Source organism: Desmodus rotundus, chromosome 3 (genome assembly GCF_022682495.2).
Source record: "Desmodus rotundus isolate HL8 chromosome 3, HLdesRot8A.1, whole genome shotgun sequence".
Classification (NCBI taxonomy): domain Eukaryota; kingdom Metazoa; phylum Chordata; class Mammalia; order Chiroptera; family Phyllostomidae; genus Desmodus; species Desmodus rotundus.
Window position 1 is genome coordinate 165,370,007 of NC_071389.1, and position 144,179 is coordinate 165,514,185.

General features: G+C 39.6%; 1 long non-coding RNA gene, 2 other non-coding genes and 1 pseudogene across 3 annotated transcripts; 1 reads left to right on the forward strand and 3 right to left on the reverse strand.

Moving 5' to 3' along the window:
• Positions 1-10,749: 10,749 nt before the first annotated feature.
• Positions 10,750-71,185, reverse strand: LOC128780574 (uncharacterized). Its single transcript, XR_008426488.1, has 3 exons — positions 71,051-71,185; positions 54,283-54,394; positions 10,750-10,822 (listed from the first exon to the last, which is right to left on the reverse strand). It is a non-coding gene; the product is annotated as an uncharacterized lncRNA (long non-coding RNA).
• LOC112318711 (U6 spliceosomal RNA) lies at positions 67,888-67,999 on the reverse strand. The gene has a single exon (XR_002976239.2). It is a non-coding gene; the product is annotated as a U6 spliceosomal RNA (small nuclear RNA).
• Positions 71,186-79,747: 8,562 nt separating the features above from the next.
• Positions 79,748-79,854, forward strand: LOC112318700 (U6 spliceosomal RNA). Its single transcript, XR_002976228.2, has one exon. It is a non-coding gene; the product is annotated as a U6 spliceosomal RNA (small nuclear RNA).
• A 17,056-nt stretch (positions 79,855-96,910) lies between these two features.
• LOC112318562 (hsc70-interacting protein-like) lies at positions 96,911-97,951 on the reverse strand (annotated as a pseudogene).
• Between the last annotated feature and the right edge of the window lie 46,228 nt (positions 97,952-144,179).

Here is a 144,179-nt window from a genome sequence, read left to right on the forward strand (position 1 = left end):
CAGGACAATTTTTAGAAGGTCCCAGCACTGAGTTACAATTCAAAGATGTGATACAACGTGTTGTTTTGTTTCTACCCCCAGGTTTGCAACACGACCACGGACAGGAAACACGCAGACACCTTCCTGGAGGAGTGTGTTACCGAGTCCATAATGAACATAGTGAGCGGCTTCTTTAACTCCCCGTTTTCAGACAACAGCACCAGCCTCCAGGTAACCTCGACAAACACGTGCCAGGGCATTCCTTCACACAGAATTGATTTGCCTCATCCGAGTGGGGAAAACCTCTAGTCTGGTCCCGAAGTCATTTCCTACACTTCGGAAGGTCACTGTTCTGTCAGATTAATTTGCTATTATCCTGTCTGGGTTTACCAGGTTTCGTTTCAGATAAAGAAGCCCCATCCTCAAGTTAATTTATTCTTGCTCTCTCTCTACACATAATGGGAATTTTCATATTGTTTATGGACTGTTTGCCAAGTGGTGAAAGAAATGACACAATTCTTTAAATAGATAAACCTTTCTTCTCAATAATTCCACTTTAGTAATTTATCCTGAAATAATTGGCAAGGATTTATATGCTATGATTTTTAAAAAGCATTTTTTTAAAGAAAAATTAACATTTAAGTCAGTGAATTTTGAATAAAGCAGCTTTTCCTTTCTAATGGGGGTTGACTTCTCCCATCAGTTAAAGGTCTGAAAAGAACCAAAGATTCACCGCCCCTGAGCAAGAGGGAATTCTGCCAGCAGGTGGCCTTCAGCCTTCAGTCTGGGACAGGAACCACCCACTGACTTTTCCTGAGTCTCCAGCCTGATGGTCTCTACCCTGCAGATTCTGGACCTGCCAGCCTCCATAATCCCATGAGACAATGTCTTAAACCAAATCTCTCTCTTTGTGGATAAACATCCTCTTGGTTCTGCTTCTTTGGAGAACTCTGGTTGATATACCAGGGTATGAAATTACATAAGGGTCTGGGAGAAAGCACCAGCCAATGATAGGAGGTGTGCCCCTTTCTGGAGGGTCTTCTATGTACACATGCTTCAGGGATGTAGCTGGGGTGCTGGAGACCATGGGATATAGATGATCAAGAATTCAGAATCTGCTCTGGCTGGTGTAGCTCAGTGGATTGAGCATGGGCCTGCAAACCAAAGGGTTGCCAGTTCGATTCCCAGTGAGGGCACATGTCTGCGTTGCAGGCCAGGTCCCCAGTAGGGGATGCGTGAGAGACAACCACACATTGATGCTTCTCTCCCTTTCCTTCTGCCTCCCTTCCCTTCTCTCTAAAAATAAATAAATAAAATCTTAAAAAGAAAATAAAATCCTTTAAAAAAAAGAATTCAGAATCCCAGCTCTGAATATCTCTCTTCACAGCCGTCTTTACTAACCACTGCATGTGCTTGTAGCGACCTTTGAGAAATAATACACTTAAAAATAATGATATCTCTGGCTTAAATGACATAGTCTCAACCTCCTAGTCTAAAAATGTGCTCCCCGAGGATTTTAATTAGTAGATTGTTTTCTTCCTCAATCAATAATAATAGCCAAGGGAATAATTTATGTAAACTGTAGTTACCTGGAATGAATGTGGAACCACCAAAAGCGAAAAAAACAGCAACTGTCCTCTGTAATGTGTTGTGCTGTTTTGAGATGGTTTTGCAGAGATCTGTATGAGGAAAACTATAAAATTCTGATGAAATATATAAAAGAAAAACTAAATAAATAGAGAGACATTACATGTTCAGGATTAGGATGACAATATTGTCAATATGTCTGTTCTTTCCAATTTGATATGTATATACAATACAATAACAGTCAGAATTCCAGCAAGGCATTTTGTGGATATCAACAAAGTGATTCAAAAAATTATGTGGAGAGACAAAAAACTTGCTAAGTCCACAATGGGGAAGAACAGAGTCGGAAGACTCCCCAACTTTAAGACTTACTGGGAAGCTACAGTAATCGAGACGGTGTGGTGTTGGTAAAAAATAGACAAATACATCAATAAAAGAGAATAGAGAGGCTAAAAGTAGAACCACATACATACAGCCAACAGGTCCTTGACAAAGGAGCAAAGGCAATACAGTGGAGCAAAGATAGTCTTTTTTACACAAAAGGTGCTGGAACACCTGGACACTAACATGTCCAGTTGTTATGTGCTGTAGTTATATAGTTATATAGTTATAAGGTGCTATTTTTATGTGAAGAATATAGAAGTTTTTTGAAGAGGAATTCTGTGTCTCTGATTTTGAATTTGATGGATGTTTTATAGGTTTAAAATATCGTACTGATGATGATAAGGAAGAAATGAAGCTCGCAGTATTTGGTGGGGTACTGCATAGAGCTATGCAGAAGCAAATGACACCGTGCCATTCCTCAGTCTTCTGAAAACATTGCTTCAAATTTATTAGAAGAAAGATTTCTTTCACCAGCGTTATTTTCATAGTTTTTCTCCTTCCAGAAAGTGAAAATAAATAAAACGCGTTTCCTTGAGGGAACTTCTGTATGAGCAGGCCCAGAACACACATGCATTGTAATAGTTCTGAGAAGAGGTCGTTTGAGCAAGTTCCTCTGACAGATACATGAGCATCGGTTCTTATCAACGTCAGAGAACAGCCCTCCCAGAATGCCTGCGGGATATGCCCACTGTGTGGGATATTCGCAGCTACTGCGTAGACTTGATGTCACCCATTCCTCCCAACACACATATGTGGTAGGTGCTTGGATCTCTATTTGGCGTTTAAGTAATTGGGGCTCAGAAAAATTAGGTCAATTACCAAAGATCAAATAGCTAGTGAGAGTCTAGTGCTAAGACCAAGCATTTTCCTTCTTACACAACCTCCTCCCTTCCTGGCCTGAAGTGTCCGTGTGTGCGAGTCTGGAAGATATAAACATGCTGAAACTAACTAGGCATTGCCCTTTAAATTTTGAGTGAGTGTTCCCTTTATAGAGGTCCTTCATTGTATGATTTATGCAAGTCCTCAGATCTAGGAATAATACTAACAATGACAACCATCCTCCCAAAAATGATTTCTTATATTCTTGGGTTAGTTTAGAAGGCAAAGCTTCTAAATCCTTGTCTTGCAAGTAGAAGTCCCTATCCAAATAACTATACAATGAGCTAAATTAATTTCCTAGTTATTATACTAAGACCAGATTATTCAGTTGTTATTCACTTATAAAACTGTTAATTATCACTAGTATTGATTATTTTGTTTATGAAATGAAATAAGTGCACTAATGCCTGGAAACAGAAGTGTTGACTGGGTAATCTCTGGAAATTATTTTAAGACTTCAGTTAAGGATAATGTTTTTCTCTTTATTAAAGAAATAAAACAAAGAGGCTGGTTACTTCAGAGGGAATGTATGGAGTTTAATTTGATTTCAGCAAGGAGGAAGAAAACAAACAAGACAAAACTAGGTCTTCAAAAAATTGTTTTACATCAAGTGTATTTGCTATTTTAAAAATATAACTCAAATTTGGCATATATAAATTAGAAGACCGTGGCTCCCAAGAGATTTTGACTCTCATGTGAAAAGTAATTGCATGAGGAACAGTATAGAGACTTTCAGCTTGTAACAGAGTTGCCAAATCAAATAGAAAATAATAAATAGCAGTTTCCTTGACTGTTCCGCAGAAGCCCAGTGTAAGACGACATACTCTTAGATGATCGCTCACATAGTAATTAGCGGTGCCCGCTCTCCAAGCCTGCCTTTCCTCCACACCAATGCTTGTGACATTTCCCCCACCAGACTGCCTTTCTTATTACTAGCTTCATAGACAACTCGTTATCAACATCTTCCCTGACGCCTTCCATAAACCCCTCATTTAGAAGACGTTCTCTCTCTAGACCCTGAACTTGCAGAGAATAGCTGATCTTTTAAAATCACATGATCCGTATTAAGCACTGATTGCATATTTTGTTAGTTATGTACATATCTTAACTTCTCTATTTGTAAACTCTTAGAGGGCAGGAAATCTCACTTATATTTCATCTTATTTCTGATAATAACATACAATTTTCAAAAAGGAGGTGTTAATACCTACCTTAGTTATAAGGTGCTATTTTATAAGGTACCTTATGAATAAGGTACCTTATTTCATAAGGTACCTTATGAATAAATGACTATGTATTGAATACTATTTGCTACCAATATTTTTCCAACTTGTCACTGACACATGAAATGTAATTATTAGTGATACATTTCACTGACTTAAGCACCGTAGACTTTTCCATAAAGGCAAATAGTCCAACATTAGACAGTTATCACTTATTACTTATGTGAATATATATGGTCTGGGACAGTATGTGTGTATGTATATATAAACATTGTCGGGAACATCATGTGGAAGTGAGATTTTGGGAAAGTAGGAAGAGAAAGGTTGCTCAGAGGGGAGATGGGATAGAAAAAAGGAGGCAGAGCCTTCTAGAAGAGGCAGGGGCAGGTCTGTAGCTCTGCTTTCTCTAAGCCCTGCCAGGTATGGGTGTCCTCACTAAAGAAGTCCTCTAAGAAAACATTTTAGTAGTTTTTTGTTCTGAAACCTAATTCCAACATGAATTGTTCCAATCTAAGGCCTTCCTGGAACTTGGTGAGTATTGGCAAGTTTGATTGCTTCAAACCTGGTCAATCGTTCATTCGGAAGCAACTAGACCTAGGATTTGTCTCCACCACATTAAAACATGTGTCATCCTTCCATAAATCTGTGGCAGGACACAGTTGTTATGGCTGCCTTGCCAATTAAGCCCATTTAGGGCATTCTAATTGAAGTTCCAAATAGTGGCATCTGGTCTTAATCATCTTAATCTCTGGTCATTTTCCTGAAAGGCCAAAGGTGGCCAATTCATCCTCAGACTGGAAATCAATATGCCTCTAACCTCATGTGGCCCAGATTTTATGAATAACATCCGTGGTTTAATTCAGTAATATTCCACCTTGCTTTGATTCTTGGATAAATAGAGATCATTCTACACGCTGCTTCCCAGATGGTTCTGTTTTTAGCTGGCGTTCAGCAGTGAGCCAGTAGCCAGTGCATTAGAATAGACCTGGAGAAATGCTCTCATTAGCACACTGTCAGGGATCATATCTTTGTCATCAGATGCCGCTTCAAATGACTCTGCGCAAGGGGAGGTTCTGCCAGGTGAGCAATGACAGGCACCTTCTTCTTGGGTTGCATAGCCTGAAAGATTTTCCACTGAACAGAAGTTTCAGTAATAAGTTAATAGAATCTTTCTGATGCTGGTTTATATTCAGGTTAGACACACGGGATGCTGCTGCTCACCTCTTAGATTCTACAGTCAGCATCATATAATCCTTACTGCACGTTCTTCCCTTTATTCCTTCTATTCTTCATCCATCAATTCCTCTGAATTCTTGATGCATTTCAAAGCACATAACAAATATAAGTATACTCCTTCCTAAATGCTTCAGCATGCTTTTCTTTAACTAAATTTCAAACTTTGTTTACAGTATTTTTAATGACATAATTGATAAACAACAAAACTTGCAAGTTTTAAGTAAATATTTGTTAAGTTTGGACATATGAATATATATCCATGTAACCCAAAACATCTATCAAGATATAGAACATTACCCTCACCCCAGAATCTTCTCTCATGTCACACTGTTACCGTTATGTGTAATGTTAGCTAATGTGTAATGTTGTACAGTTGTTGTAGTTGCCATTCATTAAGTTGAGTTTCATTTTATTACTTCTTTGTTGGGACTTTTTTTTTACTATGAATAGTTGCTGAGGTCATTAAATAGTTTTTCTTCAACAACTGAAATGATACTATGTTTTTTACCCGTTTATTTTATTAAGGTTGATCCCACTGATTGAATTTTAGAGTCCACTTCCTGATGTTAAACTATACTACAAAGCTATAGAAATCTAAACAGTATGTTACTGGAACAAAAACACACTGCCAATGAAACAGAATCGAGAGGCCAGAAATAAAACTGCATGTGTACAACTATTTATCACAAAGGAGCCAAGAATATACAATGGAGAAGAGAGAATGTCTTCAGTAAATGATGTTAGGAAAACTACACAGCCACATGCAAACTAATAAAACTAGATCACTCTCTTATACCATACAATAATATTAAATCAAAATGGATTAAAAACTTGATTTCAAGACCTGAAACCACAAAACACCAAAAGAAAACAGGTGGCAAGTTCCTTGAATTATGTCTTAGTAATGTTCTTGTGGACCTGACTCCAAAGACAGGGAAAACAAAAGCAAAAACAACCACGTGAGGCTATATCACACTAAAAGCTTCTGCACAGCAAAAGAATCCTTCATCAAAATGATGAATGGGAGAAGATATTTGCAAATCACACATCTCTTAAGGGATTGATAACAAAAAATATAAATAACTCATACAACTCACCACCAACAAAAACAAAAAACCCAATTAAAAGAGGAATTAAATAAACATTTTTCCAAAGAGGACATAGAGATGGCCAACAGGCACATGAAAAGATGTTCAACGTCATTAATCATTAGGAAAATGCAAATCAATACCACAATGAGATATCACCTCATATCTGTAAGAACATCTATTATCAAAAATACAAGAATACGTGTTGGAGAGGGTGTGGAGAAAAGGGAACACTTACACACCACTGGTGGGGTTGTAAATTGGTGCAGCCACTATAGAAAACAGCATGGAGATTCCTCAAATAATTAAGAATAGAACTACCATATAACCCAGCTGTTCCATTTCTTGGTATTTATCTCAATGCTATGAAAACACTAATTAAAAAGATAAATGAACTCATGTTTATTGCAGCATTATTTATGATAGCCACGATAGAGGAAAAAAACTTTAGTGTCCATCAATGGAGGAATGAATTAAAAAATTTGTGAATGTATACACAATGGTATACTACTTGGCCATAAAAAAGGATGAAATCTTGCCATTTACAACCATATGGATGGATTTTGAGAGTGTGATGCTAAGAAATACAGGCAGAGAAAGACAAGTATGTATGATTTCACTCATGTGTGGAATCTAATGATAATTTAAAAAATATATAAAACAAAGCAAAAAACCAAACTTATAGATGCAGAGAACAGATGGGTGGTGACCAGATGGGAAGGGGGTTGAGGGGTTGGCAAAATAGGGAAAGAGGGTCAATTGCGTGGTGATGGGTAGTAACTAGACTTTTGGGTTTGATCTCTTTATAGTATATACAGATGTCAAATTAGTATTATACACCTAAAAACATATATAATAAAAAAGAAAATGAAAGTAAACCCAAAGTGAGTAAAAGGGAAAGAAGTAAATGTACAATGTACTGTAGTGACAGAAAGCAAATCAATAGTTGCTTGGACTCAGAGTTGAGGAATATCGATCATGAAGGGACAGCAGAGAAGATTTTAGGGTTTGAGAATTTTCCTCTATTTTTAGTGTAGTGGTGAGTATATGAATATATATTTATCAAAACTCATTGAATTTTACACTTGAAATGAGTGTGTTTTACTGTACATAATTCTGACCCATTAAATTTGATTTAAATTTAAAAAAATCAAACTTTTGGAGAATATTAAGGAATATATATAAAATTAATAGCAAAATAGCTGTACCTAGGCGGTCTTCAATAATTTTGCTCTGTGAATGATGCTCATACATGTGCTTCATTGTGAGTGGATATTTCTGAGCTAGTTGGACAATTCAGAATGTGAAGCTTTCTTTGATTACTAAATATTTTTTGGTAAAAATTGAGAGGCTCCTCTCTTCATCCAAAATTAATCCAGAAATAGGGAGAGAAGGTAAGGGAGGGCGCTACCGCGACTAGAATCATGTCTTCATGACTTTGGGTAATGTGCCTCACTTCTACGCCCTTCTGATCCCAACCCTGAGACAAATACATTACTTAGAGAAAAATTCTCAGTCAATTCTGATGTTGGCCTTTCATTGTTAGGAGTGCTTTCATGGCAAGTAACAGAAAATTCACCCAACAACTGGATTATGAAAAAAGAGTTTATTTTCCCCCTCAACAAGAAAATGTAGCAGCTGGTGATGGTTTAGCAGCCCAAAGATATCATGCCTGGCATTTCTGAAGTTCTCTTGACCTTATCTTCATTTGCACACTGCTACTGCTACTGCTTTGGACATCAGGTTCATGTTCAAGTCATGATGTGGCATCGCCAACTATCACTGCCCCCTGTTCTTCAGATGACCCCAGCAGACTTCTGCTTTAGTCTCTGGCCAAGGATGTGATGTGACCATCTCTAGCTGGAAGAGCGGCTGGATAAATCAGCTTCTATGGAAAGGAGAAAGTTAGTTCATAACGGGTGTCGGCTAACCACCCAGACTCCCTCACTAGGTGCTTGAGAACTTCTTCCTTAATGGGTTTTTTCTTCTTCTGCACAGTTAGACCTTTATTCCCAGGAGGACTTACACAGCTGTGGGAAAAAGAGATATTCTACCTGAAAAGAAAAAAAAAAGATCCCAGGTAATAGTGAGAGCAAATCTTAACTCTACATGTAGTAACTTATTTTAGGAATCTGGGAGGGCTAATTAATTTCCTCCCTAATTCTTCATCCACTGTTTATGCCTGAATTTCTTGTTTTGTCCTTAATAATTCATTTATTCTAATTAACACACAGAGAATATCTCTGGTGTGACAGTAGAAGATGTCAAACAAAAGCTTTCAATTACCTGTGAAGTGAGGAGCTGCAAGTAGATTTTAAAGAGGATTAAGGGAAGCATTAAGGTACTGAGGTGTGCACTGTGGGAACCAAAGGCAGGTTTCATTCCCTTGACAATTTTGTTCCAAACGAGTCCTTGCACGTCTGTAATCCATCATAATGGTTTATACATTATCCATCCCTCTCGTAGCCAGGAGTTGAATTGGATTCTTTGCTTTCTTTTTCAAGAGAGCAGACATCAACCAGTACATGCCCCTAGCTTATTGCCTGTTATGCTCCCAAAGAAACCACAGTGCTTTTCCTTGCTAGTCTCAAAATATGCTGTGCACTTTCCTGCTTATGTATCATTGCTCAAGCAGTCTCACCCAAAGTGCCCTCTTTCTGTTGTTTTTCCACTGAAATCTTGCTCATTAGTCATTGCTATTTTCATATACTCCTTTCTTTGTTCATCCCTGTTACAGTTTATCAGTTGGAGTTTCTTTGGGGGGCACTAACCACATGCTACCTGGCATGACAGAGGCTGTGTTACAGACCTACTAAACCTTAAGGTCCTTCATCTCAGAGAGTGACAATTAGCCATCTCTATACTACCTTCCATGACACCCTTCATATTACAAGCACTTCATTTTTAATCTATTTGTTTAACTTCCATTCTATTGTAGCCTAATTGTAGAATTACTCTGTAGAATAAATGAAATAATACTGTGCCTTGAAAAATCGTTGGCCTGAACAAATTGAAAACCTTCTAAATCCCCTCCAGCATCATCATCAAATGGAACGTGTACATTTTTAAAGGAGCAGCTCACTTTGACACCTGTGTTTGAGTTGTTGCTGTTGTTATATTTTAGATATATCATTAAAATCATCAATAAAGGTCAGTATTCTCTAGAATAGACAGAAAGAAAGAATTCTGAATATTTAACACTAAAATATATAATGGGCAGTAATTTATTTAGATAACTTTCTCAAAGAGCTAAATTATTAATCTTGGTTACTTCCTGTGACTGGTGTTTGTGATGTTATTGTAGCAATTCCTCCACTTGGTGATAGCCAGTAGCTGAACTGGATTCTTCTTTCTTTGCCAAGGGAGTAGATGACTAAATAAGACTGTGGTGTTTCTATATAATAGTAATAACATGTAATTTTTTTTGGTAGGTCATTTGCTCCAGGAAAGAAGTTTCAAAGTTTAGGTCACCTGTTTTTCCCTGAGAATTAACTCAAAACAGATCCACGCTAAATGGAAGAGCCATTCTGTCAAGAGTTCTCTGACCAATGGCCAAAGAACTATTGGCGGGTCACGGGTTCCGAGGGTCACACCAAGACTCATCACCCCCAAGCCCTGCTGATGTCTAAAGGTGTTGCCAATACACCAAATGGAGACCAGCCTGATCAAATCCTTATGAACGGAACATCACTGGGAGAATGTTACATATGTAGAGAATTTAATGCAAATAAATGGTAATTTCCACTTTTTTTTCAGTTAGCATGTCTATCCCGAAACAAACAATTTCAAGGGACACAGGCTTTGTAAATCGATTCCTTTCTTTTTCGTTCCTGATGCAGGGATTTGTCACCCACACAATTCAGGAATTCTGTAATTTTCAGGACCTGAATTCGTCTTAGGCTAGATCTAAAAAGTGGCTAATGATTTTAACAAAGTCTAAAATTATTCTTGAATCAAAAGGATACTAAACCGAACTAAAGGATAAATTTCACCCAAGATTTCAGAGGTGTAGGGGTGCTAGCTCACTCCTCTGTCACTGTCCTGAGACAGAGTGTGAGTCCGCAAGGAGACCCTAGAAGATGTCAAATGAAGGGAGCAGACGTCTTAGGTCACTCCGAGAATTCAAAATGAAACTGAATGCTGCTCACCTCCACCCAGAAATAAGGATCTTCCAATTACAACATTTCCATCTAATCTTATTTTCAAAATCCTAGCCTACAAATACTGCCTTCCCTTTTCTTCTCTTCGTTCAGGGTTGGCTTCCCCTCAGATCTGTCATGCTGTCTCATTTCAAGAAATCAGGACTCCTTACCTTCTGAAGACTGATTTACTATTTGAGAATGGTCTTTCTTTTGCCAGGGTGTCAACAGATTGTCCAAGACTGTGTTTCTGAAATAGCTGAAGTCATTTTCAGGCCAAACTCCATAAACATTACTTTTTATTATCCTAGAAAGAACCACAAGACATTAGTCACTGCTAGTTGCATTCCTACACTATGAAAGACTTTTATTATTTCTGTTTCTATATTTCCGAGTGTGCCCCAGTTTTCTCAACATTATTTAGAACAACTAGTTGTGATGTTCCTAGGCTGTCATCCATTCTGTACCACAAAACTTCTGATAAGCTCAGTGGACACTTTGGAAGTGCCTGGTTCGGAGTCAGCTGGAGCTTTGTGCATTCTTTACCTCTGGTCTGTGGTCCGTGGAAGGGACCACAGACAAAATGTTTCAGTTCTTCAGTCGCCAAGGCACGTAAGTCTGGGAATCCACCAACGAGGACCCTTGGCTCCACCTTCTACAAGTGGCCATTCTTGTGAGCAATCTCCTTGCACTTCATTGTGGTGTCCTTGGAAGGCCCTCAGTAAGGCCAACCCCGTAGTGACAAGAAAATGTATCACCTTAGTCATCTAAAATACCCAGTAGTCATATAGGACATGTTATATTCTGCCTTTTCACACTTGCATTTATATTGTGATTATTTTTAATGTTCTTAGATATTTTTAAAATGTGAGATGATAGTAAATAATATTTTAAAATATAACTATATAATTTATGCATCAATTTTTTAAAATTTTCATCTTTAGATTTGTTGTTAGAGCTTTGCTCTGTTTATTATTTTTTACTCTCACCTGAGGACATGCTTATTGATTTTTAGAGAGGGAAGGGGGAGAGCGAGAAGGAGAAAAACATCATGTGAGAGGGAAACATTGATCGGTTGCCTCTCACACACACCCAGACGGGGGACTGAATCCACAACGCAGGTGTGTGCCCTGACAGGGAATCAAATCAGCGACCCTTCCCTTTGCAGGATGATACTCTACCAAGTGAGCCACAGTGGCTGGGGCTTTTCTTTTTTTTTCTGTTTTAAACATAGCATTACATTAAGCATCTTATTCTCAATGTGTTTTTTTGGTTTATTTTTGGCCTTACTTTGGGTTTGAATATCAAAGTACTAACAGAGGTTTGTTAACTTTACCTCCTCTCATCATTTTCCTGAGGCTCTTTGGAGTAGAATTGAAAACAAAATAGAGGCAAGGAGTTCCTGGCTTTGTAAGCAGCTGTCTATTGGTTCTGCTGAGCAAAACTCGAGAAAGGCTGCTGGGTGCTGACTTCCAGACCTGGCTCATCTGGCACTGGCAAAGGAGAGGGTCCCTCTGCACAGCAGGACAGGCCTGAGTGTCTACGGCTTTGTGGAGGCAGTGGAGTGAGCAGTCAGCGCTCCTCATTTTGAACTCAGAAGTGGAAACTTCCTGGGATCTACTTTGTCTTAAAGGGGCTTAACACCCTGGATCGTAAACTGGATGCCGTTTGACATAAGAGTGAAAGCAGTTTAGACAATTGGTCTTAAGGCTGGTCCCCCTGCTTTTCCACCCTACTGGTCTGTGAGGCCATCTCACACTTCCTCCTGGTACTTATATTCATTTAGATGGTTATTACTGAGTGCTACGAATCCATGTTCCTCTCTATGTCATCTCACCTTTTAACGATACCTCTGACACCAGCTCACTTCCCTGGACTACCACTGATTTCAGCCATACTTGTGATGTGAATTCAACACGACCTTGGAGTTGCTTTGCTCGCACACATCCCACTCCCACAGTGCATCAGGTGTCTTTCCTCCTTCTGCTTCATGTCTTTTTCCACCTCTGCAGGAGCCCAGAAGACGTTGGTTGGCCCAAGCATGAGCTCAGTCCAGAAATTTAAGGTAGTTCACTTTTGTCAACAAGTATGGAATGAGAGCTTGTGGTTAAGGATCACAGTCTCCTATTCTTTGTCCCATGAAGTGACAATTCTAGGACATGTTTTGCCTGCTTCTCTCGGTCTGTTCATTACCCACAGTAGAGACTTCCCTCAACGTTTCCTCAAAAGTTCTCCTCTTCCTTCCTTGTCTGACTCTGCACATTATTTCACCCCTGTACCCTGGAATCATACCCCAAATGTAAAATCCAGGTTCTTGTCCGAGCCTCTGCTTTCGGGGAACCTTAATCAATTCAGTTGGTAGAGAAATGGTCCTTAAGAGATGGTTCTGAGAACTGGACCATGGGACTGGGTCACTCAGCCTTTGGGAGCAGTCAGATGGCATTAATGGTGATAAGTGGAGATGGCTGTAACTCCTGGCAAGCTGCAGCATCACAGTTACCAAAATGTCCACCTGTGTTTGATTCAGAAGAGCTACAGGTATATGAAGTGATGGTGTATAGCCGGGGCCAGCTCGTTGTGAAGCTGTTGGCTAAGTCTGATCCATTGCCTAAATAGGTACATTAAGTTTTTTTTGAAACAGAGCCACGCACTTTAATGTATGTGTGGTCCGTGGCTGCTTTTATCTTAGGACAGCAAAGTTGAGTAGTTGCATCAGAGACCATATTGTTAGCACAGCCTAAAATATTTGCTATGTGGCCCCTTAGGGAAAAAGTTTGCCAACCTCTAGTGTAAAGCATGGGTGCATCTCAGCAGGACTGGATGTCATACTTATTGGTTACCTGTTTATCTAGGGTTGCCTGAGTCATGGTACTGATCCCTGAGCAAAGCTACAGCATGAACTAACTGAGATAAATCATATCCTGCAGCCATGAGTCTCTGAGATGTTTGGGGACAGCTGGAAGGGCTGAATAGAAAGTATGTTTGGGTTAATACAAGAACTACTATTAGAAGCCATTTAGATAGAGATAAAAACCTCACAGGAGGAATAAACTTGGCCACTTTGTGGCAAATGACTTCCTTACGGTGAATGAAAGAGTCCCACGTCTTTTCCTTTCGAATCCCTTCCTGTGTAAATAAGGATGGGTAAGGGAGGAGTCTTTATCAAGACTACTCTCCGTCCCAGCAGTGTGGCTCAGCTAGTGTACTTATGTGGAGGCGGAGACACTTGATTTAAAATGTGTGGCAATTAGCAAGTACTACAATATCCACGGCGGATTAAAATGTGGGGTCTCTGGAAAGGTCTGGTAAGAGACTCACAGCTTATACCTGTAGGGATCTGAAAGAAGGCTATGCATTTCTGGCAGAGAATTCTGCACCACATGAGAAGCTGGTCCTGGTGTCACACCTAACCCTGGAAAAGACTAAGGGTCAGGTCTTACATCAAGCAAGTTACTATAAACCCAAGCTGCCCCAGCATGAGCTAGATAGCACCAGGCCCATGCAGCAGCAGGAGTGGATGGGCACAGAAGCAATGCACTGTGCATACCTTACGTTGCTTCTGGCAAGTCCAGAAAGCACGAGTAAATTCTTTCAATTGGTATCCCAGGCTCCTATGACACCTACATTTCTTTAAAAAATGCTTCTTCCTCAACTCCCAGCATGCTTCATGGACGATTTCCTAAGGCCATTGGAAGGAAGAGGAAGAAACTTGCGACTAATTCACAGATAAGTTTATGAAAATGTTCTAGTTGTAAAATAAGTGCTATAGAACTATGGCCCCCCTGAGGAATGTCCTGAAAGACAGTGGTGGGGCAACCCCCCAAGTTAGAAAATCTTTTAAGTGGTACACTTGGCAGCCCTTTTGTGGTTAGAGAAATAGCTCATGGTAAGAATACACAGAATTCTAGCCAGTGGCGAGAGGCTAGGAAGGAGCAAGATCCAGGAAAAGGAGATCTGGGTAAGTGGTATGAAAATAGAATTTTTGGGGGGAATGGACACAAAATATGAGGACTTTGTATTAACATTAAGCTCACATAGAGTATCCACTACAGAGAAGTCAATCAATAGGCAGACTAATACAGTAGATGTTAGTCAGTCTCTACCTTTAGGCACATCACTGTTTGGACAGAAGACCCATGAAGGAAAGTGTGGTGGCAGCGATGGAAGTTCTGCACGGGTCTAAAGCACAGGAGCCCTCTAATCAAGACTGATTTAGCTACTGCCATGCCTGGGTATCCAATCTGTAGGCAAAGAGGCCAACACTGGGCTCCTATTATGGTACAACCAACTTTCTATTTGAAAGCAAGTTAATTGCATTGGATCCTTTCTATCCTAAAAAGGGCAGTGATGTATCCTTAACAAAATTATCTGTGCTAGATTTGAGCTTGCTTTCTCTATATATAGTGTCTTGGCCAGCAACACCATTTGAGAGCTTGTAGAATAAGTCATCTATCAGCAATATACACCAACTATGTTGTTTCAGACCAAGTCACCTGTTTTATGATAAACAAGGTACAACACTGTGCATGGCAGTGGACTTTCCTTGTCTTACCACATATCTCACCATCCTGAAGCAAGTGACGCATTAGAATCATGGAGTGTTAGTGCAAAGCTCCACTAAGGCAGTAGCTAGAGGCTAACACTGGCCAAGTTTCTCGGTGTTAGTTTGGGGTGCTGTCCTCCAGCATACAGTATGTGTATTCAATCAACAGTAAGTATATGAGGCTATCTCAAGGTAGACTCGGGGGGTCAGACAAGCTAGGGACGGGAGTAGGATTGTCCTCCTTCACCATCACTTTTGGATACCACTTCTGGAATTTGTGCTACCTCCACAACCTGAACTTCTACTTTATCAGAGGCTCTAGTTCCCTAGGGAGAAAGACTTTTGCCAGAGGACAGAGTAAGAATTCTATTGGTTCCAAATACCATCAGACCAGCAAGCAAAGAATGAAGTGACTGAAAAGATGAGAGCTATTTGCCTGCTTTGCATAGACAGCTAGGGTTATTTCTATACAACACAGGTAGAGAGGAAGAAGTCTGGAACTCAGGGAACCCACCAGCTGCATCTTTTGCTGTTCCCATGCCCCATATTAATAAGGAATGGGCAATCAACAGCATTCACTTCCTGACAAGAGAAAGACAAGAAAGGGCTTTGGTGTCTCAGGGATGGTACTCTACATCACTTCTCCAGGAGATCTAGATAAATTGGCGTGTGACAACAAGTGGAGAGTGGAGGAGAGAGATAACTTGGGACAAGTTGTGACAACAAGGACATTAGTTTTTTCACCTAATCCCCCAGTATTAAGTCTTTGCAGATAATGTAGCTAGCCACCCCGTTGAAGCAGGCCCTGTGACATATCAGATTTAATGGAGAGCTTGATCAGATGGACGGGATGCAGGACTGTATCAGATAACTCTTGTGCATCATATTCTAAGCCTCACATTTTATACTAACTATTGTAGTGGTAACCAAATCTGCTTCAATTTTGACAAGCTTCATGTGGGCTTCATATGTACTTCTTGATTTCTGCTCCCTGGTTTCTCTGAAGCCAGAATATGAGATTTCTGTGGATATTAATTTGACACTCACAGTATGCAATTAGAAAGTGCAGGAGAGTTAAGGTTTTTGGGGACACAATTGATCAATGAAATATAGGAGCTCAAGGATGAATGCATCCCTCCTTTTCCTCCTGGGCACATAGCTCTGAAACGTATTTCCCAACATTTCTTGGACAGTCCCATAAAATCAAGCAACAGTTACCCGAAGCAGTGAACAACTTTATGAGTCATGTTTTAATTGTTTTTTCTTCCCTTTTTCATTCCTCCCGTTCCTCACACCTGCTTCTTAGTTCATGTTCTCAAATAAACCACCTACATGCAAGGCTTTATCTCAAAATCGGCTTTAAGAGGGGAAATATATGTTAGAATTATTTATTGATATGCTTTTATCCCTATCGTACTATAAATTTCTTGAGGGCAGAGACCACGGTGCTTAATGAGTGTTTATTGAATGAATTTAAATAAGAAAAATTCAATACACATAAATATTTTCCAAGTATAGTATTGGCATAATCTATTCTCATAGATTTTTCATTGAATTTTTCATATTCTCATATGAGTGATCTATTAATACTGCACAAGGGCTCAAGTTCACATTTAAAAAGCTGCATCACTTTTAAATCTCTGACCTAAGATTCTTGACTCCATATCAACCAAAACAAAAATTTCATATAAATTAAAAGGTAACAAGCGTGAACCTAGGTACACTACACAGAGAAGCCCCAGTGGATGCATTATTTTTATTATGACACTTGTTATTAAATGTGCAAGTAAGTAATACACAAAAAGGTGTGTATCTAGAGCTGTCTGAGTCCCGAGCTTGTGCTTCTGTGGACTCTGCCACGTGAGTATAATTTAATAGGAAAGAGACAATCTGCAGACTCAGAGAGCTGGCTTTTAATGTCGGGATAGCCATCAATACTTTAAACAAATTATTTTGTCTTCTGTGTTTTCATTTTCTTCAGTTGTCTCATGGTTACCTGCTCTCCACCTAACCACAGGTTTCTTACAAGGTTAAAAAGATTGTGGTTTGAGAAAGCTGAAAGACCTATTTAAGTGTTTAGCACTATTACTTATTACTTTCCATCATTCAGTTTATTGATATTAGGCATCTGCTATATAACCCTCATATTGTTCATTGTATAAGATCATCTTTTTGATAAGGAAAATAGTCCTCAAGCCAAAAAACGTTATTACGATTTGGGGTTAATGCCAATATTTTCAGAGATGAAACAGTGAAAAAGCTTAAACTTCTGAGAATGCATAAATGTTTTCTTTTCCTCTCTTTTAACATTAAAGAAGCCACTGAGCATTCTGGACTAATGCTCCTTTGGGCGAGGTTCATTGCCTCACAGGTTCAGTTTCTCTTCTCTTGGAAACTTTGTGATGGTTTGTGTAACCAGAACCCTTAGAACACTTGTTCATGATGTAGGAACAACGAACGTCAAGTGTAGCTGTTGGTGAAGTTCCTATTTGTCTTCCAACCCAATTCAGCTGCCACGAGAGTGGTTAGACTCCTCTCAAACCGAGACAGGGGCACTTTCCATACAGATGCTGCAGAAGGGTACTCTGTGTGCCCTAGCCCTGGGAGGAGCGAGGAGCGGGGAAAGCATCCAGTCACATCGGCAGGGAGGGAAACAGAAGGATGTAGAAAATCAAATTGGAGCTAAAACATAAGAGGACTGAACTCTAAAGGGCAGGGGCTGAATCTTCATTCCTCAACTACCAGGACCTAAAAAAGCATTTTGTAAACATTTTAGTAAATGACTTTTAAAGAAAGAATAAACAGACATTTAGTTAAAAGAAACCCATTCCATTCAGACAATGAAGGAATGGTTGTGAGGTCGAAGTTAGAAAATCAGGATACAAGTCTGGTTTCTTCTTATGGTCAGGGTATTTATTGAACTTCTAAATGCTTGAAACTTCTCATGTGAAATGGAGATGGAACTAACCTCCATGTGACTGACAGAGAAATCTGTATAAAATGCAAATTTTCTCTTGCGTTAAAACCTTGTAGTCTCCAGGATCAGGTCTGGGCTCCCCAGTGAATATCTCACCCCCCTCCCCCACTGCTACACACACACTCACCTTCCCTAGTGTGACCTTTGGCTTTCTTGGACTAAAAAACTTCTTAAAGCTGCACAGTAAAAGAATTGGAGGATTTATAAGACATAAGATCTAGCTGAAAGAACAGTCATGAGTATGTAAGGCAGAATAGTTCTTAACACTATCAGGTCAGCAGTGGAGCTCCAGACGGCAGGAATTCATCCACTGCAAATAGTAGAACACCCTACTACAGTGACTGAAATAGATTGGAAGGAATAGCAAGTGCAGAAGCCCGGAGGAGGGAAGCAGGTCAGTGTGTTCCAGCAAGAAAAGGAACCAGTGAGAGTTACAAAACCATACTGGAGAAGAAGACAAGGGTCTGATCAAATCATGCACACCTCTGAATGATGCTCATAACAATCAGTTTGAATTTTACACTACATGCTATGGGATAAGACTGAAAGGATTTCAAGCAGGTCAGAATAAATATGAGGTGAGAGACAGGAAGGAATCAAGGGTTTGGCTTCACAACCAATGGGATGGTGGGGGCATTTACCCATGGGGAAGGTAGAGAGAAGTGGACTTGTTGATTGTGGAGGCAAAGGCAAGGAAATCAAGAGTTTTATTTCGATATGTTAGAGACGCCTACTAGACATTGCTGGAGAGAGGTTTAGCGTGGATTTCAGGAGTGAGATGTAGGCTCGAGATAGCCCTCCTTTGCCTACAGAGTTGTGGGCTTCTTTCCAGCGTCCACCATGGAGGGTTTTAAACTCTTCTTCCGCAGTCGTAGCTCCCCGGGAAATACCGTGGGGGCAACTCAACAAAGTGAGAGACAGCTCAAGGGGATGGAGCTCCTTTAGTGAAGCCGCTTTGCTTATTTTCTGGTTCTTTAAATTTGTTTTCTACATATGGATTCCACATAAGATGTCATTTCAACAAATATTTCATTTTGACAAATTTTAAGTTTCATTTTAACATATGTTAACATGTTGCATTTTAACAAATGTTTGAAAGTTACATCATAATAATAGCCAGCATATATGTAGTGCTTCCTATATGCCAGACTCTGTATAAATGTATATACCACACATATATATGAAGTATGTATATGAGATACATATACTAATTTAAATATTACAACAACAACATGATAATGCAGATACTATTATTGACTTTATCTCATGATGGGGAAAACCGAGGCAGAGAGCTTAAGCCACTTACCTGGTCTCAAAGCTAGGAAGAGGTGGAGTTGAAGTTTGGCTGGACTCCTCACTGCTACATGCTACCATAGAATAATATTGAAATTTTCTAACAAGGTGCTTAAAACTTTACCCTACTTTGCTCAAAAAGTTTCAGAAGCCAGGGAGACCAAGGCTTATTAGAGGAGCTCCAGTGTGATTAGATGCGAGGCAGCAGAAGGGGACAGGCTCAGAGCAGGAGCAGGCTCAGGCCATTTTAGTTAGTTTGGACTTGATTCTGAGAGCAATGGTTAGTTATTGAAGGTCTTAATTAGAAGAGTAACTTGATCAGAATTGTTAACAATATCATTCTAGCTTCAGTGTATAAAATAAATTAGACAAGGGCAAGACTGAGTGAAAGGAGACCAATTTGGAGCCTTTTATAGAAGTCTAGAGGATGAAGAGAGATTGGACTAAGTGAGTGGAAGCGAGAATGAAGAAACAGGGACTAAAGCTAAATCATCAAGGCCGGTGATAGATTGGAAGTGAGCGCTGTTGAGAAGTCTAGTAGACAAGTCTAGTGTGATATTTTACTTTCTGCGAGACAGGTGATAGTAGTAGTACCCAGTATGAAGAAACACACAGGAGGCTGGAATTGATGTGAGTATGATGAGTTCAGGCTTGGTTATAGTTTGAGTTGCTTATGACATTCAAAAACAAAAAAGGAGCTAGCCAAATTAACACAGGAAATGATCAAATCAAAAAGCAGTAAGATGACTAAGGGTACTGTAAGGATTTAGACAGGATGTCTTATGAAATCTACAACAACTAGATTGAGATGAAAGAGTAAAGAGAAAGTCTGGATAAATATGGATAAAGTGGCTGAGCGAAAAACACACAGGTACTGTCAGAGTGCAGGCACAGCGATGGTAAGTAGGAAGAATAGAAGAAAAGACATTGTGGTCTAAATTATTGGAGTCGATAATGTCAGGGCCCCTGCAGGTTGATGACAAGGACAAAATTTTAGTCGTGAGAATGGGAAACAGAAGTGGAGTAGAGGTGAAAGTCCACAAGAATAAGAAAATCAAGAAACCAAGGGGTCAGGGAGTTGGATGTGTGATACAAGAGCATTTCACATCATTCAGGACGGCAGAGAACTTGGGATGGAGAGGACGATGTTAAAATGGGAACAGAGTCTTTGGTCAATGTGATAGAGCCAATGGGATGTTAGTGGATGACACCAGAGAGGTGCTACTGAAAGCAGGAATATAGACAGCTGTCTGGGCTTCAGACTTCAGAGAGTCTCTGGGGGACCCTAGATACACTCTAAATTTAAAATAATGTTTTAGAAAAAATATGAGCAGGGCAGATAACGAGGCTGCACAATTCAACTCACCAGTGGGTTATATTGCCAGAAACTGAGCAAAAGCAGATTTTTCATTATCAGTGCCAGCATGGTGGGTTCACCTGGGAGACCCAAACATCGCATGCAGCTCATTTCTTCCCTGGCTTTGAAAAATTGGCACCTAAGTTAGAAAACAGTGAATGAACGAAAACAGGAAACTCCTAATAAGAATTTATTCTTTCTGAAAGGCTATTTTTAAGAGTAGGATTTTTTATTTTTTAAGAAAAAAAAAATGGTTCAGAGATTCCCGCCACCCCTTCAGAATCTAGGTGGAAGGAAATGCAAAAACAAATCAGTAAAAAGAACTGGAGATTCTCCACTCCCTTGATGTGTTCCAGAACAAACACCCCAGGAGATGTGGAAAACTCCACCAGGCAAGGTTTCCTAGGACCCTAGAATGTTTGAGCTGGAAGGAGCCTGGGTTGAATGGACCAGGGCTTCGTTTTCAGTGAGGATGTCCTGGAGAGGCCAACAGGACGGAAGGCCGGCCGTCGGGCTGGAACGCCGCTGATCAGAAAAGTCATCGCCTGCTTCTCACAAAATTACCTTTTCCAATTTCATGGGAAACCGTCCCCCTCAATAATTCCAATGGTTTTTAAAATAAAGAATCTCAGATAAGGTTTGTTATGGAAATGTACTTTCATTAGAATTTTAACAAAAATTATACTGCTCATGAGACCTTGTTCATACAAATCTTTTGTATTCTTGACTCTGAAACTGTGAAATAGCCCTGTAACTCTGGGTGACAGATGCCCTGGAATGCACAGCCATTTCCCTGGCAGTGTAACTAGCAAACCAGAACTGGTGCTAATTGGGAAGTTCAAAATGATTTATTCCATTAATGTTATAACTTACTAACTCATAGCAATTGCACAATATTCTGTTTTGTCTCTGTCTTTCCCTTGAACACTTTATTTACATATATGTGAAGTGTATCTAATACAACAAATTAGACAAAAGAAGTGACACTTATTTGTCACTGACATAGGAAGTCAGGCAAATCTAAATCTCTTTTCTTCACCATCTGATAATATGGCATAATTTGCTTAATTATATTTCCAAGCATATTTCATTTTGGCTTTGTTCTGGAATTCTAAGACACTTTCGTTTTTCTTAGTAGCAGAACTCTTTATTCAAATAAAATCATGCCAACTATGTAAAATACTTAAAGGCCACATTTCCAATCGAAATAATAATGACACATGGCCCATATCTCAGCACATCTCTGCTGCCTACATCTCCCTCAATCTAAAGCAGGGTGTCCAACCTTCTGGCAACCCTGGGCCACACTGGAAGAAGAAGAGTGGTCTTGGCCACACATTAAATACACAAACACTAAAAAAAATAATGAACAAAAAAAAAGGTCCATGTATAATTTTCGTGATTCCCACCATCACAGATAAGCAAAAAAGTTCCTCACATGATAACTCTAATTATGCTGTGGCCCTTTCGACAATCTTTTAAAATCGTTGAGCAGGTCCCAAGTCTGTGACCACTAATACAGAAAATGTGCATATCTAAGTAATAAAACTAAGTGATGTTTTAAGTAAATTTATGAATTTGTGTTGGGCTGCATTTGTAGCCATTCTGGGCCACTGCGGGTTGGGTATCCTGATACAAAGGGTTTTGCGGAGCTGAGGTTGGAAACCAGCACCACAAGGGCATGTATAAAAAGCATAGGTAAATATTCTTACACTAGTTTATTTACACATACACACTTCACATGTATTCACACACAGATATGTCCAGAAAAAATCCAGCCATTGTTAATATAATGAGAATGGTTTACGTGACATCGATGTAACCTGGCAGCCAAGGAGAGTGAACTAGAATGTGCATGTGTGAACAATGACCTTAAAATCACCTTTAAAGGGAAGACTTCACTGTACTAGTCAGTGGAGGCCATAGACGCTGTTGAGTGAGCATGTGTACTGTGTGCCATCACATTCAAAATGAGCAAGTAGAGTCACGAATCTGCATCAAATTTTGTGTTAAGCTTGAACATTCCTCTGCAGAAACCATTCAGATGACTCAGAAGGATTTCAGGGATGATGCAATGAGTGCAGCACAAGAAAAAGTGTGGCACAAACGTTTCAAAGGTGGTCGAGATTCTGTTGAAAGTGATCGATGTTCTGGAAGGTCTGCAACAAGCAGAAGCCTGAAAATGTTGAGTGTGTATGGGCCACAATCAACAAAGATCAGTGACTGACAGTCCAAGAACTCGAAGCTGATCTGGGGATTCCAAAAACTACTGTGTCTGAGATTTTGACACAGGATTTTGTCATGAAACATGTGGCAAAATTCATTCTGTGGCTTCTGCTCCAGAGCAGAAGGAACATTGTGCTGCAGTTGCTAATGACTTGACTCAAACCACTACCAATGAACCAGATTTCCTCAAGAAGGTCATAACCAGAGATGAATGGTGGGTCTACGGCTGTGATCCAGAAAGGAAGGCCCAGTCGTCCCAATGGAAGTCTCCTGCTTCTCCACACCGGAAGAAGATGCAGCAAAGTTGCTGCAAGATCAAGACCATATTAACAGTGTTTTTTTGATTGGGAAGGTATTGTCCATCATGAGTATGCCCCTCCAGGCCAAACAATTAATAAGGAGCCCTACCTCAATGTTCTTTATTGGTTGAGAGATGCAACACGATGAAAACAGCCATAGCTATGGGCAGCTGGTGATTGGCAGCTTCATCACGACGACATGACTGCTCATGCATCATGTCTCATGCGGAGTTTTCTGGTGAGGCATCAAATCACTCAAGTGACTCAGCTCCTCTTCTGCCCAGATTTGGCACCCTGTGACTATTCTGGCTTTTTCCAAATCTAAAATCACCTTTAAAGGGAAATTTCAGACTGTTGATGAGATTCAGGAAAATACGACGGGGCAGCTGATAGCGATTCCAACAAAGGGTTTTGCAGAATGTTTTGAACAGTGAAAGACACTAAGAGAACTTTGTGAGGTCTCAAGGTGCTTACTTCAGAGACTGAGGCATCGTTGTCCTATGTACAATGTTTCTTTTATCATGTATCTTTTTCAATAAATGTCTCTGTTTTTCATACTGCATTGCTGGGTACTTTCTGGACAGGAGGTATGTATAAAAAGTACACATAAAGTGAGACCTGGCTATGTATTAAGAAAAAAGCACCATAGAAGCCAAATAAAAATATTATTCTGATGTATTTGGAAATGTTAATGGGGAATGGATTTCAATAGTTTACAAGGGTTTATGGTACAATGCATGGTCTGGTTTATACCAATTGACACTGGCTTCTACTGTCCAAGAGCTGGGCTTTATTTATATTCTGGTTGGAACCTTTGACTCATATGATCAGACACCCACACAGGCCACTTAGTTAAAAAAAACAACAACCCAGAGTGAAGAAGGTAGAGTGTTGCAGTCTTCTCTGTGGATTGTGGTTAGTGTAACAGGATCATGAACAAAAGGGTCACGAAACCACATGGTTTGGATGGGGAACACTTCAAAGCAGCAGCTGCCGTCAAACCGAAAGGGTTTATAAAGGCAAATTGAGCATATGGTTACTTAGTGTCCTAAGATGACTTGGGGACCTATGAGAAAGGTAAAGGGCATAAAAGAAAGATATCTTTGGCTGAACACCTACTGTGTGTCAGAGGCTTTCTCTGTATAGTCCCCTTTATCCATAGTATGAAGTAGGCTATCTCTTGTTTATAAAAGAGGACACTACAGTTAGGAGAGGTTGATTCATTGGCCAAGGTTATTCCGCCTGTGTTTGTTTTATCATATCACACTGTCTCCTTGTTCTTCCACAAACCAACTAAGCCTGTTTCTATCTCAAGTCCTTTGCTATTTGCTGTTCTTTCTGCCTACCATTCCCTTCCAACAGAGATTCTGATGTCTCACTTTCTTGTTGTAAATAGGTCTCTGCTGAACTGTACCTTCTTAGTGAGGCCTTCACTGACCACCATTCGTAAGATATCGCTCCTTATCATCATCTACTTACTCTGACTATTTTTTCATAGTACTTACTGCTACTTGACATTGCATTATACAAGCTCTTACTCATTGGGTTATCATTTGTCTTTCACCCTAGAATATAAACTCCATTAGGATAGGGACCTTTCTTGTACAGTTTATGGCCCTAGCCTCGAAACCTGGTGTGACACGTGTCTAGCACACAGTAGATCGGGTGTCAAACTCATTTTCACTGGGGGCCACATCAGCCTCGCGGTTGCCTTCAAAGGGCCGAATGTAACTTTAGGACTGTATTAATGTAACTACTCCTTAACAGTTAAGCGAGAGCTCGGTGCTGCCGCTGCGTAGAAACAAGGTCCTGGGCCGGATAAAACAAGGCGGAGGGCCAGATTAGGCCCACGGGCCTTGTGTTTGCCACCTGTACAGTAGATGGTGAATAACTATATGCTGGTGGATGAATAATTAATGAATGTATACCAAGAAATTAAATAATAATTAATTTAAATAATAATTAGATAGTTGGAAGAAAATTTGGAGATTCTGTTCCAATTTTAGCCCTTTTACTATGTTAATTTTTATTTAATTATTTTTTAGAGAGGGGGGAAGGGAGGGAGACAGAGAAGGAGAGACACACTGATGTGAGAGAGAAACATTCATTGGTTGCCTCTCACGTGCACTGCAACCAGGGACTAGGCCACCACTGAGGCGTGTGTCCTGATGGGGCATTGAATCTGTGACCTTTCGTTCTGCAGGATGCTGCCCAGCTGGGCCACACCAGTCAGGGCAATGTGTCGTTACTGCCCTGTGTGAGGCCCTTGGTCTTCTTAGTCTAAAATCGCCATTTGTAAGATCCTGTCTTACAGATTGGGTGGTATAGTGGACAGCTTTTGGAGATATTTGTGAAAATACCTCTATTTTCACAGTAACGGCACCAGATATTCTCTGGGGTCCCTGCCTCTTTCACATATTTACCAAACTGATTTGAGTAGCTTCTTTCTACCCTCAGCAATGTGGGTGGGTCTTGCTTGGCTTAAGTCAGTGAGTGAAAACCATGGTTCTGGCCAATGTAGTTGCCTCAGAGGCCACACAGGCCAGTGAACTCAAAGAGACCCTTTTTTGGTGACTTCTTGGAAAAAAAGCAACCTTATACTCCTGAAAGTATTATTAACAGGGATGATATTTTCTTTTGTGACATGAACAAATTATTGGGAAGGGGCTCAGCAGAAAAAGCCGGAGCTGTGGCTAAGGTTTATTCACCCAGCACGGCCTCTAGTAAGCGTCATACACCGGTTTAGACACTGAGCATATAGTGGTGAATAACAGAGAGAAGGTCCTTGCTTCTTGGAGGCTGAACTTTTGTGGAAGAGACAAAGTAAGTAATCAAATAAACTGTTAATCTCAGGTTATGGTACATGGTATGAGGAAAACTAAACTGTATTATATAATGAAGAACAAAATTAAACTGTGTTATATAATTAAGAACAAACAAATCTTCAGGTAAAAGCCCTCTCTGAAAAGGTTTTCGGGGTTTCCATATAAAAGCTTCTTTGGTCCAAAGTAAATAAACATTACATTTTTGTAATGAATCAATTGTATTAGTTTGAGTGATTTCTGGGCATAATCAACAACATTTAATGTAAAACTGTAAAATGAAAATTGCCATATGTATTGTGGTCAATAGCATTACAATACTACCAACCCATATCTTTTAAAATTTAACTTTTATCGAGTATTTCAGAAAATGTCCTCTCCCATCTCATTGACATCTACTGAGCGGATGTGACCATTTCTAAGCCTATCACCCTGTCCAGGGTTATGAGCAAAGTCACTGGTTGGCTTAAGTCCACCCACAGACTTGAGGGTAGGCTCAGTCCTACCGAGCTGTCAACCTAATTATGATCAGGGATGTGGTTAAATGGAGTTATAGAGGAATTATCATGAGAATAGCCAGAAAAACAGGGAATTGGAATAAAATAGACCATGAAATCCACAACCTCTCCTCATCCTATGTTACCAACACATTGAACATGTGGTTAAGCCTAACTCTAAGAAAAAATGAGATATCCTCAGGTGTCAGAACTCGGAGGAGACTCAAGACACAGACAGAATGGGGAGCTCATAACACAGCAGTATAGATGAGCACAAGTCCCTGGCATGAAATGAGGGACAAGACATGGACTTGAATCTGTGCAAGGAGGAATGCTGAGACGAAGGTCCTACATAAAGCTGCAAACCTTTAAGTCCCACCTATGGAAAGAAGGACTGGAACAACTCCACCTACAGATCTAGAAACAGGAAACGACAACAAAATACTCGTCATCCACCTGGAAATGTGTATAGAAAAAAGTCACCTCTCGTTATCAACAATACAAACTAGAAAATTGGTCAGAAGAAGTTAAAACCTTGGGGGTCTTTTGAAGCATAACATTCAAAATCCTTCTGAAGGGAGCACTTTCACACCCTCAGTACATAGGACCTTCCCAGGAGGAGAAAAAACGGAAGACGAGTTAACAATCTAAGTTTAAACAATACACAAGGAAATATACCACTGCGAGGGAATATCACCCAAGTCAGCAATCACTTAAAAATGACAGTAGTAAAAACAAGCCTGGATTTTCTAGGGTACAGAGCCCAGATATTTATGGCCAGAACTGAAGTGGGGAATACTTGGAAGCCAAACCAGGGTTGAACGAGTGCGAGTTTCTAAGCCAGACTGGCAGAGGCTCTGTCTGGGCCAGCAGGCAGTGAGAATTTCCCTCAACCCAGCCAGGTTCTTATAGCATCGCAGTTGAGGGGATATCGATTTCATAAAAACAAAGAGGGGGGAAGCTGCGTCTGAGACACCTGCGCTGAGCCAAAATAATTGAGGAATCTGAGATTGTCCCTGTATAGGGAGATCAATCATATGGCTGAGAGCAATTTGAAGAGTTGCTCAGAACTCTCTCAGAATACCACTCTCAAAGGTAAAAATAAGCATGATTTCAGAAACAAGATTGCTGAAAAATGAGAGACAAGCAATCATAGTAAATGATTGTTAACAGAAACAGTATGCAAAATACAGAACTTCTGAAAGACTGACAGTATTGGAAAGGGCAGATACAGGAAGCAGAAAATCTCTGTATGAAAATATTTCACATATTACAATGAAGTATGCAATTACAGTGATGAGTGTAACGTCAGAAACTGACAGACAGGTGTTTCAGAGACAAACAGGAGTTCTCGGAATAAAAACTACTGTGTATATGTTTTAAGTGACAATATGAAAAGTAGAAAAAAGTGACAGAATACATTCTGTGGTTAAACCCATTGGAGAAGCGTGCTGCTCTTAAGAGAGGAGAAGGCGGCGGGCGAGGCAGCTTGGGGAATACCTGGGGTTCTTCGGGGCTCTGTCTCCAGCAAATCACTTCAGGAAACAGTGGAAGCACACTTTTCTTTTTCTGGTACTTTTACTGTTCTCCAAACCAATTTTACCTTAATCTGACCCATATTTCTTTTTTAGATTTATTTTTATTGCTTTGATATGTTTTGAATTTATTTTCTAATGTTTTGTTTAAAAATTATAACCTACACGGAAATAAAGAACAAACTGACAGTAACCAGAAGGGAGAGGGGAGAAGGATAGTGGAGGAAAAAAGGGGAAGGGTCATCAAGGAACATGTAAAAAGGACCCATGGACAAAGACAAAGCGGGGAAAGATGGCAGGTGGGAGGTGGGGGTGGGTGGGGTGAGGGAAAGTGGTGGTGGGAGAATGGAGACAACTGTATTTGAACAACAATAAAAATAAAATAAAAAAAAATTATAACCTGTACAAATGTGTAAGAATAAGGCAATGAAAACACATATACTTTTATCTAGATTCAGCAATTGTTAAAATTTTTTCACATATACTTTATCTCTATAAAAGTATGTGCATATTAATACAATTATTACTGCTCAGAACCATTTGAGAGTAAGCTGATGATACCATAAACCATAACTTCTAAATACTTCAGTATATACATGTTAAGAAAAAAGACATTCTCCTATGTATATGTATCTAAGAAGAAAGATATCAAATTCAAGACAGTTCATATTCAAATTTTCCCAATTGCTCCAGGAATGTTCTTTATAACAATTGTTATTCCTGATCCATGTTTCAATCCAGGATTCACACTGCATTTGTGTCTTTAATCTCCTTTAACCCGGAAGAACTACTCAGCCTTTCTCGGCCTTCGTGATACTGACATCACTGAAGAATACAATTTCTTTTTTTTCATGGATATCCTCTTCACATAGGGTATCTGCTTGTCTTCTCGGGACTGGATTTAGGTTTTGTATCTTTGTCAAAAATACAATATAAGTGATCAGTTTTTCTCAGTTTATTGCATCAGGAGGCCCGTGATGTTAGTGTGTCTCAGTCAAGATGACCTTAACTTTGATCACTTGGTTAGTGTCATTTCACCACCATAAAGGAACCACTCTCCCCTCTGTAATTAAAATGTAGTCTGTATTTAAATAGTTTGTTTCTGTTGACCAACAAAGGGTGACTCATTGGTGGTAGGTTCCACTGCTGATTCTTGACTTAACCAATCATTGCTATGTAGGCGGCCAAAGGTTTTGTGTCTTTTATTTTAACTGGATCAGAATCTGGAAGGACAAGGAATCTGATGCATGGCACATTAGCCTGGAAACCTCCAGAAATCAACATAAAAGTTAGAACAGTGAGAAAGCGTGTCTTGGAGTGGCTTGGGTAGTAACCTTAAACACAGGCCTTTCTGGTCTTTGAATCTGTGGACTGCAGCAGTTTATATTGTGGCTGGTGTTTGCAGGCATGTGATCGGTTAGAAAAAGCACTGCCAAGTTTGGAGGGTTCGCCCAATTTTTGTCCGGTGTCTTTGAGCATGGAACCCTATCTGGGCTTAGCAAATAAAGGGATTCAGTTTAGGAATTAAGGTAATTGGAGTATTCAGTTGAGTGAGTAATTTCTGGACTCAGGAAGAAAGGGTGATTTCTTCCCAGTAGTCAGAAAAGACTGTCTTGACTCTGGAGAACAGGCTTATCTCTGGAGGATTTCAAACTCGCTCAGGAGTGGGGGGACACCGCACGGAGCTAGAACTGGCTCGCCGCTAAGAGGCAATGCTTCCTTTCCAGCATCCCTGGCGGGCCTGAGCACACAGAGCTCTACAGTGGGCACACCGATCTCTCCCGTTCCTTACCTTTGGAACGCTGAGCACAAGGACACGAGAATGCATTTGATTCTTCCTTTTAATCCCCCCTCCCTATGTACCTTGTCTCTCAACTTGTGCTGGGAGACAGGCCTTTATAGAAGTTCTGGTTCTGCTGCTAAAGGTACTAGGCGGTGAAAGGGAGTTTCAGACTGCCACGGGGAGGTAATGTTTGTTCGGTGTTTTAGGATTAACAATTGAAAAAGCAGAGTTTGGGGAAACATCCATGGCCTGGGTCTCTGCTCTGTGTTGGCACTCTTAGGGACACTCCAGAAGCAGAAATGGGGGCGTGAACATCAACTCTATAAACTGACTGGCAAGGCTGAAAACAGAACAAGTTATCTTTACTATTATATTGTTTGTCTTCCTTCTCCAATGGGTGATACAGTTATGAATTACTTATTATAATCTTTTTCTGCTCTCCCAGAGTTACTGAGGGTAGATATCACAGTGAAAATAGTCCAAAGATGAATTCTAGAAAAATCATCACAGGAAGCCCTACTCCGTCTAGTCTGCATGCACACAGCAAAGAAGCTGGGGACAGTGAAAATGATATCACCTTCTTAAGGAGAGAGGGTGTCAGGAAGTAGTAACTGTTCTTTGGGGTAGCGTGCCACCTTGCTCCTGAGGTTTGCAGATGTCTGTAGAAAACAAGGACTGGCATCATGTTTCCTAGAAGGACGACTGCTGAGCACAAGGACATGGCGACCTGTGCAAGGGCCACAGCAAAGGGGAAGGCCCTTAAGGCAGGAGAATGGAGTGCCCGTCCCATCCTAGGTCTCTGCAGGACAATGGCTCCAGCCTCTGTCCACAGGTCCCCGTTTAGGCATACAGAGGACAGGTGAAATTCCCACTCTGCAAGTGTGCCAGAAGTTTTCAGAGCATGAGGGAAAAGGCCTATGGAACAGGCAAATATTTACATGATGCCTTCATCTGGGGACCTCTACCTGCATCTTTCAAGAAGATCAATCACTTGTGACAAGAAACCTTTGAGGGACTGGATCCCTCAGCCACCTGTACACATAGAATCCACACTGAGCTCAATGAGCAGGCCTTCATTCAGTCAACAAAATATGTACTGAGTACCCACTACTTGTCAAGAACTGTTATGGGCAAAAGGACAGCACAGTAAGCCAGACAAATACAGGGTCTCCTGTCCATTCACTGAGAGAGATAATAGACAAATGTACAAATAATACATAAAATAAAACAAAAATATAAAAATGATTAATTAAAAAAAAGAAAACAGAGGACAGTAAATTTACTCGATAGGCAATTATATAAAACACTGGCCACTCCTACAGGGCACATGCCTCACAAGGGGCAGGAGAAAGGCAAAGAGGATGAGAAAGTGATACTCCAAAACAAAAGTTCCGTGATTCCATATGGCCTGGAATGAAGGGGGACAGACTGGCGTATAGGTATGGGATAGAAGGGGGCAGGTGTTGAACAAAAATAAGACCAAGATATTTATAACAAGATTTTTAGAAAAATCATTGGATTACAATTTTATTTCTTAATTATATTTCAGTAAAGCTGGGGGAAGAGTCATTGGATTGAACTGATCTGAAACAAAAGAAACAATTGTGAAGTTTAGGCAGCCTCGTTACCGTTTAGGGTAAGATCTCAGCAATGCAAAGATGGTAGTGATTATGGAACATGCACAGAACCATTTTATGTTTGTAGACTGATGAGCTGAGCCTGCTCGATCAGACCTGTATCCTCAAGGGCCCATCAAGTGTCTGCTGCAGCGTTTGAAGCATCCCTGATGTGGTCAAACGTTATGCTAGGTGTGGTTCGGGAAATCTTGTTCTACTATAATAAGTATTTATTATGTTTTTTAGATTTTCTTGGTATAGGGCTGGTGCTTTGATAATTTCATATCTCTAATTAACTTGCTAGACTTATTTAAGAGTTGAGAATTTGATTAATTCAACTCTAGAGGTGCCGAACAAATGACCTGTTTCGGTGAAATACTCTAGGCTGTAGCTATGTAAAGAACCCCAGTTCTACCCAAATATTTAAAATGAATTCAGGCTGGCTGAGACTGAGCAGAATAAGAAATGGGGAAATAAAGAGAAAACATTATTGTTTTTTTTAAGGTTTTTGCATTTTACACATAGAACAAGGAAGGATATTTAATTTTTGGCTTTTTTTTGAGGAATTTGTTACTAGAAGGGTGCTCATATTCAAATTTGAGAGCATTTTCGTATTGCTGGCACTACACTATTAGGAGTTATTTATGTAGTTATTTGGGCTCATTACATAACTTCTAGCAAGCTGTAATGAAGAATGTGGCTGGACATCAGTTGTTACAAGAGAGAGATCAAGGATTTCGGGCCTCCTAGTACAGAGTGGCTTTGTGGATACTTTAATGTATGCCCCGGTTTGTCTGATTCATTTCAGAGACAAATTAATACTGTATCTTTTGGGTCTTAGGATGGTCAGTAGAGGAGCAGCCTTTGGAATTGGAAGAAGGGCCACAGGGGAAGAAAGAAAGCAGTACTGCCCGACAACTGTGGGAGGTGGACAACAACCTCTTGCCTAGGGGTCCGGCCATAAAGAGTGGGTGGGAATGCTTAAGCGTATCAGATTACAAAACAAACATTATTTGAGTTCTTTGTATATTATAGATATTAACCCTTTATCTAATAATTGCTTTGCAAATATTTTCTCCCATTGCATAGGTTACCTTTTTTTTTTTTTTGGATGGCTTGTTTTACTGTGCAAAGTTTTTTGTTTTGATGTAGATGCACTTGTTGATTTTTGCTTTTGTTCTTTTTGCTTTGGGCATCATATTTAAAAAATCATTGCCAAGACCAATGTCAAGGAAATTCTTTGTTTATGTTTTTCTTTTAAGAATTTTATGGTGTAATGTCTTGTGTTCAGGTCTTTTTTTGTTTAAATATTTTATTTATTTATTTTTAGACAGAGGGGAAAGGAGGGAGAAAGAGAGGAAGAGAAACATCATTGTGTGGTTGCCTCTCACACGCCTCCTACTGGGGACCTGGCCTGCTATCCAGGCACATGCCCTGACTGGGAATTGAACTGGCGACCCTTTGGTTTGCAGGCCGGCACTCAATCCACTGAGCCACACCAGCCAGGGCTTGTGTTCAAGTCTTTAAACCATTTGAGTTAATTTTTGTAAAAGTGTATAAAATAGGACCCGATTTTATTTTTCTGCATGTGACTATCCAGTTTTCCCAGCACCATTTGTTGAAGACACTATCATTTTCCCATTGAGTGTTCTTGGTTCCCTTGTTAAATATTAGTTGACCATAAGTGTGGGGGGTTATTTCTGGGCTCTCTATTCTGTTCCATTGGTCTATGTGCTTATTTTTTGTTTAATACCATACTGTTTTAATTACTATAGCTTTGCAGTATAGTTTGAGAGCAGGAAGTATGATGCCTCCGACTTTGTTCTTTTCTGTCATGATTGTTTTGCCTATTGTGGGTCTTTTGTGGTGTTATACATATTTTATGATTTTTTTGTATTTCTGTGAAAAATACCATTAGAGTTTTGATAGGGATTGAACTGAATTCATAAATGGCTTTGGTAGTATGGACATTTTGACACTATTAATTATTCCAACTTGTAAGTATAGGATATCTTTCCATTTATTTGTGACTTCAATTTCTTCCACCTAGTTTTTAGTGTAACGATCTTTTACTTGCTTGGTTAAATATATTCCAAGGTACTTTATTGTTTTTGATGCTATTGTGAATGTGATAGTTTTCTTTATTTCTTTCTCAGATATTTTGTTGTTAGTATATAGAAATCAACTGATTTCTGTATGTTGAATTTTTATTCTGCAAGTCTTTTAAATTGATTTATTATTTTCAACAGTTTCCCCCCCCCCCCCCCAAATTCCTGTCTCTTAGCTCACTTATTCTGCTTTCCATTCTCTCCACTTGGCTGCAGATGCTCTTTACTGAACATTTTATTTCACTCAATGAGTTCTCCAGCTCCAGAATTTCTGTTTGGTTCCTTTCTTATGCTTTCTATCTCTTTGGAAAATGTCTCATTTTGACAGTGTATTTTTTTTATGATTTTGTTGAATTGTCTTTCTGAGTTTTCTCTCAGCTTACTGAGTTTCATCACACAGAAGATAACTTAAACATTAACTGCTTATATTAGAAAAGAGAAAAAACCTTAACTCAATAATTTTACCTCTGCCTTAGAAATCTTGGGAATGCTGGATGGTATTCAGCTGAGGAAATGAGGTGGAGCCTTTGCTGATTTCTGAAGCTTCCTCCTATTCAGCCTCCCCCTTTCTGGCACCCTGACCTGCAAACTCTAGCCCTTTTGGCTTTCCAAACTTTCATATCTATCTGTTCTACTCAAGGAGACCACTAAGCTCTACCTGCATTATCCCTTTCTTGTACGCTGGCGTGGAAGCTCTTGCTGGGGCAATTGTGGGGATCATCTTGTTCGTTTCCCCTCTCACTCTGCTAATATCCCATATATACTTTGTATTATATTTTACCTGTTTTTTAAAAGGAGTTCTATGTTGGAGGGTAAATATGGTCCTGGTCTCTCCATCTTTGCAAAGATGAAAATCTCATTAATTTTTTAGTAAAGAAAAGATTTTTCAAATTTGATAAGTTAAGAATTATTTTAAAATTCTGATTCCTATAGAAATCTATTTAATATGACTGTACAGAAAAGTTTTGGTATTTGCATTTTTACGCACTTTCCTGAATATTCTGCTGTAGGTTGTCAAAGGATTAAAATTTAAAAACCACCTGGGTAAGGAATTTGAAAAGAAGTTGGACAGAAATGTCATAATCCTCTTGTGGAAACTTTTATATAAATAATGAGGAGCCATTTTAGACTTTCATAGTATCCCAGAGAAATTTTATAAAGCTATTCTGTCAGCTTTCCAAATTAAGGCCAATATGTACCCAAATGTATAACACCCTTAACTATGGATGGCAAGAAACTCATAAAGAAATGAAAGTGCAGGTGACAATAGTCATTTAAATGAAGAACTTTGTTGATGACTTTTTTTTTTGTTACATGTGTTACCCAGTTCAGATAGGATGCCATTTTTGTGGGGTTTCATTTTTTAAAAAAAATGCCAGGACAATACAGGTGACTGTAATTAAACTCGTCTTTTGATGGACTTTTAAGTATTCAATTGTATTCATCTATTACCAGTGCTTATAAGAAGGAAAAAAATTAAAACTTTCTTTCTGATGAAGACATCAAAGACAATATATTTTTAGTGTTAATTAATAACCAATTATAAGAATTATTAACATAAACCAAACAGTGATAAAGTAATTAAAGTACACAGATCACACCTTGCTTCCACTGAATGGGAGATTCACTCCAAGCAAACGCGCTGCAACAAAGGGACCGGAAGAAGCGCGCACGGAGGCCCCGCTACGATCAAACGAAACATCTCCATCTCCGGATGGCTTAGCATTTTCCTTTTCTCCGATGATGTATTTGTTTCACAGTAACTCTTAAGAGAGTGGGAGGATTCTGACAAAACTTGAAACATTTCAAAGTGTACCCATATTCTTAAGTTTGCTTTCTGGCTCATTCTGTCACCTCGAAACAGAAATGTTTTCTCATTTATTTAGTTTTTCAAATGGAGATGGCCATCACCATTTCATAAGAGATTTCAATATAGTTCTGTAGTTATGTAGCAGTCAGAGAGACACAGCTGCTGTGCAATGTCAGGTCTATAGTTTGTGGCATCGGGAGTCTGTCAAATAGCGCTGCAATTTGTCCTCTGCCGAAAGAGGACACATGGCCTCTCATCCTGCTCATCAACTTTTATCTACTACTAATCAGTTTGTCAGTCCCTGGACAACTTTAAACGTCCCAGAGGTATCCAGTTTTATGAGCGAATCTATGACTCATTCTGTTTTCTTGATTTAAAATTGCAAATAATATAATTTGCCAAATGCTGTCATTTATAGTTTTGAAGGGACAGGAAGAAGCGCGCACGGAGGCCCCGCTACGATCAAACGAAACATCTCCGGATGGCTTAGCATTTTCCTTTTCTCCGACGATGTATTTGTTTCACAGTAACTTTTAACTATGAATTTTTATTAAATTTCATGTATTGAAATACATGAATATAGAGTGACTAGATTATAAAACAGGATATCATAAAAAAATAAACTCATTCCACAAATCTTATCTATTTGCCATAGGTAAATATCATTAGTAATGAACATTGGAAAACAATTTATTGTTTCTCAGAAGACTTCTGTGATCAGATTAACCTTGACATCATAGAAGTGCAGAATTCAAAAGAACCTCCAAGAAGTTACTGTGAAATCACACATCTGATCTTTGGATTCCTTGCACTACATCCCTGACAAACCCAACGTGGATTTGAAGTCTTTCTGTGGCTTTTAAGTCCCTGCTTTTGAAGCTGTCTATTCTATCTTTAGGTAGTTTTGAACTAACATTGGTTCCAAATCAATTTCTCTGTAGCTTTTGTACATTGATTTCACTTCTCCACTGGGATCACGAAGAACGAGGCTCATGTCTTCTCCACATGAAAGTCCTCCTCGTATTTTTAGAAAGTAGTAGTTCCCCCAAGAATTATCCTTGCAAGAGAAAACATTTCCAGTCCTTTCAACTGTTCCCACTTAGCATGGTTTTTCCATCCTGGCTGCCCTCTTTAGAAGGAGCTGAAATCTTTTGAAAAGAGAAACTTTTATTACATAAGCTCACAGATAATGGTCAAACATCTGTTGAGTGAGAAATGAATAAATGAAACCTGTTGCCACAGAAAGCCGACATATAAAATAAGACAAATAACTTGGTCTCTATATTGAATCTTACTGCTAATTTTAGAAAAAGCAATAACTGCCTTTCAATTTTTTTTACTTGATGTCTGGGCAGATTTGGGGAAGTTATGGGCAAATAGTCATTTTACTTAACATATATGTCATAATGTTATAATTTCTAAATGCCCTCCAAATTCAAAACTGGCTTTTTTGACTTAACACCTATTTGGATATTCACAAGCCAAAAACTGATGGATACTTTCAAAATGAATAAAAGTTTATAGCCACATTTGAAACTTAATCCCTCTTCCAAAGTTAAGTATACAAATAAGGCCTTTTACTATGGCATTAATGTGTTCCTCCAACAAACAAATAGTGCTTTGTAATTCAAGAGTTATTAGATACTTTCCATTTCAAATTACTTCCACACTACTGTCCGAATACCAAGGAAGGGAAACAGCTACTTCCTCAGAGCAGAGCTGTTCAATATAACGTTTTGTGATGACAGAAATGTTTGATACCTGCCCAATCTGACGTGGTAGCCACATGCCGCATGCGGCTATTCAGCACTTGAAGTGTAGTTATTGCAACAGAGCAATGGATTTGTTTATTTTATTTAACTTTAATTAATTTAAGTTTAGAGAGCCATATGTGGTTAGTGTCTACCAAATTACCTAGAGCACTTCTCATCGATGATTCCTCAGATAGCTTTGCCTTTTAGGTACTGTTTCCACACTTATCAACTGTGCTGGGATTTTTCTCTCCCCAGTTAATGCATTTTCCCCCCAAGCTGTTGTCATTGTGTAAACGAATATTTTTGTTGCCACATAGGTATTACAAGCCATGGTACCTAAATAAATTTTTTAAACTAATGGTTTTTGCTTATTTCCCTTGCATTTAATTTCTCTATTGTGTTTTGTAATGTTTCTTTCAAGACTTATTCAGTGTCTGAGGGCCTGGATATGACTGTACATTTGTAAGTAGTAAAGTGGGTATTTTTAAGGGGTGGAGGATTAGAAAAGGAAGAGAAGGAATTACTTATTTTTCAAAGTTAAAAGGTCACATAAGTAATAAAGACTGTCTTGAATTTTAAAACCACTGTCTTAACAACAACCAATTGGGGGAGCTCAGATATCAAGTCCTGGGATAAAAGCAATATTTGCCATTGATTAAAGGTCAAATTATACTGCTTTATAAATAAACAGTTAGCATGTAAAACGCTGAACAGAAAAGAGGAATGGGAATTTGTTAGCTGTTTTTTGAGTGTCCCAGACAACTCCAAAGACTTCCTCAGAGAGTTTACATTACAATTATTTTTAAAACCCCGGGAAACTCAGCCGTGGAGACGTTGCCAGGAGTGTGTCCACTGGCAGTTCTGGGCATTTTCAAAGGCTCGTTGCTCTTCCTGGTGAAATTGTTCAGTTGGTTTCTTGATGGGCAGCTTAACTTGAGAGAGCAGTATGCAATGATCAGAGACAGAGACAGAGAGGTAAGGCCGAGAGCTAATGTTCAGTGGCTTAAAGACTTCACTGTCTCAAAACCACTTCCCACTCCTAGCTCTTCATTTTTGTTTACTATGATTTTCATCTTATTGTTCAAAGTCAACTTCAAATGTTACCAACTATATCAAGTCTTCTCTAATCGAGAGAATTAAAGCCAGCTATTTCTTGTCATCTCTATAGTACTTTAGCTATGCTACTCATGACCCTCCCCACCAACAGTCTTTACCCACCAGGCATCTTCTCTAGTAGTCTGGTAGGCTATTAAGGCAGGGCTCACGTTAGCACTTGTTAATGATGTGACACCCCCCTCATGTTTGAAATAAGCCTGATAAACTACCAACGACACATACTGTTGTGAATACTGTTGCTGCATACCAGATCACCCCAAAACTCAGCAGTTTAAAACAATCACTTTGTTGTGCTTGGGATTTGTGGGTTAAGAATTCAAACAGGGCTTATATGTGTAGCTCTCACTTATGGTCCCTGTTGCAGATACAAGCAGATGTTGGTTGGAGCTCCTATCGTTTGACAGCTCAGCTGGGTCTGATGTCTAGGTTGGCTCAGGACACCAACATGTAGCCTCTCCAGTGTGGCAGTCAATGTAAGAGTCATCGGTTTTCTATGTGAAAGCTTAGGGCTCCAAGTGCAAGGTTCAAGCGAAGTGGAAGCTGCATTGCCTGGTACGACTTGGTCCTAAAAGTTCACTGTGTCACTTCTGATATACTCTATTCCTGACAGTGATCAGAAGCCCACCCAGAGGTATGAATTAGAAGCCCACTCAAAGAGGTATGAATTAGACTTTACCTTTTAGGAAAATACAACCTGCCACATATTAAAAAAAAAACAAAACCCATGTTAAGATACCCTTTGAACCTCAAAGAATTATGGTCACATTTAGTCATATTATTGTACAGCCTTCTGTACTTGACCTATTCATTTCTATGTCAGGCTTTATACTTATCCATTGAGTTATGCTCAGAGTCTGTACCTTCAAATGCTAATATGGAAGGATTCGGCAATAACCCTAGGAATTTCTTTAAGTTTGTCTGTTTTACTACTCCACTCTTCTTTCTTTCCTCGGATCTTTTCAGTACTCTTGCCTGTATTGTTAGCCTTTTTTCAGGATGGCTCCATGTGCTTGCTGTCTGTTTCCTCTTTGGTGCTCTCAGAGTGCCCTTATCTCCTCCTCTCACCACCCCTGGCAGAAAAGACTTTGCAACCTGCAATATGTAAAGGAGAATTTTGGGTTTCAGAAACTCCTGACAGTTACTCATAATCTCTAGGAATAACGAAGCAAGGGATTTTGATGGCCAGAAGCATTTTAGCCTCTATCATAGAAGGTTAATTTTAACCCTTCTATGTCCATACTCTGGTCCTTATTAAAGGTATGGAATCATTATCTTAGCTTAAACCTCCCTATGTCAGATTTTGCTTTTGTGTTTAATTAAATGAAGGAGTGAGTGAGAGAGCAAGAAGGTGCCTCTTTTTACGGGGATGGAAGTGAATCCCAGGCAAGGTAACCCAGGAGAGTGCCCGGTACAGTAGACTCTGAGAAATGTTTATTATATAAACAGTTAAATACAAGCACCACTGCCCTGGTGCTGGCTGTGTACCCGATAGACACTTGGCGGTGGCTGCAAAGGAGCCTGAAGACCCAGTCATCGGGTTGGGAAGACAACACTCAGTCACGGAAGTGGACACAAACCAAACAATTCTGTTTGGGTTTTTTTTGTTTGTTTGTTTTTTGTACAGTCCAAAGTTAGGGGTACCACCATAGATTATGGTCTTGGGAAAAGCAGGCAGAACTATCATTCTTAGGACACCTTTTGTGTGCTAGTGGATCACTCCCCTCTGCTACTGAATCCTCATAACAGCGCTGCAGTGAAGAAACAGACGGAGGAGCTGAGGGAGCAGAGAGTGGCGTGAAGCCCCTGACGTCAGGCACTTTGCAAAGGGAACCAGAACAGACTCAGGTGGCCAACATCAGTGTCAGCTTTCTTTCCCTGGCTGTGACCTCTGTCCTCTGGGAGAGCAAGATTCCTTTACCTCTAATTGGCTGTCCTTTCCACATTACTCGTAGATGTTATAACATGACTGAAGGTAATTAATGTGTGATTCTGTGGTGTCGATTGTGCCATTTCTAAGAGAGGTAACAATCTGAGCAGGGTTCAATTTTTCCAGCAGCCACTGGAGGGCTCCCCACCGTCAGCTTTATAGACAGTCATCAGGTATTACTTCTTTTTGGTTCTCTCTTAAATTTGGTTAATTCCAGGACTTTGGGAATTGGTGAGTGACTATGTCACCCTTAAAAATGAGGGATGAATAATATTTGGCCTGAACCAGATTGAGTCAACTTTGGGCAGAGGTCAGACAAGGACCTTGCCACACAGCTCTTCATGTACCCTGAGGCCAGGCTGCCCACACTTTGCTCCTCAAGGTCCCAGCCCACACATAATTCAATCACTACCCCTACACGTCTGGCCTACAGCACTGGGCCTACAGGATGCCTCCTTCACTGACCGCCAGCCTCTCACTGTGCTCTACTTTGGACTCTGCCCTCAGGGCTGAGGCCTCAGCCAGGGCAAGGAGCTAATTTGTTCACTGCCAGGGCCTTGGAATATTTTTCAAAGTGGCCCTTCAGACTCTGCCCTTGTGCTGCCTTACAGCAAGAGAAGGCCCCTAGGAGGGTACAAGGAGTTTCCAGTTTGCTCTCAGTCCAAATACACTCTACTCTCTACAACTTTTCCCTGCTGATCAATGTTACCCAGACTGGTGCATTTACAATTTAAGATACAGAGAGCAAAGGAAATGTTGAACACGGTGCAGTATATTGTGATGGCAGAATCTATATTGAAGCAAATGAGATTTTGGGGCAAAGACGCAGAGCTGGCCAAAGTGTGCCAAAAACAATAGCCAACTGTGGTGTTCAGCTGCTCAAGGACAGTTGAACATTTCAAAATGATTTCAGAAGATTCATCTTGCTAGAAAGTTGTTTGGAAACTAAAGAGGAACTTTAAATAGGGTCTTCTCAATGAAAGACTCTGCCAAAGTGTAAACAAGAATTATTTCATGGGAAAGTAAATTACTCCACCTCTGGAATGATTTTCAACAGGGTGCTTTCCCCCATCCGAAGACATCAGGGGAGGGTCATGTCCTTCGTGACAAAGTCAGGTAGGCACAAGAACTAGTTATGTGCTTCCCTATTGGGTCAAGTCATCAACAGCAGACAAAACTTGAGAACAATGGAATGCTGAATATCAGGTTCATTACTGAGTTTTCCAAACCGGAGCTCCAGGGCAAAGCATATCTCCAAGGTGACCAACCAAATGCAAACGGTCTATTCATTTAGAAGTAATTGTTCTACTTTACCATTTGCTACCTTTATGAATTGAAATAATTGTTTTCATTTTGGAGATGGAATGACAGAGGCAGAGGTCAGGCAAGCAATCGACTCAGGTCTGCCAGGTTGTGGGATGTGGTGATGAAAGTGGCTTAATTCCTGATTTTTGCTCAGGTGTACTTAATGTGAAGTAACGCGGTCCCAGCGCTACTGTACTTTTTATCTTTGCCCCCTCCAGCCACGGCTTGAGGCCGTTTGGCGAGAGTCCTATACAAGCACAATCACACAGACCTTTCACAGAGCCCCTCCCCCACGTGGTTTAATGTTCTAAATCACAGAGGTCAGAAACAAGACCACGAATCAAAACCTGAGAGTAGGGCAGACACTTTTACTGGCTCAGGTTTGACTCGTCCCGTCAGAAGTCAGGTAAATACTCACCGACCTGTCTGTCTAACAGCAATTTTCCACCCCAGTGGGAGGGAAGTCAGCAGCAGTGTCTGTCTGTGGGGTTTCGTTCTAATGATGTCAAATTGCCAGCACCAATCTCTGCAGCTTTTATCTCAGAAAATTCCACCCTCAGAAGTCCCTGGTCTGTGTGTAGTTCCACCCATGGCCTGGATTCTGGGCTGCTGCTTGGGTGGTATGCAGAGTAAGTCCTCCCCTGGCTAGATCCCATCTGCTGCCCGGGCCATCGTCATGGCTCAGTCCTGTAGGTGGAAAGGCCTTGGAGACGGGGACTGCTAAGTCCTGAGGCAACCGCCTCCGCACCCTCAGCATTAATTATTTAATTGACTAACAGAGGAAATAGATACGTAATACCCAAAGAGCTTTAGCATTATCCTAGGTTCAATTTAAGCTAATCATCAGCCTTTCTGGAAAATGCTTACGTGGGTTTTTCTCAAAAAGGGCAGCCAGCAAGTCTGAACCAAACCTTCCTCTGCTGTCTGACACAACTATGGTTGGACTCACACCCGGCAATACTGCGTGACCAGGAGGGCTCTGGTGGCGCTCTGGGCTCAATGGCAGACGCATGCCTTTATGAAAGAAAATTGAAGTTTCTTGGATGGAAATGAATGTGAGGGGATTTGGTACTCCATCTTGAACTTGAAAGAAATTGAGCACAGAAAACTTATGCTTCTTAACCCACAGGGGCACAGAGTAGGGGAAACATTTTTAAACAGAAATGTAAGGGAAAGTAATAAGAGGAACTATCGCTATACGGAACCTAGACACATTTAGATAAGTCAGAGAACAATCTTTATTGGTTCTCGGCAATGCTGTATCACAGCGCGAATGGACCGTTTGCTGCTTACAGAGGCTGGAGTGACGTAGAAGGCTGGAGTAACCCCAAAGAGCCTCTCGGAACACAGTGTACAAGGGGCTTAGTTGTAGAGGCCACGATCGTTTGAAGCAGTCATTCTTTTGGAATCATATGCAAGATAAATGTTACATATGAGCCCGAGATCTCAAATGTAGGGCAGTTCCAGTGCCGGTTAGATTAAAATAAAGAACCAGGTAGGATAAGTAAGTTTGTGAATTACATGGTGTCCTTTGCGTTTCCATTAGAGGGCATTCTTGCTTCATGGATTCGTGAGTTTTCTTGTCATCAGAGAGCCTTTTCTTCCAAGGGAAGTCTGCATGATAGGTGGTCCAAACTGGCAAATGGTATGCCAAGCAAGGTAAGAGAAGTTGAGAGGAAACAATATGGCATTTCTTTTTTCCTGCTTTCAAATCAGCAGTGCATACCCAAGGTTAACAGAAAAGAGGCTTGGGCCAAAACTGTTTTCCTGGGAATTTTTTCATTTCACAGACCTTGTACACAGTACATCCATGGACTGCCAGAGCCTTTCCTGGGGGAGGCTGAAAGGGGAGACAGTTGATTTTTCAGAGAGATTGTGCAAATGCAGCCAAGCAAACAGGAAGGTGCCGTGAGTCCTAGACGGGGGCCTTTCCTCTCCATGTGCAGTCGCTGGGGCCCTGTGTGCGGGGAATGAGGCCAAGCCTGAGCAAACTGAGCACCTCCCTTAGCATCCGCATCACCCGTGCTGCCGCCTGGGCCAGCTGCTTCCCGCGTCCTCAACTGGTCACGGCATGTGCGCCGTTTGCGTGCAAGTATGCGTGGCGGGTGTGTGTGTGTGATACATGCACACATCCCTGAATGAGTTCTCAGAGCATGCACGTGGTGGGACCGGAGTAGTTCTGCGAGTGGTCGAGTTTTGGAGTAGGAGACACGGGGAACGCCGCTGACAAAGAGGTTGATACTTGCTTGCTCCGACCGTGCTCTGAATGGGGGAGCCATTCGGGAAGTTGTGGCGTCTGGATGACAAAGCACCCTGTGAACATGTGTTCCTGAGTGCGCATATGGGGTGGGGATGAGACAAAACAAAGATGTTGCTCCCTGTCCTACGAGAGACCGGCAGGTCTTTATCCTAAAGCTAACTGGCTGGTCCCTGCCTGGGGAATACCCGCCTCAAAAGTTGTGTGTTATTTAGATCAGGCTGCTGTAGCAAAGTCCTGGGTGGCTTCTGAACAGCAGAGATTTCTTTCTTACAGTTCTGACGCCTCGAAGTACAAGATCAGAGTGCCAGCGCTGTCAGGGGTGAGTATGAGCCTTCTTCCTGGGGGCAGGAGGCTGACTCTTCCGTGTCCTCCCAGGGCGGGAAGAGAGTGAGGGAGCTCGCTGCAGTCCCTTTTATAAGGGCACTAATTCCGTTCCTGGAGGCTGCACCTTCATAACCTGATTATCTCTTAAAGGCTCCACCTCCTCTTACCACATTGGGATCAGGGTTTCTACATTTGGATTTTAGGGGGACACACTCGTTCTGTTCTTTGCATGGTGGGAGTGCTCAGTGGTGTGAATGCATGAACTCTGGAGCTCTCCCTGGCCCGCGCCCAGGGGCTCCCCTAAGGTCTCTGTGCCTGCACTTCCCACGGTTCAGCACACATAGCAGGGCGAAGCTGGTCAGCAGCGTGCGGCAGGGGGTTGGGAAGCCAGTCTGTGAGAAGAGGGATGCCAGCTTGAGCTGGAGCCTCTTCCCTCACTTTGGGCCTAAGAGGACAGTAGCTTAGGATCACCCCAGACTTGAACGGGAAAACACAGTTGCATTTTACCATGAAGAAAAGTGTTTAATTTGGAGTGGTTGTAGAAAATCGTGTCAAGGCAGTAATAGTACAGTAGCTTTTATGAGAATCTTAAAGAACAATGCTGGCAGAGGACTAATGAATTTTGGGATAACTCAGATGACTAAACCCGATTCTAAAGTGTGTAAGTTAGAGATCCTGAGTAAGAAAATAAAACCTTCAGTGGGAGGGCGAGAGAGCAGGGCCTGAGAGCAGTGCCCTTGGCGAGACCAATGCAAAGGAATAGTAATTATGGTGCTGGGAGGGGAGAGACTCTTTCTCCCCGGCAGCCCTAAACCTTTGCTTTTACAACTGAAGCTCCTGGCCCTGGTTTGCATTTTGGACTCCGCAGCAACACAGCACCTTTGGCCCAAATCTCTCACTTTCTATTTTTAAAGAGCAAGGATTTAAAAGTAAAGGAGAGCCTATAATTTTACCCAGCACTTGAAACAATCAAATCCACCCCAAGGCGCGGATGGAGCTCAGATCCTCCTGCACAGGTTTTGACGGTCCTACCAATGCACTTAAGGTTTTCTTTTACGTGCAGTGGTAATCACCTTAGCTCCCTTGCTGAGTGCATTTTATGTCTCACAAAATGTAGCATAGAAGTGGGCGTGTTCATAGATAGAATGTGGAACCTAACGCTAGGTTCTGTTTATAGGCCTTCGGCTTGCAAAACACGGGACGCTTTGCCAACTTTAGAACCCCCTGGAAACCTGTGGATTTGGAACTCCAAATAGGATTCCATTTTTTTTTTTTTTTTTGAGGTTCGAGTTCTTTTAACTTTTGGCACAGATGTGACTTCCTGTTTCTAAGAAAAAAAAAAAAAGCTTTAAAAAGTTCCACTAAAAGAACTCCTAAAGAGCCCTGGACATCCAGTGGTTTTTCACAAAACAATATTTTGATGAGTTAAGTGTAAATGTATCAGAAACATATGGATTAAATTTCCCTTGAAACACGCAGGGGTTTGAAAAAGGAGGGAAAAAGCAGGCCAAATACACTTCAGGGTTTTGCTGAACCCAAAACATTCGAAAAGTACTTTGAGGTGTTCGAGTAAGTCCAACCGTACAGGGCTGGCCCACCCGGGATGGCAACGGCAAACTCGCAGCCAGGCAGACACCCGTTTCCCAAACTGCGGTGGTGTTTGTATAGGCAAAGAGACACAAAGTTCACGGTGCAGTGCAACTTGGAACCAAAGCAGGGGTTGTCCAACCTCCAAACAGGGCACATGCCTAACCTCCTTGCCCAAGTCTTTCATCTCTGGGCAATGCATAAGAAAAGCAGTTGGCTGTGCTTTTGGGGGGCCTGATAACACAAATTTCTTATATATGATATTGCAATAAAATGGATTCAAGTGAATCAATAATGAGAACCAACTTAAGCCTCTACACTACACTTTAATTGGACCAATTACTAAGCATGGAGATGTTCCCCCAACCATATGTTCCTCTCTCTCCCCCTTCAATCTAGCATCTGCTTTTGTCTCTTCTCATCTCAGCTGAGACCAGAAGCAAGAAGTCCCCAAATCACCCTTGGCTGTCACAAGATTTCTGGCTCCATTCACTGAAAGCAAAAATTTGAGTACGGTTCACAGGAGCACCAGCACCATGATTTGGAGGGGTTAGGGGCCAAAAGCCTTTCTTGGGAATCCCCCACTTGCTGAGGTTGACTCAGGGGCATGTGGATCACACTGCGTAGAGCAATTGCTTTGGAAAGGGAACAAGGGACCCGAAGCAGCGTGGCTGCCCAGCAATTCAGTTTTTCCAGTAAACTAAGAATCCCCAAAGAGGGTAAAGACATTTCCCCTCTTTTCCCATCCTGTTTGCTTTTTTAAAAGATGATGTAGGTCTTTTCCCTTTGCTTCTCAAAGATTCGTGTTTTCAGCTGTATACTATACTCCCAGTTATCTAAGACCTGGCCACTTTTTGTGGATAGGTAGGGAAATAAAAGTATGAGAATGTTTTCCATTTCTATAGTGCAAATTGCCCTAGTTCAGGCCCCCTTACTTACTTTTTTTTAAGCCTTTTAGGGGATTTCCAGTAACGGGACTATGTATTGGTTGGTAAGCTCGAATGGTAGAAAAGTTGGAAACCAGAGGTTCTCAGACCTGACGAGGTCAAAACAGATTAGAACTAGATTTAAAGAAACACATTTTAGTTGAAAGAGCATTTAGCTAGGCATCAAAAGAAATGGGCGAAAGTTGGCCTTTTTTTCCCTATAATTAAGTCAGTTGTACTATTACTTCCTCAGTTTTCCCATATTCCAAAAAGAATATATGTGTGTGTATCTGAGTCTGAATAATCACTGGGAGGATAATATGAAATGCTTCAAACTTCTTGAGGGCAAAGCTGTTGGATTAAAGAAATAATAACAAACTCCATTATACAAAGTCTAGAATTATAGCAGAATCAAGTATAGCACTGAATGTGTTAGGAAAATTGCTTCATCTGTACTTCCTGTCATTAATAATAGTAATTATTGCTATATGCCAGGTATTTTAGGTGTTTTATGCATATCAACTTATTCAATCTTCACAACAACATTAATAAGTAGGTACTTTTACTATTGTTATGGGGAAACCAAGGCACAGATAAGCAATTTGCCACCACAATGTAGGCAGAGCCAAACTTTGAACCACGACACTCAACAACTCTGGAGTCCCTATTCTTCATGTCCCCAGGGTTAAGCCCTTTCATCTTCAGGCCAGACATCCCAATCCTACTTCTGAGTCCTCTGATCTCCAACTATCTTCACGAGTCCCACCTGCCCCACCCCTCCTGCCACCTCACGTACTTTAGAAGCAAGTAATTATGTTAAAATAAAGCAACACACACACACAAGTCATTTCCCTGTAATTTGCCATCTCCATGCTCACTGCCAGTGAAGCCATCTTCAGACAAATATGCTTTGTCTTCATGGGGCAAAACTACTCTGTAGGTGGACACAAAAACCTACATAAAAAATGTTCATGAGGGGAACACAGTCTGTTTCTTTTAATGAAATCTCTGAAGTCTCTGGAAAAGCAAGGGAAGTATACAGACACTTAGTGAGGTTGGTGTAGAAATCAGTCCTAAGGACAATTGCAACGTGAGCTCCGACTCTTGGAGGAAAAGGGAAGGAGGTGGAATGCCTGGCTTCCTCAGGAGGAATGTGCGGGCTGCTGTGTAGGTGAATGCGGAGAGGGGGCTTTCTTTCATGATGGGGGCTGGGATCTGGAAGCTTCTTCTCCCACTCGCACAGCCCCACCGGGAGCGGCAGGGAGCACTTCCGATACTTGGAGCGCAGAGAGGGCACACTGAAGGGTTTGTGTGCAGGTACTGTTTGCAGGGAGAAGACAGCGGGCTGCCAAACGGCACTTAAGCTTCAAAGTGCTTCTGAAGCCCTGCAGCCCTGAAAGGCTATTTTGACTTTAAGGAAAGGCTTGCTGTGAGTTTTGTTTCTATGGAAATAAAGCAATTAGGTTAAACAGCAATTGAAAACTATTTAGTGAAAAAGATACCCAATGGTATTTCTTTTCCTTTTGCACTAAGTTGTGCAGTATTGTTTCAGTTAGTGCCTTAAGTACCATGTGTACCTATGCTTATTTTTAATTAAAGGTTTATTTCATTTTTTTTCTAGAAAAGCAGCATTGATTGGACTGAGTACCATAATGGGTACCCAGTTATATTCCCCGAGGAAAGCCTGTAATTGTGTGTGAAACACCCTGGTTCTGCTGGAGGCACCCTTTGAATTTCAGATTGCTCTCTAGGATGACAGTAACGCATTCAGACTTGCCTTAAAAACCACAAGGTGTTAATTATTGTCCTACATTAGAGTTCTTTAGAGGATGAGTGAGTGGCCTGCTTCACCTAGGCTGAAAACAACGTTAGGAAAATGCTGCCCAGCATTCACCTCTCTCTTTCCACTTCATGTTCCTCCTTCCCCACTTTAGGACAGCTTCTTTTTGTTGGGTTGCTTCTCAAACAGCTCACCTGGACTTTCTGTGAACATGCAAATTCTGAGCCCATGGATCTAGTGTGGAGCCCAGGATTCTGTGTTTCTAACAAGTTGCCAGGCGAGGTCCATGCTTCTGGTTCAGGAATCACCCTTTGAAAAGCAAGTAGACGATGACCAACCTCGGTATGTGTGCACGTGTGTGTGAATAGTTAATGATTGTAATAGTTGCCCGAGTTTTCCCCCTCTTTGCAAATATTCAAATCTAAAACGTGAAATTAAGCCCTGGCTGGTGTGGCTCAGTGGATTGAGTGCCGGCCTGCGAACCAAAGAGTTGCCAGTTCAATTCCCAGTCAGGGTATATGCCTGAGTTTCAGGCCAGGTTCCTAGTCGGGGGTCCTTGGGAGACAACCACACATTGATGTTTCTCTCCCTCTCTTTCTCTTTCCTTTCTCTTCTCTAAAAATAAATAAATAAATAAATAAACAATCTTAAAAAATAAAAATAAAAGTTGAAATTAAATGCAATCTCATTTTCTCAGTTCTAATTCTCACTTGCCTAACAAATGGGGCTGACAGAGTAACAGAGCCATCACAGTTTCTGAGGGTATTTGCAGCACAGAACCATTCCTGATGTTTCTCCTCCTACCCCATCTCCATGGTGTTAGCTCCTACTCCTCACGTCTCCAAACGCATCTCTCAGTAAGTTAGGTGCTTGGGATGGGTGACCCTGTTTGCACCCAAAGTTGTCATGCCCCAGCCGTGTCCTCACACATAGACGTATTTTGCCTTCCTTCTGCCTGATGAACATCTAGCAGTTCACTCTGACACAATTACGTCAGTTCTTTGTATCCCTGGGAAAATCCAGGAGTTCAGGTACAGAGCAACTTATACTTTGATTCAGCTTCTCCTAATTTGTTCAAAGATGACCTGGGAGAAGTTACTCAATTTTTCCATTCTCCTGTTCTTTCTTTTATTCTCAATATGTTACCCTATTTTTCTATTAATAGAAATATTTGCAATCACAAATAACAATATGTGCAAGTGAATATGTTATTTTATCTACTGTTGACTGGTGAAGACATAGGCAGACTGTATTCTGTAGGTGATGACTGGGAGCTGCAGGGGGCAGAGCCAAGTCTTCCCTGAAATTCTTAAGACCTATGGTGGACTGATAGTTAATTTAACATCTTGCCTACTGACAAATGGTCAAGGGACAATGAGGCTATAGAAGTAGGGCAGCAGGAGAGGGAATAGGGAGATATAAGTGGGGTGGAGGCTGGTCCTGGGATGGGTAGGCCATTCATGGAGAGGGAAACGAAGATGGTTCATAAGACACAAATGGTGACCTGGAAACTGACACAGGAAGGGAAGAGGGACAAAGGGTAAGAAGAAGAAAGTTTTACAACTTGGCCCTCAAATGAAGCTGAGTTTAAACATCAACTTTGGCCAAAGATTGATTATTTGAAGGGATAAACCTTTATTGCCTCTGAGGCGACAACTGAGCAATGAATTTTCTAATGAGAAGGGGCTCAGACTAGCAGTTCTTTCAGAATATCAATGCATTCGTGGCATAAAAGTGTCTCTCAAATGTGGTACAAATGGACTTGCTGTGGCTGGGGAGGGACGGAGACTGAGGGAAGTGAGGGGAAGGTGCTGCTGCCTTTGGAGATCGTTTCTGCCCAAAGGTTCTGTAGGAATTGAAACTCATACAGGGCACCGTGTTTTCTGAACTTATTGTTTGTTTTCTGAAATCTCACTCCATAGAAGACACTAATGTAACTAAGCCCTGAAACCAAAGCATAAAAAGGGAGCCCCTTCTCTGAACATTTCAAGTTTTCCTAGGTCAGGTGAAGAACATCTTGGCAAACCAGGAAAAAAAAGGGGGGAGTCATTTTTCCACAGCCTTTGCTTAAAATAAACAGCTATTTTGGGCTCTTTTGTAAGTTTTAGAAACAGAAAACATCTTATAGGCAGTATGACTTTATGCTCATATTTTTGTAGGAGAGGAGAGGGAAGCAGTTTGCCTCTGGTCACATAGCTGGTGAGTGATTAGATTAGAACTTGGTTATTATTTCATTTTTGAAACCTCTCAGTGCAGTATTCTTTTCCTTAGACTCTAAAACGGTGTATCTGCTTTCTCTTAGTATGCTTTGCCCAAGTATGGGATGAAGTCTTCTCTCAAATAAGGACAGAGTTAAAGAAAGAAGGGCTATGTAAAGGATGTTCCTCTATGCTAATGCCGTTCTTCAAATAGCAGTTTTTTCAGGGGGTGCTTTGAGACCTCTGGCAATTTTCTGCACTCCAGCAGCTGATTTGCCTCAGAGACTAATTAGGAAACAATAGAGAAAGAAGCAAGGCATTGGTTTAGGCATGTTCCCTAGTCACTCAGCCTCTGTGTGTGGGATGACATTTCCATTGGTCACTTCTGACTTCAGAAAAGATTTGAGTGTGTGTGTGTTTTATTAATTTGGACTTTTCATTCTCAGCTAGTTACCTGTGAATGCTTCTGTGGGAATTACTCCTGATCAGGATCACATCCATCGTGGGGAACCGGTCAACTACTGACACACTGTCCTCTGCACAGAGCAAAAAGGCCCTCGGGAACCCAGCTAGTGCTCCAACTTTGAGATCACTTTGCTGTTTCCCCTCCAGCCCATTTCAAGGGCAGACACCATCTAGAACCTCAAGAGGCTGGGCTGGAAAGTAAACAGCAACTTGGCTGTCAGTATCTGGGCTTGAACCTGCTTTGGCCTGGGGGCGGATAAGATGACTTCATAGGTCCCTTCCATCTCCAGTTTCTGTGAAGCATTGTTCTTGGGAACAGATGATTCAATAGGCTGATACTTATTTGTATTTGCCCACTCTGCTGTTCCTTGTATTTGTTATATTTCACTTGGTTACTCTGGGAAGAACAAATACATTATGTAAGTCCAGAGACACTCAGAGGTCAAAATCTGAAAGGGCAGAGTGTGAAGGGATGTGGTCAAGCAAGAGAGAAGGCGGCGAATAGGAAAACTGAGCTTGCAAGTGCTTTCTGGATGTTCCCTGAACAAAATCGGAGGAAAGTATCAGGAGGTGATGCCTTCCGGTGCAACGGAAAAAATATAAATATGGGACAGAAGACCTAGTTTGAACTCTTACTTACTGGCTTCTAATGATTTCAGTTTCCACACAGATTATGGATTCAGTAATAGTTACCCTGATTATTTCAAGAGAGGCAGTTTGAATATCATACGAGAGAACATGTGTCTGTGTATTGTAAGTGTAAAGTGGTATATAAATTAGGGATATTATTATTATTTAATGAAGTGATTCTTATGCTCAGAGCTAAATAGAAAAGTTCTGTGTAGAAAGAGCTATGCCAAAAACAGCTATGTGTTCTGAAAGTAATTTTGGGAGAAAGGACAAAAACTGACAATAGGAAATTAAGTTTCATCAGTGTACAGGAAGAAAGAAAAATAAAACCTCAGATGTTTTCATCTTCTGGTTTGTTCAGCCTGTAAGCCAAGGCACATTTCAGTCTGAGAAATACTAAAAATCATCATTGATTTTTTTATGATAAATGACTCCTCAAAACTTTTAAAGTAATATGCTAAATGTCATAATATTCAAAGGATCAGATTGAAATAATATAATATAATATAAGTTTTTCTGAATAGCTTCTGTGTGCAAGACCACAATCCAGCCTGAGAGGGGGTAAAAACATTCCCTGCCTTCAAGAGCTGCTATTTACAGGGGAAAAGATGAGTTCATAAATACAACCAGTGTTTCGTAGGGGTTAAAATAAGATCAAAATGATTCTCACAAAAAAAGTTTCTCTTTGTCTCTATTACCGCTCAAGTTCTGACGGGTGGGTACCCAAGAGCTATTTTTGAGTGGCCCACTCGCCAAGCCATTGGTCACCATGTTGCAAACACCATTTTTGTTCTCTCCTGTTCCAGTTCACTGTGGTAGTGCCTCTTGGCTTTATCAAAATCCACGCTAGCCCCCACTACTGCTGGCCCTCAAAGGTGCCTCCCCTGCTGGTCCCTGCTTGAGGTGCCACTGCTGGTCATGAGGGCCTCTACTAGTACAAGTGCCATTAAATAAGTCAGGCAGGTGTTTAAACAAGGTGTAGTAGGAATGCTTAGCAGGAAGCTATTGATCCTGCTCGGCGACGGGTGATGGAATACTCTTCCTGAACAAACACATTTATTTTTTAATATGAAGCATAAGTAGATGTTTGAGACAGACAGAGAGGGAAGGGCATCCCAGGATGATGGAAGTGTGTGGTCAAACCCACAGAGACGCCAAAGGTCATAATAACATCTAGTCTTAAAAAAATAAAGTAGGACCTTCTCTCAAAAGCAGCATAATAGAGTATTAAGGGCAAAAGCAAGTTAAAACAAGGGCCGATAGTCTATAAAAGAGGGGATGTGTATTTCTGCTTTTCCACCATTTCACTTTCCTACAGTAGAGTAAGAGGGAGAGTTAATAGTATTGCCCTTCCCATTAAGCAATAAAACAGGATTTGAATTAAAATCCCTCTTAGTAAAGTCAAGTCTTGAGGTAGTGAAGAGGTGTGGTGAGTTCGGGCGGGTAATGGAGCACATCATCAAAGTCCCTGGACATCTAGTCAGTACGGACTCAGAATAAGTATAATCAGCAAGTCACCCAGTACAAGCAAATATAATCTAAGCTCAGGGCCTGAGACTTTATGTTGAAGTCTCTTCATGATGGCATATGAATGTCTAACAGGAATTAGTACATTTGTTAATCTTCTAGCAAGTTTTGAGATAGTCAGACTTCCCTGTTCTTGTGATCCTAGAGAATTTCTCATTGTCATCTCTACCAGACTTATAAATTCTTGCAACTCTTCCCATGCAAGGCAAAAAGAGAATGACTATACAAATAAAAATACTGTTCAAGACATACTATGCCTGCACCAAACCGTTTCCATAGAGATGCCATCTGTTCATCCCAGTAACTCAATGATCCTGTTGTTTAAACTACAGGGACTGAGAATCTGGACAGGTTACATAAATGTCCCAAAATGACATGGTGAGAAGGTGGCAGGGCTGAAACTCAAATCCAGGTCTTCTGTCTCCAAAATCCACACTCTCCAGCGGGACATTCTCAGTCTCCTCCATTCAAGCAAGAGCAAGGTTGATCTGTGACTCGGGAGGACCTGACTAGGGGGTTATCACTGTACATCTTAGGATTGCTGTTATTACATCTTCTTTCCAATGACTTTGAATGATACACGTAGAAATTAGCTCAAAAGAACTCTGGATAATGTTATGTTAAGACATTGATCCTATCCAGGTCTATTATTTTTTTAAAAGAGAAATACATAATATTAATAATGGAATGATGGTTAATAGAAAAATGTAAAGATTTAATACGAGCAATAGAATACAAAATATGGAATGACTGATTGACACAAATTAATCTGAAAATGATCTGGGAAACCAAACATACATTGTATTACCTTTCTAAAAAACAAAGGGAAACCAAAAGAAAAAAATTAAGACAGCTTATGGCAAAGGATTGAATAGAAAGAGACAAAGAAAATGAGCTTTTATCATGTAGGGAGAAATGGTAAAGCCTTTTCTTGTTAACATATTATAGGCAGATTTCATTTACACTTAAAGATAGAAAAGTTAAAGATGTTTCAGTAAAAATACTACTAATAGATGGGAGAAACCGAAGGTAGGAATTATGGGTAAATGTTAATGGCATTTGAGTTGTTCAGTTTAGAGAAAAGAGCAATACGAGCACTTACCGTATACCTAAGTATAAAAATTGCATTTTTGTTGCCTTCTGCTTTTACAGAGAGCAGAAGGATCCGAGTTTGTTTCAGATTGGCCTCATGTTAGGCAACAAAGTTTTCTTTTCTGAAAAAAAAATGCACATAAATCAAGAGGTTTTACCAAAATCAAACTATGAGCTAAAAAGCAGGAGGAATTCCATTAATAGATTCAATTTGGAAATAAATTAAAACCCTGAATTATTCTTTTCTATGGCACTGTGAACAAACCACAGGTTCCCTCCACTCTCAACCCCCTCCCTCCAAAAAGCCTCTGTGAGTCAGGTCAAGCGATGACTACTATAAATTTTTCTAAAGCAATTAAAAGGGAACAAAATCAGAACATCAAAATATTCTCCAACCCAACCTGACCTGACATGATATTTCACTTGGTTGGAGTCCCTAATGTAAAAAAAAAAAAAATTGAGTCATACTTTTAATGCACCAGACAGCTCTTATATTTAAAAAAAAAAACCTCTATGGTGGGTGCTTTAGAAAAACAAAGACTTTTGTGAAATGAATAAGCTCTCACTGACCTGTTTTGAAACTGTTGATTTTTAGAGTCTGGTTTGCTTAAGCTACCTGCTTATCAGTAGGTCTTGATGTGGCCACACTAGGTATAGGTAAAACTAGTTCAGTCCTCGTGCCCACCACTGCATCAAGACAATGTTGATGATCATTTTCCATGGAAACTTACGCCATTTGAGTGATACGTGGCATGGATTAACTCAGAAAGAGGCGTTTAGAAAATTGGCACCTTGCTTAGACACTTTAGGACCTTCAAGAAGTCCGAGTGGGCAGGTGCCTTTTTACAGCTCCGTGTCAGCGTCCACTGGGCTCATGCTCCTCAGACCCCGCTGCTTCCCCTCCGACCACAGGAAGCCCGGCAGCCCTTCTGCGGAGCAGCCTCAGCCAGGGAGTGACGCCCGGGCTGGTTTCCCTTTACCTCTCCCCCGGGGCGGTTTTGAACACCCTAAGGAATGTGTTTCTTCAAGCTCGTGTCCCTTACTTCTCAGGGAAACAAAATAGTGCATTTATTTTTCCTAATAAAAATGAAGAGCCCTCCCGTCCATTCCTCAGTGTCTTGTTCTTGGTTTCTGTTGTCTTGAATTTGACTCCTTGACGGGGTCCTGGGGATATTAGGACCTCATTATTCTAAGTTTTGTACGTAGAGGCTAATTTAATCAACCCCCAAACAACCGCAAAAGGGTGTGTAGTTAGGAGGGTGTGGCACTGAATCAGGGATGGTTAAGTGTACCCGCTCCCCCTAAGGTGTTAAGCCAATGACCCTCATCCCCTAGAGGGGGATATGGAACAAGCAAACAATAGGATGTCCCCTTTTATCCATTTCACCCTTTCTATCTATTAGTGTAAACATAGGTCTGGATCCACAAGAAATTGGTTGAGGGCTGGGAGGGGATTGGCTACTCAGATGTAGATTAGGCAGGAAACATAAGACCAGGTGAAGAAGTGGAATCTGGGAACATTTCTGATCCTGAAAAAATGGGGAGCTTTTCTATAAAAGAGCAGGCAGACACACATGGAAAAGACATCAAATTTTACTGCCTGATAAATTATATTCAAATTACTTATGACAAAGAGACTTTCACTCCAAAACAAGCTGTCTGATCTTAGGCAAGTTATTTAACTTCTTCCATAATATATTCCCTTCCTACAATCAGGAATTATCTTTATACAATAGGATTATTTGGGGGATTAAATTAAAGTATAGAAATTGGCAGATGCAGTACTTAATGTGTAAGAAACTAAGAGAATATTAGTTCTCTTCCTTTCTTCGAACCTAACATTTAAAACACACAAGTGTGGAGGAATGACTGTATCACCCGCTTACTGAGGGTCATTGAATGACTGTTAAACTCTAGGTGCTTTATATATTTTGCGGGCATTGTATAATTTAACTCTTCCAATGATCCTGTCAGGTAAATGCTATCACCCTCTTTTTATAGATAAATTAATTAGGACACAGAAAAAGTAAGTAACTTCCCTAAAATCTAACAACTGACAAATGGTAAACAAGATTTGAATCCACACATTATGACTCAAAAATACTGTACTCTATTTTTCCCCCTGAGCCTGCTAACCAAGTGTGCACAATTATGTTTAGGGAAAAGATCCGTAGCTCTAATTCAGATTTTATCATGAAGAAAGAGTATTTTTTACTCAATGATTGAGAAGATTAATTTTATTTTCTGAGTTACCTTAAGAAACCTTGAGATTTCTGGGTAATCTAAAAAACATCTGGTCATTTCCTCTGTGACTATCCTGACAGTTAACAGTAATATTCTCTTGTGTCTGATGTTTTTCATTCAACAGTATGTTTATGAAGTTCATTTAAGCTGTGCATGCAACTGTAGTTCATTTGTTTCAATGATGAATAGACTCCCTGGGAGGAATATACCATAGCTGGACATTTGGGCAGTCGTCAGTTGGAGCTCTGATGAATAATGCTGCCACGGATATTCTTGTGCCTTTCTTTGGGGGCACATGTGCTTGCATTTCTGTTGGAGTAGAATTATTGCTGTGTAAGATGTGTATGTTTAGCTGTAGAAGATACTACCAGTTTTGCAAGGTGGTGTATGTATGCTTTACAGTTCCACAAGCAATGACCTCCAGTTGTTCCACATCCTCATCAACCATTGTTATTGTTAAGCCTTTTCATTTTAGCCTTCCTGGCAAGTGTGTAATGCTATTGCATTGTGATTTTAATCTGCATTTCCCTGATGACAATGAAGGTGAGCATATTTGAATATGCTTATTGGTCATTTGTATATTCTCTTTTGTGAAGTATCATTTTGGTCATTTTTCTATCACATGGACCATCTTATTGATTTGTAGGACTTCTCTATGTATTCTGGGTATAAGCCCTTTGTTAGTTTTAAAGGTTATAATTATCTTCCTTTCTGTGGCTTGCATTTCTCACTCTTAATGATGTCTTTTGAGGAATATAAGTTTTTAAAGTCAATATAGCCCAATTTATTAATTTTTTCCTTTAAGAATAATGCTCTTTGTGTTTGTGTTAAGAAATCTTTTCCTTCCTTAGATGATGCATATACTCTTTTATATTATATTTTAGAACTTTATTATTTTTTGCCTTTCACATTTAGATCTACAATCTATCTGAAATAGATACTTGCATGTAATTTGAGGTAGGAGTGGTTCATTTTGTCCATATGTATATCCAGTTGTCCCAATACTACTTATTAAGGCATGGTCACATGTGAAGCTGGCATACAGGTGTGTATGTGTGTATGTACATGTGCTGCCCCGCCTCATTTCCTGTTTCTTAGGGCCAGGAGATAGATTGCATCAGAAGCCACAAACCTGGGTTTTAGTTCTGCTTTTCCCACTGAGCTGCCGAGGGCAGTGGGCAAGTCACTTACCTATCCAGACCCCGGGGAGTTGGATAGTGGAGGTCCATGTTCTCCCACGCCCCCACCCTGGCCCCCTCCAACAGCCCATGGATCTGTGGCTTAGCCGTAGAACAGACCATTTATGACTGAACTCTATTTTCTGTGACCTTGAGAGCCCGGAGCTGGTAGAGCCATTAGGGGCTCATCGGGAAGAGAGATTATTTAGCTGAGACCAAGATGACGGCCCACCTCAGGGATCTCTCTCCTAAGAATCTACAAGGGAAAGTAGTTCTTAAGAACAGAATGGAGTTGATTTTCACAGGCAAGTTACCAGAAAGGAGAATTTCCTACATCCTATGTGAACTGCTGTTGAAGGTACACCGTTCCGTTCTAGGAATCTAAAGCACCCATCACACATGCTGGGTGTGGACAGATCTTGCTTTCTGATCTCCAACTAAGAACTTCCATTCATTTCAGTGCTCAATGAACTTGCATATTTTCCCATTACCCTTTTCATAAAAAAGTAATTTTTTAAGTGGAATTGCTTTTTCTCCTTGAACTCTTTACCGAGGTTGATTCAATATCCATCTAGGAGTGGCTCCTAATTGATCATTAACCTATTAGTGGAAGCAATAAAAAACACTGAAAGGCAAAGGCTATTGAAAGCAGAAGTGTTTCTGCAAAACCCCCCCGGGTTGGGAGGTGGGAGACTGGTGGATCTGACAGAAGCTCTGTTGCTCTTTTCAGACTAACAGGTTTTTGGCAAGAGGTTTTTGTTAGCAGCAGTTAATCAGCGAATCCCATTACTTAATGAGGTTATCACTCTTAGCAAAAGCTGCAAATTACAGTTTCTTTTTCTCCAGGCTGAAGATAACATCCTTAAAATTTTGCATTTACAAGTAGTGTCTCCTTAGCAGAAAATGGAGTAAACAGAAGCACACTGAAAATGCCATTTGTGTGCAGTTCAGGTTGCTGTTTTCGATCCCCCAAATCTGCAGTCCGGTTAGCCTGCCATCTGCGTCCCGCCCTCCCCTGCCCCATCGCGTGGTGCTGGTGTGGGGGGTGGCAGGAGGAAGAGGCAGGAAAACGTTCCTTTGTTCATCACCAGCTGCCATGGTTGTTTAGTGCTACCTTCGTCTTCCATCTAGAGTCACCATATGGGAGGCTGGGATACACTCTATGTTATTTCCATAGATCTGCCAGTCCTTAAGCCAACATCACTCTGTCTTAATTACTGCCATTTTATAGTGTCTTTTAAAAAATTTAATCTTCATTGTACTTTTTCCATTACCATTTAGTCCCCTTATACCACTGTCACCCCAGCAATCACCCACTGCTGTCCACGTCCATGAGTCCTTTCTCCCTTTTGCTCAATCCCTCCACCCCCTTGACCCACCCCCCACAGGCTGTCATCCTGCTCTCTATCTATAGTCTGTCCCCATTTTCCTTGTTAGTTCATTAGATTCCACATATGAGTGAAATCATATGCTATTTGTCATTCTCTGACTGGCTTATTTCACTTAGCATAATGCTCTCTAGGTCCATCCATGCTGTCACAAAAGGTAAAACTTTCCACTTTTTTACAGCCAAGTAGTATTCCATTATGTGAATGTCCCATAGTTATTTTATTCACTCATCTACTGATGGACACTTGGGTTGCTTCCGTATCTTGGCAATTATAAATAATGCTGCAATGAACATAGGGGTGCTTATGTTCTTTCAAATTAGTGTTTTGGGTTCCTTCAGATATAGTCCCAGATGTGGGATCACTGGGTCAAAAGCAGATCCATTTTTAATATTTTGAGGTGTCTCCATACTCTTTCCACAGTGGCTGCACCAGTCTGTATTCCTACCGACAGTGCAAAAGTGTTCCCCTTTCCCCACATCCTCACCAGCACTTGTTGTTTGTTTACCTATCAATTATGCCATTCTGACAGGTGTGAGATGATATCTCGTTGTGGTTTTAATTTGCATTTCTCTGATGATTAGTGACATTGAGCATCTTTTCATACGTCTATTGGCCATCTGTATGTCCTCTTTGGAGAAGCGTCTATTCAGGTCCTTGGCCCATTTTTCAATTGAGTTGGGTTTTCTTTTTTGGTGTTGAGTTGTGTCAGTTCTTTATAAATTTTGGATATTAACCCCTTATCAGATATATTGGTGAATATGTTCTCCCATTCTGTGGTTGTATTTTTTATTTTGTTGATGGTTTCCTTTGCTGTGCAAAAACTTTTTAGTTTGATGTAGTCTCATTTGTTTATTTTTCCTTTTGTTTCCCTTGCCTGGTGGGATATAACTGATAAAATAGTGCTACGAGCAATGTCCAAGATTTTGCTACCTATGCTGTCTTCTAGGATTTATATAGTTTCAGGTCTAACATTTAAGTCTTTGATTGATTTTAAATTTAATCTTATATGTGGTGTAAAAAGGAGGTCTAGTTTCATTTTTCTGCAAGTATCTGTCCAATTTTCCCAACATCATTTATTGAGTAAACTATCTTTAACCCATTGTATGTGCTTCATTCCTGTCAAATATTAATTTACTGTAAAGGTGTGGGTCTATTTTGGGGGTTTTTATTCTGTTCCATTGATCTATGTGTCTGTTTTTATAATAGTACCATACTGTTTTGATTACTATGGCCTTACAGTATAGTTTGATATTAGGTAGTATGATTTCTCCAACTCTGTTCTTCTTTCTCAGGATTGATGTTGCTATTCAGGGCCTTTTGTGGTTCCATATAAATTTTTGAAATATTTGTTTTAGTTCTGTGAAATACATCATTGCAATCTTGATAGGAATTGCATTGAATCTATAGATTGCTTTGGGAAGTCTGGGACATTTTAGTGATGTTAATTCTTCCTATCCATGAACATTGTATATGCTCCCACCTATTTGTATCTTCTATTTCTTTCTTCAGTGTCTTATAATTTTCTTTTTATATCTTTGGTTAGGTTTATTCCTAGGTATTTATTCTATAGCAATTGTGAATGTGATTGTTTTCCTAATTCCCCTTTCTGTTAGTTCATTATTGGCATAAAAAAATGCAACTGATTTCTGGATATTAATTTGTATCCTGCTACTTTGCTGAATTCATTTATCAATACTAATAGTTTTTTGGTGGAATCTTTGGGGTTCTCTGTGTATATTATCATGTCATCCGCAAAATGACACTTTTATTTTTCCTTCCCAATTTGGATGTTTAATAAAAAACATCTTGTTTCTTCATCTTGTCTGATTGCTGAGGCTAGGACTTCCAGCACTACGTTGAATAAGAGAGGTTAAAGTGGGCATCCCTATCTTGTTCTCGATCTTATGGGAATGCTTGTAGTTTTTGCCCGTTGAGTATGATGCTGGCAGTGGGTTTATCATACATGGCCTTTATTATATTTAGATATTTTCCCTCTATTCCCACTTTGCTGAGAGTTTTTATCATAAATGATTGCAGGAATTTATCAAATGCTTTTTTGCATCTACTGATATGATCATGTGGTTTTTATCCTTCATTTCATTCATGTGGTGAATCACATTTATTGATTTGCACATGTTGTACCAACCTTGCATTCCCAGAATAAATCCCACTTGATCATGGTGTATGGTCTTTTTGATGCATTGTGTATTCGCTTTGCTAATATTCTGTTAAGGATTTATACTGTCTTGATAGCGGATATCTGGGAGAGCAAATCCTCTCATCTGGTTTTCCTTCAAATAGCCCTCTGGAAGCCTTGGCTTTCTTAATCTTTTGATATAAAGATCAGCTTTACAAGGTCCACCAAAGTTATCCAAAGCCCCCTCCTAAACTTTAGGGTTTGAGGGGGGAAGTTGCATTAAATCTTAAAGATCAAATTGGGGAGAATTGGCATCTTAACAATATTAATTCTTCTATTCCATAAACATGATATATCCATCTATTTATTTACTTAGGTTTTCTTTTTTCTTATGCAATATATTTAATAAATTTCTGTGTAGAAGTTGTACAAGGCTTTCTTTATATTTATTCCTAGAAATTTTATAATTTGATACTACTGAATATGACATCTTTAAAAATTTAACTTCCCTTTTTGTTAGTTGCAATTAAACACAATGCAAGTGATATTTTGCATATTGATTTTTATCTAGCAATTAAAAAAAAGTTACTTGTTATTCTGGTTTTTCTATACAATCACATCATCTGTAAAAGTTCAGAATTTGGTGTCTTCCTTTCAATACCTCTTACTTATTTTTCCTACAGAACTCACATTTCTAGTGCTTGCATTATGATTTTGAGTAGAAGTGACATTAGTGGGCATCTTATTCTTGTTTCTGACCTCAAAGGGAAAGCCTTCAAAATTTATTATCATAAAGTCAGACATCTGGTGAAGTTTCTTTTTGTGGATACAGGCTCTTTATTATATTAAGAAAGTTTCTTTGTATTCACAGATCACTAGGTTTTTTATAAGTATAAATGAAATCATTTCAAATTTTTTTCTGCAAATATTGAGGTAACCATATCATTTTTCTCCATGATTTTCTTAATGTGGTGAAGTACATTAATTGACTGTCTAATGTTACACCAACTTTGCTTTCCTGGTCTAAACCCAAATTGGGCATGTGATGTATTGAATATTAACTTGGCATGCCTCGCTACTACAGTGTTTAAGAATGTTGCTTCTATGTCGTTGAGTTAGATGCATCTGTAATTTTCCCCTCATAATTTCTTTCAATTTTTATTATCAAGGTTATACTGGCTTCAAAAAAATAAGAATGGGAAGCTATCCCACTATATTTTTGTAAGTATTTTGTGTAAATATGGCACTATTCCTTTCTGACTATTTGCTAAAATTCATGCTAACTTCTCTCTACCTGGAGTTTTCTTTAGGTACAGATATTTATTTAGTTTTTTTGGTTTCATAATTATAGTATTGTTTACATTTTTATTCCTTCTATCATCTTTGTTAGCTGTATATTTTTAAGTAAGGTTTTCTTAAATTTGTTCATGTTAATTACAAGCTTATTTCCTTCACTTTGTTCATGATTATAATGATCATGCAATTTATAATCCTACTGGAACACTCTTGAGAGTGAGAGGGGTACTGCAAGTAACTGAAGTTGTGTAATTTTAGAAGTGTTTTTTTATGGACTTAAGATTGACTTTGTTATTTCAGTATACTTATAAAATGGTTTTACTGAAAGTCTATTTTTAAGAGAGAAAAGCTTTTCCATAAGATATAAATAGTATATCTATTTTTATTAACACAAAAAACTTTTTTATATGGAATAACTCTACTTGTAAAATGACCTAAAATATTTGTCATTAGTTAATCCTCATGTTACTCAATAAGCTTTTTGGCCATATTTGTCACTAATCTTACTGGATCACTGATATTTCCTGAAGAATATATTTTCCAATACTATAATATTTTTAAGTTTTCATATACAGTAATACCTTGTTTAATGATGGGGATATGTTCTGAGAACTGCATTGTTAGGTGATTTTGTTGTGCGAACATCACAGTGCACTTAAACACACCTAGATGGCCCAGCCCACCACACTCCTGGGCTGTGTGGTCCAGCCCAGGGCTCCCAGGCTGTAAGTCTGTACAGCATGGTACTGTACTGAATACTGCAGGCAATTGTAACACAATGATAAATGTTTGTGTATTTCAACATAGAAAAGTTATAGTCAAATTGCAATATAAGAGATGCAAAATGATGCTCCTGCATAGGGCACTTATCACTAACGGAGCTTGCAGGACTCCATCGAGGTGCATTAGTGGATGAGCGGCGACTGAGTGTGAAGGCCAAGGACATTGCTGTGCCCTACTGTATAGTATATAAACACAGTCCCACATGCCACCCCTCTGCTTCCTTCCAACAGGGTCAGAAATAGAACATAGAAGTTGTCAATGCTACTCCATAAACAGGAATGTGGGTTGGATCGAGTGGAAGTATGGAGGAGAAAGTAGCCAGGGAAGGTGTAGAGCTCCGTAATAGTGACTGTCAGCAGGGATGGAAAAGCGGCCTGAGGATCAGTAGAATAAGAAATAAAGATGGAGAGATAAAGGAACAGAGGGGATTGTCGTGACCATATGGTTTTGGCTTTTGCATGTTGTAGCAGTAGGAACTCTGTTTGTTCATTTTTTTAAAAAAGAAGGCATTTTACATGGAGGATTCAATATTTTGACTTTGGAAATTTGATTTTTTTTTCCATTGAACCCATCTGGCACAGAGAGCTCTCTATGTCATTGAACTGATGAAAGAAATTAAACGTATCTATGCTTTACATCATTAGAACCTGAAAATGTTTCCGAAGGACAGGGACAGGCTGGCTCCACACTACCACAAAGAGCTTTTACTAAAGTGACAGCGACACAGTGCTTGTTAAGGAATCTCCGGGGGACCTCTGCCATGTAAGGATCGTGGGTCCTCAACAAAACATGTACACCAGTGTCTTCTGAAGACTGCCAAGCTGGGTCTGGGAGGGCTGTAGCCCCGTCTGAACATACAGCACTAGAGAGACAGGCTCCTCTGTGTTGAAATAAGTCGATGGCTGACTTCCTGGGATGTAATCTGTGCACTCAAAAGTGAGGTGCTGTGACTGAGGGGGAATCTGTTTCTGAGCCCCATGGATATTGCTCCCCTCAGAGAAACATACAATTCCTCTTGAACCACGTACCGTTCCATTTCTTATAGGAAACCCAGCTCCATTATAATCTTAAGAGACCACCATTGTACATGTGGTTCTTCATTGAACAAAACCTTGTTATGTGGAGCATGATTATACTTGCCTGCAGTGTTTTCAAAACTGAATGGTATCTTTCTAAATTTGAAATAGTTGACAATTTCAATTGCCTTTTCTCTATAGATCAAAATATTTTTAATTGAGAGCATACTACAGGTGTTGAGGTACCTCAAAGCTCATAGTAGTTTCCTGGAATAAATTTTATTATTTATTTCATAATGAAATTTATAAATATTTTAGTCCAAATATTTTCACAGGTTCTGTCTTTTTGCTTCAATTCAGAGTACATTTCTTTGAAAAATATTTTTGCAAGGCAAAATTCATCAGACAAGTTGTCCACGGTTATGATTCTTTTGAGAATTCACTAAATTTATATGCTGTAAGATTGTGGGGCTTTTCAATTTCATTGCACTCCCGTTCAGAATATAAATTTATCCAATTAGAAAGGAGAGCTCCATCAAAAGACTTTTATGACAAGCTCAAATATCACAAATCTCAATTACAGTGTTTTAATGTTAAATCTTGGACAGCATTTGAATTTTCATAGCTTATTTCTCTAGTTCCTCCTTATTTTTAAAGTGATATATTTATATTTCTGAGGGCTTTGTTACTTAATTGCGATTGGTAACTACAAGAGTTGAAGTTTTATGTTCCATTTTGTTGAATATTTTCATTAAAGATTTCCACCTGATTTTGGGAAAAACGAAACGGAATCTTAGTGGTTTTGTTCATGAAGAACTTCAAAAGTATTGCAGGACATTGAGGTTGAGTTACTAAGGAGTTTCTGAAAGCCTTGAATATGTCTAAAAGCTGATAGTGGATGGCAAAGACGGAACGTGCTTTCTGCTACGTTAATTTAATAACAAGTTTGTCACAAATTTTGTGTAGTTCATTCTCAAAATGCAAATATATCTGTAAGTACTGAAAACAAGCACTGTTAGTTATAGTATCTTATTTGGGTATAATTATGAATTATGTGTATACCACAGGCAGTGATTAAATAAGACTCAAGTTTGAAGTTTAATAAGATAATTGACTTATATTGGTGTCATGCTTTACCAAAACTTGTATTTTTTATCAAAAAGCCAAATAATTTTGTCTTCCTTGTTGCATTTCTGAACATGACTTACAATAGTATTCACAAAAATGTGCTATTTTGACTTTCAAGAGAATAAGCCCCTACACATTTGACTCTGTGTAAGCAACAAAATATTATTGGATTACGGAACTAACTTTCTGTTTGTAGCATCCCTGGTGACACTGGTATGAAACCAGCGTTCACGTGTTCAGGGAGTTAGTGATCTAATGGAGCCAATGCATTCCTAGCTGTCACTTCCTTTTCATGCGTGTGCAAGAAGCCTCATATTAACAGATGAGTGAAATTAATTTAGAGCAGTCATTTGAACCAGATGAAAAGCTATCTTCATAGAATGATAGATAAATACACCTTCTGAGGCTGCTTTCGTTAGAAGTCGGCTTCAAGAATAGTCTCCTCAAAATGACTATAATTTTGAAATAGAACGCTAATACGTTAGCTAGCAGACGTGTATCTTCTGTCCTTTTTGTGTGAGCAGTCAGAAATGGCATTGTGGCTCCCACGATGACTGGTAAATGTAAGCTAATGTTTTGTGTAAGTAATGTTTATGAGCAACATGCTTGAGAGACTAAAATTAAGTACATTTTTTAAACCAAATATATATTTTAAATATAAAAGCATTTAACAGAAAATAAAAAAGCATTACCTAAGAGTAAAAAAGAAATATTTAGTTATAGATTTTACTTCACTTAATAAATGACAAAAGCACTGTAGCAAGAGAGTTTAAAATTCTGAAGTCTATCCACTTTATAGCTGGACCACACAGCTGTTTTCCCACATAAATTTCTCATTTGAACTGTAATTTTTCACTTTTCTCTCAGACTAGGCTGCTGGCAGCCTGGATGGTTCATGCATCTCATAGGTTGCAGCATGAGTCATGGCCGAACTTACTAGAACACTGAGTAGCTGATGGGCAGTAGTGCTGAAGGGTCTCCCACCAGAACCCAGAGTCCAGCTGGTGCTGCCCCTCCTGCAAAGTGCACCTCATTTAATCAGCTAGGGACTTGCCAGTTACCTGTGAAGGGAGGTGTTACGCTGTGTCTGGTTAGGGCTAGCCAGAGTGGGAGGGAATTCCCTAGTATCTTCAGTTCAATAGTGAGAACTTTGCTTCCTGAACATACATCTCAAATACTACTAGATAAAGTAGTAAAGAATATGCATCTCAAATACTCCTTCATGGCAGAAGGTGAAAGTGCAAAGAGGGCACCTACCCAACCCATCCTGGGTGGTTTTACTGCAATTGTAAAATACTACTTTGTTACAAAGGGAAAACTCGGGTGAAATGGGAGGAAGCAGTTGGGATTGCAGGGCAAAAGGTGTAAACCGGGAAATATAATAATACTCTTTGATAAATTATTTCTCCCTTTGTTTCTTCCTTCATTCCTTTCTTCCTTCTCCTGCTGTTCCCCCTCCTCCTCTCTCTGGAAAAGCCCAAGCATTTACCCAGTTAGAGAGACCGGTGTGATGAACTCTAATGTACTTATCTCGCAGCTTCAAAAACTCTGAACACCTGGCCAGTTTATTTCAGCTACAATCTTCCCACTACCCCGTTCCCTTGGATTATTTTAAAGTAAATCTTATACACCACTTCCTTTCATCTGATGACTCTTTCAGATGTTTGCAGTATCTCCAGTAGTGCTGCCTCTTTTCCATTTTTGGTATTGCCTATATTGGTTATTTGTGCTTACGCTTCTTTTCTTGATAGTGTTGCCCAGCATTTATTTATTTTATTAGACTCTTCCATGAACTAACTTGCTTCTTCATTGATCTTCTCTATTATATGTTTGCTATTTCACTACACTCTCTTATTTCTATTATTTTCTTCCTTCCACTTTTTTTTTGTTCAAATGGATGTTCGTTCTCTGACTTCTGAAGGTGAGTGGTAGCTCACTGATGCTCAAGCTTTCATTCTTTCTTTTTTAACAAATACATCCCACATTATACACATCTAAGTAGGGCTTTAGTGGCATTTCACAAATTTTGATGTGCAGTTTATTTTCAGTCAGATCAAAATATTTCCAATTTTTATTTTATTTTTTAGTCAAGTACTGAAATGCTATATTTTTATATTCAGTTAGATCAAAATATTTTCTAATATTCACTGGGATTTCTTCTGCACATGAACTATTTAGAACTAAATTTCTTAATTTTCACTCATAGGAGGATTTTCCAGCCATCTTTTTACTATTGGTTCCCAGCTAGATCACAATGTAGTGAGGAACTATATCCTGTATGCTTTAAATTTTTGAAAGTGGTTGTTATTTGTTTGATATCTCCCTTCATTTCTAACAGGCAATTTTTATAGTATCCCATACATGAACTAAGCTTTTTATCATAAAGAAATATCCTTATCTTTTATAATACTCTTTCTTAAAGTGTCCTTTGTCAGATATTGAATAAATGTGTCTGATACACAATCTTTCTTTTTTGTGTCTTCCTTGCGCAGGGGCCATGCTCATCTTCTCTATAGCTTTAAAATTTTAGTACATGTGCTGCCGAAGCCAGCACCCACCTTTCTTTTGGTTAGGAGCCAGTAAGGAGCAGTTATACTCTGCACCTGTGATTTTGTGGGCTGTGCACTCTTAAAAATTACAAACCCATGAAGAATCTGGACTGATAAGAAAAGTTGTAGATGTCACATTATAGCTTTCATCATGACTCTTAAATGCATCTACAACACCTAGAAAACAGGAGAAATATGGATTTCTTGGCTTGATTTATGACATTCTGATTTACTGACCAGGCTTGTAAATGAGCTGAAGCAGCTCTTCTTGGGGAGTTATAGAAATATATAATGGAATGGAGCCCTGTGAAGTTTGCTATTGCGATCTCAATGCTCTTAGTATATTATGATGACTAGTGTTGCCTTACCATTAGCCAACTAGGGACCACCATAGGGAGTGGACTTTGTTCAGAAAAGAGGTTTGCATCTAGAGTGAATTACCAGACCCTCCAAATTCAGGGCCTAGGATCAAATTAATTGAGCTAAGACTCAAATTAAGACCCAGTTTCCATGGAAAATAATTACCTGTATTGAACTTACCTTGTAGGGACTGTGCCTTTCTCTTATCCTACTATGTAAGCCTATGTGATGTGACTGTTTTGATTTGTTCTTTACTATCAGTAAAAATATTTGTCCATTAGGCACATACATACTATGGGATAGGCATTGCATTAATACTGCACAGAGCAATTTCTCAATAATCTTCATCACAGTACTATGTAGCAGACATTATAAAAAACTGAGGGAGAGGGAGATTAACTCAACCATGATTCCAGAGCTAGTGAGTAGCAGAGGTAATATTTAAGTCAGGTTCATCCGTTTCAAAAGCTGTAATTGTTCCAGTCTATAAACACTGCCTCCCTTAATCATGAGAATTTACAAACATGTTGAGAAGGAAATGTTGTGATATGGGATTACTTTGCAGACTAAACTGGGTTCAATCACCTCTAGTTTTTCCTTGCCAGTACTATCATTCAGGGCTGGACCATGTCTGTTACAAATAGTACTGTACCTAGCTTTGGGATGGACAGGGTTTCAACATAAAAGCACTGGAAGATTTGAGAGGAACTCTGACTCGTTTTCTAAACGCTATGCACATTGCTTCAAAACTGTAGGACACCAAAATAAGCATAGGTCTCGTCTGTAACAATGAATTCATTTTAAGATGACAAAGAAAGCTGTGAGTCTCAAGAAGATAATGTTACATGAAGACAAGAAAAGCAGTTATTTAAGGCAAAAAAAAAAAAAAGCAAGTAAAATGATGACCTAAAGCCAAAGGATATGAACTTATGGGTAAAGAAAGAGAAGAAGAGAAGAAAGGAGAAAAAGATGGACAAAAAAGAGAGAGAGAAAAAAAAGTAAGTAGATCAAAGGGTTCTAGTCTAGCCTACTTCTGTGGGAGAAGCCCAGGGATCTAAATATTAACTCTATCTGTATGAAGTTAGTAACATTTAAAAATTAGGTTTTTCTGCTTATAAGCTAAAGGGAAAATCTTATTTTCTCTTTTTGTTTTGAGGATATATTCCTATATAATTGCTGCTGTATAAGTATTAACTTTTATTTTATATATTCTTCTAGACATAATAGTAATTTCAATTCTAGCAGATTTGTAGGTATAACTAGGGTTTGACTTCACACATTGCAGAATAACAAGTTTTCTTCCTTACATCAAAGGTTAAGTTAAGAAAGAAAGAAACAAGAAAAGAAGATTAAAAAATGTAAGAGAAGACTAGATTTAAGCATTAACCAGGGTCACCCACGAACTTGTTTAAAAAATGAGTAGGTATTTCTTCACTTTATCTAGCCCTATTATGCATTTATTAAAATGACAAAAGTCTCCATGTTCCTTGTACCCTCCTTTTATGCTGAGATATGTCTTGATGACGCAATCGCAATACAATAAATCGACTATGGAATTCAATCTGGTGTTGCTAAAAATCACAGTGACAGGTGCTTTAAGCTAAGCAGGTGGCCTGTTTCCAGAAGTTGTACAATGAAGGCAATGAAGAAACTGGGCAAAACCCAGGAAAGCCGTAATTCTCAGGCTGATTAGGGGCTACAGGTCAAGGTGACACTCTCATGATCTAGCCTTGGTTCATCTTTGCTCAAGTTCTCAAAAACACCTCTTGCTGTTCATTTCATTTACTCTGAGGTCCTCACACTGAAACTGGATTAAGTTAAATCTATTGGGTTTCTCTTGGAGACCTCAGAAAACTGTGCTCACAGCTTTCATCAGTGTCTCAGGTGGGACTGCCAAGGGTGAAGATCTCTCAGGGAGAAACATGTCATCAAATATTGCAAGTTCTTAGTCACACCTTTTAATGGAAAAAAAAAAAGTCCCTTCTCCTACCCCACCGTAGGTTCTGTTCTTGACAGTGAACCCTTTAAATAAAACAAACAAATTCCCAAACCTCTCCACCGTCCCTCTTATCCTTGTCAGGACCGTGGTACCCACTCTTGGCTATGAGATCTGTTTTTCCCCCAGTCTCTGGTGGTCTTGGCAAAACCTCAGGCAGGTTCCCATGCCACATACCCAGGGAGAAGATTGTGGGGTTTGGTGGTTACAGGGAACCAGCCAGAGACGCTTATGCTTTAGTCTCTGCCGGGCAACTCAACTCTCTGACCTTGTAGATGAGTCACTTGGATATCATTGACTGAAAGGGAGAATTTGGGGGCAAATATAGGAACCTTCTCTGAAATCCAGATGCTGTTTGTGAACTGTGTTTTCCCATGTCAAATAAACAAGCACTAAAAGCAGTCATCCAGGCCCCATGGAGAAAATATTATGTACCCCAGATGCTTTCATGGCTAGTGGGTGACTAAATTAGGTTCTTGTTTTGTCTAAAGGCATTTGAGTATATAAAAAAAATTACATAGCAAATATCTGGTGTCCTCTCTCAAATTATGAAAACTACTATGTAGTCTTATAATATGGTAGTGGCAAAGAATAAACATAAATTAAAATCCAATCTACCAATAAAACATGTTGCTTGCATATTGTAGAAAATCAAAAGGCATCAAGTCAAAACATTTCAATGTCTTAGACTATTACTCACAGTTATGCTGTTGTGGAGTCACACTGCAGTCATTAACTGTTGACAGGAAAACTTGAAGACCCTCCGATTTCTCAGAAGAGAAACTACGCATGATTTGAGAATTCTTGTACGACATTCAATCTTGCTGAGAAACAGTCCCACCAGGTTCCAATTTTCTGTCTTGAGGGTAACTGACATTTAAGCTCTTTATCTAGGGACGCTTTCTTTTAGAACATTTGTTGGGTTTGGGCGTTTACTTCCCTCCAACTATGAAGTTCCAGAATAGATTCTCTGGAAATCCCCAAAGAAAGTCAGATTCAGTCATCCCAGCCGTTGTTAGTTCCTGCTCCTTCCCTTTCCACCCTCTCAACCAAACTCCCAGGAAGCGCACCGACTGTCTGTGTCTGGCATATCTTACCATTACGTGTGTAGGAAAAAACCTTCTGAGCTAGGCAAATTTTTCTCTCCTCCTTATTCTTCCTTTCTTCCTCTCTCTTTTCTGGGGGTGCTCCTTGGTTGATCATCTTTGCTGTCCCTTGCCTACCTGGTAGGATATTCTTTACTTTTCCTTTAGCTCTCCACAGTCTTTTCTGAAGGCCTTTGAGCATCAGCCAATCAGTGTACTATCATCTTAGCAATTTTATTACGGAAGAAAGTTTGATGTAGATGTAAAACAAATACAAGTGTTTGGGAGGTAGATCCATGGAATGATAATCTTGGGTCCATGAGTATGCTTTGAGATGCAACTTTAACCTCTCCAGGACCTATTTTCCTTATTGTGGTAATGATGGGGCTGGATAAGATACTCACATACTTTTCTGGGCCCACTGTATTAGCCTGGGTTTCTCCAGAGAAACAGAACCAGTATGATATAGATTAGATAGATAGATAGAGAGAGAGATGGAGATAGAGATTTATTATGAAGAGAGAGTTCACGTGATTATGGAGGCCAAGAAGTCCCACAGTCTGCCATTGTAAGCTGGACACCCAAGAACGCTTGTGGTGTAACTCAGTCCAGGTCCGAAAACCTGAGAACCAGGAACACAGATGGAGTAATCCTAGTAAACACTGATGAAGATAAGACAGGATGTCCCAAGTCAAGCTGTGAAGCAGGCATAAAAAGAGCTAGTTCCTCCCACCTGTACCTTTTGTTCTATTCAGGCCTTCAGTGGATTCCCCAATGCTCAAGCAAAGTGTGTGTGTGGGCGGTAGGGGGTTGGCAATGGGATTTACTGAGTCCACCAATTCAGGTACAGATCTCATCCAGAAACACCCTCAAAGACACTCAGCAGTAATATTCAATTAGGGCACCATTAGCCAGTTAAGTTGATACATAAAACCAACTATCACACCACCTTTTATTGTTTGACGATTTTTTTCCCCTTTCAAGTAACTGATGTGTATTTTAGAATGGCACTCTGGAAACTTTTCCCTTAGAGTCTGCCTCCTCGAGGATGAAGTTCTCCATGGTGAGCAAGGCAGGCCAGATAAGAGTTCCCTGTAAACCGTGGCAGGGTTTTCTGGGACGGTGAGTCACTTGAACCCCAGCAAGCCATGGAATAAAATAATAGGTAAACATTTAGTAAGCACTTCATATACGCAAGGAATTATCTTGTGATTTTAAAGCCTGTTAATTTGTTTTATCCTCATAATAACACTGCAAGGTAAATATGGTTATCACCATTTTACAGATCAGAAACCCAAGGAATAGAGAGGTCACATAAATTTCCCCAAGGTCACAGCTGATAAATAGCAGGGCTGAGATGTGAGCCCCAGCAGTCTGGTCAGAGAGCCATACTTATTTATTTATTTATTTATTTGATTGTCGTTCAATTACACTTGTCCCAATTTTCCCATTGCTCACCCCTGCCTGGCTCGCCCCCTGCTCCCACAGTCAATCCCCACCCTGTTGTCCCTGTCCATAGGTCATTTATACCTGTTTTTTGACTAGGCTCTTCCTTTTTTCCCCCCCTTATCCTCTTCTCCCCTCCCCTCTGGTCGCTGCAAGCAAAACAGAACCAGAGGCATGGAAACAAGAGAGCCATACTCTTTTAAAAATAATCTGTTGAGGAGGTCCTCTTACAGTGCTCATGCTTTTTGCTCGACCCTTCCACAAATACAAAATGAGCTCTTCATCTATAGACTCCAATATTGCCATTGGTCCTAAAATTGTCGTGCAAGCTGTAGTCTCCTTGATCGCATCTATGTGAACAAGCAGACTCTCCACCCAGTTTTCTCCCATCCCCTGTGCGTGGCTTACAATGTAGCCATGAAAACCCACAACCACCGCCTTTATCAAGTTCCAAAACTTTTTCATCACCCCAAAAGGAAACCCCTACCCATTATTCATTTACTCCCGTCCTTTCCCTTGGCCCCTGGAAACCATTCATCGGCTTTGTGTCCCCATGACTTTGCCTATTCTGGCCATTTTGTATAAATGGAATCATGCAATGTGTGATCTTCTGTGACTGGCTCCTTCAACTTAATATAACATTTTGAGGTTCATTTATTTTGTAGCATGTATCAGTACTTCCTTTTTATTGCAGAAAATATTCCAATGCATGGATATGCCGTATTTTATCCGTTCATACATTGTTACACACTTGGGTTGTTTTTATTCTTTGGATATTGTGAATAAGGCTGCTAAACAGTTGTGTTCTTGCATTTTTGTTCGGACACGTGTTTCCTCTTTTTTAAGTATGCAATAAATTACTAACTACCGCCGCCCTGCTGCACATTAGGTCTCCAGAACTTACTCATCTTGTCTCAAAATGTGTGCCCTCTGATTTATATGTCTTCTTTCCCTGACTTCTCAGCCTCTGGTAACCACCGTTCAACTCTGCTACTATGAGTTCAACATTATCTTTTCCTTTTAGATCCTATGTATAAGTGAGATCGTGCAATATGTGTCTTTCTGTGTGTGGAAGCCTATTTTATTTTATATCTTCTGAGTGTCTCTGTCACTAAAAGCTGTTCGCACTGCTTTTGGCACTCTCTCCCCTTACCCTGTTATCAGGCTAATTCAAGTTCCTGCTTCAAACCTTGATTTAAACGTACTTTCCTCAAGAAAACTTTTCTAACTCTTAGTCTGCCTTCGGTACTTCCCTTCTGTGGTCTAGGACAGCCCTTAACAGCCCCCTTTTACTCCTGTTTTGCTCCCAATGGACTGTGAATTCCTCTGGCTGTTGGTGTCACCAGGGATGAATATGACTCCTATCCTCAGCACCGCGCTGGCTCAGAGCAAGTGCTCATATTTAACTATAAATGAACGAATGAAATACATTGCTTTTGAGTTCTCTTTGAGGAAAAGATAGAAGATGCTTAGAAAGTGTCTAATTGGAACGGTGTGTTCCAAACAGTCCCTCTTAAAGGTAGATAGATTTATTTCACTAAATGCAGTCTTTCAGGCAAACCAAACATAATACTTCAGCAACAAATCCAGTTCTCTTGGGAGTGGCACCTGTATCTTTTTATGCCCCTTATCTAGTATAAAATCCTTTAAACTGTAGATTTTCAGGTAACAAGACCACAACACAAGCATTTACCACAGAGAGTAGAAGGGTCAGCTGGAGAAGCACCTGGGAAAGGAGACCCTAAGGGAGACTGAAGAGAGTTATTTGTCCAACAAAAATACATTTAGTTTAGGAGAAAGGGAATAGAGGCATCCGAGGAGGGCCATTGGCATGATGCTGCCAAAGTCAAAGCCATTAATACGTTACCTTGCTTGTGAAGGTAACATTTAAACATTATCTTTGCAATTACCCAAAGGATCAGCAAAGTTATTTGAGCCTTGTCGATGTCAAGCATCCAGGTTATTTTCTCTCTTAAGATAAAAGCGGTTCTGGGGCCAGGGGGCTGGGTTGGATGTTTCTCTCCTTTACTTTGTCATATGCCTTGCCCATGGTTGCTAATGGAAGGCGAGCTGCTGAGAGCACCCAGCCCCGTGCCTGGTACATGGCAGGGGCAGTGGGGGAATGCCTCAACAAGTGAGTGACATGGGAAATGCAGGAAGGGTTATGGCTAAAGGGCTCCTTCTCACTTACAGAAGGGACCTGACTCTCTGCCCAGCCAGTTTTTCAGTTCAAGATCCTGAATTCCTGGGGGAAGGAAATAGATAACCTGCCAGCAAAGCCTATTCATTAACTTTTCATCCCTCAAGTGTCTATTGATCAGTCATTCTTTGTACAACACTCAAGCACTAAGAATATACAGATAAATAAAAAAAAAATATCCTGCCTGTAGGGAGTTTATTGTAGACAGAGATCAAATATCACTTAATATCAGCAAATAGTGATGGATCATCTTACTCTCTTGAATCTCTAAACTCAGGAAAATTGTCTTGTTCACTGGACAGAGAGTGGTCTGAACACAAAGGCACAGGACCACCGACGGGAGGAACCACCCGGGGTCATGTGCTTACTTACCTGCGATGGAGTCTAACGAAACAGCAAGTATAGAAGACTGATCTCTATGTAGTTTTTTAGCTGGCTGAAATTTCATTAAAAAGCAAGTATAGAAAGTTTTCTTCCTGTTTTTAATTTTAATGAAGTTTCAATCCTTGTACATAATTGGAAGCCTTTTCTTCCATTTATGGTAGCTCTGACTATTTATGATGGAACGAGACAGAAAATTCACAGCAGGAGTAGAAATATCAGTCATGCCCTAGGACTGAAAATAAGTGAGTTCACCTGACAGCATTAAACCTTGGCTCTGTTTCACAGTTAAAGGGGGAACTGCATTTATTCCCTGCCTACTGGTTTTGTTTCACTCTCAAAGGACGGCAGGAAGAGAGAAAATAAATAAAAATCTTAGGTTTGAGTGTTGGCTACACAGTTCACTGACTTTGTGTCCTCAGGTACGTCACTGGGAGCGTCCTCATTTGTTCCAGGAGGCAAGCAGGGTGGCTCTGCTCTGGTGGCACAGACAACCTCGAAGGTTTGCACGGTGTTCTTAGGCTCTGATTCTGAGGGAGACACAGGCAGGGTGGCCCTGTTAAGCACCTATATTCTGGGACACAGAACTCCAGCGCTTTGTAAGTCAGTGGCAAGAACTTGAACTTTAAAGTCAGACAGACCTGAGTTTGAATCAATGGGCTAAAATTTACTAGAACTTATTAGGTTAGTTATCCTTAAGGAAGTTATAGATCTAAACTCTACAAGTGAACCTATACAATAAAAATGCTACTTGTACCTCATGAAGTTGTCATGAGAATTAAAAGAAAAAAAACCCAAATGAACAAATGTCCTAGTTTTCAATAAATTGGTTGTCCTGCCTCCCCCTCTCTCAAACACACCTATTGGCCAGGATAGTATACAGGCAGTGAAGGTGGGTGTGTGGCTGGGCCACAGACAGCTTCATGTGAAGCGCACAGGTGTCCTGTGCCCTAGATCATGAGGAGGAACGCGCAACCAGGAAAATTGATTCTCATGGACTTCGGCAAACCAAAGGTAGGCTTCCCTCAAGTAAGATTGGATGAAAAAAATTTCTCAGACAAGAGGACCTTGGTTGCAAATAGCCATTTCTAGGCATCGGTGATGCCAGCCACAGCTGGCAAAACTGACTTTTCCAAGAGGGAAATTCCCTCCACGCTGGCTCAGGGAAAAAGTCCAGACTTCACCCTGTCTCTTTCCAGAAAACAAGAATCTCTCAGTTTGTGTTTACGAGAAGATTGCAGGTTTCACTCCAGCAGAAGGTGAAAAGAATGTCCCCCTCCTCTCGGCCGAGCACAGCCCACAGGATTTGCTGAAGGGGTGGAGGAGTTGTTTCTCCCTGGTGTGCCTGCGTGCTTGTGTGTGGGGGGCGCCAGGCAGGAGGTGTCTTGGACTAGGGGCCTCAGAGCTGGGAGTCGCCCAGCACACTTGTACACTGCATATGTTGTGCCTCGGGGGTTGGAAGTTGAGCCAGAAATAATTCCCTCTTGAGACAGAGCAGGGCAGTTCCTACTGGTTTGGACAGGGGGTGGCTCCCCTTCATCGGCCCTGGAGGAGCTGCTGTTGACAGGTTGCTAGGGTTCTTTCAGTTTAGATCTCCGTGTGGAGCATGTGTAAGGGACACTGTGGGGTGGGGGAGAGGAGGCCGGCTTGAATGTGAAGAGGGGTGCACACCTTGCTGGGTGGGGCACCTGCTGCTTCTTGGAGCCCAGGGCCATTCTGGAGCATGAGGGGGTCCATAGGTGTACTCTCAGACTCTGACCAGGTCAGACCACAATAGCAGACACCAAATGTGTTTTCCTGACCAATGCCTTGTGCTCTACACGAATGGCAATGTGGTCGAGCAGCACAGTTATCCACAGTGGTGCTGAGGAGACATAATCAAGCCTGTTGTTCTGTAACCGTTGGTAACTTCCATTCCTAACTCTTTGGAAAATGAACCAAAAAGATGTCAGGGGAAGAGCAATCCAAAATGGAGAATTATGAGCTCTCTGGAAAAAACTATTTGGATGCCCTGGACCTGGTTCTAATGGGGGATTCTGGGGTAAATGATGTGGACCCATGTTCTACGTTCGGCTCCCTTTACTGTCATCCAGAAGTTGTGTGACCGGAGGACCATCTGCAACCCCACTCTTTGACCTGTCAACCCATTGGAGCTCTGCTCAAGACTAAACCTGAAAAGCAAATGAATTTCCCTGTTGTCATCTTTAGTAATCATATATTTTACCAACCCTGAAAGTAGTGAGGACACAATTTGGGGGAAAGAGGTGATGAAAATTTATTTTACAAATAATAATAGTAATAATAATCATGATAACACCCCTCGGACGGGCCAGGCTCTCACTCATTGCTACGCTACCGTGGCTCTGGTTTGGCTGGCCTCCGTGGCTTGGCAAGCTCCATCCACTTCATCTCCCCCTTCTCCTGTTGGCTGAGCTCCATCATCCTCTTGGCTCCTGTAGCCCGATTCCTGGCTGGCTACGCTAATCCCACATAATATTTTACGCAAATTTATATGAACCCCGTTACAAAGCCCAGCAAAGAGGCACTGTTTCTTTTCCTTGATAAAATTCATCATTTATAACTTGGCTTTAAGAAACCAGCCCCGCTTGTGGGTGCTCAGTTTCTGCTCATAAGAAACATTCCCAGCCCCTCTCTATAAGAAAAAGATTTCCCCTTCCTCTGCCTGGTTCTGGCCCCCCAAAGTGCCATCTACTTTGGAAATTCCCACCAGTCTCATTTAGAACCACACTCGCAAGTTGCCTGGGAATTTCTCCCAGAAAGCTCCTGTCTACCCCATTTCTCGGGCTCGCTTTCCCACAGACCCCTGGGCGGTTTAGACTGTTGTCTGTAACAACAAAATGATAGACTTACTGTGTTTATCAAGCTTCTCCAAAGGGTTGTGGGAGTCATTTGTGAATTACTTCTTTGATTTTTCTTAAACAAAATTCTGTTTTTACTCATGCTAAATGACTGTTCCCAGAGAACCGTTTCTTTAGTGACACTGTTACATGAAGGAGGCAGATATAATCCCTGGTTCTAACAGAAATCAATGAAGCCACCAAATTCTAAATTTGCAATTAGGACAAAGAAAGTTCAGCCAAAAAGCGCCTCCGTCAGCCCCTGATGCCTCATTAAGAAAGAAAGTAACTAATTTTTCACCACTAGAGAGAAAAATCTAAGGACTACACGATATGTGTCGGCACATACATACAGCCTCTATACATAGACTGTTCTAGGAAAACAGAATAGAATTTCTCTGCCCTTGTTTTCTTTACGCAAAGACAAATAGCGGATTGTAGCATCTAGCACCTCAAACTTTTCAACAAGTCAGGGGGAATGGAAAGAGCATCTATTGATCCAGTTGCTTTTCTCCAGCAGCGTGGGTGGTGGGAGGCTTGTGTGTGTGTTTTTGTACCTGGTGCTAGTGAAGGGTTAGTCAGCTGTGCTTATAGTTCCAGCCTGGGGAATATGATTTCTCCTTTCCATTTAAACACCTAACTCTCCCCCCGCTTTTTTTTCTTGTAGCAAAGAGTCATGCCACACTTACACTCAGGGAAGCTTTCTTAGGTGGCAGTAAAAGGAAATTGGGATGGACACCAGTGAGCACCCCTTCCCAGGTGAATGACCAGTGTCCCAACGGGTCATTTAAAAAGAAAACATCTGAAGCTCAGAAATGTGGTTGGGTTTGTTCAGATCATGTAGTGACTTAGTGACAGAGGTAGGACTAAGGTCTAATTCTTCCAATTCCTCATCCTTTGTTTTGTTCTTAACTTCATTTACTATCGTTCTTTGTCCCAAATGTTTCAGGTAGCACTCTGGATGCTCAAGGTGTATGTTACATTTTTTTTTTCCGGAAGAATTCCATATCGAATTGCTCACAGTATATTCATATTATTTATTCAATAGGAAGGGGTAAATATATATTTAAATCAGCAGCTGCCACACAGTCTTGTTTAGTTAATGTAAATGAAAGAGTAACTACAATCCACAGGGCAGACACATGTGCACACACCCGCACAAATACAGGAATCAAAACTCAGGACCCAGTATCTTAAAAAAGAGCAGGGTCCACGTGGCCAGGGTCTTCCAATAGGAAACAGAGCCAAGAGGCATTTTCCTTAAAATTGACTTGGGAAGATCATACTTTTGATCCTTTTAAGTGAACTTTTTATTTTAAAATAGGCTTAGATTTACAGAGAGTTAGCAAGTATACTACAGAGTTCTGGTCCACCCGGCATCCAGGGTTAAGGCCTCACATAAACATGGTAACTAATAAATGTGAATTGTGCTCGCTTCGGCAGCGCATATACTAAAATTGGAACGATACAGAGAAGATTAGCATGGCCCCTGCACAAGGATGACACGCAGGTTCGTGAAGCGTTCCATATTTAAAAAAAATAATAAATAAATAAAAATAAATGTGAGTCAATATTGATACAATACTAACTAAGTTATTTCTAACTAAAGACCACACTTTATTCAGATTTCTTTTGTTTTATCTATTTTTCTTTTCTGTCTTCGATTCCCATCCAGGATACCACATCACATTTATTGGTCATATCTCCTTAAGACCCCCTGCACTGTGACAGTTTCTCAGACTTTTATTTTGGATGACTTTGAGACAGACTGGTCAGGTGTTTGGTAAAGTGCTGTTCACTTTGGGGTGTCCGGTATTTTCCTCATGGCTAGACTGTGGCTATGGGTACTGGGGAGGAAGATGGCAGAGCTTAAGTGCCACGCTCCTCACATCCGTCAAGGGTGCGTACTGTCAACATGACAACACTGCCGAAGTTAACCTTGACCGTCTGGGTGAGGTAGTGTCTGATGTCTCTCCCTGTAAAAGGACTCTTTTCACCTGCTTTTCTAGTGTACCTTTTGGAAAGATGTCACTATGCACAATCCACAGGATGTGATGCTCTACCTGCTTAAGGGAGCAGTATTTATATAAGTTATTTGAATTTATCTTTGCTTTTTAAATCGCAATATATATGTAATCACAAGAAACAGTAACCGCAACATTAAAAGAACATAAAAAATGGTAAGAGATGAAAAGGTGTCAAAAAATACTTAGTTCTGTCTTCCCAATTTAATGAAGACTATATCGGCTAATTCGCATAGGGCACACTCACATGTGGTCGTGTTAAATCGTCAATATTTCTTATTCACTCAATATATGTTTTTTGGTGCATATGCTTTGTTAAACTGTGGGTTCAATCACTTGAATTCAAAACCACACTGTGTAGCAGATAAGAAAAGTGCCACCAGTCTCTCTCAGCTTTCAGATGAGACATGCATGGCTGAAAGTTTCCTCGGTTATTATTGATCTAGTTGTAAAGAATACACAGCTCTCTGGACAACAAGCGCAATGCTTGACTATACTCAGCGGTGTGGTCTTCCTAACACCACTAAGCAGAACAGAACAGGCTGTTTTTATTAAATATTTCCAAGGGGAATCCTTATTTGCTGAGCCATACCTGCCTCTGAGAAATCAAGGATTCAGCTTAAAGTTTTGTTTGGCTCATCCTAGGATTCCATCTCCTCTAGCCACAACCTCCTCCCTATCCTTGCCCCCACCTCTGTAAACTATTACGTTGGCTATGTCTATATTTCTGCTACTGAAAATAAGTAGTATGTGGACTACTTGGTTTTGAGTGCCTACTGTTTAAATATATTATCAATGTGTTTACCTGAAATCTGTTGCTGTAGAACTTTGGTGTTCTTTTTATAATTGTATTTTTTCCATTACCATTTGCCCCCCCCCCTTATATACTCCTCCCCTTAGCAATCACCACACTGATGTCCATGTCCGTGAATCCTTTTTCCTTTTTGCTCAATCCCTCCACCTCCTAACCCCTGCCCCCAGAGTTGTCAGCCTGCTCTCTATTTATGAGTGTGTCTCTCTTTTCCTTGTTAGTTCAGGTTGCTCATTAGATTCCACATATGAGTGGAATCATATGGTATGTATCTTTCTCTGACTGACTGGCTTATTTCACTCAGCATAATGTTTTCCAGGTCCATCAATGCTGTTACAAAGGGCAAAATTTCTTCTTTTTTATGGCCCAGTAGTATTGCATTGTGTAAATGTCCCGTAGTTGTTTTATCCACTCACCTACTGATGGATACTTGGGCTATTTCCATATCTTGGTGATTGAAATAACGCTGCAATGAACATAGGGGTGCATATGTTCTTTTGAATCAGTGTTTCAGGTTTCTTTGGATACATTCCCAGAAGTGGAATCACTGGGTCATAAGGCACTCCCGTTTTTAATTTTTCGAGGTATCTCTGCACTTCTTCCACAGTGGCTGCGCCAGTCCGCATTCCCTCCAACAGTGCAAAAAGGGTCCCCTTTCTCCACTTCCTTGCAGCACTTGTTGTTTGTTGATTTATTGATAATAGCCATTCTGAGAGGTGTGAGGTGGTATCTTGTTTTGGTTTGAATTTGAATTTCTCTGTTGATTAGTGACCTTGAGCATCTTTTCATATGTCTATTGGCCATCTGTGTGTCCTCTTTGGAGAATATGTCTAATCAGGTCCTTTGTTCATTTTTAACAGGATTGTTTTTTGGAGGGTGTTGAGTTTTATAAGTTCTTTATAAATTTTTGTGTTCTTGTAAGGGCTAAATTTATCCTGGCTCTTTATAAATCAGTCCAGTAGTAGGAAAATATGACTAGCTACTATGCACATAACACTGTACTAAACATCATAGAAAATACACTAAAAATAAAGGAAAGAGAGCACCATAAGATAATTGGAAGGTCTGTGATCTAAAAATTGTCACAGAGTAGGAAAATTCCATGACTTGGAAATGTAGTTCTCAAATAAAGAGAAAAATACAGCTGTGAAAGGGATGAGGACTGAAGAAAACAGTGAAGCGAACTTAAGAGAGAGAGCTGGAATGAAAGCCAGGGTTAAACTGGGAGCGAGGGGGACTCCTTGAAGATTATATCTAACACCTCTAAAGAAAAAACATGATATTCATTGTCACACTCAGATTTTCCCCCCTTTTCTTCCTTAAGGCTTTCTCATGAGTTATCCTTTCTAATAAACCACTCTAAAGTATTTGGCACCAGGAATAACAAGTGATATTCCCATGATCCTCTGGGGAATGGTTTAAGTTAAAGGCAAACTCAAAATATATATTCCTCTTTCTTCAGAGTGTTAGGAGGAGAAACTATCCAAATTCTAGTTCATCATGCATTTATTTCTAATAAAACATGTTCAGCTTTTATAGCGTACACTTAAGCATCTTATTCTTTTCTTTAGCTCTTCCAATCTTCGTAGTATCATGGCTGCTTTTGGCTAGAGAAGATCTCCTGAGCTAGTTCACGTGGTACGTAATTATCCACTGTGAAAACATTTCCATTATTCTAAAACCATTCTCTTCTCTCTCCCTCTGGGTATTGCATTTATTGATATCAAAGGAGACTAAATTCAGAAGCTTTAAGACAGAAAGAAAAATTCCTACCAAGTTTTGGGGTCTTTGTCCCACATGCTGTATAGCAGGTGAAGGGGAGCAATATCATCAAGCTTCAGAGTGGAATACACTGGACTGAACCTACCCCCTGCTGCATACTATACTATGCCGGACCCCTGGCACCAACCGGGTCCATTAAAGGTTTTGGCAGTCAGGGGAAAGTCTTAATGCCACCATGACTCAGGTCTAGAAATAGAGAAAAGAGGTTTAATGGAACAAAAGAGTTTTGTTCCATTGTCCTTTTGCAAAGGGAAAGGACAATGGAACAAACAGTATGTCATCTCTCTTTTCATCCACAAATAGGTTTTTCCCTATTATTACCACACTTACTACTGACTTGTAGCCAACGTATGTTAATATCAGACGCATATTCTGGCAAAGTGACTAAATGGACTTTTGTTTTCAGAGTAAAAATGTGTTAGAAAAGCTAAGGGATTGCTGCAGGGCGGGGAGTGTAGGGGGCTAAATGGCAATGGCAAAAATATAATAAAGATAAAGATAAAAAACAACAACAAAAAGAAATTTCAGAAGAAATACCGGTCTTTTCTTAGGACTAGTGTGACAAAGAGAAGAGGAAGTCGCAGCCACAGCTTTCCGGCCTTCCTGCCAACAATTTGAGAGAAATGGAGCATGGTTCTCAAGTACATTCCAACCTCAACCCCTCTATCAATATTAAGAGAAATTTTGTCAAAGTCAACTCTTTATCTTCTGTACTCTATAGTGATTCTGAATAATTGTCTCTAAAAAGACAAGTTTGCAAACTAAATGGATGAAAATCTACGTTTCAAATGTAGAAAATACGCACATAATGAACTTGTAAATATGATTTGTTCCAAACGAGGAAGACTATCATGATGTAAGCTACTAAACATGGTAATATTTTATCACAAGATAGATTTATGTAATCTCCCCCGTCTTCTCTGCTCTTCTGTGCAGAGGGGGCATAAGGACAGGGATCAGAAGCAATAAACTCTAAATATCAAAAGACTGAATTTTTAAAATATCATTTCAAAAGATATCATTATTTATTGTAATGTTTGGAAAGGTTGATAGAAATGTTATACCTTTGCTAGGTTTACGCCTGGGACATGCATTGGAGGCTCAAGGAGGAGGAAAAGAAAGTAGAAGTCATAAATGCAAAATGCTTTTGTATAATTATCAAGAGGTGAAGGAACAAGAAGCTACATCTATCATTGATCTATCCTTTAGACTACTGTTCTGCCCAAGTACATGTAATACTTTACTCTTGGCAGTAACATAAAATATTCTTAATGTATTTCCTGTTCTTCTTAATCTGGCTCCACTCTTCCAAACCCATCGCGCTTTGTCTCCTCATTGGCACAGATGTTCATTCTCACAGATCCACTGTTTGCATGAATCGCACCATTCCTTTACCTAACCTGGGCTTCACTGATGTTATTCACACCCTACCTGGTACACCTTTCCTTCAACCTTCTGCCTACCTTGGTCTTATAGATATTTAAACTTTCAGCCTAAATTCCTTCTTGAAAACTCCTTTTTTTCCCTAGACTACTTGGATTACTTTTTAAAAAATTGATCTTTGAAAAATCCAGACTCCACAATTTATACCTCAACTGTTTTCTAATGGTTTCAAGTGTGTTTGTTAGTCTGATTTCTAGGCTATACCATACAATTCTCTAAAGAAGAAAACATATCTTAAATTCCTACTGCACTTAACATGAATTTAAGCAGTTCTGGGCTTAAATATAATGTTGCATAAATACTAGAAGATGATTGATTTTTACCTAGTTGACAAAAACTCATGCAAAAATCTCTTAATTATTTCAAGCATCCACATGAAAAGTTTTGTTTCATCCCAACAGAAGGAATACAGTCAAGTGGCCGGAGTGGGGTGGGGATGAGTGAACATGGGGAGTACGGGACAGAGAGTGCACAGTGTCCTGCGTCTTATTTAGTCTTCCCTTGAGCCTGATGTTATGACCACAAACTTCAAGGTGAAAAAACTGGTGCTCAGAGAGGTTACATAATTTGCTTACGTTCATGAGGCAAATACGTGGAATTAAATGCATGCATAATGTACAAACAACACCAGCATGCATCTCCATTAACTTTTCATCTCATAAAGCTGAAATTCTATATCCATGAAACAATAACTTGCCCTCGCTATTCCCCCAAGCTTCTGGGGACCACCCTTCTACTTTCTGTCTCTACTAGTTTAACTAAGTGCCTTATGTAAGTGGGATAATACAGGATCGGTCTTCTGTGACTGGCTAATTTCATTTAACGTAATGTTCTCCAGGTTAATCCATGTTGTAGCATGTGTCAGATGAAATTGGAGATTCAGGAATTACCCAGTTTTATAACTTTTCTGAGTTTTTACATTTCCTCATCTCTCAGGTGAAAATAATACTTTTTGGCTTCTATACTGAACTAGATTTTTGTGATGATTGAATGTAAAGATAATTAAGTGAAACTATTGTCAACATTACAATTGTTTTTATCAACATGGAAAAAGACTTTTTCCTTTTGTATGATGTAGAAAACTACTCTAAAGGGCAGTGGAGCGAATGAGAGGAAAGTTTCCCTGGCCCGCCCCTGCACACGCCACACAGCCACACTCATGGAATGATGAAAACCCCTTCAGTGTCTCGGTGTAACGACACAGCTGGGTTTCATGCTGCTTTACAAAATACAGCGAAGGTCTGAGAATCTTTGGACATCAGAAGGTACGCGACTGCCACCTTTTTTACTGAGGGTTAAGAAGTGGGCATGAGATCCAAGGAGCCTCACGTCACCGTGCGTAGGACAGTCAAGCTGTGGTGAGAAGAGCACCCAGGCTGCAGATATTTGCACAGTTTTACTAGGACAAACACCCAAGCCACCAGTGCTTTCATGGAAATTCTGGCTCTGTCACTGTATTAACATTGGCCAAGGCTGGAAGCTATTTTCAGAATCCTTCACAAACTTACAGGAAGTACCTTCCCTTTTTATTTACATTTGGTATTGTTATTTTTAAGTATTGCACTTGCAGGAAGATTTTTTTCCCCTTTGCCGCGATTAATAGTCATGTTTTTTAAATCACATGTATATGAATAATCGTGAAAACACATACCAATTTGGTTGAGTTAATCTTGAAAAAACAACACTCCAACTCGCCCCTGATTGAAATGCTAGACCTGATGGCTCTTTCTAGCAAAGCTTGAGTGCTTGCAGACTTGGTGGAGTAGACTGGCCCTCCCTGGGCTCCAGCATGAGCTGTGGCAAAATCAATAAACAAATAAATAAAGGAAAGACCAGAGGCTCCGTGGAGAGTTGGGGCTCCCTGTCTCTTTTATGAGTAATGAATGTGGTAACCACAGAGACTTGGAAAGGACTGGGATTCTCAAATCTGCAAACTGACTTTCAAGTAGGTCTGTGCACTATTGCAGGGGCTTGCTGGGGGTCGGAGGATCACAGAATAAATAAGAGGGAATTCAGGCCGAAAAGCATTGGGCTTTATGATAGGGGGATAGGATAGGGATTGCTGTAAATCAACCCTATCTCCCTCCCAACATCTGTGTTGAAGTTTGAATCTCTAGGAACTCTTGTGTAATGTGACTGAATTTCCCAGGCAGTCTCTTGAGAAATAAGACGACTTGTGCCCAAAGAGACCCACCTGATGAGGCCATCTGTTTCAAGACTATTTCACTGTCCTGGGTGGTCCCAGGCTTTTGAAAGGGAACATCTTTCTCTTAAGAAACACACATGAAATAAATATAACAGAAGCTGGCTCTCACACTTTGGCCGCCCCGCTCCATTCCAAATCCTTCATGTTTTCTTAAATGTGGGGGGTGCTTTCATGTGTCAGTCCCTTATGTGCCTATTCTTGAATACCAGCAAAGAAAGAGGGCAGAGGGAAAAGGAGAGACTGCAGGAGCCCAGAGAGCATGTGCAGTTCCAGACGGAGTAACACTACTGTGGTCATCTTAGCAACTGTGGCTTCTCCCCTCACCACCCAGTAGTCAATCAGCAAGGTCGTGGGAGGTCAGAAAGGAACCAATGTGGTGCCTTGTTCCACACAAAATAGTCGCTATTCTACAATACCAATTTTTATCTGTGTTCACAATGCAAAACATCTTTGGAACACTAATATGGACCTTTTCACTGATTTATTCACAGGAGTGAAGAAGAACAATAAGAAGATTTATTTATTTGTCTCAGGTTTGTTAACAGAGGTCTGCACTCACTTCTGTGCAGAATGCATGATTGCTTACTGAATGGGTCAGTCACCCCCTCTTCGTATCTTTAAAGAATTTTATGACTCAAAGGAGCTGTCAATAGTTCTCCAAGGAGAGAACCATGTAGCTAAGCAGTTGCTTCCTTAAGAGAAAGTCAGAAGTAGGAAATTGGTATAAGAGAGAACCAAGTTACTCTGGCCAGTGTGATTCTAGGTCAGGGCACACGCCTGGGGTGCAGGTTCGATCCCTGGTAGGGGTATACGAGAGGTAACCAATCTCATATCGGTATTTCTCTGTCTATCTCTCCCTCCCTTCCCCATTCTCCAAAATCAATAAGCATGTCCTTGGATGAGGATAAAATAAAAATAAGAAGGAACCAAACTGAAGCTATAGTATAGTTCTCTATACCTCTTCTGGAGTATCCAGGACTCAGTAGGCCTTTGCTTTGCTCTGGATGCCTGAGTAAGAGGCTTTGAAAAACTTCCAGGCTGTAAGATTAGAGAGGATAGATAAGTACTGGAAATTGAAGAGGAAGAAATGAAATGGCGAACCAATCACAGTACAGTGGCTCATCAGTTTTTTTATTTTTGTCATTTTAAAATGAATCAGGATACGAGGGAATTTCAACCCTTATCCCATTAAAAATGTAATTCTTTGCTTTGGCTACTAGTTCCATTCCTAAGACACTGATTTTTTTCTTTATAAGTAAGAAACAAAATCCATTTTCAAAAATGGAGATTTTTTATACTATATTCAGAACAGTGTTCTCCACTCTTCAAGCAGTAGCTAAAAAGAGATCCCATCCCAAAGGACCTCCCAACTTCAGGGCCCACAGTGGAATACATTTTGTTCAAGGGAAGTTAAGAAATCCTATAGCAAACACATATTTAATTTTGAAATATTGGAAGCCTAGCCTTGAGACTGGAAGTGAAAAATGGTTACTTCCTAGCATCACTTCTATTTGGCATCGCTCTAAATGCAGTAGTAGACAGTTCAGTAAACAAGGGCAACATTTTTAAATGTATAAGAGTAGAGAAAGAAAAACATAGAATTATTCAGAGATATCATAATTGTGTAGCTGCAAAATCTGAAATCATCTGTAGAGAAACTACAGAAAAGTCAATTTGGCAAAGTTGCTGGATGTAAGGTCAGTTTGCAAAAATCTGTTGGACTTTGATATATCAGTAATGAATAAATTACCGATAGAAAAAATATTGAGAGAAATTACAGAAGACCAGGATAAATGGAGGGATATATAAAGTTATGAAAATTGAATGTTTTAAGAGATATTTCCCATAGTAATCCATAGTTTACCATAATTTAAAAGTAAACAGCAGCATATTTTGTTATGAAAATTGATAAAATGGTTTTAAAATGAGTATAGAAATACAAAGCTCCAAGAAAAGCTATGATAATCCTAAAGAAGGAAAAGAACAAATGTGAAGGAATTACACTACCAGATAGCTAGACCTATTACAGAGCCAGAGCAACTGGAACAGCACGGGCTTGACTCAGACAGACGCAGCGACAAATGGAATGGCGTCCAGAAGCAGAGCCGTCCATCAGATCAATGGCGAAGGTGACAGTGCAGTGTGTGGGGAAAATGACTTTTTCAATAAATGACATTGGGCAAATGGATACATGCATATATGTATATATGCATTATTTTAAACTCTATCTAACATGAAAACATATATTAATTCCAGATGGATATCGAATCTAAATATAAAAAGTACAGCCAAAAACATTTCAGAAGAAAAATGTAGAAAGGACTCCAAAAGTGTTACCTATAAAGAAAAAAAATGGTATATCATTATATTAAAATTAAAACCTTTTATTCACCAAAATACATCCTTAAGAGAGTGAAAAAGACAGCTCATAGACTGGGCAAAGAAAATTGCAATACCTCTATCTGACAAAGGACTCATATGTACATACACATTTTCTGAATATATATGAACATGTTAAAACTGTTATAAGTCAATAAGACAGAAAACTCAACAAAAAATGGGCAAAATACTTGAAAGGGCACTTCACAAAAGACAATTGGCCAAATTGATTAGTCATGATGGAAGTTTACATTAGCGTCAGCATAGCTAAAATGAGATGAACAATATCAAGTGTTGACAAGTGATGGCACAGTGTCCATGGCGTTGTGGCTGAGATGACAAATTCACACGGACTACGAGTCCTGTGGAGGAAAAGGACAGCAGGGCCACTCTCTCAAGAGGAGAGCGCCCTGACAGGCTTTTATTGTTTTTCTGGGCACGTTTCTTTGAGTATGGTCCTCATTTACTATGCACAGGTTTGCTTTAGGTGGTTACTTTTTACTGAAAACAAAGGAGAGGATGTTGCGAATTACATCAAAAAGGAAGGATATTTGCAAATGTAAAGGGAAACGTGTTTGAACTGGTCACACTCGTCCTTGGAAGGTTTAGCATAGATTTTAGGAAGTTACTTTAAAGATAACAATAAAAATTAAAAAAAAAAGAAAAAGAAAAAAAAAGAAAAATAATACTATGTGACAATGATATGAAATTAAAGTTTTAGTGTCAATACTAAAAAAAAAAAAAAAAAAAAGATATGCAGTAAACGTTTGCCGCCTCAATTCAGAGTGAGGGATTTTTAGCAAAAAGCAAGTCTCATAGCGGCCTAGGTACAATGCAGGCCTGATTCCCCACAGGAGAACCTATCCGTGGGTGTGGGTCCTGTGTGCCAGACTCGCTTTCCACTGGCCTCTCTGAGTGGGAGCTGGGTCCACGCCACACAGGACGGTCTCCTATAGACAAGGATGTGGAACAATTCAAATTCTATACACTATAGATAGAAATGTTGATTGGCGTGCCATTGGAAAACTTTTTACTGTAGCTGCTGAAGGAGAACATATGCATAATCTGTGACCCAGTAGTTTTACTTGCAGGCAGGTGCCGAAAAGAAATGCATATACACAAAAACTAAAGAGTACTAGGATGCTTATAGCTGCTTTATTAGTAATAGTCCAAACATGGAATCTACCCAAATGTCCATCAATAAAAGAATGAATGGTGAAATTGTGGTATATTTACACCATGGAACACTATACAACAAAAAAATATCTAGAACTTCACAAATTTGAATTTATCTTACAAAAACAGTGGTGAGCAAAAAATTTCCAGACCAAAAAACAAAGAGTACTCTATTATTTCCTCTATATTTACTCCATTTATGTAAAATTTAGAAGCAGGCAAAATTTAATCAGTTTGGTTGGAATCAGGAAAGTGGTTAGCCTTGGGGATGGGACAGATGGCATTGGGGAGGGAGCAAGGCAGGGCTTGCTGGGCTGCTCTAACGTTTGCTTTCTGGATCGGGACAGGTTCCTTTGTGAATATTCACTGACCTGCCTACTCATGATTTTGCACATTTTCTGTATGTGTATTATACATCATTAAATTTTTGAGTGATTTATAGTTCATTCTGAACTCCAGCAATTTTATTTCTTTAGTATTTTTGGCTAAGTTAATTAAAATAAAAGTGGATGGATTTATGCATTAATTTACAAAACCCTTTTGCCACACCTTTAACTATGAAATCTATTTTTTTCCCACCAAAGCAGAATTTTCCATTACTGCCTGTGCTATTGCATTAGAGAGTTGCCATTTCAAACACCACTGGAAGGTTCCATTTCTTCTTGCAGCCTATTTAAATTACACTTTTAGAAGCTTTTAATTACAAAAACACCCTGTGCTCTTTGTAGGCACTTGTCAGTTCTCACCATCTTTAAATGGAAGAAAAGATACATTTTAAAGTTTATTTTGCCTTAAAGGGGATGTAAGATGTTGGGGTATGAAGCCTTTGCACTCTTTCACATGTCTGGTATTCCTTAGATGAATTGTTTCACAAAGTCTCGCGTTCTGAATGAAATCAGGAGAGCTGAGAGAACAGGCAGGAAGAAGAGGAGATCAGTTCTCTGAGTCACTTCTTCACGTGTAACCAAAGCTACATAATAAAAAATGTGTACTTTCTAGGGGTTGAATTTCATGAAACAAGCAGAGTTTATGAAACACACTGGGAAGGTCTTTCTTCTGACCTTCCAAAGGCCACTACACCAAGGTCATTCCCATACAAGGGCAATTTTGGCAGAGAAAGGTCAAGTGCAACTGAAAGCCACTATCTCGATGAAGCATTTCCCGATTTTTCTACTCATCTTTAATCTCTTCCTCTGCTATAATTCTGTGTGTACTTTGTTCATATTCACTTTTATTTTTCTATTCTAATGTAATTGGCCTCTCTTAACCAAAATGCCTCATTTTCTCCTTTCATAAAAATTAGGGTGCTTCAAGAATTGTAATAGCATCATAGGATTATACTTTGTCTAATGCTGCACAAGTTATCCTTAACCTGCATGTGATTTCAACTTCCTCCTTACAGCGCTGATAAGAATTTTCATGCTGGAACGGATAACTGTAATTCATGTTCCTAGCAGCAGAATTCACAATATCTAAAAGGGTGAAGTAACCAATTGTCTACTGAAAGATGAGTAGATAAACGGAATGTGGTAAGTACAAATAATGGAGTATCATTCAGTCTTAAAAAGAAAATTCTGATATATGCCGCAATGTAAATGAACCTTGAAGGCATGATGCTAGGCGAAGTGTGCCAGTCGCAAAAGAACAACTATTCAATGATCCCACTTACGTAAGATTTCTAGAGTAATCAAATTCATAGTCACAGAAAGCAGAATGGTGGCTGCCAGAACTGAGGCAGGGGGAGGAAAGAAATGGGAAGTTACTGTTTAAAGGGCACAGAGTTGCCACCGAAGAGAAGAGAACATTCTTGAGACAGATGCTGGTGTTGGAGACCCAACAATGTGAATGCACTAAATGCTGTGGCGGTGCGTACTTGAAAATAGTTAAATGGTAAATTTTATGTTATGTGAATCTTACCACCATGGAAACAATTTTAGAAATTAAAAAAATATTCTCAGCTCTTGTCCATCAGCAACTCCTGGTGTGTGTGTGTGTGTGATTTTTATTCCTAATATTCCATTCTACCTGTCCACAATTTTTATGTGTTACGTAATAACACATGGCTTGTATTTAACTTTGGACAACATTATGGTATATTCCCAAATGCAAAGTGCTAAACACACTCCCAAAAGAATCGAGAACGGCATTTCCTTCTATTCAGCGACAACGCCTCGGAACAGAGATGTTTAGTTTTCTTTTAGCCCCGTAAGGAGGCTGTTTTGCTCTGATGAATTTTCAACAATGGAATGAGATACATGGAAACAAAGAAATAGCAACACTGACATTAGCGTTGGGGTCGTAGGAGGTCACCGAGCTCCCTGCTTCCAGGGCACACGTGTTTTTAGAAAGTAAGGAAGTCTCATCTTTGAACAGGTAAAAATGATATCGTCTCATGGAGAAGCTCCTTAATTTAAAAAATTAAATTCAGGTTGAAAGGAATAAATAATCTCCACTATATTTTGTAACTTCTCTTCTATTTTCTATTAAAAAGTAAGCACCATCCAACTGCTTGTTCAATTTCTCCTTCCTCTCCTTCCTTCGCTTTCTCCTTTTCACACATACAGTTCCTTAGGGCTCACAGCAGAAAGTCAGACTTTTTGTCACGGAATATAAGGTTCATCACAATCTTCCCTTATTTCGTGCTGCTGGCCCAACACGCCCTAGATTCACTCCGTTCATGTCACGGCGGCCACCTTTTGGAACGGGCCGCCATACGTGCATCACCTTGTCCTTTCTTTACAAACGCTGCATGTTCAGATCAGAATACCTTCCCGGCTTTCTCCACGTGATGACTTCCCAGTCATCTCTGAAACAATTCACTTTTTACCCTCTCTGTAGAGCATTCTGTGTTTTTCCCTCCCCTGCCAGTCAGATGCCTATCCCTCTTCAACGATCCCTCGTGATTCAGGGGCTTCCTGCCGGGTTCTCCTACCCTGCTCAGCGCGCATTGTCCACACGCAGGCGTCAGCTTTTAAACCCCGGAGTCTCCAGAGTGGTGTCTCAGTGGTCTCACAGCGCCGGGCACAGCACCTTAGAGGAAGCTCTCGGAGGCTTGTTTGAATACATGAGTGAATAATGAATAAAGGAACCAGTAAAAATCAAGACATACACATTCGCTATTAGGAATTTCACAGAGAGACCTCAGGGGCTTATGTGTTCACGGGACAGGAACGAAGGTAAAGTTAAACAGAGAGAGCAGGGTTTTGTAGTTACTGGTTGGATGTCAACCCCTCTTACAGCTCAAAATCACTTCCTCCGCTTTGTCTCTGCAGGACATCACACACAGGTGTGCTGCGAAAATCAAGTCACGTCAGCTAACGAGCGGCTGCGAAGTCGAAAGGTAATAAATGTTGTCTTCTAACAACGTTTGTAAGTAGAAAAGAATCCCTTTCTACACACAACACGTGTGCTAAGAAAGTCAGTAGAATTGTTTCCACGTACAATGCTTTCAAGTTCTATCCCTGGAGCCACTTGGCCTGAGATACAAAGGTGGAAAGAAACCCAGTTTTATGCACATGCATACTCACACACAGTGCGCTCTCTTATGTAAACCGGGCAGTGACAAGTTCCTTGGATGGCCAAGTCAAAACCGGTCCACCAAACAAAATTCTGCACTGTGCTGGAGAGCATGCGGGCTGCTGGGGTTGAAGGTTTGCCTTGGCTGGAATTCCCTGTAACACCACCCACCTCTCTCCAGTTGCAATATTCTAACCAGGTCACCTCGACGCTGTGAAACAGATGTTCATTGAAGGGAAAAGGAAATAGGTGGTGTCCATTGAAAAGTGATAGCTATGGCAGAGGGAAAAGCATATTTTTACCTACAACACACGCCGGATACTAGGGCAACTTAATGGTAAGGCCGAAATCCCTGGCTCTCCAGGAATCGGCAGCACTTCGTGAGCACCTCAGTGTACTGAGAGGCAGGGAGCAGGGTGGCGAGGGGCTCAGGCTCTGGGGTCAGGCTGTTTGGCTTTAACTCTGAGCTCTGTACTTCCGAGCCATATGTCCTTGGGCAAATTATTTAATCTGTATCTTCAGTGTCTTATCTATAAAACTAGGATGATAATAATTCTGATTTCATGTAGTCCTTGTGATAATTACGTCTTGATCCACGTAAAGGACTTCAGATAATGCATAGTGCTGCTAACTATTATCATAATGATTGTCTCTCTGCAGAGGGGCAGACACTATTGCCGACTTGGGCTGGTGACCGACTTACCCTGAAGTTCAACCAAGGGACGGACAGTGATCAGCGCTTCACCAGCGGGAAAACCCAGGCAGCCCTCAGTGTTAAGAAGATTTTTCACTCACAAAAGCCAAGAAGGGAGATGGCAAAACAAGGAACTACAGAGCTTAACACCACCCTCGACCTTTCAGACCCTCACTTTACGGAAGCACCGCAAGCTGCGGCCTGGCTGCAGCCCCTGCCTGGGAACTGACTAGGCCTTGGTTTTGCGGCCCCGGCTTCCTTCCTTGAATCTTTCTCCCCTGCACCTGCATGACCTTTCCGGACTCTACTCACCATCTCCTTCCTTCTGAAAGAAATTCTGTTCTTACCTGATTAATGTATTCATGTGTTTTGTGACTCAAGGTTTTTGTATGTTACACATGTATTTTTTGTGGCTTTGTTATACTTTTTATTTTCTTAACTTTGTTTTTATTGTTGACACTGTTACAGCTGGCTCTCTTTTTCCTGCTTTTGCCCACCTCCACCCAGCCCCTGACGCCCCCCTTCCCTCTGGCCATCACCACGCTATTGTCTGTGTTCATGGGTCATACATATATGTTCTTTGGCTAATCCCTTCACCTTCTTTCATCCAGTTCCCCTTCCCCTCCCCTCTGGCAGCTGTCCTATGTTCCATGTATTCATGCTTCCGTTTCCATTTTGTTCATTAGATTCCATATGTAAGTGAGATCATACAGTGTTTGTGTTTCTCTGACTGGCTTATCTCACTTAGTGGGATACTCTCCAGGTCTATCCATGCTGTCACAAAAAGTAAGATCTCCTTCTTTTTTTACAGCTGCATGGTATTCGAAATAATATATGCACTCCTATGTTCATAGCAGCATTATTCACAATAGCCCATAACCCAAGGGCTGGGTTATGGGGAACTGAGACTTTGTTCAATGGGTAAAAAGTTGCAGCTATGCAAGAGGAATAGGTTCTAGAAGTACACCGTACAACATTAAGATTGTAGTTAACAATAGAGCATGGTGCACTTACAATTTTATTGAGAGGGTAGATCTTATGTTATATTCTTTTACCACACACACAAAAAAGGCACAGAAACTTTTGGAGGTGATCGATGTGTTTGCTACCTTGATTGTGGTGATAGTACCCTGGATGTACACATAAAGTCCAAGCTCATCAAATTATACACATTAAAAATGTGCAGTTTTTTTGTGTATCAGTTACACCTAAGTGATCCTCTTAAAAATGAAGTGGGGGGGGTGGGATAAGGATCAATGAGAACACTCGCACACTACTGTTGGCACATGCGTTTTCTACAACCATGTTGACATTGTTTTATGCATTTGAAGGTGCACATACCCCTTGATTCAACAATTGTGCTCCACACAGTATATAACCTAAAGATATCTTGCCCTAAAATTTAAAAAGAAGAGCAAAAACAACAAGAAAGAACATAAGGAAAATTTGCCTTATTAGATAGCAAGACCTGCTATAAAGTAATGAATGGTATATATTAACTAAAATATTGTGCCATTTGTGCAGAAATAAATCAAATTATAGAATAGAGCAGTTAGAAACAGACTCATGTATATGTGGGAAATGGAGTAGGACAAGGTAGCAATTAGTAGTTAGCAGAGAAATAATAATTGCTGTTGTATATAATGAACATACATATGCATGTATAAAATACTTATATCAATCTTGTGTGCCAGGCACAGTTATAAGCATTTTCATATATTAAGACAATAATCCTCATAACAAGCCTCAGAAAACAGACTATTCAAAATATAGTGACATCAGGGATTTTTTGACAGACAAAATAATTTACTAGATTATTTAGGTAAAATGTTAAATATTTGTGGCTTATCTGAAAATCTGAGGGAAAATTATATTTATAATTCCTTCAAAAAGGAAAAGAGGACTTAAGAAGTTTTTAAAACATCTTTTTTTCCTAATAAAAAAGGATTGTACCACACACACATACTATTATTTAGTAATTAGTAGACTCTTATTAAGAACTTTAACATAATGTATATGCTTGTGTTGAAAATAGGTGAGCAAATGGGAGGGAAAGTAGGGCATTCTTACAAGTAGACAAATCCTAAAAATATAATAGCCTTTTATAAAAATCATTTTCTATATGCTGTGTATTTCCTGTAGGGTATCTCAATTTCTGAGTTACTTGAATGTTTGGTGGGCAAGCTCTCTGTCATTAGGAACTCCCAACGTAATGATGAAAAGAATATAGACAAAACATAGACATAATGAAAATAAATTAACCATGTATTTGTCATCATTAAACATATAAACTGAAGAGATGTTTGGATTCCAATGATGAAATAACTTAAATGGATCCAAAATAATTAAGGAGTATGCACTCAGGGAGAAGAATTTTGATGAATTCTTAAGTGCTTTTAGTGAGAATGATCATGAGACTGTTCTAAGCATATATTTATGTTTTAGTTAAGGGACTGGATATGAAGAATTATCTTCCTGGCTAGGTTGGATATGCAGGCAAAATTGCCTAGGAGGTAACTATAGTTAACCAGTGTAGGATACAATAATAGAATTCCTTAATCAAGAATAAGGAACCAAAATGGAGATTTCATATGTCAGCCACTGGACCTGGAAAGAGCCATTCTGAGTTCCTGATTGTTGTCTGGCTTCTTCCTTCCTCTGGGCTCTCTCACGTTCCTGGGTCTTCTTCGCCCTTTCCATTCTTTCTGTGCTGTCTTGCCCTTTGCGTTTCCATTCATGCTTTCTCCGACATTCAGCAACTTTCTGGGCCCTGGGTTGAACTTTCAGCTTTGCACTAGCATTTTCGTCATAATCCAATTCACATGCAAAGGCAAAATCATGTGCTACCTCTTCCCAATGTCCCAGAAGTCTGTGTGCTTTCTCTCGCCATTTATAAGGCTGAGATGAATCAGGATGTATTTCAATAGCTCTGTCACAGTCTCGGATGGCAGCATTTGGCTTCTGTAATTTGATGAAGACACTGGCTCTCTTGGCACACAGAGTGGCCTGACGAGGATTCAGCTTGGTGGCATCTGTGAACAAGTCAATGGCTTTCTGTAGTTCACCGTCATGCATGGAGGTCCAACCTTTCGGTGTCTCTGGGCCACACCAGAAGAAGAAGGGTTGTTTTGGGCCACACATTAAATACACAAACACTAATGAAAACTGATGAGCAAAAAACAGGCTTTAAGTAAATTTACGATTTTGTGTCAGACCCCATTTATAGCTATCCTGGACTGCATGTGACCTGCAGGCCATGGGTTGGACACCCCTGATAGGACATCAATGGCAGACACTTTCTATCATTTGCCTGACCCATAATCTCCTCAATTATCTCTACATTTTCATCTCCCATTTCATGAGGGGCATCAGTGGGTGGTTTAGTCACACCCTCATTGTCAATTTCTAAATCACTTTCCTCATTTGATGGTCCCTCTGTCTTTATGTCTTCCTCCACCTTCTTACTGTTTTTTCTTCCTTATTTTCTTCTGATTTGGTTTTATGAGTAGCAGGTGGTTTTTCATCTCCCATGCTCTCCACCTACTCACTCAGGAAGCGCACTTCCTCAGTACGCAGAATGCTGAGATCCTGCCTGCACATTTTCATGAAGGCCCCCAGCTAGGTCACTTTCTGGGGGGGTGCCCATGGCTGGAAGTGACGGTAAGTGGTGGGTGGGGCTAAGATTGCTAACTTGGCACGACTGCGTGGGAGTGAAAAATCTATTTTAAATAATTATAACAATGCTAGGCACATAGCAAGCACTCCATAAATGTTAGTTTTTATTATTAATATTATTTGGGTTCTCCAGCCAGACTTACTAGGGTGATCATTTCATAAGGTATATAAATGTCTAATCACTATGCTCTATACCCAAAACTAACATAATATTATATGTCAACTTTAATTTAAAAATAAATTTAAAAAAACTGAAAAAACAAAAATGTTGATAAGGGAAAAGACAAAAGGATTGCTTTAGGCTGTGAATATAATCTAATCATAATTCAGGTGAACACTGACTTCAATGCACACACACGCACACACACCTGCAAGCCAGGAAGAAGTGACAATTGCAACAGTGGAATTGTGAGACTCTAATGAAGGTCCTTCTTGTTCACAGAAACAGAGCAGTGGGCACTAGTCTGAGAGGTATCATTAGCCAAGGAAAGTGTTGGGACTTGTCAATGAACCAGAATTACTTTGAATTATAAGAATTTGGAAGAGAATTTTATGAGTATGGCTTAAATGTGTAACAATTCCTGAGTTACAGCTCCAGTGAGTCACGCTGCACGTACTGCACCGGGGAGTGGAGGGTGCCACGCCCATTCACACTCTTGCACACACCCGGCCTCCTCACTCACAGGGGATGGGGCGTTTATAGACATAGCCTCATTCAGGCCTGTGCTCCTTCCTGCAAAGTTACAAACATTGCGCAAATGGCCTTCAACTTGCTTCAAACTATGTGTATTTCATGCACTTTTTCTAACCTACGTGTGGCATCAAACTCTTACTTCATTATTATCTCATATTGATCTTACAGCCAATTGAAGATGCTAAGTAGTTTTCACACGGTCACATCTTTTTCCTCCTGGATTAATAAATTAGAAGCTTTAGGAAAGGACTTTACATTCCTTTGATTACCCTTGAGTTTGTTAATTTTTGTCCATCAGTCCTGTCTGTTGAGATTAGACTCTGGCATCTAACAAATTTATTATCCATTCTGGTTTTGGGTTCTTAGGGTGTCTGGTAAGCTTGCATTCCATGACTTCAAATGTAAGCCACTGATACAAATATTGAAAAGAATAAGATCAAGTCACTATAGAGATCCCTGCAATGTAATATTAATTTAATTATTAGTTGATTTACGTATATACTGCAATTAACTGCAGATAGCAGACTATGCTATTCATCACTGCAGAGGGATGGTGTAACTGGGGGACTATGTATAGACGGAGTTTAGGGGAAATTTCTTAAATCTGAAATCTGATGATGTAGCTCTAATACTTCATACACACTATAATTGTTCAAATTCAACAAAGCTATAGTTTTAGGGCTCTACTTCTTCTGAACCATAAACTCGTGTTTTTAAAGAGCTCAAAGGAGGGCATATCAATTATTTATGTGGGTTTCTCATAGCTCTAGTCCTGGGAGATTTTATATTAAAATCAGAGCAAGCATTTCATAGTCACATATATTCTGGAGATGTTACCTATTGTGAAACTCTTAACATTTTGCATTGCATGTTAGCAGCATAAAGAGTTAGAAAATTCCTCAGTGAAGAGGTACTTATCTATGAAATACTGGTTCATGAGACACCACCTAATATTTCGGGGAATTGCAGCTGTAAAACATTACAATTGTAGAGCTTTAAGATCCTCTGAAACAAGCTCTAACGCCCAACATCATGTGAGATAGAACACCGTCGTGTATAGGAGCCTAAATCGTGTGGGAGGAGCAGGAGAGGTCTGGGAGTGTCCTATGGGTTCTATTTTACCTGCTTTAAGTCTATAGCAGCTCACTGTTCTGCCTCCCTGGCTATGCTAGTCCCTGAAGAAGAGTTTGGAAGACAAGGGACAGTAACCATGATCCCAAAGGAGACTAGAGGAACTATAGTCAGTCCTGGCCCGAACTGGAATCTTCCTGAGGGGAGGTGTATAGATAATTTTCCATGATGAAGGACAACAGTTAGCTGTGCAATCTAATCATCTCTCTCTGAAGTGTGTGACTCACCTCACCTAACATACTTCTCGTTCCCATGGCTGACCGTCCACTATGCTCTAAGGTGCAGGCACGGTGGCACAGTCTATTCTCTGGAAAGAAATGGAAGAAGATATTATTTCTATTCTGTGCATTTCTTCCACTCTTTGGAAGTTCTTTGTTCACTGTAGCGTCAGAGGTAAGAAGAAAGAGAAGACCAGGTTGCATTTTGTTTGTGAGCTTAGTGGGCGGAGAAACCTCTGGGGTGAAGCACAGGAGGACAGAGAGAGGCCGCTGCTCCACCTGGACCCAGACTGACGTCTTCATTCCGCTCTCCTTGCGTGTGTTGGGGCTGTGCAATTATAAGTGTCAGGACATGTTTTCAGTTGTCTAATTATCCAGGGGTTATGTCAGCCAGCCAAACGACACGCTTCTGCCGCCGCCTCCCCTGCCCGATAGGTGACCCTGCCTTAGCGAGACCACCCTCCGACTAGCATCAAATCAAATCCTCCTATTTGTTCATCCGTGACTTCTCCCACACACTGGAGAGGCCAAAGTCATTGACTACAAGAGATTATTTTGTAATCCAGTGGGCTACCACCCCACAGAGACTCCCGCTGAGATCACGATGTTCATTTCCCTGTCAGAAATCTGTTGCGATTTTAATCGATGTGTCTCAGAAGTGAAGACTTCAGGTTTTCCCCGTAGCTCACACATCAGACTCTATGTCACCCACGGGAGGCTTTGGCAGCAGCAGGAATCATGCTCCCAGGCCCCTAAACACTCACTTTCTGAAAGCCTTCTAATCTCTAAACACAAGCATACTCCTACCCATTCTACCTTCTTTGCCTCCTGTTTTTCTTGGCAGGTGTTAGTGTTGGATAAATACTCCTTTCATGGAGGTGCTTGTCTGTCAGGTCCCAGGGAGAGGAAAGAAAATGGTAAGCTAATGAATTCAGGGCTGTGTCTGGCAGAAGGCTTGTTCCAGTCCCGGGTGGCACATCTGGCAGCAGGTTCTAACAAAACCAAGTGGAACAATGAAGGAAAAATGCAGCACTCAGAAACTCGAGGTTAAAACAGAGTTAAATAAATGTCCTAAATGCGAATGTCCCTAAAACCAAGAGCATGTGATGAAAGCAGAGGAAAAGGGACCAGGAAGGCACAACTTCAAAGCAGTCATAACAGCATAATTCAAAAATTACTTACAAAACAGCAATAAGAGCTTTCAAAATGAAATCGGTCCAAAAATGTACAGCATTTTTAGCATCTGGCCCTACAGTGCTCTCTGAGGAAGGCAGCAGTAACCGACTGCCAGAAGCAGAGCCCCGGCCCCTCCCTGCCAGAGCAGCCCCAGCCAGTCCCTCGGGGTCTCATTCGCTGTAAGGCCAGTGCCTGAGCTTTAAAGAAAATGCAAAATCATCGGTGCTTCTTATTTCAAGTACACTTGCAGAATTAATTTTTCCAAGAACTCCATGTGTTTTAAAATTATTTATGTTTTGTTGCTCACAGTATCTATCCATTTAACAGGATGGGGTAGAGGGATAGGGGCGTATACCTGGTCAGTGCAGAGGCAGAATTTAATATGCACCGCAGAGAGCACAGCCTTGTGGAGAAGAAAGTGAAGGCTCTTTGGATGTGATATTTTGAACAAGGAAAGTTGAAGAGTGAAATTTTGAAATGGTATAAAAACTAAAGGAAGAACTGAAAAGGCTATTAATAATGGGACACACTCCTCAAAGACTTACAAAATAGTAAATGCTATCAAGGTGATACCAGCAGAAGATGATAAAACTTAAAATTCTAAGACAGTGCTAAGTCAGGGACCTATATAGAAAGTTTTCCTTGGAAAAAGCAGACATTCCTTCTGAACACATGAGTGTCTTAAGCACGAGGCCCCGTGAGCTCATACAAGCAAAAGCATCACTTCCGTGGGAAAGCTTTGGGCCAGCGGATCAGACAATCATGTCTAAAGATACTGCTGGTTGAAAATGGAAACTGTATTCTCTGTACTTCTGCAATGTGGTAGGTTTTGTTTGCTTAAGCCACTAACAGCAAGTTTTTCTTTGCCCCAAAACAAAACAATGACAATAACAAAAACTGCAGTTGAACAAACACAAGTCTTCAGTGGTGCAATTAACCTCAAGAAATCCATGTGTTCATCAGACACCTTATCATCCCTGAGTTCTGGAGAAGCTGACACTTGTACCTCATTCCTCACCAGATGTCAGCTACGGAGTCTTTCTCATAAATATTTGCTTAGCAAACAAATAGTAACAGGATGGAAAACAGATATTAAATAAAAACACTCATCTCCTTTGAAGACCTGAAGGTAAGACAAGTAAAAGCAAAAATTTCCAAGGGAAGACAGTTTGGCATTTTGGTCCTGACAGTTAAGTATTTGCGAGGTCTTACAGTGTTACCTGTTGGAAAGGTAGAGAGAGTCCCTGTGTAGAGGGGACAGAAGAGTCCCCGGAGCCACTGCGGACTGGTGTTCTGAGTTACCGATCCAGAGACCAAGACTCCTCTAAGGCCACGTTAGACAGGGTTTAAGCTGAACAGGATTCTGGAGGGATGACGGAGTGTGAGCACAGTCCCCTGTATCGGGGAGACAAGAAGGATAGACAGGTCAGAGCTCTTTTTGCAAGGATGTCAGGAATAGCAGAAATCTGAGCACCAGGACAAAAGCAGTTTCACTGGGAAACCTTAGTCCAGGGACAATAAACTCCTGATGAGGTTAAAAGGATAATTTTGATAAAAGCAAAATATCTATTACTGTATTTTTACACAGCCTGGTGAACTCTAATGCAGGGACTGAGGTCAGATACCTGGGGAGAGGGGCTTATAACAGGTACGACTACTTGGAGGAGATTGCTATCAAACACTGAGTTGAAGGTGAAGCTCTTTATATGCTAGTGTAACCACATGAGTATAAAGGACTTTCACTCTCCCTTTAATAAAGGGAGCACAGTGGAAGAAATAAGAGAAGGGTGGATGATTGTCACAAGAAGTGACAAGGACTTGAAGCCACAGGCACCTACATCAAGATCACATTATTCCTCTCTTCAAAATCCTCCAGTGGATTCCCACCATACTCCAAATAAAGTGGAAATTCCTTGCCAAGGTGGACAAAATTCTGTGCCTTGACCCCTTCTTTCCTCACCAACTGTATCTTCTCCACTTTCTCTCCCTTTTTCTGTGTCAGTCATTATGACTTTGTTGCTCTTTCTCAAGCAAGCCAAACCCACTCTAGCCTCTGGGTCTCCGTGTTGGCTTTTGTTTCCATCTGGCCTGCTCTCTCCCTAGATCTTCACCTCGATTCCTCTCTGAACTCATGCCAATACCTGCTTAAATGTCGCCTTCTGGGAAAGGCCTTTCCTGAGTTCTAAACCAGTTAGGGAGAGTTAGAATTGGATTGGGGTTCCCCTATCCAAGGTTGACATTGAATCATAATCATGCTCACTGAAAAATATCCCCCTTGGGTGCTGAGACTAGTGTGGCCCAGGAAACAGATGGTAATACCATTTTTATATGGCAATGTTCAGCAGCATGATTTGAAGTTTCCCTGAACTACTGTGCTCCTGTGTAGAATTGAATGCTGGAAGGTTCTCCAGCAAAACTCTTAGCATTTAGAAGTAATACATCAAACATGGTAACCAGATCATCCTGAAAAAATTAAATTTCTAAGAAATGAGGACCTCTACCAAGTCATGTAAGAACATCTACTAGTCCTGTGGGAGGAACCACCTTTACAAAAACACTCCTAGGCCTCAGAGTAGGGATGGACTTTCTTGATACTGTTTACCAAATAGCCACCAACACTGAAGACTCTTCGGGGCATTGAAGAGTGAGTCTAAAAATACATCAAGTGACATCCAAAATTTGACAAACAGGCAACCATGCTTAAATCTCTTTTCTCTATGATACAAAATAATAATAAAACTAACATAAAAGAGAGCTTTATTTTTGACTTTTTTTTATTCTCAAATGCCATGAGTGAGTATTTACTGTGAAAAGGCTGAATACAGACGAAAGAGCATCTTATTATCAAATTTAGTTTTAAAAACATGCTTTTAACTTTGGAATGCTTATAAGCAGGGTTGTTTATCTAAAATCACACCCCAGTGAATTTCCTAAAGTTAGTGCAATGCTAACTCATTTAGTACCAGGCGTGACTAACACATATGAGCTTAATAAGCCTTGGCAGTAAACAAGTAGAAGAGATGGAAAGAGATATTATCACAGTTTATAAACAAAAAAGGGGAACAACTAATGTTACATTAATCTGTTCACACTCGAGGGTGCCAAGATTTTTTTAAAGCTACAGTGCTGATTTTTGTGATAATTAAAGAATAGACACTAGCTTCCCTGGTTTTCTTTCATCAGTACAAATGAGGTGGGGTGTTTGCACATACAGGTGTGAATAGCAGGAGCGCACACATGCCCAAGATATCAGATTCTGCTCTGTTTATGCAGGTGAGGTATGTAAGAGGGGAAATATTCTGGATGCTCCCCTCAAAATTTGTAGAACACAGACCCAGGAAGAGGCTTCCATCACCAGAACACAGCCATTCCAAGTGTAGGTCATGTTGTGGGATGGGACCCAGGACTCACTTTGAAATAAGCTTTAGTAGTTCAACCAGAACTATGATTCAGAATTTAGGAGGAGCACAAGTGCCCGGGTTTGTCTCTGATCTTTCTGCTGGAACAGCCACCTAGGCAGTGCTGATTAATTAGAGTGATATTTGTCCTGAAATATTCTTCTTTAACATATATATGACTTGGAGAAATGGTTGGTTCTAGAATGGGACAGAGAAAATCCAAGATGAGTCTGGAACAACATGTAATGCAAATAAATAAGGCAATGCTCAAAAAATAAATAAATAAAAGGGAAGTTTTTATTGGGCAATCTATATTTTTAATAAGTACTCCAGGTGATGCGAAGGTAGTAGATTCTGAACTGCATTTTGAAAGCACTGCCCTGAAGTCACTACTCCAGCATTTTGCCTGTTAGTCAATTAATAAGAGGTACAATATGGTGTTGTTTTCAAAATTAAAGGTAAACTGACTGCACTGTCAGCAGCTTCTAAGGTAAATGTACCTTCAAGTTGTGGATCATTTACATATTAACGATGCTCCTTGTCACTTATTAGAGAACTGAGTATTACTCTAGGCACAGAATGTGTTACCAAAGTAAACAACGGAGACCTCTGTTTGGCAATGTTTATGTCCCAGGGACATATGGCTACGGTCATGTTCCAGGGACTTCTATAGGAGTATGGCCCAGTCACCCCAATAACTATAACCTCACTCTATAAAGTGAAAGGAGTGAGGGAGCTGCCAAGGCTCTTCTCTCCATTGTTAAATTTCCCCTTTTGCTGGTTCTGCTATTTTCCTTTAGCATAATTTATTTCCTCATTTTAATAAAGCATGTCCACTAGAAATATCTTAAAAAACAGGAAATGAAAGGTAAGTAATGTTCAAACTAGCCTCTCTGAAAACCATTATTTTGTATCCACATACTTAATTAATAGTTGAAGTATCAATTCTTTAAAATTAAAAGCAATGATAAGGTTAGAATACACAATTTTTAATGCGTTGCCTCTCTGTCTTCCATCTATCATCAGTTTTTCTAGACTAAATGTTATGCCTATTCTCTCTCTTCTCTTCAAAATATAATTATTTGTGTGGAAACCTGTAGGTTCTTTTCTTTACCCCATGTATTCTGTGATTTGTGTTACTATTGTGCCTGGGTGTTTTCAATTATGTAGGTGAGCTCTCATGTCCTTATGTTCTGGTAAATTTTCTTCTATTATTTATTTAATAATTTACTCTTCTATTTTTTCTGTTCTCTTTCAGGATTCCTCGTCATTAGATGTTGAGTCACTAGAATTGATCTAATTTTCTTACATTTTAACTCTAATTTTCCATCTCTTTATCTTTTTTTCCTACTTGCTTGATGATTTCTTCAACTTTATTTTTCCAAGTCATTTATTAAATTTTTATGTCTGCTATCATATTCTTAATTTTAAAATCTCCATGTATAATGCCTATTGCATGCAATATTGTCTTCTGTTTATATAAATATATTTATCAATGTTGTAATTTTAGTTATCTTATGTTCCCTGCCTTGCTCTATTTCTTACATCTTTTTTTTCTCTTTTATTTGTATTGGTGTTTACACTTCAATTTTTACTTTTTATGATTAGCCCAAATGGTGAACTAACGAAATATCAGTTTCTATAACTCTTTTCTTTGCAGCACTTCCATTTCTCTAAATAAAAAAGTCACTAATTTTCTGCAAAAGATGTGGTCAAGAATTATATATTTCTGGCTGCCAGAATCCTCAAAAGGTAACGATGTTACACCATTTACTTTCACTTAGCCATTTTTCAGTTTGTGCTTAACTTTTTTCTACTGTTTTTACCTATTTTCTTGGTTTATACATTTAAAAAAAATTGTCTGCATTTATGATTTGAGCTTGTGGTTCATCCACTATGTTTAACCAGTCTAGCTTCCCCTTATCCCATTTGCCTAGAAAACAACAGATTCTCAGTAAATGTTAGCTGAACGGGTCACAGGCATTTAAACACGAAGCAATGGGAGAGAACATTCTACACTTTGAAATTTTTCTTTGCTGAGAAACATTGTTTTTGTCCCCTCACATATCATAGAATTCTTCTATTATAAGAAGTGAATTTTGCTCCTACCGCTTTCTCCAGACAGACCCTCAGCTTTAGAATTTCGCGTCCCCTGATCCCAGTCACGGTTCGACTGAGAGCTCCTCAAGGACTGGCTCATGTCCGACTTTATTTCCACCCGACACATCGCTTCTAAAAGTGTTCAGTGTCATTTTCCTTTGGATAAAAGTGAACCTGGTCTAAACTGATCTCAATCTCTGCCTAGTTCAGTAGCTTGGCAACAAAGTAAGTGGGTCAGCACCAGAGTCAGATTAATACATGCCGCAGGCCACCCAACAGTTCACCGTTCTGGGCGGGCCTTCTCAAACTGACATTTCAAAGTTTCAGTACACTTCCGTCTGACAGTGGGGCAAGAAGGCACATCGAGGAATCGGGTAAGAGGACCAGAGGTGGTAGTGCCTCTCCTGGGCCTAAACTTGCATCTTTCACTTTGGAAGGAGATAATCTCTGCACAACCAAGCTTTTCCACTAAGGAGAACATTTTGCCACTTATTTTAGACACCGTCTGTTGCATAACTACAGGTCTCGTACGTGGAATAACGCCAGTGGTAGTGGTGTGGTGGTGATTCTTACAGTTTACCCGTGGCTCATATGGTTCCCTGCCTAAAAAGAGTCGATGTATGTTTAATTTTCTCTCTATTTCCAGTGCCTTTTAGAAATTCAAGCCCTGGATAGTTGCTCGACAAATATTACCCTTAATTTAACTTTAATCAATGAATATGTACAATTAATTGTTTTTTCATCTTTAAGCTGGAAAACTGATGCTGGAGAGAATGATAGAGCAAGGGTATTTGCCTTTGTAATTTTGGTGGGGGTTATTTCCGTAGCAATTCTATTAGTTTTTACTGTAATAGTTATTTTAATAATATATTTCTCATATTTATGCATAAATTTCTAATAATAATTTTAAATGTATTGTGATACAGCAATTTACTGAAAATGTATCACACTAATAAAAAAACTAGCAAACGTGTCTATAATTTGCCTTTTAGTACATATGTTCCTCTGAGAAAAGCATTTACATGAAACAGTTTAAATTACCATGCTAAACTGCCGAACTGCTTTATTTATAATGAAGCTAACGCAAAACAACACTGTAAAATAAATGAAGACTCCTGCTAATAGTTTTTAGAAAGTGAAATGATTAATACTCACTGATTATTTTTTAAATAGTGAATACTCTTGTTTTTCATTGGAGACGTTAAAATCAAGAAATTCTATTATTATAACCTGTTCAAATATAGTCTCACTCTCGAGTCCATTTGTGGTAACTGGACAGAGACTAAGTCAGTGTTATGGTCTTGCTCAGAATGATCCTACCAGTGTTAACCCAAGATTTCATGTCTTTGATTTGATAACTCTTTGCTTATCAAATGAGGTTTCTTTGGACTAGAATGGTGGTCAGAAATATACCACAGTGAAGTTACCTAAGCAGCAGATTTAAACACATTGCACCCAAAGCGGATAGCCAGATTTGCCCTCTGGATCTTGGACAATTTTGAAAGCAAGGATTTGAAATGTGGAATTTGAAATATGTGTAAGTGGTAGTGTTATCTTCCCAGTATATTGCTAAACATGGTTTTATCTCACTTTGTTGCCATTTTCACTTCCGATATAGACTTCACTTTCCTCATACATTGTGTTCAACCTAGAGCAGGGCTGGCCTTCAAGCACTCACTATCTCAGTGTCTTCTTTGGCAACTTTTGGATGTTCGATCACTTTAGATGGGCTTGGCTATGTTTACTTACACAGAGGACGGTGTTATTACCAATTACCTATTATTCTTTCTCTTTTTAACCTGCCATTCTGGATTACTCCTATGCCTAAAACCATCTCTGGATGTCTTATTTGTTCCTTCTTCTTTGAAGACTTATTGGTTTGGGTCTTCCTGGGCCAAAGTTGCAATAGACTCTCTAGAAGGCAGAAGTGGTATGTTTACTATTGCTACAATGCCAACCAGGGATATATGCTGTATCACTTATTTTTAAATTTGATTTCATTATTTTTATTATTCTTTTTTCTTTATATGGTTTAGTGGAATGAGAGTAGAATAACATAAAGTTAGCAAGGATATCAGACAGACAGACTTGGATTCAACACAAATATGCCACTTGTCCTGGCTTTGTGACCTTGCTTAAGCTCATTGATCTTCCTAAACTTAAATCTAAGATAAGACCAAATGTATTGATTGCATATAACTGTTATCAAGTTTATATAATAAGGGGGATCTTGTCTTAATAATCTGTAATTAGGTTTGGAATAGTATGTTTTATCACTAAGGTTAAATAAGTGTTTCTCAGGCTTCATTATAAACCAAAATCATCTGGGTCACTTAAAAAATTTTCAGATACTTGAGCCTCAGAGATTCTGATCCAACTAGTCTGGGATAGGGTATAGACAGTAGTGTTTTTCAGATTTCCCAAGTGATTTTAAAGTGCAGCAAGTGTTGAAAACTACTGGATGAAAACTCAATGAATGTTAGTGATCATCGTTCTAGGGTGATGATGAATAACTTCTTCTCAGGAAACATAAAATGTTAACAATTCTGCAGCCACCATAGAGAAGCAAGAGCCTATGGGCTACAAAAATAATCAGTTCATCCTCATGTTACCAGCACTGGAGGAAAGAGAGAATCATATACAGCACTCCTTCTGTCCTCTGCACCTAGATAAGCTCTTGAATGTGGTGTTACAGGTTCTGTGGAGTAGAGACCGGTGTTTGCAGTAGCAGCGAGATGAAAAGAAAAACAACGTCTCATTTAGTAGTCATTACTCAGAGACATTCGACTCTGGTGGTATATAAAATCTCATGCAAAACTGAGGGGCAAAATCCCTTACATGAGTCAAAATAATTACTGCATATAAATTTATAGACACATCCAGAAATTTTAAAACTTCTGATATTTCTTTCTTTAAAAAACTTCAAACAGGAAATAAGTTAGAAAAACTTTAACATGTGTGCTAAAGAAAATTATAAACTCTTTTGAGAGAAATATAAATCAAGATCAATCAAGTTTTCTATCAGCTTATGTAGAAGAATCTGCACAATGATGTTTTTTGCTTTTAGTCTAAAAAAAAAAGCAAGCCATAAATCTCATAGCAGTTTGTTACTAGTATTGGGGGATCCGTAATTAAGTCATTCCATACTTAAAAGGTAACTCTAGAAAGTAAGTCGGAGCAAACATTTTCACATGCTAACAAAACCAGCATAGAGGTAAGGCCACCAGGGGTGAATAAAGGTCTGATTCCTTTTGTAGCTTGTCCAGATGTCTGACTACAAGGAGAATTAATATATAGTACCAAGTCAAAGATAAATACATTATTATTTTTATTATTTCTACTAATAATAAATTTATTCATTGCACTAAAGAGACTATATGAATAACCAAAAATAACCACTTTAAAGGAAATACTTCAATGTTTGGAAATGTAAAGTAGAGAATTTGCAATGAGATATTTGTTCCAGAACACATATAAGAATTCACATCAAAGGCATACAGTATATCTTTGTGGGCTTTCCCGTAAAATGCACCTAATATACAGCAGTGGAATATTTAATCCGGTTATCAAGCACCTCCCAGTTGCCAGGCACTGTGCTTTGTACATCACCTCATTCAATCCTCACAACAGTCTAACCATTATTCTTCCCATTTTATAGATGAGCCTCCTCAATTACATCTGGGAATCCTCACAGGTGTCTTATGCTCACAGCTTATGTCCTGTCAGCTGACACGCGATGCTCCCTATTTTTTAGTTTTTTCTCCCTCAATTTTCCTATAATGCAACCTGTTCACTATGTCCACAGATACTGCTCTTCAGCCAAGTCACAAGTGTGACTTTCCTTGAAAATGTCTCTGTTCACCAGGCAGTGTCCAAGGCAGTGTCCAACACAGTGTCCCTGGAAGTCCATTGAGCTAAGGGCATGCTGTCCCTTGAGCAGCCTGCTGGAAGAGAAACACTGTTCCTTGGGATCCTCCTCTCCACAGCTTTAGGGGATTCCTGAAAAGTCTAAGCCATATGGCTCTGTGACAGCTTGGTGGCCCTCTGCTAAGACTTTTCTACCAGGTCAGCCTCCTCTGCCTGGTTCTCTCTTCCTGTGCAACACGTTTTGTCTACATCACTGTGTGTGGCAGTTTTATATAGCATGTACTACATAATAAATGCTCAATACATATTGATTGTTTTGAATGGATGATTCTTTCTGTAGATCCTCAGGCAAATTCTGGTAGGTCTGGCCACCAAGTCACCAAGCATGTTGAGAGTCACCTCACTGGTGACAGCTTAAGCTTTCAATGGGACTGACTCTTCTTCCATTAATGAGGAGGATGGATTCTAAAAATTAGAGATAAGATACTGCTGTCCTCCTTTCCTTCTCTGTGTACCTATATAAGATATGGGATTCCCTCCTTCCCTCCCCTGCAACCCCTATGAGGCTGCCTCCTTTCCTGAGATACTTCATTTATTGATTCTAAAGCTACATGAAATTGAGGCTCAAACTTGGCTTCCCCAGCTCCCTGGTGATGTGGTCAAATGGACTTGATCATCAAGTCTGCCCCAGTCACCTCCTTGCTACAGATGCCTCTGACCCAGCACCAAGGAGATGGGATTTCTCCAAATGACAGGCCACATTTGCCAAGAAATGTCCAATATCAGAGAATATGTGAATCAAGACACAAGGGAATTGTATGTTGGGTTCACTTCTTTTTATTAAGGACAGGAGTATGTAAGGTCTGTCCGAAGCAAGTCCAGCCTTTTTTAATATAAACAATGGTGGTTTGCATGACATCGATGGAACCTGGCAACCAGGGAGAGTGGACTGGAATGCACATGTGTGAACAATGACAACTTCACTGTACTAGTCAGTGGGAGCAGTAGATGCCGTTGACTGAGCATGTGTACTGTGTGGCTGTCACATTCAAAATGACTGAGTGAGTAGAACAATGAATCTGCATCAAATTTTGCATTAAAAAACCCAAATTTTGTATTAAGCTTGCACATTCTTTTGTGGAAACTATTTGGATGATTCAGAAGGTCGCAGCTATAGGCAACTGGTGATTGGCAGCTTAATCACAACAACACACCCATTCATGAATCACGTCTTGTGCAGAGGTTTTTGGTGAAATATCAAGTCACCCAGTTGACTCAGCTCCCCTACAGCCCAGACTTGGCGCCTTGCAACTTCTGGCTTTTCCCAAAACTAAAATTACCTTTGAAAGGGATGAGATTTCAGACCATTGTTGATGAGATTCAGGAAAATACAATGGAGCAGCTGATGGCAATTGGGAGAACTGTGTGACGTCCCAAGGTGCTTACTTTGAAGGGAACTGAGGCATTATTGTCCTTTGTACAATGTTTCTTGTATCTTTTATCTTCTTTAGTAAATGTCTCTAGTTTTCATATTACATGGTTGGATACCTTCCGGACAGACTTCTTATAACCAAAGACAAAACTAAGTGCTGTAAAATTAATTGTTGCATTTAATTTAATCTTTACAGTCCTTTTGTGAGATAAAACATTTTTATATGAGGAAGCCAAGGCTGAGCTAAGCAAGTTAATAAGTAAGGTAGCTAAGAAGTAACGCAGCTAATAAGTGATACAGGCTGGATTAAAATTTGTGTCTGTCTCCACATCTGGTCATTCTTCTGACAAGTGTACACATTGGTCCAAGGGACTCTGTCTCCTGAGGGGCACCTTTGTGATCTGAATCCAAGACTGAATCAGTGAGTCTGAGCTTAAATGAGAGAAATGGTATAAGTTGTGTTATTTGGGTTTGCACTTCATTACATCTATAGAGGCTATTAAGCAAGTTCCTTTACTGACTGGTGTAGAGTAACTCCTACCAAAATGCTCGGCGGGTCCCCACTGTGGGCAGCAATCTGAGAGGATGTTTAACTGCCCTTACCTACCTGTCAGCAAGAGATTCAGAAAACTAGTGTGGGCTTGTGAATGGTGCTGACAGAAGAATGTGCTGCCACCGCCAACGGGAGGCCATGCCAGTAAGAGCCACAGTCATTGTGGCTGAGTGATGAGATGTGCCCCAGGACCTACAGCCAACAACAGCTGCCTCAACTGAGCACCAGATCCTCTCTGGAAGCTGTGTGGAAGCTTCACACTGACACCACCCTTGGGAGACGGTCCAAGGCCACCTTCAGGAGCCCAGATAGCATGTAGCCTGGGGAGACCTGGCTCCCCTCACTGTTCCCACCGTGACTCACATTTGTGAGGATAGAGTTTGTTGATCTTTCAGGAAACTTCTCACTGAGAATGAATAACAAATTCTTAAAGGAAAAACTGGCAGGATTAGAGGCACCAACTCCTGAGGTTTGGGGAAACTTCTGTAGAGAGTTTCAGTTCTGACTGGGTTTCTTGCTTGGCTGGGAAGTGCCTGGAGAAGTAGGGCTCTGTGTTATCATCTGTCATTTTCTTTGGGACATTTGGCTGGCCTACGTTTGCAGAAAGTCATCTCAAACTTTGGGGGTATCAACAACACAACCCAGTGATTTATTTCCCTTCAAGCTGATTCTATCCTCCCGTCCTCTGACATCTATATTTGGGGTGTAACCTAATTCCCTCCTGAAGTTTCTGGGTATTTCTCTAAGGCTCTCACCTGACCCTTTATTTTCAAACACTTTTCTGGGCGTTCTATTGACACGAGGGTCCGTGGACTCCTCTCAATCGACTGCATGGGCCTGCCCACGTGGGCCGTTCTTTCATCATCTCATTCCTGTTTGCGTCCTGTCTCGAAGCTCTCTCATGTCCCCACCACCCAGCCATGTCACTCTTCACTCTCACATAGAAACACCCTCAGCAATGTTTACGTATAATAAGCTACTTTTTCCATGGCTTGAGAAATTTTCTAGGAAAAACTTTAGTCATTCAGGGAGGCATCTTTAAACTCTATCGTTCTGCTGAGTTTCCAGGTAATTACCGCTCATTGCAATGCTTGTGGCCTAAGAGCAGCCAAGGATTACCTTGTCCAAGCAGGCCAAGTACATTCCCATGGCACTAGGCAGAGTTTCCAAGGGTGGGAGGCCATGCCAATCCTTCCCTCGGTGCAATGTGCCGTGAAGTACTGGTGGTACCACAGACTTAGTGTGTGGAATGAGTGACATAATATATCAGTGTATTAATATATGTTAATAAGTACTGTGCCATATCTGGCCTCTTTTCCATCTGCATCGTATGTCTTTGTGCTAAATACTCTGAATTCCTTTCAAGTCATCATTTGCATCCTCACATACCTCGACTCTCCTGTGAGCAGGTGATCTGAAGACTTTGCAAAGTCTGTTTGCAAAGACTTTGTCTTGTGTATGTGGATTATTTTTCTTAAAATATTGCATTTTTAAAATTTACTAGTACCCCCAATGAAAACTTTCTGAAGTTCTTTTAGTCCTAATTTGTTTAGGACTAATTTGTTAGTCCTAATTTTCCTTTTCTAACACAAAAAGATTGCTGGAAATACTCTCGTATGTACTGAATCTTATTAAGGGCAACATCCCCTTGCCTTATATTCTCAGATAAATATCCTCTAAGAAATTTAGTTACATTTTTTCTGTAAAATAATTACACTGATTTTTTTAAACTAAAACTTGTCTCATTACCTAAGTGAAATGTTATAAGCACCAGTTCTTGTTTTCTTCAGAGTTGCATTTTTGGTTGAGAGTAAAAAAGATTCTATACTCATGCTTAATGCTGAAATATTTTATTACATATATATCACATCAAACACATTTAATGGTGAAAGACTGAACTTTTCCCTCTAAGACTTCGAATAAGGCAAGGATTCCTACTCTCACCATTTTTTTTTTTAAAACACTCTACTGGAGGTTCTGTCCATGGGAAGTAAGGCAAAGAAAAGAAATTACAGGTATACATATCAGAAAGAAAAAAAGTAAAACTGTTTTTACTCACAGATAATATGGTTATTTAGAAAACCTTGTGGAATCTATAAAAATTCATCTAATAATTGAGATGAGCAAGGTCTCAGAGTACAAAATTAATGATCAATATACAAAAGTTAATTGTATTTTTGTCCATTATCAATAAACAGTCCAACAATAAAATTAACAAAATGAGTCCTTTTGCAAAGAATATTTTTGTGAAAAGAGGAGGAGGAAGGAAGACGAGAAGGGGAGCAGGGGAGAGAAACTTCCTGTAGGAACTGAATGAAGGCTGAGAGAGTGGTTTGAAATAAAATTATATAGAGGCCAAGGAAGGGTGGGCCATAAAGTTACTCGCAGGCTCTATTAAGAAGTTTGGACTTTAGCCTGAGAACTAGTAGAAAGTATTTGAGGGTTTCACGTTTTTGAAGAAGGAAAGATCTTAGCATTTCTGTTTTGGGAAGATCATTCTGGTTGCAGCATGGCCTGGCGACAGACTAAACAGATTTTGGGAGATAGTTAGAATGCTGTGGCAGTACTCAAGGAGAGGATGAAGTTAGTGAGACCGGAAAGAAATAGTCAGATTTGAGGGCTACTTTGAAGGACAAGTAACCTAAAAATGGTTAGGTATATGAAGCACAAGTTTGACTCAATATCAAGTAGTGGCAGTGTTTTCTTATGAATACAATTTCCCGAGAAAGCTGCCGAGGTGGGCTATGAAAATTGGTTCCTCATGGAAGTTACCTCAATCTATGTTACCCGGATGCTTTATTAGTGCTGTGCTCAACTGTGGCAGTTGTGTTAGATGAACTTAGGGGCCCTTTAGATGTTAAGATCCTAATGACAATAAAACTAGCTACTGGACAAAATGCTCAGAGGATAAATGATGTCAAGAAAAAGGGAATATCTGAAAATGAGCACTGAGTATAAAACTCTTCTATCAAGGGCACTGAGATGAAATTATGAAACTGGGCCATGTTTTTAAAAATTACTGTAGATTTACCCATTCATTGAACAAATGTTTATTGTGTATTTAGTATGTGTCAGGAATTAATTTAGGGATTTAGGGCACAAGGATAAACATAAAAATAAGGTTCCCTTACCTTAATAAAACAGATTCTAGTGGAGAGAGAAGCACAATAAACAGATAAATTAGTAAGATCATGTCAGAGCTTCTGAAGTACGTCGAAAGATATGAGCCTGGAGATGTAGTAGAGAGAGTTGTAGGAGGGAGCTCCAGGAATAGGGTGATCAGCAAAAGTGTTCTGAAATGATGGCATGTAAACTGAAACAAAAGAGCTCCCAAGGTGTATTATAGTTGTAACAGAAAAACAACTGAAAATAGCGAAAATGTGCTCATATTCTACTTAGGTCTAAAACTATATCATGGTTAAAACCAGTGAGTTATTTGATACGATGAAGTAAGGTAGCTGGGATTTTTTTGTTATCTTGAATTTTTTTCCCTAAAAGCTTAAAACGGAGAATAACAGGAATAAGTATGGCCAAATTTTAAAGAGAGATGCTGAACACACCGATTTATGATCAGTCTCTGTCACTGACCTCTAACTTATATGAGAAAAGGTTAGCTATTTGAAGGGACGATTTGAGAATGCCATTGTCACAATGAATTGTAGGTCAAGGGGAGAGTACTCTCTTCTTCCTTATGGGGTCAGTCAGTTCATGGCTCTTGTCAGCAAAGAGTAACATAGAGGTTCTTGCAGGTTATTCTTCCAAAGCAACTTCCCAATCTTTTGTGTCTCTATATTCTGGAACCAACAAGGTTCCAGAATAATGAGGAATTATTTCCTGGTAAATGCTCAGAACTAAAAAGTGGGAAAACAAAACAAGAGGCATGTGAGCCTGTTTGTTGCTCCAGCATCCTGGAGTTTATCTATGAACAGGGATTGTCTGGGCAAGAAGACTCCTTTGCTCACAACCATCTCATCCCCCACCTTCTTGGATTTCATGTTATTTTCTTGGATTCTATTGGCCTTTCCTGGATTCTGTTGGCCTCTCCTAGTTCCTGCGTGGTGCCCTGTTTTCTACCTCTCTGGCAACTTGTCTCTAGCATCTCTTTGATTCCCCTCATTAGCCTGAGACCTAGGATGACTGTTTTCCAAAATAGCTCAACTATTCACATGTCTACCAGCACTGTACAAAGGTTCTGATTTCTCCACATTCACACTAACACTTATTACTGCCTGTCTTTTTAATTATAGCCAGGCTAGTGGTTGTGAAGTGGTATGCCATTGTGGTTTTGATTTACATTTCCTTAACGACTAATGATGTTACCTACCTTTTCATGTACTTTTTCCACTTGTATTTTTTCTTTTGAGAAAATGTACCCCCATCCTGCCTACCCCCTCCCTCCCACATTCCCCCCTATAGTTCATGTCCATGGGTCATACTTATAAGTTCTTTGGCTTCTACATTTCCTATACTATTCTTACCCTCCCCCTGTCTATTTTCTACCTACCATTTATGCTACTTATTCTCTGTACCTTCCCCCCCCTCTCCCCCTGCCACTCCCCTGTTGATAACCCTCCATGTGATCTCCATTTCTGTGGTTCTGTTCCTGTTGTAGTTGTTTGCTTAGTTTGCTTTTGTTTTTGTTTTAGGTGTGGTTGTTAATAACTGTGAGTTTGCTGTCATTTTTACTGTTCATATTTTTGATCTTCTTTTTCTTAGATAAATCCCTTTAACATTTCATATAATAAGGGCTTGGTGGTGATGAACTCCTTTAACTTGACCTTATCTGAGAAGCACTTTATCTGCCCTTCCATTCTAAATGAAAGCTTTGCTGGATAGAGCAATCTTGGATGTAGGTCCTTGCCTTTCCTGACTTGGAATACTTCTCTCCAGCCGCTTCTTGCCTGTAAGGTCTCTTTTGAGAAATCAGCTGACAGTCTTATGGGAACTCCTGTGTAGGTAACTGTGTCCTTTTCTTTTGCTGCTTCTAAGATTCTCTCCTTCTGTTTCATCTTGGCTAATGTAATTATGATGTGCTTTGGTGTGTTCCTCCTTGGGTCCAGCTTCTTTGGGACTCTCTGAGCTTCCTGGACTTCCTGGAAGTCTATTTCCTTTGCCAGATGAGGGAAGTTCTCCTTCATTATTTGTTCAAATAAGTTTTCAATTTTTTGTTCTTCCTCTTCTCCTTCTGGTACCCCTATGATTCAGATGTTGGAATGTTTAAAGATGTCCTGGAGGATCCTAAGCCTCTCCTCATTTTTTTGAATTCTTGTTTCTTCATTCTTTTCTGGTTGGATGTTTCTTCCTTCTGGTCCACACCATTGATTTGAGTCCCCGTCTCCTTCCCATCACTATTGGCTCCCCATACATTTCCTTTGTTTCTCAGCGTAGCCTTCATTTTTTCATCTAATTTGTGACCAAATTCAACCAATTCTGTGAGCTTCCTGATTACCAGTGTTTAGAACTGTGCGTCTGATAAGTTGGCTATCTCTTTGTTGCTTAGTTGTATTTTTTCTGGAGCTTTGATCTGTTCTTTCATTTGGGCCATTTTTTTTTGTCTTGGTGAGCCTGTCATGTAAAGGGGCAGAGCCTTAGGTGTTCACCGGGGCAGGGTAACACTGGTCACTGCACTGTGATGCTGTATGTGGGGGAGGGGCCGAGAGGGAGCAATGGCACTTGCTCCACTCTCTGCCGGATTTCAATCACTCCCTTCAGTACCCACAATCAAATTGGGCCCCTCTGGTGCTGATTCCCAGTGGGTGGGCTTGTGCACTCTCTAGGCCCCTGTGGGTCTCTCCAATGAACTCTCCTGTGAGGCTGGGAGTTTCTCCCACTGCCGCCTCAACCTCCACAGGTGTTTTCAATCAGAGGATTGAGGCTTTATATCCCTGTGCCGGAGCCCTGGGTTGCGTGGTCTGCTTCGCTCCCCTGCCATTCCTCCCGGTTTATCTATGCACAAATGTGGGGCCACAGGGTCTGCCAGCCACCACCTTGTGGGGTCTGCTAGTTGCAGCCTGGCCTGCCCCGTTCCACAATCCTCCACCTCGCTGGGTCTGCCAGCTGCTGCCTTGCTGCAAGTCCTCTCTGCCCTGGCTGCCCGTCTCCGCCCCTCCTCCTGGTCTGGCTGTATGTTTCTTCTTTATCTCCTTGATTGTCGGACTTTCATACAGTTCGATTTTCTATCAGTTCTGGTTGTTTTTTGGTTTTTAAATTGTTATTGTCCTTCTTTTGGTTGTGTGAGGAGGCGCAGTGTGTCTACCTATGCCTCCATCTTGGGCAGAGGCTCCAACAATGGCTGGACTTTTTCCAGACAGACCTCATATATACTACTATAATTTGGTGGGTGTTCTATTTTATGTCTCGCTTTTTAATAGTGATATTCATGTTTTCTATTTCCTTTTTGATTATTTTTATTCTATACATTTTTAAAGTGGGATAAAAATGTCTTAAACTATTATTATTGAATTATCTATTCAATTTGGTAAATGCTTGATTATGTAACTTGAAGATCTCTTGTTTACAATCATTATATCTTCTCATAATTATTATATTTTGAAGTGTTGGCCTTTTCATCATTATAAAATGTCCTTTGTCTGTAGTAACAATTTGTCTTAAACTCTATTTTTTTTATTTTAGTGTAACCACTCAACTACCTTTAACAAACTGCTTCACAGTATATCTTTTTCTATTATTTTCTTTCAACCTATTTTTATTTTAAATATAAAATATGTCTCTTGTGGATGACGTTTAGTTGAAGCATGGAATTAAGACAGAGACAATCGGTATAGGGCCAGTTAAAAAGCCACAAATATCACTATTCTTGATGAGACTCAGACTTAAAAAAAAAATTCTCCCTTAATTTCTGTAAGTCTTCAGTTAAATTCAAGAGTTTTAAAAAGATTGACAAGTTTTACTAGTGTTCTCTATGAATGAAAAGATTTTTGGAAGTTTTATTCCACCTCTTTCACTGATGTAACTGTGTAATCTGAAGTCTTAGAATGGCATGTCAACCAAAGATACTGAAATATTCATAAATAACTCTAATGTACAAAAGAGAAACATTAACATAACATTGAAAAGGAATACATAATGATTAAAAATCTTGCATGCATGCCTTGTGATGGCTGCATTATATAATGGTTTTGGGTTAGCCATTCAAAACAGAATTATTTTTAGAACAAGGGCAAAAAATGTCTGCTTGACTTATGAGAATATGTGGAATTGTTTTTCTATGTTTATTCCTTAGTCTAGACATAAGCTACTTTTTGTTCCTTTGAATGGACAATTTTACCTTTTCATGTCTAAGCCTATGAGAATACAATTCCCTTTGCTTAAAATAGTATCATTTTTTAATATGCTTGACTCTCTCTTTATTTTTCTGAATCAAATTAGACATTTATTTCTCTGGGATATTGTACCTGACAACCAAGTCCAATCAGGTCAAGCAATTCTATATGCTTACATGGCATTTGGAATTTATGTAGTTACATCATCTATCACACTAAATTGTGATTGCCTCTGAACTATCTATATTCTCCAATAATTGAATTTTAGTGAGAGCAAAGGTAATGTTTACTATATTTCTAACACCTAGAGCACAGCTCAATATATAGCTGAAAATAAAATGATGAAAGTTGAATGATATTAGAGCAAACAAGATCCACATTTTAAAAAAATTTCTACTTTCCTACCATATTTTACATTTTTTTCTTCTTTCTCACTTGTTTAACTAGGTTAATAGTTCCTGAGAGCCTCCTTGAGCTGTATAATCAACAAGTGATTTTTTGTTAGAAAAATGATGTTGCATTACTTTATTCTGATATCTAGCTAATTCACATCACCTGGAGAATTTGAAAAAGAAAGACTAGTGCCTTTGTGGGATATTGTAGAAGTGCTCCACACAGGAAATTATTTGAGAAATTACTGCTGAAGAGATTTTTATTATAATACACTTACAGTGTATTGCAGAAAAGGCCACATTCTTTTTCTTGCACTTAAGTTCTCTAAAAATCACTTTAATAAGAAAATTATATTTGTTGAAGATCATTGGAAAAATTACACATCAAAGTGGAGCTATTTTTACTATATAGAAAGTGAATTTATAACATCATAATCTCTATGAAGAATAAGGAAGTTAAATATTCCCCCAAACTCTTTTTACAGGCAAACTCTAAACATAGACTGTAATCATTTGAGTTATGTTTATTCATTCAACAAGTTTATTTATTGATTCAACAGACTCTTTTATTAAATAACAGTTTAAGTACTCTGCTAGACTTTTGGAATTATAAAGATGAATGAAAATGGTTTCTTTGAGAAGTTTACATTCTAGGGGGAAAGACAGATATGAAAATATGTAATTACTGTATAAGGTAATAATTGCTCCAATGAATTCATATGAAAGAGACTGTGGAAATGAAATGAAAAGAGCATATAACTCTTATTGGGCCAAAGGGTAAAAGGAGAACTCATAGGAAATATAATTAAACCATGTTGAAATAAAAGTATTAGTTATTCAGATGAATAAAAGAAAGAAATACCTGGCAAGGGAAGGTTAATAGAAATTAAGATGATAAATAAGATGTTTTCTATTTTGGAGTTTTAGATGATGCTTCCAAGCTGAGAATAACAGGTGTCAAAACCCTGCACATTGTAAGATAGGTATTAGACTACCCATTCGTGCTCACAAAGGTCCACTGATGTGGCCACTATCAGTATTTGTAGTAGAGATTATAGTCTTTTCCTTCCTAGACAATGAAAAAACACACATCTCATATCCTGCATTTAGGTGGGATAGTATTAGTAGTTCCTGTGAAGGAACTATGATTAATAATAACATATCTCATGTCTTAGTCCATTTAAGCTGCTAAAACAGAGGGTCATAGTCTGGGTGGCTTATAAACAATATAAATTTATTTTTCACATTTCTGGAGGCTGGGAAGTCCAAGATCAAGCACCAGCATGATTGAGTTCTGGTGATAGCCCACCTCCTGGTTCATGGAAGAATTTCTTCTTGCTAGGTCCTCACATGGAAGAAGACTGAAGGATCTCGTTGGGGCCTCTTCTGTTACAGCACTAATCTCATACATGGTGGCTCAACTCTTATGACCTGTTTAATTCCAAAAGGTGCAACCTCCAAACACCATCATATTGGGCATTAGGACTTAACATAAGAATTTTGGGAGGACACAAATATTTAGTCCATAGAATACCACTTTCTGATTAAGGCAGGAGAGAGCTCTATTTTTTTTTTCTTCTGAAGAAAATCTGGAGACACATCTTAAAATAATGGATCTTGAATTTAACCAAGTGGCTGAATTTTTATCTGCTGCCAGATGCAGCAGCTTGTTAGATATAGGGTTCTAAGCCTGAGATGGAGGATGAAAAAAGTTACAGTTTGGATGAACGATTAAAATCTCCACACAAATTGGATTATAATTTTAATATCTCAAATAAGAATATTTGTTCATGCAGGAATGTCTTGGATAAACTAAGGTATCAGCTCATATTTTATCTAAGTACATTTAAGAACAACTCATTTGGGTTAATTTTAAAAAGGAAATAGTGTTAAAGAATAACTCTACTTTCTGTTTGTATCTTATTGATTCAATGAACTAATTTCAGTAGTGCAGGAGAGCTTGGTTTGCATGGGAGCTGCAAATAACTTGTAAGATTGAAAGTAGTGGTAGGACAGATGTTAAAATCCCCATATGTACTGCTAGGAGTATGTAAGTAGTGATGGAGTAGCTGGTCAGAGTTGTAAGGCAGGACACACACCCCGGGAAATGGGGGAGAGGTTCCAGCTGAGCGTGTGTGATTGGAGACTTTGCCCCCTTGCTACACGCAGAGGCCAGAAGAAAGGCAAAGCAAACATGGCTAATGCTGGCCCTCATTGGTTGGAAAGCTGGACACTCCCACTGGCTTTTGTCACACTGGGATTCTCGGGGAGGACTTTCGAAACGGAGCTTGCTGGGAAGGGAAAAGTCAATTGGTTCTTTCTGCTCCGGCAGTGGAGGGTGTGTCAACGGTGGCCAGTGTGGGCCTGTGAGCAGAGGCCTGGGAGAGCAGACTCTAAGAGATGCCTGGAGTTAGCGACTGGAGACCAGCTAAGCCACATATGTTTATGGTACTTTTGGGTGGGAAAAGAGGTTCCTGGCTCAATCTTGAACTGAGCTGGCAGAGGGTTACAGGGTGAGTTTTTCTGTGGGAGTCTTAGAAGGAACGGGCTTTGATGAAGAATTTGCCATTATTTCCAAAGACGTTGTTGATAATAGCACCACGAACAGATTTTTGTTACTGTGTTATTTTCAGTTCTTGAACCTATGTTGCACTTGTAATGACAAATATTAATTAGCTATTTTTGATGTCACACTCTTTTTTCTTTCTCCTTACTTTTGTTACCCAGATGTCTTAGGTAGAAACTTGCCATTAAATAAAAGCCTCCTTTATTTCCCACTGAACTCCATCTATGGAGATTTTCCTGGTAGGCGGTGAGCAGTAGAGTACCCTGCCCCCCGCCTCCACTGGTTGTGTTTAGTAAGAGTAGCTGATCAGATTTGCCTTTTAGAATATCACTTATTAAGCAATATGGAGTTGAATTGAAATGAGGTGGATATTGAAACACCATTCAGAAGCTTATTGCAATCTTCAATTTAAGAGCTATGAATGCCAAAACTAAGGCAAGAAAAAAGTGAAATAGAAAGAGAAAGCTCAAGAGTTGTTTGGAAGGCAGACTAAAAGTTGATTATCAATTAAATATAATGTATGGAAAGAAGCTTTAATCTTCATCCAAGAACTCTGCTTTAGAATGTCTACTAGAATGGAGAATGTCTGTGGAAGAGCAATGTGAGTAGAAGGAGAATCCAGTTTTGGGTCGAATATGTGGTGGATTGGTTGCCTCTGGGTCATCCAGGTGGAGCTAGATATATAGATCTGGAGTCCAAGATAGAATGTAAGAGAGAAGTCAGAGTTCAAATATAATTTTATTTGCTTTTATCTCTTACAAAGTTATGGATGTCATGTGACACAATTTGAATGAGATGAAGCTGAAAATTTGCTGGCTGAGGATTTCCAGGAGAGTGTTTAGATCCTTGATGACAATGATATGGACTTGGCTGTCATGCCCCTTTTGTCTTCCAAGCTGGAATGAGATTACTAGGCTTGGAGTACAGCAACCAATTTCTGTTCACTGGCACTAGCAGAAGGACATTGCCTGCAAGCATGGGACAGGGGAAACAGAAAGATGGAAGGAGCCAAGATCCCTGTAGGTATCACTAAAATGGCTTGGACTGACTATCTTTGTATTTCTTCTTATATGAGATAAATAAACCCATAAATATTTAATCCAGTATTAACAAGGTTTTATATTGTTAAGAGCTAAATATTTTCAAAACCAATATATGAGATCTTAGATAGTAGCTGAAAAAGATCATAAGTGCCCAAAGTACTCACCTAAGTATTTGAGCAATATTACCTTGCTTATGACAAAAGTGCCTATGTTGAGTTGCTATGCAAGCCCCAAACATGAAGAGTTAGGTCACAAAGAAGCAAATGAACAACTGAAGCAAATAAACCTGAGAAGTCAAGTTAAGACTGCTGTAGTATTTCAGTCATTTACTAAATCTGTTCTACACATATGTGTCAGGCATTCACAGCTCAGCTCAGTGAGTGGCTCTTCTGGGGCAGCTACAAAGGTTAGAGATTTTCCTACATGGGTTTGTTAAGTCATTGCAGTTGCCTTCTTGGTGATCTTGCTGAAATCTATTCTTACTTTCTATTTTTGTTTTTGTTTCAGTCTCTTAACATCCTTACTTTGGGGATCCCTTGTCTTGGACTGAATCTCCATTGCCATATGTGCTTCAAAATCACACAAAGAACATGAACTCTCTCTGTGTGTATATAATACAATGAGACTGTTGTTCATTGAATTGTGCCCCCCTCAAAGTTCATATGTTGAAATCTCAGGGTCATTGCAAATATACAATAATTAGTTACTTAAGATGAGATCATACTGGAGTAGGGTGGACCCCCTAATGCAATGCCACTGCTGTCCTTATAAAAAGAGGACATTTGGACACAGACCTACACAGAAGGAGAATGCCATGTGAACACAAAAGCAGAGATCAGGATGTTCTATATGCCAAGGAATGCCATAGATGGCCAGAAAACTCCCAGAAGCTAGGGAGAGGCATGGAACAGATCTTCTCTCACAGCCCTCAGAAGGAACCAACCTGCTGACATTTTGATCTCAGAATCAAAAATCTAGCCTACAGGGTTATGAGACAAAAACTTTCTGTTGTTTAAGCCACTCAGCGTGTGCTACTTTTTCATGCAGCCCTCTCAAATGAATGCAGAGACTTTTGTTTGTTTGTTTCTTTTTTTTTTTTGATATTCCAATGGAAAGAATTCTCTTTTTTTACTTAACTTTTCCTTTTCTCCTCAGACAATCCCTTTTGGGATCTCTTGGGACCTCTCTTTCTAATCAATCCTTGAAGGGATATTCTCTATGATACATTCTTGAGATGGTTCTTGTTTTATTTATACTTTAAAACCAAAATGTTATTAATGGCCTTCCTCTGGATGATTGCATTGGAAAGGTTGAATGGATCACAATTCAAAGTGTGATTCAACATTCATTTATCTCCTTATTTATTCTACTGGATTGGCAAAGAGTGTGTGAAAATGAACTGTGATGGAGATTTTATGGTTTTGATGAAATATTTATATTCCGAACTAAAATATAACATTTCATTTCAATGCCATCCCCTTCCTATTTAAAGCAAGTAACAGGGTTTAGCTACCTTCCATTTAAGTTGAACAAAGAGTGTGTTCTCAAAGAACACGGAGAAATGTGAGAAAAGAAGGTTGTGATGAGTACTGTTTTAGATCAGAGGGAGCTAGATACAATTTGGAAGGAATGAGAAACAGAAGTTAAAAAATGGAATATTACTGTACTTTAGTCCAAGAAAGGATATCTGTCCTTTTTAGAGAGCAGCATGATTGAAAGAGGGGTTCAGCCAGTGGCCATGCTCATTAGAGCAACACCAGAAACAACCTGGACTTCCATAGCAGTACAGTGCCCTGCCAGGCCACAGACCATTTTGGTCTGTTTTCATATGGATGCTTCAACCATGCATAGAGAGTTACATTTGAGGAGATTAAGTGATAATACATCCATCTTTGCTATAATTCAACCTAATTCAAGCCACATTTATCAAACATTGCTATGCAGCATGTTATGTGCTCATTTGCAAAGATGAATAAGGTTTGGACCCTACCTTATTCACAGTTGCCTGAGAGAGGTCAAAAAGTCTTCATGTAATATATCAGATTCATAATATAGCAAAAACAAAGATCAAGTCATATTCTTCTTTGTATAGTGTTTCACATACAGTAGATCTTTGGTAAAAATTAGATAATATAGATACTAACAAGGTGGCTATAGAGACCCCCAAAATAAAGAAACAATTTTACCAGGAGACATTAAGGAAAGGCTGATAAAAAAAGCTATAATTACATTGGGACTTAAAAGCTATCTAGATAAAAACACTCAGCAAACTGGGAATAGAAGGAGCATTCCTCAACATAATAAAAGCCATACAGCCTACATCATACTCAATGGACAAAAACTTAGAGCTTTCCCACTAAGATCAGTAACAAAACAAGGATGACAGCTTTCACCACTCCTATTCAACACAGTACTAGAAGTCCTAGCCACAACAATCAGACAAGAAAAAGAAATAAAAGGCATTCAAATTGGAAAGGAGGAAACAAAACTGTCATTGTTTGCAGATGACATGATAGTGTACATAGAAAATCCTATAGACTCCACCAGAAAACTACTTGATCTAATAAATTAATTTGGCAAAACAGCCAGATACAAAGTCAATACTCAGAAATCAAAGGCATTTTTGTACACCAACAATGAAACATCAGAAACAGAAAACAAAAAATCCCATTTGATATAGCAACAAGAAGAAAAAAGTACCTAGGAATAAACCTAACCAAGGAGGTAAAAGACCTATACTCAGAAAACTATACAACATTGAAGAAAGAAATTAAGGAAGACACAAACAAAGGGTAGCATGTACCATGCTCATGGATTGGAAGAATTAACATCATCAAAATGGCCTACTACCCAAAGCAATTCATAGATTCAATGCAATCCCTATTAAAGTACCCATGACATATTTCACAAATATAGAACAAACATTTCAGAAATTTGTATGGAACCATAAACGACCCCAAATAGCTGCAGCAATTTTGAGAAAGAAGAACAAAGCAGGAGGGATCACAATACCTGATATCAAACTGTATTACAAGTCCACTGTAATCAAAACAGCCTGGTACTGGCATGAAAACAGGTACATAGACCAATGGAGCAGAACAGAGAGCCCAGAAATAAACCCAAGTCTCTACAGTCAATTAATATTTGACAAATGGGGAAGAAGCACAAAATAGAGTAAAAATAGCCTCTTCAACAAATGGTGTTTGGAGATCTGAGCAGCTACATGCAAAAAAAAATGAAACTCGATCACCAACTTACACCATACACAAAAATAAATTCAAGGTGGATAAAAGACTTAAATATAAGTCATAACACCATAAAAGTCCTAAAGAAAAACATTGGCAGGAAAATCTCAGACATTCCACACAACAACATCTTCACAGATATGCCCCCTAGAGCAAGGGACATAAAGGAAAGAAGAAACAAATGGGACTTCATCAAATTAAAAAGCTACTGCATGGCTAAAGAAAACAGCATTAAAATGAAAAGAGAACCAACTGTTTGGGAAAACATATTTGGCAATGATACCTCTGACAAGGGTTTGAGCTCCAAAATACATAAAGAACTCACAAGACTCCACTCCAGGAAGACAAAAAAACCCATTAAAAATGGGTAAAAGACTTGAACAGACACTTCTCCAAGGAGGACATACAGAGGGCCCAGAGACATATGAAAGGATGCTCAGCATCACTAGCCATCAGAGAGATGCAAATTAAAACCACAATGAAATACTCCCTCACACTGGTCAGAATGACCAATATAAACAAATCAACAAACAAGTGTTGGAGAGGATGTGGAGAAAAGGGAACCATAGTGCACTCTTGGTGGGATTGCAGACTGGTGCATCCACTGTGGAAAACAGTATGGAATTTCCTCAGAAAACTAAAAATGGAACTACCTTTTTACACAGCAATTCCACTGCTGGAATTATACCCTAAGAGCCCTAAAACACCAATCCAAAAGAACCTATGCATCCCAGTGTTCATAGCAGCACAATTTACAATAGCCAAGTGCTGGAAGCAACCTAAGTGCCCATCAGCAAATGAGTGGATCCAAAAACTATGGTACATTTACACAATGGAATTCTATGCAGCAGAGAGAAAGAAGGAGTTTATACCATTTGTGAGAGCATGGATGGAACTGGAGAGCATTATGCTAAGTGAAATAAGCCAGGCGGTGAGGGACAAATACTATATGATCTCACCTTTAGCTGGAACATAATCAACAAAAGAAAAAAGCAAACAAAATATAACCAGAAACATTGAAATTAAGAACAATCTAATAGCCAGAGGGAAAGAGGGAGGGGACAGTGGGGAGAAGGGTTTTCAGGAACTACTATAAAGGACACATGGACAAAACCAAGAGGGAGGGTGGAAGCAAGGGAGGGAGGGGGTTTGGCTGGGGTGGGGGGAAAATGCAGACATCTGTAATTGAACAATAATAAAGTAAAAAATTAAATTAAATTTAAAAAGCTATCTAAAACTTCATTTGTTTAAACGAAAAAGTGGGGAAAAAAGCATTCTTGGTTGAGAGACTAAAATTAGGCAAGCAGGCATGACTTGATTAAAACAAAAGTAATAATAGTATTGACTAAATTCATAATTCATTCTGGGTGTTATACATAATTCATTTTATTCTGACAACAGTACCATGGGGAGAGTATTATTGTACTCAGTATATACATGAAAACATGGTGGTCACATAGCCGCCAAGCATCAGGACCAGGATTTGAACCATTACTCTTCACTGCACAATGTCCTTGGGGGAAAAAGGGGGGCAGGGGAGATCCTGATGTTTTTTAATCAGAGGAATAGCAGGTTTGGGTTTGTTTTCAGCCAAGAAGAACAAAGATTGGAAGGTGGCAGCTTTCTGCCAAGATTACCTAAACCCAAGTCAACAATCAAGTTAGAAAACATACATCTTTGAGGGTCTAATTCAATTGAACTGATTTGAAGGTAGGTACTACATTTGTAAGTTCTGAACTTACAAGCTTTCAGTACCGTTGAATGTAGAGATAATCTGTAATAAATTTATATATTGAATGTTTGAATTTTAAATTAGTGTAGGCCCCATGCACATACATTTGGAAGTAGGATTTTAAGTATATCTTACCTGTTTTATGCCTTTTTCTTTCAGGCAGCCAAATACATAAGGATTCTGCATTAGAGCACACTTTGGTATAATAAATGGCTTCATGCTATCTTAAGAAATAAAGTGTTTTGCATGCAGACAATTGAACAACAATAAAATAATTAAAAAAAATAAAGTGTTACATCTTTGGTATTATTTAGAAAAATTACTTTGTCTATTAACATGCAACTTATTTTCATGCTCTCTTCAGAATCTTTAGGATACAGGTGGCAAACACAAGGACCGAGGGCCGAATCTGGCCCTCCACCTTGTTTATACCTGGCTGCAGCTCTGAGCTCTTGCTTAACTGTTAAGGAGTAGTCACATTTATACAGTTCTAACATTACATTCAGCCCTTTGAGGGCAACTGCGAAGCTGATGTGGCCCCTGGTGAAAGTGAGTTTGACAGCCCTGCTTTAGGGACTAACACCTCATTCAAATTTAGAGGGTGGAAGATAAGGCAACTGGTTGGTGCTTTATTTAGCTAACTCCACCAAAAGTTTGTTGTATCTGCAAACATCATTTATAAACATTGAAAAGATTGCTATTGTCTTATGCTAGCAAGGAACCTGAGGAGGACAAGAAATAATTAAAACAGGCAGTTTAGGAAAAATCATTTTAAAAGGCGGATTGGTTTAATAAAGGTCCATGCGTACTCCACCAGTATGGGAGGTTTTTATTTTAATTTAACATACTTTTATTGAGCTCTGACAAGTGACTTTGCACTATATTTTTAGATGGGAGGTTTATGTTGGGTGGTATGTTGAAACTGAAAATATAGGACAAGTGGCAACTGATCAAAATCTGTGAGCAAAAAGGCTGACATTCTCAGAGAAGTCCACCCAGTAAATTGCAGCCCCAACCATAAGAAGGACAGAAACTGTTATGGGAAAACAAATGGGAAGGCTCTTGTTATTTGATGACTGTTTTTCTTAGAACTTCATTAAAAACACTTCTTACTCTTTCAGTTTTCAAGGAGATGGTATGGATATTATCAAAATCATCATGATTTCAGAAGTTGATCCATTCCCAAGTAGTAACTGAATTTCCCAATAAAATAATCCCAGAGTAAACATCTCTTGTTGCCCAATGCATTCCACAAAGCATCTTTAGAGACTTTTAACATTGTATTCCAAGGTCCTTGATGAAATAGCCATGGATAGTGTTGAAACCAGTTCATTTGGGTGATGGTCTGAAAAATAATCACAGTGTAGAAAGCAGAATTCCTGGGCATAAGTGTTTCTGTGATAATAGTCATCTTCATTCTTCCAGGGTAGTTTATTGCTTTAGTCTATTTGCTATAAAACTGCTCTGGCTATGGCTTTCTACCCAACTCCCAAATTCCCAGAAGTACTCACTCAAAGAAATTCCAAATTATTCAATTTTTTAACTTAACATTATACCATAGGGTCTACAATTATTCTGTTTATGTTATCCTGATTAAGTTTGAGGAAGCAGTCTCTACAAAATGATAAACCATGCAAGACGAGATCCTTTTCATGAATCATTCTGAGGAGAAGTTTTCTTATTCTGCCTTTATATTCTGGTCAATAGAATCCTGTAAAAAGTGTTATTTGATTTATGCAAGTTCAGATACTAATGATTAAAAAGTAGTGTGGTTAGGCTTTCAAAATTTTATAGAAATTTTTAAAAGGCTAAAATAATATTGTGAAATATTCTACTTTTAACCTAAACATACATATATAACATATACAATAGCTACAGGTAATATATAAAGTCATCACTGGCATGCGAGTCTGTCAGTCACTGTCAATCCCACCTCAGAAGAGAAGATAAAATACTTAGCTAAGAAGTAGAAAAGGTCTTTCCAGGTTCGGGTCAGAGTCTTCTCCATCATCTCCTATGATGTTATGCAAAAGCATTATTCTATATAAATGTCATTGCTATCTGCAAATATTCAATACCCATTTAATCCCTCTAAAAACCAATTTAATAAAGACACATCTTTCAGAGATTGTGGTCCCAGAATAATATCAAACCAAACTGAAAATTTGTCTCTAGGCTTGGAATGGAATTACAATTTTCCTTATTGAACCTGCTGGGCACCTTATATTTGTGTCTTCTGGGGATGTCTCATTAATGTTACCTGTGAGGCATATTTTACATTAAACAGCAACAGGAACACCAACAAGCAGGCCCTAAAACGCTGCCAGTATATGTGTTTTAAAACAATGACTATAAAATCCCAGAGGTGCAATATTTGCATAATAGTGGTATTGAGATAAAGCTTATCCATCCTGGAGTTTTCATAACTACTGAAAGCAAGACATTTCCATTAATCATGCAAACCAATATTAAGCTTGTGCATGCATGCTCACAATTTAAAGTTTTATATAAATTTATGTGCAAATTAAGTGCAGCCCTCAGGCTTCTGGCAAGTTGCCCTTGTACCCCTTGGAAATATAGAACTTGAGTGGCTCAAAATTATAGCTTTTTCCACTGAGGTCTGCTTCATTGACTTTTGCTTTTTTGTGGTCTGCTGGGGACTTGATGCCTGACTCTAAAATGTACATTTATGTTCTTATCTCTTCACTTGGGAGATCCAGTGAATGAATTATTTAAGTTTGGAGGAAATATTTTGTGCTCATTTTTTCATTTTCAAGACTTTCTGTTAAGCTCATTGCAAACCTTCATTTGCAAATGATTATGTGAACAGAGTAGTAAAGAGGTAGACAAGTCCTCTTGCTTTTAGCTACTTCCTGTTAAAACTTACCTTTTAAAATGGTTGACCTTGTGAACATAAAATTGGTCTTCACTTATTCAAAGATCACTTACCCAGCAAACTGCTAGCTGATTTCCAAATACCTGGAAGAATGCCCACAAAAACAGTCAAAATTGATTTCGCAGTCTCTGTACCAAAGATCATGCACTACACCCATGAAAGAAAGTTTCTGACAATCAATAAAAGCCCATTGTATGCATACTTTAACTCCAATATATTTAATGAGTTTGTTTCCTGGTCCACATCAATTTGGATACAACAACTCAGAATAAACTCTATTGTATCTAGGCTGGGTCCCCTGACTCTAAGAAGCAGTATCACTTGGCAATCTGGTAATACATGAAGAGGAAAAACCAAAACCAAAACCAAAACCAAAACCAAACCAAAAAACCCCCCCAAAACCTGGCTTAAGAATGTCAGTCTGAGGACATTTTCCATGTTGTCAAAAGCTCCATTCACCTCTACAGCCCATGAGATTGTCATGGCTTTCCTGCACAACAAAAATATGGCTTAATTCCTTCAGCACACAGGTGTTAAGAACTTAATACATGCCTGGAATTGGGGAAGCAAAGACAAGTAAAAAGTAGTTCACATCCTTGAAAATATTACAGTTCAGCTGGGAAAGCAGAAACGTGGGCAATTGTGATAGAGATAGAAAATGTTGCATATAGAGAAAGAAAATGAGAGCATAGAGAAAGAAAAAACTGATTTCTCTTGAAGGCTTAATGGATAAGTACCAGTTGAAATTGGACTGAATGGCTATTCAGAAACTTTCCAAATTGATAATGGAGAAATGGGTATAATAGAAAGAAAGAACAGTATATGCAAAGCCATTGAGTAATAAAAGAGCATGTTGGGTACAGCAGGCAGAATTCTCAGATGGCCCCAAAGTTCCCACCCCTGCTAAGCATGCCTGGTATAACCCCTTCCCTTCAGTGTGAACAGAACATACTTGTAAATATGATGGGGTATCACTCATGTGTGTATTTGTATTATATGTCAAAAGAGATTTTATAGATGGGATTAAGGTCCCTAGTCAGTTGACTTAAAGTTCATCAAAATGGACTTATCTTGGTGAGTCTGACCTAATCAGGTGAGCCCTTAGAAGAGATTAAGAGATTCAAAGAGAGGGAGAGATTCTCCTGCTGGCCTTGAAGTAGCAAACTGCCACACTATGGATAGGTCCTCTGTGAGGGCTGTGACAGCCACTTCTAGGAGCTGAGAGTGGCCCCTAGTTATAGTAGTCCTTATAACAGCTTGTGAGACAACAGCTACCTCAGTCACATGACTGCAAGAACACAGATTCCACAAACAATCTGAAGGAGTAAGAACCTGAATTTCTCCCTAGCCAGCCTCTCATATAAAGGTGCAGGTGCCTGATACCTTGATTTCACTTTAATGAGACCCTAGCTGGAGGACCAGCTAAAATGTGCCAGAGTCCAGATTCACAGAAACTGTGAGATGATAAAAAAAAAAATTGTCATTTTAAACAGCTAAACTTCTCATAATTGGTTATATACCATTAAAATGAATACAGAATTCTTGGGGAGCAGAACTTTAAAATCTATGGATCTTGAGGTAGATGGACAAACAGTAGGAGAAATATAAACAAGGGGAAAACTAATTAAGGATCTGATACATAATGAAAAGAAACCTGGTTTTATCCTGTGGGTCACAGGAAATCATTAAAAAATAGCTATTGATTGTAAAGGGTGCCTATAACAGGTTTATATGTTAGAGAGTTAATGTTGGCCCAAGGGACAAAGATGGATTGAACAGGAGAGCTGATGGATGAAGGGAATCACACTGTTCTAGAAATTGTCCTAATAAGTGGTTATAAAAGTTTATTGAAAGGCAATGACAATAGTGAGGAGCCAAGAGGAGAAGATTAACAAAATATTTTAAGGGTAAGATCAGTGTGATGACCAATGTGAGAACAACACAAAGAAAAAGATCAACCGAGAGTGATTTAAAACTTCTTTGCCTCAGTGACGTGAGAAGAAGGGAAGATAAACGATTAGGGAGAGAAGTTTCTTTGGATTTTGAAAATGGCATGCTTTAACTGCCTGCAGGATTTCCAAGTGATTAAGAGGGAGCCACCCAGAGTAGGCTACAAATAGAGTTCTGAACTCCAGGACAAAGTGGAGGCTGGAGATTTATTTGGGGAGTTATCAGTAGACCTGAAGGCAGGGGGATAAATGAGGTTATTTAAGAAGAATATGTACTCTGAAAAGATGAAGGCAGATTACACTTTAGGGAGCTTCGATATTTAAGTATAATTAGAACAGGAGCAGAGAATGGAAATAAGGAATTATTATGATTATAGGAGCAAAATCTGGAGAAATGCTATCATGGAATCAAAGGAGGAAAAATTCTCAGAGAAATAAAGATTAAGTATTGTTAAATGGCAAATAGAGGGAGTATTAAGGAAAGCCTTTTAATTTAGCAATAAATTCGCCCTACCTAGTAAGAGCAGTTTGGCCTTAGTAAGAGGGTTTCAAGGGAATTGTGAGTGTTGAAACCGCATTATGGTGGATTTTAGGAATGAATAGAAATAAGACACAATGGACCACAAGGAACTTCTTTCAAGTAACTAGGCAACAAGAAAAGAAGAAAATTAAGAAAAAAGAACATTATTAGAAAAGTGCAAAGACTACCCATAGAGTGGAAGAACATATTTGCAAATCATATACCTGTAAAGAGACTAGATAGATAGATAAATAGATATGCATAAGGACCCTTACAACTTAATAATGATGTATAATATAAAGTCCCCTTACAACTTAATAGTAAAAATAACCCAACTAAAAGTGGGCAAAGGATCTGCATAGAACTTCTCAAGAGAAGATATACAAATGGCCAATAAACACATGAGAAGATTCTCAACATCATTAGCCAGCATGGAAATGCAAATAAAAACCACAATAAGATACCATTTCACACCACTAGAATGGCTAGTATCAAAGTGTCAGATAGCAAGGATGTAAAGAAATGGAGACCCTCCCGTACTGCCGGAAGGGATGCAACATGACATACAGCCACTTTTGAAACCAGCCTGGCAGTTCCTTGAACAATGAAATATGGAATTGCCATACAACCCAGCCATTTCATTCCTAGGTATACACTCGAGAGGAATGAAAACATATGTCCACAGAGACATTTGTACACATCTGTTTAGAACAGCATTATAAAAAGAGTCAAAGGTAGAAACAATCCAAATACTCGTTAATGGACTTAGGGATTTAAAAAACCTGGTATGTCTACACAATGGAGTATTTTTTATCATAAAAAAGAATAAATTATTGATATAAGCAACAACATGGATGAACTGTGAAAACAGTTTGCTAAGCGAAAGAACCCAATCACCAAAAACCTTGCACTACATGATTCCACTGATAGGAAAATCCAGAATAGAGGCGTCTAGAGACAGAAAGGGATCAGTGCTGCTTTGGGCTGCAGGGGGTGGGGCTGACATGGAAGGGTGGGGAGGGCGACAGCGCCGGAGTGTGGGTGTTTGGGTTCTTTCTAAAAAGAGTTCTGAAATTGATTGTGGTGATAGTTGCACACACCTGTGAACATAATGAAATCATTAACTTGTATACTTTAAACAGATGAATTGTACAGTACGTGAATATACCTCAATAAAGCTGGTTTTAGAAAGCATGTAAAGGGAGTACTTCAAGGTAGATAGGGTCAAAAGGAACATTTCTTTTAGCTTGTGAGAGGTTCCAGTACATTTGCACTTTTGAAAAGAGGAGTTGAGGGCTATTCATAGTGATTGATGCTCCGGATGATAACTCTGAATCATCGGAAAAGGTCAAATCCTGTTCAATATGTAATATCTTTTAGAAAAAGTTCCAGCAAAAATATTTAAATGAAATATACTCCTTTGAACTCAAAACACATCCTCTTTTATTGGAAAATTAATCTGTGAAGAATAACATTCCCTCTTTGATGAATGACAAATGAGGTGTTACTCTAAGTAGAGGAACAATGGTTACCAAAAAAGTGTCTTTTTAAAAATTATTTATTATTTCTAAAGTTTTGAGGCAATTTTTGGGCTATGAAAAAAGAAAAGGAAAAAATCCACAAATCTCATGATTCCCATAGAATTGTTCATAAGATCTGCGTTACCCTTTAGCTGTCTGGCTGCTCAGTAGTAAAGGTTGTATCATCAGGCCCCACACCTGTCACTTGGCCCTGGAGGAAGAACGAAAGGGCCCTCGTGCTCAGCTATGAAGCTGATCAATGTTTATCCAGAAGGACTTCGGGTACTCTTTGTATTTCAGCCAAAATGCTTGCTGTCACCGTTTTGTTTCCCTTTCGAACCTGTGTTTAGCATTATTATTGCTTTCATTTATTTGTTCTTTTTTTTTTTTTTACAAAGTACTTCGTTACTCTTCAATGCCTGCCCTCCTAGCATTTCACCTGGCTATTAAAAACGAGATTGTTCAAGTCTTGCTGGCAAAACCCCGGGGGGATCTATAGGGATTTATTTGTTTTAAAATTTATTAAAATACTCTGGGTACAGATTAATTTTGCTTGCTCAATATATTTTGTCGTTGTTTCACCTGCTGCTAAGTAGACAGTGAAACGGGGAAGGTTTTTGTTTTGTTTGTTTTGTTTACTACCAAGTTCCATCAGAATTGTTTGAAAGCTCCTAAATATTTTTCATTGAAATGACCCGCCGCAAACAACCCACCACCCTCAGGAGGGGGGGTCACTCACACAAGGTAGCCAGATGTGCTGGGTGAAGAGCAAATATTCAGCATCCTTAAGGAAGGGCGAGACTATTTCGGAACTTGGCAAAAGCTCAGCCCATTAAGAAAAGAGACGAACTTCCCATCTCTCTGCTGATGACCAGGGAAAACGGTCTGCTGGATTCCGAATGTGAGAAAAGGCAGCTGAGCCTCCTGTTGATGGAATAAGCCAGGCAAAACAACTCCTCTAGTGCTGTGAGGACGAGCCAGATCAGAGCGTCCTGTGAAAGGAAGTCCGACGGGGGCAGGGATTCGTTTCTGGGAAGAACATAATGAGAGCAAACTGCATAATAAATAAGAGCTGGGTTTTTTTCTTGATTTGGATTTGACCTTCAATGTGGATAGCAAGTGGTTTTTAAACAGAAAAGAAGAGTCTCTGGTTTTAGTATAAGTGATGTTTCCATTTTGTACCTATTTAATGAAGAAGGCTTCAGAGAGAAAAAATATCTTCAGAAGTCTGCTCGGCAATTTCCTCAAGTCAAGTGTGAAAATCAGACTATTTTTCTTTTTATCCAAAACCTACCACATATTTTCTCCTACCTTTCTATCCTGACACCAAAATCTCCAAGGAAGTGACTTCTACTGCCTTCAGAGGTCAGAACAGAGGATACGAACTAACAGAGGCCTGAATTCTTAAAAAATATGTTGCTGCCAAAGGCACAGATTCATTGTCTGCATCTACATGCCATCAATATATTCATGAGAATGGAAAAATGTGACTTTGGTCTCCAAAAACTTTAGTTTGAACCCCATTTTTTCACTTAGTAGCTGACTAACCATTAGCCTCCTTAAGTCTCAATCACCACGTCTTTACCTGTCTGTTTCCTCATCTGTAAATTAGAGGTACTAATATTATCTAATGTTGATTACCAGTCTCCTAAAATACATGTGAAAGCTCTTTGAAGGGTGTAAAATGTAATACTTAGGTTAATCAGAAAATATCTTTGAATACTTTTCTTCTAACTTTACAAAACCAGGATTTGACATATTGGGTATATGATTCCAAAGTTTGTTTTTTTCTAAAATTGCCTTGGTCAGTTGTAAATAAATAAATATTTATAAAAATATTTAATAATAATATTTATAAAATATTTCCAATTTGCAAGTCATTTTTCTTTCAGAGATATCAAACATAGATACTGTTTTCAAGGAGGATATAGTTTATTGTGGCAGGCAAGACATGATAGAAATATTTTCCCTCATGAGTTACAAAATGATGACTCTTAAGAGACGTTCATTCAACTATTTGTTTGATAATTACCTACTGAGCATCTACAATGTGACAGGTACTGTACTAGATCCTGCGAACAGAACGATAAGCAAAAATAATCATGGCTTTTGCCCTTTTGAAGCTTAGTATCTGGAAGGAGAAGAAAGCTATTGATAAAATAAATGAACAGCACAATATTTATAAGGGCTACAAAGCAGAGATATTTATAAAGTGCAGGATTATTCAGAGAGAAAGACTATTTCCATGGAGGGCATCGAGGGTTGCTTTAGAGACAAGTGTTCTGGCAGCTCGGCTTTTGATGACAGATAAGATTGGAGCTGCTGGACAGAACGGGCCGTTGTCTCAGACAGAGAACGCAGACAGCATGCACCGAGGGACAAGGTCAGTGACGCAAGTATTCAAAAGTGTTTGGAGGAATTGAAAGTAAACCCGCTGGCCTAATATAAGGGAAGAGGATTAGCAAAATAGTAATTGACAGGTACGTTGAAACCATATTGTGAGAGTTTTGAACGTTAGGTTAAAGAGTTTGGATATTATTCTGTGATCCATAATGAATTTCTGGAGGTTTACGAATAGCAGGGACATGTCCAAGTCTATGCTCAGTATAATAACCTGCCAGGACTATGGCAGACGTATTGGGTAGTGAGGCGATTAGAAGAAGAGACACCATGTAAGAAACTACTTCAGCAATGAGCTTCTTGAGCACTGACACAAACAGGGTCCCACTCAGGCAGTTAGAAATGAGAACACCATGGACAAAAAGATGCAAAGGGTACAGCTGTCAAAATATTGACCAATTTTGGTTGCAGATGACAAGGACAGTAAAGATTCATTAAATAAATATGTGGAAATTTAAAAGCTCCTGTAAATTGGCATTACTCTTTTTATTGCAGATGGAATCCTTATCTAGGCATTGCATATATGTTAACATATAACTTTTGGACTTCAGTTTGTTTGTTTATTACATAAGATTGGTGTAATCACATAAATAAGACAACAATAATGAATGTATTCCATAAAGCAAGTAGATGCATTGGGTTCCTTTGTGGCAAATGGCTGTCCTAAACTCACCTATTCAATAGAGAGTGTCAGGGCTAGATAGCAGCTTAGTGACCTAAGTGAGCAGTGGGTTTTGCAAGTTAGGAAGCTGAAGTCCAGAGAGATTAAATGACTCAAGTGAGGCCAAGCAAGAAAGAAGAGCAGAGTCCAGATGTCCTCTTTCCCAGGCCAGGACTCTTTTTGCCACTTCATGGAGTCTCTTACTTTGAGAACTGATGTTTATTTGGGAAAATGATATCCTCTTTGCAGCTGGGCTTGCCCAACCCATAACGGCCTTGCACTGTTCACCAGAGTCAGTGATTCCTTCTTTGCAAGAAGACAGCTGGGCTCTAGACAGATTCTCTGTTCTGCCCATCCTAGGTTCTGTCCTATGTCTGAGAAAATTAAATAACGGATGGGAAAAGCCACTGTGAACTGAGAAGCCACTCAGGAAGGACCTCATTCCAAGGGGAAAAAAAGAAGCCAAAATGTATTCACTTGGAATAAGTTGCATAAACCAGGTCTGGGAAAGAGGATAATATTGCCTATGGTGGTCTTATCACTATTGTTTCCCATTTGAGTCGCTGGGTGAAGAGACTATATCAAAGAGCAGATAAAAAAAACCTACTGTTTCTAGATCTTATGTGTGGATGTGAAAATGCAAGGCGAAAACGACGGAGACGTCAACAGAGCTGGCATTGGTGGCCTGCAGGGCAGAGGGCTGCCTGCTGGGGCAGCGTTAGTATGGGCCGTGTTGGTCACGTGCCCACACCTAATCACAAACATCTGCTTTCGTGGTTTTGGGCACTGACATTATCAATACAGGAGTCAGCAGCACGGGGTCAGCAAATATGCCTCTCCTTGGTATTTGGTAGCTTAGCTGTCACTTTTACTTTGCCAGCTTGGTGGGGAACAAGTGAATACAAATAATGAAACACCGAAGGTATTTGTGGGAGCCATCTAGGGGATCCCCAGAATTCCTAGTGTGGAAATTGAGAGGGAAGGATCTCCTACAGAATGAGGTGGGGGTGGGCAGATAAATTCTCTCATTACCTAACACTTCTTCTACAGTACGATACCAAAAATAACTTAAACCAATTGTTTTATAATAATGTTTGTTCTTTAAAATAGTCTTAGCCTCTGGAACGTTGTTGCGGGCTTGGTCAGCTCTAGGATTTGTATTTCTGAATGATCACAGTTTCTGTAGAAACAGACCACTGATAAATTGACTCTTTTGTCATAAGTGTTTTGAGCTTCTTAGAATCTGGGTGACTCATTATCATCCATCAATGTTTTCTCAACTTTTAATGGAGATAAACTAGGTATGTACCCTAGGCATTGAGTGGATATCCTAATTGTCTCTGAGGAAAACACAGGTGATGGCAGTGAGCCTCTGGGAGCATTCATTTGTACAACATGGCACTGGGTTCTCAGACATAGCTGACTGGTTCAGAATATGGGCCCATGACCTAAGTTGAGCCAATGGAACATTCTCTCTAAAAATTTTCAATTGGAATGATAATGATTCTGGGCTTAGTTTTGGCTTGTCTATTAATTGCTATCACTTAGGCATAGTGAGCTGACTTGTTCACCACCAACTGGACTGGAGTACAGAGAAAAATTGTCTGTGGAGCATGATAAGGGTGAAGCTGACATGTACCAGAAGAAGACCTGAGAGGCAGAAAGAGATTCCAGCTTTCCAGCCCCTGGTTCTCTCTCCTTCTGGGAGCCAGTGCATTTTTGATCTTGGGTACTGCAAAACATCTCTATATTCTATCATTTTACCTCTCAAAAAATCTTGCATGTGTTCTATTTTTCCAAAGAAATGGGTGAGTAGTATTGTTCAATACAAAAAAGTACAAAGGGAACACTATTGTTCCAAATACTGGCAGTATGGGTGGTGAAACAGAAGGGTCAAATTCAGACAAAGTATAACAGAGCAGGAAATGCATAGCTGGGGGTGACAGCCACACCTGAATTTGAATCCCAGGTCTTCCAAGTGCAAGAGACTATCAATAGTGGGGAATATTACCCTCTCTGGGCCTCAACTTCCTCATCTGTAAAATGGGTATAATAAAATTACCTACTGCAAACAGTTTGGGTGAGGATTTAAAAAGATGATGCATAAAATGTTAAAAAAGTATATAGCACACAGTGAATTCAATAAATGTTATAACATTATTATTTTATATAATATGCTCATGGAAATAACATTAATCAGCTTGTCCTCAACAAAATCATCAAAGGTCACGTGTTTTGTGATGGAGTTGTTTTTGTTTATTTGTTTTCATGTGTTCTGAGTTTTGTGACACCAAAGAGGCTGCGTAGGTGGGCTCTGCAAGGGACTCTGGGCAGCCCAAAGACAACTAAAAGATACAGATGGAGGGCATATGAGAAAAGAGGACATACAGATAGGAAGGAAACGCAAACATACGGAAGAGAAATCATCAAGGCCAGTCCTGAGAAAGATGCCCTGCTGTGCAAATGCCCCTGAAAATCACTATAGCCCCTTTGCAGGGCACTTTCCACACATTTACAGGAAGGAGTCAAATCATCCTTTTCACTTCATTCTCCTCCATGAGTAAGCTCTGTCTTCAGGATTATTTGCATGACCATCCCATCCTTCTTCCCAAGGACAAGATGCCTATCAACTTCACTAGAGTAAAGTTGGCCCATTAGAAACAAACTGCCCTTGTGTAGACAAAGATCCCTGGAGTTTAGGAGGAGGGCAGAGGAGCCATAGGTTCTCTTCCAAACGCTCACTGTTCTTGGGGGAGAACCCACTCCCCAACTGTCCCCATGTCTTGCTCCACAAGGTATTTGGGAAGCAAAGAAAACATTGCTGGTGTAACTGTCAAGAGGACCTTTTTGCCACTTTTTCTAACAGGTAAAGGGACTGTGATCAACATATATTTTTCTTTTTTGTTGGTCATTTTCAATGAGTTTGTCTTTCCATCCTTTTTCATATTGCCCCTTTGTTGCCTATAGGATTAGATACTCTGTTGACAAAGGTAATCATTTTTATTTCTGCAGGGGAGGAAAAAGGTCTTAAGTGAACTTGATTGGGGGTAGTGCTTACGCCAAAGAAAATTCTCTAGATTAGAACAACAGGGAAGGGAGGAAAGGAAAATCAACTGGGAGCTCAAAACTGGGTAAAACGCAGAGGGGCTCCTGGGCTCAGGGTGTGAGGGCAATGAGAACTCTGGCCTGACCGAGGGGCCCTCTGATCTCACTGATGGCAGCAGTACACACTGTAGCCTAGCCCACTCTTTCATTGAGTTCCGCTGTTTTCCCGGGTTGGCGCAAAAAATACCTCCTGGCTACCATGGCATAACTGTTATTTTGTATGGGACACAGAGAGACTTCTTTTAGAGATGCCACACGTTGCATGCCTTGTGATATTATTTCCCATCTAAATAAAATCTTCCCCACATCTCGGTTAAAAGCAGGAATGACTTTCTGATAGCATTATTTTGATGCAGTCTCTCGTCCTTTGTGGCTCCTCCTCTAAATTTGCACATCAGTCTCAGCGGGTTTCCTTGCTCTAACTCTCACCTTACCGGTGCTTTCATAGGGCAATTAGGTCTGTTAAGATCTTTTTTTAATTCCTGAGATTCTCTAAAGATGCTAATGAAGGCTAGTCAATAATTCAGCTCTGAGTCTTTAAAATTATTTTTCCAATTGAAATTTAGAGCCAAATGGAATTCATTAGCACCTGTTAGCTATGTAGCTGCTTTATCAGTGACACAGGATTTAGTTTATAGGGTTACAGAGAAAAACAATAAAGTAATGGAATAAAGGCAATTCTCTCCCCAACTTATTTTTATATTGAATGGTAAGCCCATGCTTCCCAATAGTTGAGAGAAAGAAAAAAAAAACAACCACCATATGTAAAAGGGGGATTTGAAATACTAATATAATGATTGATTAATGAGTGATATGATTATGTTAATAAACTTGGGAATGAGTTCAAAAAAGTGAGGAAAAGACATGTGTTTTAAAGAAACTGGGCAGGCGAAAAGGATGGAGGATGGGTAGCAAGGCTCTGAGCCTGCAGAGCAGCCACTGTGGGAAACGCACCCCACACAAAGGCTGAGGAAGCCTGATTTCACCCTCTTGTGGAACTTTCTCAAGCAAGCGTCTCTTATCACTTCTGTACTATCATTCCTCTTTCTACTCTACTGGAAATATAGAGTACAGAGCTCTTATCCGCTATCTAAATACAGCCAAATAAATAGACTAAATAAAAGTACCACAAGGCAGTCATTTTCATAATTAAGGGAAGAAAAAGCCACTGGATATGACAATTCCAACAGCAGAAGAATGAAGATCTATGAACTGGAACACTAGAAAAGTCTTGGGTTGCTTTTCTTTTTCTTTTTTTTTTTATAAGCCTAACCAAAGATTATAGTGTTGCACTTTTACAGAATGGTTTCGTTCATTCATTCCATAGAGTCACCAACTCCCAAACTGCAGGCATTATGGTGTATGCCGAAAGTACAAAATAAGTCAGACACGTTCCCTCACTTCAAGGATTTAATGATCTTAGGTGGGAGATTTCCATGTAAGCAATTTAATACAATAATCATATGGCAAAAATTGGTAATATAGTACAGAACATTACAATGTTATTTCAAAGGGATTCACTATCAGTTCAGCTGAGAGGTATCCATATCATTTTATAGAGGTGCCAACAACTGAGTTATAATTTGGGAGAGGAGCAGGAGCTTACCAGGTGGAAGAGGGAGGGTATCTTTTCTGGTGATGAGAAGGGCTTAAAAGAGGCAAACAAATGAACAGGTGTAATGTGATATGACAAAGGTATGGCTGAGAGGTGGCGTGTATGGGGTACAAATGGAGGATGGTAAATGGAATTGAAGCATAGGTTAGCACCAGATCGTGAAAGGATTTTCTGATGTCTTCCACATATTAGCAATTTTGGACTTCATATTTTATGCATTAGGTTTTACTGTCTGGTTTTATTTGCACACTTCTCTGTAGCAAAGAAACTTGAAAAAATGTGTCTTAAAAGGTTAACTATTGTACAACATATAGACTGGATTAGAGAGAAGATAGGAGGTGATAGAAAAAGACCGGTTCACTGTAGTAATCTCAGAAGAGAAATAACTATAGCTTGAACTAAGGTTGTGGCAGAATAGACAAAGAAAAGAAGGGTGGAATTGGAGAGTAATGTGAAATAAGCCAGGTGGTGAAAGGCAAGTACCGTATAATCTCACCTATAAGTGGAACATAATCAACAAAACAAACAAGCAAGCAAAATAGAACCAGAGACGTGGAAATAGAGAACAAACTGACAGTGACCAGAGGGGAGGAGGGAAGAGGGTAATGGGGGAAAGAAGGGGAAGGGTTAAGTTGAGGAACAAGTATAAAGGACCCC